Source organism: Callionymus lyra, chromosome 8 (assembly GCF_982586985.1).
Source record: "Callionymus lyra chromosome 8, fCalLyr1.hap1.1, whole genome shotgun sequence".
Classification (NCBI taxonomy): Eukaryota; Metazoa; Chordata; class Actinopteri; order Syngnathiformes; family Callionymidae; genus Callionymus; species Callionymus lyra.
The window spans coordinates 28109629-28252695 of record NC_141825.1 but is presented as its reverse complement, the minus strand read 5'-3'; the positions used below and the strand labels follow the sequence as shown (position 1 = coordinate 28252695).

General features: G+C 40.9%; 10 protein-coding genes and 1 non-coding gene across 14 annotated transcripts in view; 5 read left to right on the top strand and 6 right to left on the bottom strand.

The window, feature by feature from the left end:
- Nucleotides 1-16447: 16447 nt before the first annotated feature.
- On the bottom strand, nt 16448-25851 carry fbxl22 (F-box and leucine-rich repeat protein 22). Its single transcript, XM_087797793.1, has 2 exons — nt 25502-25851; nt 16448-16911 (listed from the first exon to the last, which is right to left on the bottom strand). The coding sequence occupies exons 1-2, from the start codon at nt 25834-25836 to the stop codon at nt 16563-16565; spliced, it is 684 nt and encodes a 227-aa protein (XP_087653919.1). The 5' UTR covers nt 25837-25851; the 3' UTR covers nt 16448-16562.
- A 4068-nt stretch (nt 25852-29919) lies between these two features.
- Nucleotides 29920-29991, bottom strand: trnae-cuc (transfer RNA glutamic acid (anticodon CUC)). Its single transcript has one exon. It is a non-coding gene; the product is annotated as a tRNA-Glu (tRNA).
- Nucleotides 29992-32255: 2264 nt separating this feature from the next.
- Nucleotides 32256-40942, bottom strand: usp3 (ubiquitin specific peptidase 3). The gene is made up of 15 exons (XM_087797921.1): nt 40564-40942; nt 40434-40494; nt 39727-39861; nt 39555-39632; nt 39309-39390; nt 39076-39155; nt 37593-37706; nt 37301-37414; nt 37094-37234; nt 36748-36854; nt 35356-35436; nt 35167-35285; nt 34986-35099; nt 34107-34174; nt 32256-33250 (listed from the first exon to the last, which is right to left on the bottom strand). The coding sequence occupies exons 1-15, from the start codon at nt 40652-40654 to the stop codon at nt 32440-32442; spliced, it is 2196 nt and encodes a 731-aa protein (XP_087654047.1). The 5' UTR covers nt 40655-40942; the 3' UTR covers nt 32256-32439.
- Nucleotides 40943-43715: 2773 nt separating this feature from the next.
- On the bottom strand, nt 43716-46582 carry LOC148074500 (inter-alpha-trypsin inhibitor). The gene is made up of 6 exons (XM_087797581.1): nt 46313-46582; nt 45577-45768; nt 45286-45462; nt 45163-45207; nt 44121-44199; nt 43716-44031 (listed from the first exon to the last, which is right to left on the bottom strand). The coding sequence occupies exons 1-6, from the start codon at nt 46374-46376 to the stop codon at nt 43950-43952; spliced, it is 639 nt and encodes a 212-aa protein (XP_087653707.1). The 5' UTR covers nt 46377-46582; the 3' UTR covers nt 43716-43949.
- A 19423-nt stretch (nt 46583-66005) lies between these two features.
- On the top strand, nt 66006-80660 carry ca12 (carbonic anhydrase 12). Its single transcript, XM_087796702.1, has 9 exons — nt 66006-66081; nt 66168-66188; nt 69764-69943; nt 72712-72854; nt 76872-76967; nt 77043-77106; nt 78939-79096; nt 79167-79293; nt 79735-80660. Exons 1-9 carry the CDS (start codon nt 66030-66032, stop codon nt 80349-80351), a joined length of 1458 nt encoding a protein of 485 aa, XP_087652828.1. The 5' UTR covers nt 66006-66029; the 3' UTR covers nt 80352-80660.
- An 8740-nt stretch (nt 80661-89400) lies between these two features.
- Nucleotides 89401-100467, top strand: man2c1 (mannosidase, alpha, class 2C, member 1). Its single transcript, XM_087798236.1, has 26 exons — nt 89401-89527; nt 91130-91255; nt 91342-91465; nt 91532-91602; nt 91674-91851; nt 91913-92102; nt 93523-93629; nt 93697-93807; nt 93886-93978; nt 94094-94210; nt 94284-94379; nt 94439-94584; nt 94841-94964; nt 95967-96088; nt 96458-96543; nt 96602-96748; nt 96806-96885; nt 96945-97039; nt 97624-97728; nt 97799-97955; nt 98804-98947; nt 99013-99122; nt 99180-99259; nt 99314-99456; nt 99517-99620; nt 99681-100467. The coding sequence occupies exons 1-26, from the start codon at nt 89427-89429 to the stop codon at nt 99811-99813; spliced, it is 3090 nt and encodes a 1029-aa protein (XP_087654362.1). The 5' UTR covers nt 89401-89426; the 3' UTR covers nt 99814-100467.
- neil1 (nei-like DNA glycosylase 1) lies at nt 100428-104289 on the bottom strand. Of its 2 annotated transcripts, XM_087798238.1 has the most exons (10): nt 104169-104289; nt 103436-103904; nt 103249-103368; nt 102198-102294; nt 102037-102130; nt 101843-101964; nt 101753-101780; nt 100772-100845; nt 100583-100718; nt 100428-100521 (listed from the first exon to the last, which is right to left on the bottom strand). In XM_087798238.1, exons 2-10 carry the CDS (start codon nt 103885-103887, stop codon nt 100475-100477), a joined length of 1170 nt encoding a protein of 389 aa, XP_087654364.1. In that variant the 5' UTR covers nt 103888-103904; nt 104169-104289; the 3' UTR covers nt 100428-100474. The 2 variants fall into 2 exon arrangements, with proteins under 2 accessions (XP_087654364.1, XP_087654366.1); XM_087798240.1 differs by lacking the exons at nt 100428-100521; nt 100583-100718 and having other exon boundaries at nt 100782-100905.
- Nucleotides 104290-104507: 218 nt separating this feature from the next.
- On the bottom strand, nt 104508-106649 carry commd4 (COMM domain containing 4). The gene is made up of 8 exons (XM_087797294.1): nt 106591-106649; nt 106291-106362; nt 106158-106223; nt 106040-106079; nt 105846-105965; nt 105067-105147; nt 104792-104968; nt 104508-104729 (listed from the first exon to the last, which is right to left on the bottom strand). The coding sequence occupies exons 1-8, from the start codon at nt 106591-106593 to the stop codon at nt 104692-104694; spliced, it is 597 nt and encodes a 198-aa protein (XP_087653420.1). The 5' UTR covers nt 106594-106649; the 3' UTR covers nt 104508-104691.
- Nucleotides 106650-108939: 2290 nt separating this feature from the next.
- On the top strand, nt 108940-118939 carry sema7a (semaphorin 7A (JohnMiltonHagen blood group)). 2 transcript variants are annotated; one of them, XM_087797292.1, is made up of 14 exons: nt 108940-109193; nt 109266-109399; nt 110466-110507; nt 110582-110677; nt 111610-111712; nt 111802-111912; nt 111978-112120; nt 112486-112664; nt 113393-113501; nt 115298-115493; nt 115651-115760; nt 116503-116675; nt 116733-116791; nt 116860-118939. In XM_087797292.1, the coding sequence occupies exons 1-14, from the start codon at nt 109085-109087 to the stop codon at nt 117261-117263; spliced, it is 1968 nt and encodes a 655-aa protein (XP_087653418.1). In that variant the 5' UTR covers nt 108940-109084; the 3' UTR covers nt 117264-118939. The 2 variants fall into 2 exon arrangements, with proteins under 2 accessions (XP_087653418.1, XP_087653419.1); XM_087797293.1 differs by having other exon boundaries at nt 108941-109193; nt 116733-116779.
- Nucleotides 118940-129832: 10893 nt separating this feature from the next.
- Nucleotides 129833-133887, top strand: LOC148074494 (uncharacterized). 2 transcript variants are annotated; one of them, XM_087798235.1, is made up of 3 exons: nt 129833-129988; nt 130172-131484; nt 132052-133887. In XM_087798235.1, the coding sequence occupies exons 2-3, from the start codon at nt 130172-130174 to the stop codon at nt 133382-133384; spliced, it is 2646 nt and encodes an 881-aa protein (XP_087654361.1). In that variant the 5' UTR covers nt 129833-129988; the 3' UTR covers nt 133385-133887. The 2 variants fall into 2 exon arrangements, with proteins under 2 accessions (XP_087654361.1, XP_087654360.1); XM_087798234.1 differs by having other exon boundaries at nt 130172-133887.
- A 7301-nt stretch (nt 133888-141188) lies between these two features.
- islr2 (immunoglobulin superfamily containing leucine-rich repeat 2) overlaps nt 141189-143067 on the top strand; it is a 3220-nt gene continuing 1341 nt past the window's right edge. The window contains exons 1-2 of the mRNA XM_087798237.1: nt 141189-141352; nt 141536-143067. The exon at nt 141536-143067 is cut by the window's right edge and continues 1341 nt beyond it. Coding sequence (XP_087654363.1) covers nt 141536-143067 — 1532 coding nt within the window. The 5' untranslated portion in view covers nt 141189-141352. The remainder of the gene's footprint in view (nt 141353-141535) is intronic.

The following is a 143067-nucleotide window of genomic DNA, read 5'->3' as shown; positions in this document are numbered from 1 at the left end:
ACTAAATTAACCCTCTCAGGGTCAAGGTGACCCACAGGACCCCCCAAAAAATCTTGTTTTATCCCTTGTGTTGTCTCTTCTTCAAGGTGAATGACCTTAACCACTGCATATGTATTTCACCTTGACCCATGATACAACACAAGGGATACCTCAAACACATTTGTTTTTGGGGCTTCGGGTCACCTTGACCCAGAGATACCACAATGGGTACCACATAACACAAAGGTTAAAGTTCAACCCAAGCAAAGACTTGTAATTACTCGTTCAACTATTACAGGGTATTTCACTGTTTTTACCGACGCATCGAACAAAGCAGGGAAACGACCTTCAGTGACAGGAAGTCATGTGACACAGTTTTATGGTGAAACACACCCTTTAGTTTGAGCAGCTGCTGCTTCCTGTGAATCAAAGTCAACAACGATCACAAAACATTTACAATTAATTATGGCTTTAAATATTTGCTTTGAACAAGAATGACTTTAAATCTACAGTGAAGAGCCTGAGTTTAAAGTTAGACTCGTTTAAAACATGTTTTACACGTGAAAGAAAAACACTCGGAGCGTAAATGACAAAATAAAACAAGATTTCATTAAGAACTTAAGAGTCTACAGTGTTGGTTCAAAAGTGTTTGGAATACAATCAAATGGTAATTAAAGTAAAGTAAAGTTTTCTAAAGATGTTTCTAGACCAGGGTCACAAAGAACTTTAACAAAACAATACACAGTTAAAATATATACTTTAAAAGATCAACATAAGACAAACATAAGAGTCAGTAGATCATACAACACAGATGTTTCTTGAAGGAGTCAGTAGATCATCAAACACAGATGTTTCTTGAAGGAGTCAGTAGATCATCAAACACAGATGTTTCTTGAAGGAGTCAGTAGATCATCAAACACAGATGTTTCTTGAAGGAGTCAGTAGATCATCAAACACAGATGTTTCTTGAAGGAGTCAGTAGATCATCAAACACAGATGTTTCTTGAAGGAGTCAGTAGATCATCAAACACAGATGTTTCTTGAAGGAGTCAGTAGATCATCAAACACAGCTGTTTCTTGAAGGAGTCAGTAGATCATCAAACACAGATGTTTCTTGAAGGAGTCAGTAGATCATCAAACACAGATGTTTCTTGAAGGAGTCAGTAGATCATCAAACACAGATGTTTCTTGAAGGAGTCAGTAGATCATCAAACACACATGTTTCTTGAAGGAGTCAGTAGATCATCAAACACAGATGTTTCTTGAAGGAGTCAGTAGATCATCGAACACAGATGTTTCTTGAAGGAGTCAGTAGATCATCAAACACAGATGTTTCTTGAAGGAGTCAGTAGATCATCAAACACAGAGATGTTTCTTGAAGGAGTCAGTAGATCATCAAACACATGTTTCTTGAAGGAGTCAGTAGATCATCAAACACAGAGATGGTTCCAACGCTTAGGAGCAACAGTCTGGAAGGATTTCTCTCCTCTGGTTCGTAAGTTCAGGAACCATCAGTAGATTCTGATCCACAGACCTCAGAGCCCGAGCTGGGGTGTAAGTCTGGATCAGATCACCGATGGAAGGTCTGACCATGAATAGATCTGAAAGTAAGAACCAGAATTTTAAAGTTGATCCTGAAAGAAACTGGCAGCCAGTGAAGAGTTTGAAGGAGAAATGTGAGTTCTTCTACTAGAGCGGCTCAGAATTCTGGATGCAGAGTTTAGTATGAACTGCAGGCGAGACACATCCTTCTGGTTTAGACACTAAATAAACTGTTACAATAGTGTCAACGACACAAACGCATGGATTATAAGATCCTGATCATGTTGTGACAACATTTTCCTAAGTTTAGAGATTTTTCTCAGTTGAAGGAAACAGTTTCTGGTCAGTTTTCTTCAGTGTTGAACAAGAGACATGTCTTTATCAAATACAACACCCAGGTTTCTCAGGCTCAGTTTGACAGACTGACATAAGTCACTCAAGTACTGACTCAACCCTCGAACTTTATCATCAACAATCACCAGAGTTTCAGTTTTGTCCACATTTAGCTTCAAAGTGTTTTCACTCTTTGTTTGATTTCTAGCAACAATTGACTAAGTTCAGCCTCTGATCAGTTGGATCAACAGAGCAGTAGAGCTGGATGTCATCAGCAAACATGTGATAAGAAACGTCACGAAATCTCTGAATGATTTTACCAAGGGGAATCAAGTACAGCAAAAACAATAAAGGACCCAGAACAGAACCTTGAGGGACTCCACACAACAGATCTGCCGATTCAGACCTCATTTGATTGGCAGATACACTAAAACAGAAAGGTATGAGGAGAACCACTCGAACACAGACCCAGACAGTCTTCATCCCTCAGTCTTCTCAGCAGGATCTGGTTCAACTGTGTCAAAGGCTGAGGACAGATCCAACAGAACCAGAACATCATGATGTCACTGGACACTTTCAGTAAAACTGTCTCCGTAGATGTTTACTGAAGCCAGACTGAAACTTCTCATGGATGTCGCTCTGATCCAGGAACAGCTGCTCAGACACCACCTTCTCCAAGATCTTGGACAAGAATGAAGATTAGAAATAGGCCTGAAATTACTGAGGTCAGTTAAGGTAAGGTAAGGTTGGGTCTAAGCCTGGCTTTTTGAGCAGAGGCTCCACAATGGCTTGTTTAAATGCATTGGGAAAAAGGGAGAGGTTAGGCATATTGGTAACCCAGGGGCCAATTTGTGTGATGTTTGTGTGATGTTTGTGTGACGTTTGCGTGACGTTTGCGTGACGTTTGTGTGACGTTTGTGTGACGTTTGTGTGATGTTTGTGTGATGTTTGTGTGATGTTTTTGTGACGTTTGTGTGACGTTTGCGTGACGTTTGTGTGATGTTTGTGTGATGTTTGTGTGATGTTTGTGTGATGTTTGTGTGATGTTTGTGTGATGTTTGTGTGATGTTTGTGTGATGTTTGTTTGTAGCAGAAACGCACTCATCAAAATGAGCCTTTAATCCTGTTCTACTGTCATTAAACAGCGTCACAGTAATGGAATCACATCAGTGTCTCAGTGACGTCGACTGTTGTCATGAGAATGTTGGAGACAACATTCAACAATTCAACAAATCACACTTTTGTACTTGTACTTGTGATGATAATATCTTTACGTTTCCTCACTGTATAAACAACATTTACCATAAAACTTAAACTAGTTTTAATAATATAAAGACTGCATACAAACTAAACGTAAATATTTCATATATTGGTGAGAGCTACTATAACAAGTGATTCTCGAGGTAAAGCTCTGATACAGCAGCTGATACACAAACTAGTGTTAGAACCAACACTTGTTAATAACATAATAATATACTCTCTAAATCCAGGTAAATATAATCCTCTCGTTCTCAAAGATGTTTTTGTGTTTTTCAGTCAACATAGCTCAGATGGTAGAGTGGTTGCCTGCAGTCCAAAAGGTTGCAGGTTCAATCCCAGCTCCAGACAAGCTTGTGTCGTTGTGTCCCTGAGCAAGACACTTCACCCTGATTGCTCCTGATGGTGAACTTGGCGCAAGTGTGCAGCCTACAGCCTACTCCCATCAGTATGTGTGAATGGTTGAATTTCCCCTCGCGGGACTAATAAGGGATTCTAAAATATTCATTATTCAAAGGAAAGAAAGCGTTTGAACCAAGGAAGTAAATCCAGCTTCGACACAATATCCCTTTTAAATATGAAGGTCATGAAGACTTTAACAACGACTCGTGATCTACTTCTGCGTTCAAGAACAATATAATGACAAACGTGTCATTATATATATATTATATATAATGACAAACGTGTCATTATATATACAATATAATGACAAACGTGTCATTTTATTGTTCTTGTCAACATTAAATCATTGTAATTATATCTGTCATCGCCAGAGACCAGGAAGTCGTGCTCGTGGAGAGAAACATAACGACTCGACAACATGAGTGAAATTAATTATAATTGGCAGCAACAAGAGTTTCTGAGAAATTAATTCACTTTTTAAAACAACCTCAATTTTCAAATGAAAGTGTTTTAAGGAAAATATCTTGTTAAACACACTGAAATTTGAGCAGTTGTATCAGTGTGTTTAAACATTATCTATTAGGTAAAGTAGTTTATAGTATTAGGTCTAATAAATGAATCATATCTTGCTCATACATTACATGTAAATCAAACGTCCAGACAAACTAACATGTTATAAACCTCGGTCTCACGCGCTGTAGCATGACCTACTTCACCCGTCTAGACGCAAACATGTCACTATTGTCGGGTCAAGATTTAAGTGACTCATGTGACGCTAACTAGATGAGTTCAGTGAAAAGAGGGATTAGCTGGAGCGGCTCAACGTTCTCGATCCATTCATCGCAGGCTCTGATCTCTATGTGAAATCTTTAATGTGTCTTTCCACACGTGAGGCACAGCTTCAGGGAAACAACATCCTCCTGCTCGAGTGACGATCAATGGGCTGATACTGTAAAGACCTCCTATGGACGGAGCTGCTGAGATCAGGTTTCAAACGTCCACGACCTCCTCCTGACTTCATCTTACATCTCTCTTTTTTATTTTTTGTATCTTCTCGCCTGTACTATTGTAACAGTTTATTTACTGTCTAAACCAGAAGGATGTGTCTCACCTGCAGTTCATACTAAACTCTGCAGCAGAATTCTGAGCCGCTCTAGTAGAAGAACTCACATTTCTCCTTCAAACTCTTCACTGGCTGACAGTTTCTTTCAGGATCATTTTAAAATTCTGGTTCTTACTTTCAGATCTATTCATGGTCAGACCTTCCATCAGTGATCTGATCCAGACTTACACCCCAGCTCGGGCTCTGAGGTCTGTGGATCAGAATCTACTGATGGTTCCTGAACTTACGAACCAGAGGAGAGAAATCCTTCCAGACTGTTGCTCCTAAGCTTTGGAACCATCTCTGTGTTTGATGATCTACTGACTCCTTCAAGAAACATCTGTGTTTGATGATCTACTGACTCCTTCAAGAAACATCTGTGTTTGATGATCTACTGACTCCTTCAAGAAACATCTGTGTTTAATGATCTACTGAGTCCTTCAAGAAACATCTGTGTTTGATGATCTACTGACTCCTTCAAGAAACATCTGTGTTTGATGATCTACTGACTCCTTAAAGAAACATCTGTGTTTGATGATCTACTGACTCCTTCAAGAAACATCTGTGTTTGATGATCTACTGACTCCTTCAAGAAACATCTGTGTTTGATGATCTACTGACTCCTTCAAACAACATCTCAAGACACTTTGATTGAGCTTTTCCTTGATTTTCTTGAACTTCTGTGTTGTTCTCAGTATTATCTTGATCTTTAAAGTTTATATCTTATTGAATATTGTTTTGATTGTTTAAGCGCTTTGTGACCCTGGTCTGGAAAAGTGCTATATAAATACAAATTATTTACCTACTTACTGACATCGTCTTTATTGGCTTCTTTACGTCCAGTAGACGAGATCAGGCCTCAGTTGTGATGGCACAGATTTTGTTTAAGGCGTTGAAAAATGTAACCGAGTGGCTCTTAATTAAGTTTATATTGATGTTCTTCTACACGTCATGACGTGTAGAAGAACATCAATATTTACAAACTTAATTAACTTTATAAATATTGATGTTCCACGACACGTCATGACGTGAAGGTTGAAGAAGGCGTCGCTGCAGCCGACGGGAGAAAAACATCCGTAATTCAAGCGTAACGTTTCATGGTGTGACACCTGGAACACTTGAGCACAAATTCTTCCTCTTCTTGTGGTTACAGATGTGAGTCACGTCTCACTTGTTTCTCTTCTAAGCTGTTGCTGAACATTTCATCTTTAACCCTTGAATGTCTGATTAAGACGGTTCGTAAAAGACGCCTCTGGACTCGTTATTGTTCGGTCCAATCTTGTGCAGTCCTTAAGACATTTATGCTCGTTTGTGGCAGACGTTTAAAGAAGAACAAATAAACCGGAAGTGATTTAAGTGTAGACAGTAGACTGTGTGTGTTCAGGATGTATGTTTTGGGTTGTAACTCTAAAAAGGAACAGATTACTCTAAAAATAATCTTAATGTTAAACTTAGTCGACATGAGGGTCGAGTAGAAAATGAGTGAAGTTTGAATTTTGGCTGAACTATCACTTAATAACAGTTTAAAGTTATCAGAGAAGGATCGATCAGGCAGACACAGTCGTAGCTTTAGATCTAATGTGTATAAAAATACAAAGATAGTTTTTATCTACTTCTCTTTTCGTTTCCTTCTTCTTCTTCTAATGTTCTCTTGTTGATAACTTCAGCATCAGATACGGCAAACGTCACATTGAACTTCTTGCTAGTATTACAGCAAAACCGCAGTGTGTCCCATATTCTAGTAAGTAAGTCAGTAAGTAATTAGTAATAGTATTAATTTAATTAAATTAATAGTGCAGCGGTTTGACCCACATCGTATACTCTGAGTGGATCACATGACGTCAATAGATGTCCATCATCCTGTCACTGACTTTATTGAACAGCCAATCAGACGGCGTCTGACTCGATCTTGTCCTGGACTGACACTGAAAGCGTTCATGTTTTGTCGCGGATGTTTTTTTATTTCTCTCTGTCTCGCCTCAGGCATGTTCTTCGTCTATGGCCTTGACTGCAGGTATTTGGTTGTGTCGACGTCAAGTACAACTTAATTGTCGCTTAATGGTCCCAGAAGACGACGTTTGTGTGATGTTTGTGTGACGTTTGACCAGTGCTCTACTGGTTCATAGTTGCTTTGAAATAAGCTCCGCCCAGTGGTTTGACACAAGAAAAGATTTTTATTAACGTTTGATTGAAACATCTGTTTAAATCGACCCAAATCATTGCATCTATTTCATCGAAGTAAACTTTGATAATGGAGAAAAACTTGTACATACAAGGTCCATCGACGTGTATACGTCTCAATATATATATAAGTAGCTTGGATGTTTGTAAAGACGCCTGATCTACGCTGACGTTTATACCTTTCGAACCACAATCTATGACGGTTCTGCAGAAGTTCATGCTTAGGTTACAATTTCAACTTCAACATTGTTGCTGGACCAGAATATAACCAGTACATGTTGTTCTTCTGCTAATGATCTGGTTGAACGGGTTCGTCACTTCCTTCGCCCGAGCTTGAGCTTTGATCAGACTGTCGAGGTCACACCAGGTGTCGAGACATTTCAAATTCTTTCAGCTAAAACGATCAAAATGTCACTTCCGTCCCGGGTCTTATACTTCAAATGATGGAGAAAGACGAACAATCCTGAGTGTGTAACGGGTCGTTTATTCGCCGCTTCAAGTCAAACAAAATACAACCTTTCAATTACGATCGATCGGACACACTTTGTCTCGGCGACTGTACAGGTCAATAGTCTCGGGACAAAAAGTCCCGATCTGTAGAAACATCGCTATATTTAAGGCAAATTTCCCGTCCGGGAGGTCGTCTCTTTCCGGCCAAATGGTCCTTTCAAGTCCCCTGTGTCCTGATCCCCCATTGAGAGACATCCTAATTTGTTTTCTTGTAATCTAATCATTCAACTGTTCTCAGGTGGGTGTTATCTTCTCTTCCGTCTTTTATCCCCCCTTTCCCGGGTGTGTCTTCGTTCTTTGATCTACGATTTAAGGTGTGATTTGCAGATAAACAGATGTTTTAAATAACTGGTGTCGTATCTAATCCTGATCCAAGCTTGTCTTGAAACAGTGTGAGTCAGTCTGGAGTGAAATGTTGATTGTGATGTGTAGTCAAACGTTCCCACTCTTAGATCAAGAGAGTAACTTATACTTTATATTTGGATTATCTTTTAGCATTAATTTAAGTATGGCGTATACGTATATAATCATTTTAATCTAACACAGCGTTCATAAACGATTCAGTCACGAGGGACACGATTCAGTGTCGTCAACTCTTGGAGACTGAGCCAATGAAAACAAGATCACCTGTGGAGCACCAAGAGGAACCTTCATCGGAACATAGACCTTCAGTGCCATAGTTGGATTCTCGAGGAACGGCAAGAAGGTCCTCTCGGTAGATAGAAGTTCCACACATCACAGTAGAACATCTCACAGTTAAACAAGGAGAGAGTTTCTGCACGGACATCATTTCATGTTATTGTTGTGATGTTAACGTTGTCGTACAAAAATACTCCACATGTTTGAGGAGATGATCGATTCACTTGTTGAATTGTTAACAGACATTATTTTGGCTGCACCAGCATCAGAGCGAGGAGTGAGAAGAACACGAAAGTGTGGTTGTTGCGTAATGAAAAGGCTTCACTGGGAGTTTCCCCAACAAAGATTTGTTATTGCGTTTGACGGCCAAGACTGGAACTGTTGGAAACAAAGTGTGGCTCCAATCATTCATTCGTGTACATTAACACTTCTTTTCAAACAACATTTTGATAAAGTTTATAACGAATTTCAACACATAGTGTGGATATTATAAAGTAGTTTTGACCGAGACTGACTTGAAAAGTCGTTTTTTCATGGACAGACATTAAACAATAACAACATGCTCAGCAGTTCATTCTGTTTTTATTTGATCATAATCTTTTGTTTCCATTTTTGTAAACACAACATGGGATTTTCTCATTTTATTATTTCAAGATCTCTTGGCCTGGAAGGAGTTCAGTTCAGTTCTTTATTGCCATTGAAACGAGTGCAACGAGATTAAAAAAGTCGTCAAACAGAAATCTGGGCAAAATAAAGTATCAAACTGCACATGACATTGATAAAAACTACATCAATAAATAAATAGATAATAAACAGTCTACACGATCACAGTACCGCAGTAAAACACACACAAATAACTCACAAAATGATCTGGATCTTATAATCCATGTGTTTGTGTCGTTGACACTATTGTATCAGTTTATTTAGTGTCTAAACCAGAAGGATGTGTTTCGCCTGCAGTTCATACTAAACTCTGCAGCCAGAATTCTGAGCCGCTCTAGTAGAAGAACTCACATTTCTCCTTCAAACTCTTCACTGGCTGCTCTAGTAGAAGAACTCACATTTCTCCTTCAAACTCTTCACTGGCTGCTCTAGTAGAAGAACTCACATTTCTCCTTCAAACTCTTCACTGGCTGCCAGTTTCTTTAAGGATCATTTTGAAATTCTGGTTCTTACTTTCAGATCTATTCATGGTCAGACCTTCCATCAGTGATCTGATCCAGACTTACACCCCAGCTCGGGCTCTGAGGTCTGTGGATCAGAATCTACTGATGGTTCCTGAACTTCCGGACCAGAGGAGAGAAATCCTTCCAGACTGTTGCTCCTAAGCTTTGGAACCATCTCTGTGTTTGATGATCTACTGACTCCTTCAAGAAACATCTGTGTTTGATGATCTACTGACTCCTTCAAGAAACATCTGTGTGTTTGATGATCTACTGACTCCTTCAAGAAACATCTGTGTTTGATGATCTACTGACTCCTTCAAGAAACATCTGTGTTTGATGATCTACTGACTCCTTCAAGAAACATCTGTGTTTGATGATCTACTGACTCCTTCAAGAAACATGTGTGTTTGATGATCTACTGACTCCTTTAAGAAACATGTGTGTTTGATGATCTACTGACTCCTTTAAGAAACATCTGTGTTTGATGATCTACTGACTCCTTCAAGAAACATCTGTGTGTTTGATGATCTACTGACTCCTTCAAGAAACATCTGTGTTTGATGATCTACTGACTCCTTCAAGAAACATCTGTGTTTGATGATCTACTGACTCCTTCAAGAAACATGTGTGTTTGATGATCTACTGACTCCTTCAAGAAACATGTGTGTTTGATGATCTACTGACTCCTTCAAGAAACATGTGTGTTTGATGATCTACTGACTCCTTCAAGAAACATGTGTGTTTGATGATCTACTGACTCCTTCAAGAAACATCTGTGTTTGATGATCTACTGACTCCTTCAAGAAACATCTGTGTTTGATGATCTACTGACTCCTTCAAGAAACATCTCAAGACACTTTGATTTGAGCTTTTCTCTGCTTTTCTGAGACTCTTGAGTTTGTCTTATGATGATCTTTCAAAGTATATATTTTATTGAATATTGATTTTTGATTTTTAAGTTCTTTGTGACCCTGGACTAGAAACATCTTTACAAATAACCTTTACTTTACTGACTTACTTACAAATCTCCCTGAAATCTGTCATATTATTATAAGTGCACGATTCCACCGTATAATATTGTGATAAAGAATAATTCCTTTATGGCATCGAGGATGTTTATTGTATCATTTCTGTCGCGTAAAAACAGTTTGTGCTGGATTTCATTGACCGTCTCTCTGGTGGTAACAATTCAAACCAGGAGATGGAAAGTGTCGTTAACAACGCTCTGTGAAGCTCCTTCAGTGAAGTGAGTGGGAAACTATCCTCTGGGCGTGTTAACCACCCGGAGTGTGCAGCTAACGAACCAGACAGATGAACAGTAGGTGTGGATGGACTCGATGGACCTGAAGACCAACAGTCTCTGAGTCATTTAGTTCTTTCTGAAGATCCTTAGAAAGTGTAGACGCTGTCGGGTCTTAGCAGGTCCAGAATGTTGAGTTTCAAACGTGTCTCTGCTGCTCTCGCCTCATGGCGTCATCAGAAGATACTGTTTGGATCATCGATGTTGAATAATAGTCAAGGTCATGAACAAGTGTCGCTCTGAGAGGTGTGAGATGATTCAGGAGATGATTCAGGATCAGCATTACATCTGGAAGCCTCAGGTACAGCAAGAATGATGAAGCATGAAGTGGGAATTATAGACAAGCTTTAGAAGATGAAAGAAAAACGTTGTTGTCAATTTACAACATAATCCACCAAAACCCAAAGAAACAATAGGAAGACATTCTTTTTGTTTCCTTAATAGAAAATACATTATTTAAAAAAAATGAAAATTTGATCTAAAATAAAATGTGCGTCATTTTTAATGTTCTCTGTAAACCTTAAAAAATGTGTATTTAATATGAACCGATAAACAAATTGTATTGTTACACTTAAATATCTCTACTTATCAGGGAATCCACTACATTTTTTTTAATAATAATATATCTACATCTTTATGTAGAAGTCAAATTAGGAGGGTCAGGATTTGACTTGAGAAGACCAGACTCACACCCTCACTGTGGTTCCATGTCTTCTCCTCGCTCCGGGTTGAACATCGGTATCATTTCAACTCACGACCTGCTTCAGATCCTGAGACGTTCGCAGTCAAACGTGGACCATCGTTCACGTGACTCCTGAGCACGTTTGAACACGGACCAGACAGGCTGACTCGACCATTAAAGAAAAGGCTGTAATTGCAGCGTGCGGTCGGTTTGAAGACGTCGTTAACCCTTTAACTCCAGAGTCAGCAGGTCCGGGTCGTTCACTCCCTCCTCGCCGCGAGGAAGGCGAGGGGTTAACGTGCTCGTGAGACTTTTATATAAGACTCACAGTAAGCGAGGCCTCGTGCACGCCGATGAAAGAAGTGTGTAGAATCCTCGGCATGTGAACATGTTTGTAATGTATATTTATGCGTCGCACGTACAGAGGAACAGTTGTGTGCGAGCGTCGAGCCCCACTGATGGAAGATACTCACAACACTGATAGAAGATTCTCACAACACTGATAGAAGATTCTCACAATACAAGTGGCTGTTGTCAGGAGCTGGCACTCGCCGGCGTCGGAATAAATTAGCTTCTCCAGATTCCTGAGTTCCTGGAGTAGAAACTGAAGCCGATCCGCGCGACACATACATGCAGGCGGGACAGCTGGTTCACATTCGACGGCTCGGCTCGACACGGTGCTGTTTAAGGACACGCATCTGCTCTGGCTTTGGAAATCCTACGGCCATTAAACCAGATTCTTTGATAGCGTCGCTGCAACATGTTCGCCTCCAGCCGAGTGTTGCCGCCTCGGGTCGATCCCGCCTGGAAGTCGTAAATCTCCTCCCCTTGTCCTGGAGATAAATAAAGGATCAGTAGAACATGTTCCTGGAGACTCGTGTACTACATCAAAGTGTGGTGTATTTTTTTCATTGTTGTGTCTTTGAAGTGTGTTATAAGTCGAGTAACAAGAGCTCAGTGGTTTCAACTGACTTCAGGGAAATGATGAGCGTAGTGTAATAACACTGTAACACATACACTAATGTCTTTAAACCATTCTTTCTTAACATGAATACTGCACTGAATATACAATACAATGAGTTAAGTTAGTACCTCACTATGACATGTTACAAAATTAAGACGCAAACTACAAGTTCACAACTTTTACAGATTTTTAAAAAAGGAGGGAAAAAAATTGCTTTCATTTTTTGTCGACTCCATTAACACAAACACAGTAACACAAAGTAGACCTGGTTGTGTTAAATGCATCTTGAATTGTTTTCATGATGAAAGTGAAAATGTCTTCGCGGACACAGACTATTATTTAAGCATCACTAACTTCACTCATCGTCTCATGGCCACTAAGGGCTGGTATTATTTTCAGAGTAATCTTTTAGAGTCATAGACAAAAATGTATGTACATTTTAAAGTATCGACTGGAGCTCAAACTTCCTCCAAAAACACTCTTCAAAACATCCAAATACCTCCGTAGTAATCATCTGTACGTACATCTTGTACTGAAGCCTCAGCAAGAAGAATTGTTCTGAAAAAAATTAAATGAGTCTAGATTTTATTATTGTTTGTAGCAGACGTTTGAAGAACAACAGGGATATAAAAAGGAAGTTCTCCAAAGGTACTATCCTGAGCGCTTCCAGCTCTAGATGCGATATTTATATGTACTATCAGAGTACTAACGGTGTTAATCCAAGATGGACGTCACAGACGAGCCTTTTTGGAGGAAGTTCGTCCACTGATCGTCAGTATCTTATTAAAATGGATGAACATTTGTGTCTATGACTCTCAAAATTTGAAACAAATCCAACCCTTAGTCGACATGAGGGTGAGAAGAAAATGATCAATTTAAGTGGTATTTCATTTTTCTGCTGGTCCTATTATTGTTGTTGTGAATCTGTCACAACTAACATTGTTATGTTTCTCTACTTGTCAAAGTGATTAAGTTTAATTTTCAACATGATTTGAGTTGAATATTGTGAATAATCGATCAAACTAAATGTATTTTTACACTGAAGTTATTATGCTTAAGAAAACATACACAATCAAAGCAGAAGATGATTTTTATTTCCATTTTAAAACATTCAAAATAGTGCAGAACCGGTGTCGTCCAGAACACACAGCAACACCGTGCAAAGGTCCAGTAATTAACAGCAACAGCAGCTCGCTGACCTTTTCTAAACAACATCAGCTCAATTGTTTGAGTCCAGCTCCTCCAGGAGTGAGTGAAGGTCCTTCTTGATGAGGCTGACCTTCTGGCAGCCCGAGTGTCGTTCTTCAGAGTCACGCGCCACAAAAGAGCGCCAGAAATACGTGACATTTGCCGACACATTTGCCTAATCAACCTGCTTTCCAGGGTCTCTCTGCGTCTTATGCAACAGTGTTACGATCACAGACCCCCCAGAGAACCCACATGTTCGTCAGCAACATGGACTCAACGCTTCATGATTGTACGAATGAAAATCATATCCTGGACATGTTGCAGCAGAAACATCTCAAGATCCGGCAGAAGAAATTCAATTAGGAGCCACAGTGGTTTAGACTTTAGACGAAATGAGTGCAAACAGTTCAAACACCTGACATTACATGTCTTAAAAAAAACAATTTGCGGTAGATTTAATTCATTAAAATGTAAGTAAGTAAGTCATTTATATTTATAGAGCGCTTTTCCAGACCAGGGTCACAAAGCGCTTAAACAATTAAAAACAATACTCAATAAAATATATACTAAATGTGTGACAATACTGACTCTGTGTTGAACAACAATACACATTGTTTTACTGTAATTCAAACAGGTTTGTTGTCCTCGAGTGTCAGACATGAAGACACCGAGTGAGGAGATGAGAAGAAGAAAATATCATCAGGTTGGAGACGTTTGGCGACACTTTAAAGGATTTGATCTCAGACGGTTCGGACACATGTGAGGGAAACGTTGACAAGAACGTAAGAAAACAGGTATTCGGCTGGTGTTTGAAAAAATAAAAGATATTCGAGCCTTCGATGTTGAATGAGTTTCAGGTTCCAGGAGCGCGAGCCCGGTTGAATTTTGCTATAGAAACCTGGTCCGTCCTGTTCATATTGGTTACTGGAAGTAAACGCCGGATTATAGGACTTCAAGATGTTGGATAGGTTTAGAAAAACAAGGAACAGAGAGTTCTCTCAGTTGAGGCTTATTTTTGTTTATATTAGCAGGATTTTCAAATCTTTATTTTCAACCGTTTTTTCACATTTTAAGCTAAAATATCAAGTTTGAAGCAGCAGGAAAAAGATTGAAAGATTTCGAGGTAATTGGAATTTTCAGCAAACATCAGCTTTAAAAGCTTCTGGACTCACTGTATCCTCTGGTCCTCAGTCATCATTCTTCCTTTGGCTGTGGAGGACGTAGAGAATAATGCCATCTAGAGGCCATAAGTTTAATTGCAACACAAAAATGAACAAACGCTGTTAATATTTTGTAAAAAAAATTCATTCAAACACATTTAATTGAACTGTAAACAATACATCATAACATTCCAGTTATGATGGTCAAATCTTATATTTTAATTGACAGCTACATTGTTTTAATCAAAAACAAAATAAAGTTGATTTTGTTCGATGTACTCGTGACGACAGAATGAAATGCTAAAGATAAAGCACAGCAAAAGGAAAATGAACTACAATAATGTTGTTAAACTGATGTGTGCGTCAACTAACTGGAATGCGAGTCGCTAGAATACGAAGCAATAATCTGCTGGATTTGGTGTAAGTCCTGGTTAACAATGTGTCAGTTCAGAAAGATGTTCACACTCGCTCTAAACTAGCTCTTCACTCGCTCTAAACTAGCTCTTCACTCGCTCTAAACTAGCTCTTCACTCGCTCTAAACTAGCTCTTCACTCGCTCTAAACTAGCTCTTCACTCGCTCTAAACTAGCTCTTCACTCGCTCTAAACTAGCTCTTCACTAGCTCTAAACTAGCTCTTCACTCGCTCTAAACTAGCTCTTCACTCGCTCTAAACTAGCTCTTCACTAGCTCTAAACTAGCTCTTCACTCGCTCTAAACTAGCTCTTCACTCGCTCTAAACTAGCTCTTCACTAGCTCTAAACTAGCTCTTCACTCGCTCTAAACTAGCTCTTCACTAGCTCTAAACTAGCTCTTCACTCGCTCTAAACTAGCTCTTCACTCGCTCTAAACTAGCTCTTCACTAGCTCTAAACTAGCTCTTCACTAGCTCTAAACTAGCTCTTCACTCGCTCTAAACTAGCTCTTCACTAGCTCTAAACTAGCTCTTCACTAGCTCTAAACTAGCTCTTCACTAGCTCTAAACTAGCTCTTCACTCGCTCTAAACTAGCTCTTCACTAGCTCTAAACTAGCTCTTCACTCGCTCTAAACTAGCTCTTCACTAGCTCTAAACTAGCTCTTCACTCGCTCTAAACTAGCTTTTCACTCGCTCTAAACTAGCTCTTCACTAGCTCTAAACTAGCTCTTCACTAGCTCTAAACTAGCTCTTCACTAGCTCTAAACTAGCTCTTCACTAGCTCTAAACTAGCTCTTCACTAGCTCTAAACTAGCTCTTCACTAGCTCTAAACTAGCTCTTCACTCGCTCTAAACTAGCTCTAAACTAGCTCTTCACTAGCTCTAAACTAGCTCTTCACTAGCTCTAAACTAGCTCTTCACTAGCTCTAAACTAGCTCTTCACTAGCTCTAAACTAGCTCTTCACTCGCTCTAAACTAGCTCTTCACTCGCTCTAAACTATCTCTTCACTAGCTCTAAACTAGCTCTTCACTCGCTCTAAACTAGCTCTAAACTAGCTCTTCACTAGCTCTAAACTAGCTCTTCACTAGCTCTAAACTAGCTCTTCACTAGCTCTAAACTAGCTCTTCACTAGCTCTAAACTAGCTCTTCACTCGCTCTAAACTAGCTCTAAACTAGCTCTTCACTAGCTCTAAACTAGCTCTTCACTAGCTCTAAACTAGCTCTTCACTAGCTCTAAACTAGCTCTTCACTAGCTCTAAACTAGCTCTTCACTCGCTCTAAACTAGCTCTTCACTCGCTCTAAACTATCTCTTCACTAGCTCTAAACTAGCTCTTCACTCGCTCTAAACTAGCTCTAAACTAGCTCTTCACTAGCTCTAAACTAGCTCTTCACTAGCTCTAAACTAGCTCTTCACTAGCTCTAAACTAGCTCTTCACTAGCTCTAAACTAGCTCTTCACTCGCTCTAAACTAGCTCTTCACTCGCTCTAAACTAGCTCTTCACTAGCTCTAAACTAGCTCTTCACTAGCTCTAAACTAGCTCTTCACTCGCTCTAAACTAGCTCTTCACTAGCTCTAAACTAGCTCTTCACTAGCTCTAAACTAGCTCTTCACTCGCTCTAAACTAGCTCTTCACTCGCTCTAAACTAGCTTCAAATCAAGGGCCACAGAGTCACAGTAGCGTGAGCTACATGTTCCTCAGACTCACTCATGTGGTCTAAAGTTCCAGCAGATCATTTTGTTCTCAAGTGAACCACAGAACCCTCTGCAGCGTCCTCCGGATCTGGACCTTCTTCCGCGGCTTGATGTCCGGGACCAGCTCGGCGCTCCTCACGGAGCTCAGCGACAGGCCGGGCCTCTGGTCGCGGACCATCTGCAGACCCTCCTGCGTGATGTTCCTGCAGAAGTCCACCTGCACCTCCTGCAGGCTCAGCCCGTGGCTCACCATGGCGGCCAGAGTCTGGTCGCCGACGCCGACACAGTTCTCCAGGTGGACGCGGCGAAGCTTCTGGCAGCGTGCGAGCAGGTCCTGGAGGTCGCGGTCGCTGACGTGTCCACAGCCGGAGAGCGTGAGCGAGCGCAGGTTCGGACACCTGTGGCGAGAACACCTGGTTACGGCGCGACACGAGTCAACATCACAGGTGGATTAGTGTTTGAAGAAGGACTCGTTTGTGACGCGACTGGTTCATGTTTGCTCAGAGTTTATGAATGAAAGACGGCGAATATTGTTCGATTAAAATAATTATATACGTATACGCCAAACTTAAATTAATGCTAAAAGATAATAATATAAAGTATAAATTACTCTCTTGATCTAAGAGCTTAAACGTTTGACGACACATTCACATCAACATCCACTCAGACTGATTCACTGGTTCGAGACAAGCTTGGATCAGGATTAGATACGACACCAGTTATTTAAAACATCTGTTTATCTGCAAATCACACCTTAAATCGTAGATCAAAGAACGAAGACACACCCGGGAAAGAGGGGCTGAAGACGGAAGAGAAGATAACCCCCGCCCGAGAACATTTGAATGATTAGATTACAAGAAAACAAATCAGGATGTCTCTCTGCGGGGGATCGGGACACAGGGAACGTGAAATAACCATTTGGCCGGAAAGGACGACCCCCTGGACGGGAAATTTGCCTTAAATATAGCGATGTTTCTACAGATCGGGTCCTTTTCTCCCGAGACTATTGACCTGTACAGTCGCCGGGAGAAAGTGTGTCCGGTCGCGATCGTAAAGCTTGTATTTTGTTTGACTTGAAGCGGCGAATAAACGACCCGTATACACTCTGGATTGTTCGTCTTTCTCCACGAAGTGAAGTATAAGACCCGGGACGGGAAGTGATGTCGTGTTGGAGCGACGGAAGCGACTCCGTGTTCTGATTGTTTTAATATAAAGAAGCATCTTCTGAGCGAGACACTATCTTCACTCACACGGTTGAGGCTCAGACGTGCTGATGGGACGCGTCCAGGATCTCATTCACTGACTTACATAAAGACTTACATAATCTCCCCACATGTGAGCCGGACATGTTGCCTCGCTCACCTCTGGACACCACGTGCTACTTGTCGCGCCCGGAGACGTGAAGGTTCATCAGCGTCGCCGGTGCCAGGATACAGCTCATGAGCGGGGGAGCGAGGAGAGACGGTGCTGAGGAACGACACGTCTGGAGATCCTGCTGCTCTCGATGACTTCACTTCTCTGTGTTTTTTATTGAATCTTACGTAACGCTTCCCCGCGGCGCCTCCTTCTGGGCCGGGACCTGAACATGTGGAGGTTTAGTGTCGGCGCTGACCTGGGATCAGATCGTCTGCAGGACTCGCTCGTGAGACTAAACAGTGGTTAGAGGAGCGAACCGGTCGTTACACGGCTAATGACCTGCTTCTCTGCAGAAGGTTTGTTTGCTCGGACGACTGACGCAGTTTCTCTGAGGCCACGACACACACTGTGCAATTTGAGTCTTGAAGGGAGGACAAGAGTCAACAATCCTGCACGGAATCCTGGTTTCCCTCTAATGTCTCTTCGAGGTCTCGGTAATGAAGCGTTCGAGCCGCACTGGTGTGTTTTTAATGTTTCTGGACAGTTTGGTGACAATAAACACGATTCAGGAAACAACACAACATGGTGAAGCTAAAGCTGGTGAAGAAGTTTAACACACGAGACTGAGAAGATCCTCAGAGATCAGCTGGTGAAGAGTTTTCTGAGAGAACTTTAAAAGTATTGTGTCGTTTTCTGTGATAATTAAAAAATTATACAAGACTTTTAGAAGTAAAAAATCCCACCAAAAAAGTTAACAGTGTAAAAAAGTCAAATAATGTTATATTATATTAAAAAACAATAGGAAACAGAAAAAAGTAAAGTGAAAAGAATGAGTTCTGACGGAAAAACATAATCAGAGGTAAAAAAAAAAAATGTTGTTTTAAAGGGAGAAGATAAAAACAAAACAACAGTTAAATGACAACGTCTGATTTTTTATTCTTTATATTACTTTTGTCGAGTTACTTCAGTGATTTCCTTCATTTGATATTTAAATTAAAAACAGTCGACAGTTCTTCAAAATTCAAGATTAGATTTAGATTAGATGGCAATAACTACCTAAATCTCTCTCCTGAGACACATTGGATTATTAAATAAATAAAGGTGAAAGTTAAATAAATGTCACGCAAAAAAATTGTTGAATTGCTGGATCTGTTTTTCTTTCTCCACTTTAGTCTTTCTTCAACTGTAGTGTCTTGACTTTATGATAAGACACTTGAAATAAAATTGAATTGAATGGAATTGGAAAAAAAAATGGATAAAGGTTTTTAAATTAAAAGGAAAAAAGGTAAAAAAAAAAGTCTTATATTTAGAATAAAAAGTGAAAGAAAATGTTAAAGTATTGAATTTAATTGAATGTTTAAAGACTTGTGTGATAAGCAACTAAAAAACGTAATAACCATCATAAGGGAAATAAAAAGGTGATTTAAAGAAGCAGGTTCACGTGGATCTTAAACCGGATCAGATCCACGTCCATGTATGAACGTAAAGTGATGTTCAAGGACGTTCACGCGCTGCAGCGAGACTCACGCGCACATGTTCACGTTGGATCTGAAGCAACAAAGAGCCACTTGTGGCCCCACCTGCGCGCGCGCGAGCCGCAGCTGACAGGGAGGGCCCGCGGGCCCCCGGGGGCCCCGCCCACCCGCGCACGTGCAGCTCCTGCTGGAATATTTGACTTTGGCACGAAGCCAAGCGTCTCTGTGGGAGGTTCTGGTTCCGAGCGGGTCCTCCTCCCGGAGCCGGACCCACCCGCCCTCCAGACGCGCGTGCGCGGACGCACGTTTCCAACCTGACCAACAGTTGACTTTGATTCTTTTATTACAGTCTGACGACTTTTTACATGACGTCATCATTTAATGATATAACGTGGTTGTTTTTAAATCGCTTTAGGATTTAATTCTAGTTCAGCGTGTGAAGGAAATCATTTGAACTATCGCGAGAAAAACATATTAAAGTGACGTCATCTGGAAAACAACAGTAATTAAATATGATATATTTGATTAAAACCTCTTTGTATCCTTTGTTTGTGTTAGTTTTCTTTGATCAATGTTCTTTATCTTTAGATTTAGATTTAGATTTGTATCATCTTGTTCTTTCTCTTTATTTCTCTTTGTTCTTGTTCTTGTTCTTATTTTATTATTTTATTTTATGAATAATTGCTGTATTGTTGTGTCTAATTGGAAAAAAAACAACCGGAGACCCTCCTGACGGATCAATAAAGTTCTACCTAACTTCCTTATTTAAAAATGCATGTATATTTAATTCTTTAACATGTTTTTATTATATTATCCCACTTCAAATTTACTAATAGTTCTGTTAGAATTAGAGAAAAAGTTCTAAATGTTTTTGTTTCACAGAATAAATGCTAATCATGTCTCGACCTCCAGCAGCTGAACCACATGTTCCTCACACATCTGGACCTAATGGTTTCCTGGCTCTGAGATCTTCACTCAGTGATGTATGTTTAAGGTGATTTGTTTCCTCTGGCGGCGAACGACCTGAAAGCACCGGAGCCTCGTCCTCAGGAAACCTTCGACATCAAGTCAACACGTCTGTGCAGAGAAACACCAGAACCCAGAGACGGTGGAACCACTGAAGAATGTTTCTGCTGCCATGGAAGGTTCTCGGGGTGAAGTGAGAAACACCTGGAGCGTTTCATTTGTAGGTGATGTGAGCCGTCGACAGGAAGGAGAAGGTCAGTTCGACGACAGAAAAGTCCTTAAAGGCTTCTTTGGCTTCAGAGTCACAAACATAAATGACTTGTATATGTAACTTTGAGTTCATGGATCATTTATCATCAAAACAGTCGATTATGTTCTGAATCACCGGGTCACTGACTCGAGGTTAGAACTGTATTTAATATTAAGTATCTTGATATAAATAAGTCTTTATGGCGTAAATAATGACTTTTTTTTTTCCAGCTGATTCAATAAAAATGCTGTTATTGTGCAGAAACAAACAACAACACTATAGACTTTGCAACAACAACACAAACTGTCACACCTACAGTTTTCAAATGAAACACAACAGTATGTCGTCATCTTTGTGAGAAAACACTACAGAGAAGGAAAAGCATCACATTATAGACTTCAATGACATTCCATGAGTTAAGATGTAACCAATTAAACCTCGAGCTAAAAGTATGTTTTTAATTTAACGCCTCAAAATAACCACATTTTTACACAATGACATCACTAAAGTTATGACATCACTAATGTTGTGTCGTCAGTTAATGACGTCACTAAAGTTATGACATCACTAATGTTGTGTCATCAGTTAATGACTTCAATAAAGTTATGACATCACTAATGTTGTGTCGTCAGTTAATGACGTCACTAAAGTTATGACATCACTAATGTTGTGTCGTCAGTTAATGATGTCACTAAAGTTATGACATCACTAATGTTGTGTCGTCAGTTAATGACGTCACTAAAGTTATGACATCACTAATGTTGTGTCGTCAGTTAATGATGTCACTAAAGTTATGACATCACTAATGTTGTGTCTTCAGTTAATGATGTCACTAAAGTTATGACATCACTAATGTTGTGTCTTCACTTAATGATGTCACTAAAGTTATGACATCACTAATGTTGTGTCTTCAGTTAATGACGTCACTAAAGTTATGACATCACTAATGTTGTGTCTTCAGTTAATGATGTCACTAAAGTTATGACATCACTAATGTTGTGTCTTCAGTTAATGATGTCACTAAAGTTATGACATCACTAATGTTGTGTCTTCAGTTAATGATGTCAATAAAGTTATGACATCACTAATGTTGTGTTGTCAGTTAATGACGTCACTAAAGTTATGACATCACTAATGTTGTGTCTTCAGTTAATGACGTCACTAAAGTTATGACATCACTAATGTTGTGTCATCAGTTAATGACTTCAATAAAGTTATGACATCACTAATGTTGTGTCGTCAGTTAATGACGTCACTAAAGTTATGACATCACTAATGTTGTGTCGTCAGTTAATGATGTCACTAAAGTTATGACATCACTAATGTTGTGTCTTCAGTTAATGATGTCACTAAAGTTATGACATCACTAATGTTGTGTCTTCACTTAATGATGTCACTAAAGTTATGACATCACTAATGTTGTGTCTTCAGTTAATGACGTCACTAAAGTTATGACATCACTAATGTTGTGTCTTCAGTTAATGATGTCACTAAAGTTATGACATCACTAATGTTGTGTCTTCAGTTAATGATGTCACTAAAGTTATGACATCACTAATGTTGTGTCTTCAGTTAATGATGTCAATAAAGTTATGACATCACTAATGTTGTGTTGTCAGTTAATGACGTCACTAAAGTTATGACATCACTAATGTTGTGTCTTCAGTTAATGACGTCACTAAAGTTATGACATCACTAATGTTGTGTCTTCAGTTAATAACGTCACTAAAGTTATGACATCACTAAAGTTGTGTCTTCAGTTAATGACGTCACTAAAGTTATGACATCACTAATGTTGTGTCGTCAGTTAATGACGTCACTAAAGTTATGACATCACTAATGTTGTCTCGTCAGTTAATGATGTCACTAAAGTTATGACATCACTAAAGTTGTGTCTTCAGTTAATGACGTCACTAAAGTTATGACATCACTAATGTTGTGTCTTCAGTTAATGATGTCACTAAAGTTATGACATCACTAATGTTGTGTCTTCACTTAATGATGTCACTAAAGTTATGACATCACTAATGTTGTGTCTTCAGTTAATGACGTCACTAAAGTTATGACATCACTAATGTTGTGTCGTCAGTTAATGATGTCACTAAAGTTATGACATCACTAATGTTGTGTCGTCAGTTAATGACGTCACTAAAGTTATGACATCACTAATGTTGTGTCTTCAGTTAATGACGTCACTAAAGTTATGACATCACTAATGTTGTGTCGTCAGTTAATGACGTCACTAAAGTTATGACATCACTAATGTTGTGTCATCAGTTAATGACGTCACTAAAGTTATGACATCACTAATGTTGTGTCATCAGTTAATGACGTCACTAAAGTTATGACATCACTAATGTTGTGTCGTCAGTTAATGATGTCACTAAAGTTATGACATCACTAATGTTGTGTCGTCAGTTAATGACGTCACTAAAGTTATGACATCACTAATGTTGTGTCATCAGTTAATGACGTCACTAAAGTTATGACATCACTAATGTTGTGTCGTCAGTTAATGACGTCACTAAAGTTATGACATCACTAATGTTGTGTCTTCAGTTAATGACGTCACTAAAGTTATGACATCACTAATGTTGTGTCATCAGTTAATGACGTCACTAAAGTTATGACATCACTAATGTTGTGTCGTCAGTTAATGACGTCACTAAAGTTATGACATCACTAATGTTGTGTCATCAGTTAATGACGTCACTAAAGTTATGACATCACTAATGTTGTGTCTTCAGTTAATGATGTCACTAAAGTTATGACATCACTAATGTTGTGTCATCAGTTAATGACGTCACTAAAGTTATGACATCACTAATGTTGTATCTTCAGTTAATGACGTCACTAAAGTTATGACATCACTAATGTTGTGTCTTCAGTTAATGATGTCACTAAAGTTATGACATCACTAATGTTGTGTCTTCAGTTAATGATGTCACTAAAGTTATGACATCACTAATGTTGTGTCTTCAGTTAATGATGTCACTAAAGTTATGACATCACTAAAGTTGTGTCTTCAGTTAATGACGTCACTAAAGTTTTGACATCACTAATGTTGTGTCTTCAGTTAATGATGTCACTAAAGTTATGACATCACTAATGTTGTGTCGTCAGTTAATGACGTCACTAAAGTTATGACATCACTAATGTTGTGTCTTCAGTTAATGATGTCACTAAAGTTATGACATCACTAAAGTTGTGTCTTCAGTTAATGACGTCACTAATGTTATGACATCACTAATGTTGTGTCTTCAGTTAATGACGTCACTAAAGTTATGACATCACTAAAGTTGTGTCTTCAGTTAATGACGTCACTAAAGTTATGACATCACTAATGTTGTGTCTTCAGTTAATGACGTCACTAAAGTTATGACATCACTAAAGTTGTGTCTTCAGTTAATGACGTCACTAAAGTTATGACATCACTAAAGTTGTGTCTTCAGTTAATGATGTCACTAAAGTTATGACATCACTAAAGTTGTGTTGTCAGTTAATGACGTCACTAAAGTTATGACATCACTAATGTTGTGTCTTCAGTTAATGACGTCACTAAAGTTATGACATCACTAATGTTGTGTCTTCAGTTAATGACGTCACTAAAGTTATGACATCACTAAAGTTGTGTCTTCAGTTAATGACGTCACTAAAGTTATGACATCACTAATGTTGTGTCTTCAGTTAATGACGTCACTAAAGTTATGACATCACTAAAGTTGTGTCTTCAGTTAATGACGTCACTAAAGTTATGACATCACTAAAGTTGTGTCTTCAGTTAATGATGTCACTAAAGTTATGACATCACTAAAGTTGTGTTGTCAGTTAATGACGTCACTAAAGTTATGACATCACTAATGTTGTGTCTTCAGTTAATGACGTCACTAAAGTTATGACATCACTAATGTTGTGTCTTCAGTTAATGATGTCACTAAAGTTATGACATCACTAAAGTTGTGTCTTCAGTTAATGACGTCACTAAAGTTATGACATCACTAATGTTGTGTCTTCAGTTAATGATGTCACTAAAGTTATGACATCACTAATGTTGTGTCTTCAGTTAATGATGTCACTAAAGTTATGACATCACTAATGTTGTGTCGTCAGTTAATAACGTCACTAAAGTTATGACATCACTAAAGTTGTGTCTTCAGTTAATAATGTCACTAAAGTTATGACATCACTAAAGTTGTGTCATCAGTTAATAACGTCACTAAAGTTATGACATCACTAATGTTGTGTCGTCAGTTAATGACGTCACTAAAGTTATGACATCACTAATGTTGTGTCTTCAGTTAATGACGTCACTAAAGTTATGACATCACTAAAGTTGTGTCTTCAGTTAATAATGTCACTAAAGTTATGACATCACTAAAGTTGTGTCATCAGTTAATAACGTCACTAAAGTTATGACATCACTAATGTTGTGTCGTCAGTTAATGACGTCACTAAAGTTATGACATCACTAATGTTGTGTCGTCAGTTAATGACGTCACTAAAGTTATGACATCACTAAAGTTGTGTCATCAGTTAATAACGTCACTAAAGTTATGACATCACTAATGTTGTGTCGTCAGTTAATGACGTCACTAAAGTTATGACATCACTAATGTTGTGTCGTCAGTTAATGATGTCACTAAAGTTATGACATCACTAAAGTTGTGTCTTCAGTGAATAACGTTGCTCATGTTATGTCTTCAACTACTGATGTTGCTTAAGTTGTTCTTTCAGTAAATCGGCTACATTGTAACGACGAGCCTGAATGTCACTCAGGACTGTTCCTAACAAAAGTATTCGAGTCACTAACATGAATCATTGATGTTCATCAACACTGTTCTCCAGACACATCCATGCTGTCATGTTACTAGCAGGAGTGAAGATTAGTTCATGCTGTTTGTTCGGAGTCACATTGAAGCTTCGACTCACGGCTGTACTTACTGGACGCAGACCCGGGCAAGTAAGTCGCTGACCAGTCGCTGGTGTTTATCACAGAGGACCTTCTGAAAGGGGGTCTTCAGCCAGTCCTCGATGTTGCACACCTGAACCCGGCTGGAGTGCCAGAGGACGGACAGGTGATGCAAGGAGCGTCCGAGAACGAAGTCGTCTCGCTTCAGCTCGGCCGGGGAGCTGAACTTCAGGAGGGTCCACAGGCTCGGGTCCAGGAAGGCGTCTCGCAGCCGGACGCAGGTCAGCGACAGACTCCGGCGGCTCTCCTTGTCCAGGAAGGAGAAGAGGTGCAGGAGACACTCGCGGTTCAGCTGCTGCAGCTCCATGGTTCGCACTGAGGAGACCATGGATCGTGTGGCCCGGACACATGACGCCGGCGAGGCCTGCACATATAAGGCTGTGCACGTCCGGCTATTTTAGGCAAGACAACTGCCGCCGCAATCTAAGATGCGAGTGTCGGCCTTTCCATCTGTCGCCGCCGTCGACAGACGAGCTGCTCACGAGTGTTTACGTCGACCTGAGAACACACTCCAGATACAGAGGTGCAGATGAACCACAGATGAAGGAAACTTGAGTTGATGAAGCCGTAACTCAACCTGCGAGTGACGACCTGAACACATGTTAGGAACTAGACTCGATGAGTTGACCAAGAACCAATAAATGAAGAGAAAGGAGTGACCATCATTACTTTAAGGGTCAAAGGTTATGAGCCTCTTCGGTGTGTACTTTATATTTTAAAAGTACATGAGAAAATAAAAAATAATGAGCAAAGTTAGTCCAAGAAACTAATCACCACTTGAATAAAATATCGTCACATATATATTTACATCAGAATATTTTACTTAAATGTATAGTATATTTGAAATATATATTGATTTAACCCGTGTTACACTCTTTCTTTTCATCTGACTTGCTTCAGTATGTTTTCCATTTCTGATGATTTTACAGCTTCTATCTTCCCTCGTTCTGTCTTTTGCATGGACCACAGTGTCAGGTGTCCAGCACTAACTAGTCAACAGTGTCCAGCACTAACTAGTCTACAGTGTCCTGCTCTAACTAGTCAACAGTGTCCAGCACTAACTAGTCAACAGTGTCCTGCTCTAACTAGTCAACAGTGTCCAGCACTAACTAGTCAACAGTGTCCTGCTCTAACTAGTCAACAGTGTCCAGCACTAACTAGTCAACAGTGTCCTGCTCTAACTAGTCAACAGTGTCCTGCTCTAACTAGTCAACAGTGTCCAGCACTAACTAGTCAACAGTGTCCTGCTCTAACTAGTCAACAGTGTCCTGCTCTAACTAGTCATCAGTGTCCAGCACTAACTAGTCAACAGTGTCCTGCTCTAACTAGTCAGCAGTGTCCAGCTCTAACTAGTCAACAGTGTCCTGCTCTAACTAGTCAACAGTGTCCTACTCTAACTAGTCAACAGTGTCCTACTCTAACTAGTCAACAGTGTCCTACTCTAACTAGTCAACAGTGTCCTGCTCTAACTAGTCAACAGTGTCCAGCACTAACTAGTCAACAGTGTCCTGCTCTAACTAGTCAACAGTGTCCTGCTCTAACTAGTCAACAGTGTCCTGCTCTAACTAGTCAACAGTGTCCAGCACTAACTAGTCAACAGTGTCCTGCTCTAACTAGTCAACAGTGTCCAGCTCTAACTAGTCAACAGTGTCCTGCTCTAACTAGTCAACAGTGTCCTACTCTAACTAGTCAACAGTGTCCTACTCTAACTAGTCAACAGTGTCCTACTCTAACTAGTCAACAGTGTCCTGCTCTAACTAGTCAACAGTGTCCAGCACTAACTAGTCAACAGTGTCCTGCTCTAACTAGTCAACAGTGTCCTGCTCTAACTAGTCTACAGTGTCCAGCTCTAACTAGTCTACAGTGTCCAGCTCTAACTAGTCATCAGTGTCCTACTCTAACTAGTCAACAGTGTCCTACTCTAACTAGTCATCAGTGTCCTACTCTAACTAGTCAACAGTGTCCTGCTCTAACTAGTCAACAGTGTCCTGCTCTAACTAGTCAACAGTGTCCAGCTCTAACTAGTCTACAGTGTCCTGCTCTAACTAGTCAACAGTGTCCTACTCTAACTAGTCAACAGTGTCCTGCTCTAACTAGTCAACAGTGTCCTGCTCTAACTAGTCTACAGTGTCCAGCACTAACTAGTCAACAGTGTCCTACTCTAACTAGTCAACAGTGTCCTGCTCTAACTAGTCAACAGTGTCCTGCTCTAACTAGTCAACAGTGTCCAGCACTAACTAGTCAACAGTGTCCTGCTCTAACTAGCTCTAACTAGTCAACAGTGTCCTGCTCTAACTAGTCAACAGTGTCCTGCTCTAACTAGTCAACAGTGTCCTGCTCTAACTAGTCAACAGTGTCCAGCACTAACTAGTCAACAGTGTCCTGCTCTAACTAGCTCTAACTAGTCAACAGTGTCCTGCTCTAACTAGTCAACAGTGTCCTGCTCTAACTAGTCAACAGTGTCCTGCTCTAACTAGTCAACAGTGTCCAGCACTAACTAGTCAACAGCGTCCTGCTCTAACTAGTCCTGTGTTGGACTGGGACACGTGATGCCTTCAGGGACACAGTAGAGTGACAGTCATCAGGTGGATCATCGAGGCGTCTGTGAACATGGCTGTGAAATGTTGTGCAACAGTTTAACTGAAACAATCCAGTGAAGGAAGGACTGGATCCGTGGAGGTGAAGAAGGTCGAGTCATCGTTGTTATCACGGAGGGAACACACTGGTGGATACAGTGTGTACCGTGACTCACCGCCGTGTGTCGAGTGTGTCCGACTCACACGTGAACGTGAGCTAGTCTTGAATGGCCGCCGGCGGCTCCGTGACACGAGAGAGGGGGAGGAAAAAAAAGGGTAAAAAGAGCCACTTGTGTCGTTAATGTGAGCGACGGACGAGCCGACGACCACCTGCGAGCAGACGAGGGAGAGCAGCTGCTGCTCGGCATACACTAGTGTTTGTTCCTGTGTGTGTGTGTGTGTGGGTGTGTGTGTGTGTGTGTGGGTGTGTGTGTGTGTATGTGTGGGTGTGTGTGGGTGTGTGTGTGTGTGTGTGTGTGTGTGTGTGTGTGTGTGTGGGTGTGTGGGGGTGTGTGTGTGTGTGTGTGTGTGTGTGTGTGTGTGGGTGTGTGTGTGTGTGTGTGTGTGGGTGTGTGTGTGTGTGTGTGTGTGTGTGTGTGTGTGTGTGTGTGGGTGTGGGTGTGTGTGTGTGTGGGTGTGTGTGTGTGGGGGTGTGTGTGTGGGTGTGTGTGTGGGTGTGTGTGTGTGTGTGTGGGTGTGTGTGTGTGGGGGTGTGTGTGTGTGTGTGTGGGGGGGTGTGTGTGTGTGTGTGGGTGTGGGTGTGTGAGTGTGTGTGGGGGGGTGTGTGTGTGTGTGTGTGTGTGTCATGCTTTATTGATGCTATTACTATATAACTCTTATCCTGCAGATCCTGAAGGTGGCACTAGTGAGCAGCGACAGACACACAGTTAATCCTGCCTTCATTGTTGTTAAAAAGTATTGATAAATAAAACTGTTTTCACTTTGAGTCAAGGGTCATATTGACCTTCATTCTTCACTCAGAGCACAAGGGAACCTAGCTGTTGGTTCTGCATCATCGAAGTGAAGATCGCATAAGAAACTATTTTGTCATTTTAAATCTGCTGAGACATCAGACTACGACCTGTTGTTTCTCATGACGTCATGAAAACAAGCATGAATTAAATGTTGTTTTAATCAAATGGATAAAACAATGGTATTCACTCACACACGAGATGATCAGATATGGTTTCATCTCCTTCATGTCTCAAGACATGGTCTCATAACAACCTTTGGTCACATTAAAGTTGATTTGTTGATGATTTGATGATGAGATTTACAGTTCATGCTAGTTGCTAACAGAGTTAGCGGCACAAGCAGCGAAACTCAAATGAAAAGGTTTGTACATTTTTTTTTTAATATACAGAAGACTGCAAATAAATAAATGATTTCTGATAAAACCCATTTCTACAAGATCTAGAAAGTTATAACAAGATATATTCATTTGATAACAGCAGCACTTAGCAACATAGCATTGCTAGCAAAGTTTACTTCCTGTTGACGATGAGTTCGACAGGAAGTAAGACCTTTGTCCAATGCTGTGTCTCAAATCGCATACTAGCTACTAAAAGTTAGTATTTTTAGTGCGTTGGTGCGTCTCAATTCTTAGTATGCGAAATTTAGTGCGTCATACACACTAAAGTGGCGTACTAACACGCCCACAAAACTGAGCATGGTTCGATGGACACTAACCACACCAGCTCCATCTTAGTGACGTTTTAAACGGAAGTTACGTCATATATATATATATATATAAGGTAAGGTAAAACTCTATTCATCCCTCAGGAGGTCTCCTTCGGGAAATTGTTTAAAGCAAGTTCCCTGACCGGGAATCGAACCCTGGCCGCGGCGGTGAGAGCGCCGAATCCTAACCACTAGACCACCAGGGAAATATATATATTCATATACTTACAGGTGAAGAAGCTGTCGCGTCATTTCCTGTTAGTGTGTAGCAGCAGAGTTTGATTTGAGACATACTACCTGTGGAGGATTAGTTACTAGTTAGTACGTACACTATCCTGATGATACTAACTTCTAGTATACTAAGAGAAGTATGTGATTTGAGACATACTATCTGTGGAGGATTAGTTACTAGTTAGTACGTACACTATCCTGATGATACTAACTTCTAGTATACTAAGAGAAGTATGTTTGAGACATACTATCTGTGGAGGATTAGTTACTAGTTAGTACGTACACTATCCTGATGCATACTAACTTCTAGTATACTAAGAGAAGTATGTTTGAGACATACTATCTGTGGAGGATTAGTTACTAGTTAGTACGTACACTATCCTGATGATACTAACTTCTAGTATACTAAGAGAAGTATGTGATTTGAGACATACTATCTGTGGAGGATTAGTTACTAGTTAGTACGTACACTATCCTGATGATACTAACTTCTAGTATACTAAGAGAAGTATGTTTGAGACATACTATCTGTGGAGGATTAGTTACTAGTTAGTATGTACACTAAACTGATGCATACTAACTTCTAGCATACTAAGAGTAGTATGCGATTTGAGACACAGCACAAGAGTAGTAGTAGTTTACAATGAACCTGAATAAATCGGGTTATGTTGTTTTTTTTGTGATTTCGATCCATCTTTGTGTAATGGCTTGTTTCACAGCGAGATGATGTGTCTTAAGTTTGTTTTTTAAAGGTTTTCCAGTAAAAAAAAGGACATTTTCCTTGTTGTTTTTGTGTGTTTTGAGGCTGAAGAGAGACTTTATGTTCTCAAGATGAGTAAATAAACTCTAAAATAAGGCAAACCAAACCAAAGTTGTAATATCCAAGCGGACACTGTGAAAACCCGGATCAGAACATTGTGTACCGGGTCAATGTTTCAGGAAACAAATGAGTCACAAGCGGGTTTTATGACCGACGTCCACAGAATGATCCTGCTTTTGTTTTCAGAACTAACCGGACCACCAGGAACATTTGGGCAATAAATTAGTGCTCGTAAGATTGTGGTTGTTGTGAGCCGTGACGGATGTTCCAGCGCTCGACTCACGCCCGACACCGTGGAAACTTGGGTGACTCAGTTCTGTACATGTGTGACGACAGAGCGGCGACACAATCTGTCCGCAGATGCCAAAGAACCCAGATGTACTCGAAGGGTATTTCCTGCTCCCGTAGCTGCAGATTCAGCTGAGATAAGAGTCACGAGGAGGGTTTGTGTTTACACTCTTCTACAGCTCGTGGCTGGAAACACGACTGGCAGGAGCTTCACTCAGAGAATGAGAAGCTAAAACAGGTTTTTATTGTGGATTCAATACATTTCAAAGATCATGACCAGATTCAAATGTCAAGACGATGTTAAAGAAATACAATTTTTGTTTGATTTTATGAGGAGAAAACAGATCCATAGACAAATAGAGACGTCTATTCGTTCATTTTCTACCGCCTTATCCCTTGTGGGGTCGCGGGGAGACTGGAGTCATCGGGTGAGAGGCAGGGGACACCCTGGACAGGACGCCAGTCTGTCTCAGGACACACAAAGACAGACAACCATCCACACACACACTCATATCTACAGACAATTTCCCCACCTAGTTCTCAATCAACCTCTGTATGTTTTTGGACTGTGGGAGGAAACCGGAGTGTCCGGAGTAAACCCACACAACACGGGGAGAACATACTAACTACACACAGAAAGGTCACGAGTTGACTCGACCTGGACCGTGTGCTCTAGAGACATGTAATGAGTTCATCGATGAGATATTAAGGGGTATTTTAAAGAGGGTCATTTTAAAAAAGTACTGCTCGACACTGAACATCTACTCTGGCTTGGGAATAACTTGTTACTCCTCAGGCTCCATTAACATTAAAAGTACTAGAAAATCACTCATTCAAAGATATTGTATTATTTTTAAAGTTGTGGAACGACATGTTCTGCTGTAATAAAGTGATACTTTTGTGGAGCGTGTTGAACACGAGTGGACAGCAGGTGGCAGTCGTGTTAAATGACACACAACCCTCTAAATGATTCATGGAACCAGATGGTACTTTGTTTGTTCCCATTATCAACATTCATGACCGTTGTCGTGCATTCACCCAACAGATGGATAAACACCGACAGACCTCCTTGGCAGAGGTAATTAAACGAGACAGAATTATTTCAAATCATCTTTAATATCTGACGCACGTTTGAAGGCGGTCGAGGTCGACGACAGCGAGTGAGAATCATTTTCAAAAAGGTTCTTGTTTTAAAACACAACAATAATCAACGTCAAAGTTCTTATCTCTAGACGATCTCCTTTGGAATCTGATAAGAGCCTCCACTCGGGATATGAATCTAAAGGTCGAGCGCCGACCCGAAGACACGTTAGAGTCAGAACAGAGCGAGCGGTTCCTCCTCGTTTTTAGTTCCTGCTCCGTCCTCCGGCGCCGCTTCTTTCAAATCCATCCAGTCTCCAGACGTGTGGTCCAGAGGTTCGGTGGAGACCGGCTCGTCCTTCACGTGTGACCCGTCTGTGAGGGCGTCTTCAGCCGGGTCGGCCCTCCTCTCCGCCGGGTCGGCCCTCCTCTCCGCCGGGTCGGCCCTCCTCTCCGCCGGGTCGGACCTCCTCTCCGCCGGGTCGGCCCTCCTCTCCGCCGGGTCGGCCCTCCTCTCCGCCGGGTCGGCCCTCCTCTCCGCCGGGTCGGCCCTCCTCTCCGCCGGGTCGGCCCTCCTCTCCGCCGGGTCGGCCCTCCTCTCCGCCGGGTCGGCCCTCCTCTCCGCCGGGTCGGTCCTCCTCTCCGCCGGGTCGACCCTCCTCTCCGCCGGGTCGGACCTTCTCTCCGCCGGGTCGGCCCTCCTCTCCGCCGGGTCGGACCTTCTCTCCGCCGGGTCGGCCCTCCTCTCCGCCGGGTCGGACCTCCTCTCCGCCGGGTCGGCCCTCCTCTCCGCCGGGTCGGACCTCCTCTCCGCCGGGTCGGTCCTCTCCTCCGCCGGGTCGGTCCTCTCCTCCGCCGGGTCGGTCCTCCTCTCCTCCGCCAGGTCGGTCCTCCTCTCCCCCGGGTCGGTCCGCTCCACGTAAAAGAGGATGTAGGCCTTGGCCTTCCTGACCGTCTCCTCGCCGGTCTGGGTCACCGTGCTGTCGTTGAAGTGGTACCAGTGACCCTCGTGGCTGCCGTAGGCCGTGTAGTGTCCTGACCCGACCCTGTCGACACAAACAGACTCGAGGGGGTCACCCTGGTGGTGGGACATGGAACTGCAGCAACAGCTGGACCCAGTAGGATTTGAAGGACACGCGTCTGGTCGTCAGTAAATATGAGGACGAGGAGGATGTTGGTGTTCGAGGACGGACTTGATCCGTTGAGGACGTTATTTGTTGTTAAAAATACATTTTGATAGAGTTTTCGCTGAATAACCTTTGCCCTACTTTCATTTGATCTTTTCTTATCTCATAATTTAGTAAGATTTTTACATCTGAACCATCAGTGACAACAATGAGATCATGGAAGTAAATCGTTTGTCATCAGATATTCACAGGTTTTTTCAAAAGTGAATTTTCTACCAATTATTTTTATTTCTTTATGCATTTATTTGACTTTCTTTTTTTAAGTAGTTTATTCGATTCATGTTTTAAACACACTTTAATATCAACGCTCGAACCACCTTTTAAAACATTTTATGTGTTATTGTCAAATATAATTGAAAGTTAAATCAGACACATGAACGATCACAGAACCTTCTTGGCAAAAGTAATACGTCCAATTCTTTATTATTATTTATTCATTGACCATTTACTCACGCCGTCATTGACAAAAACATGGCAGCAGATCCACTAGCTTAAGAATGTTGCATCGACTTCACATTATTGTGCGTCCAGGTCTGGGTTCTGCTCTGCATGAGGGTCGTCACGGTGATCGGATCCGACCTCCGACCTCGACACGGACGAGTTAAAGATCGACAGACGGCGAGTGTGTGTGAGAACAACTATATCTGTAGCATCTCATCAGCGGCACTACACGTTAAACCCTCGCTCCACGAGTCAGCGCCGCACGGTTACTCACCCGGATCCGTGATGCACGACGATGGCGGCGAGGTCGTACACGCAGCTGCCCGTCTGCGGCGTCTCCGGCTGCAACGACACAAGCGCCACGTGAGGAGCGTCTTCGACGAAGACCACGTCTCTCGGCCACATTTAGATGAGCAGAGAAATGTTGCAGCCGCTTTGTTTTCCGTGCAGCGTCTACGTTGCCGTGACGACAGATTATCCTCTTGTTTTTATGACCAACAGCATCATTTGTTTTAGGAGGTTGCCACGGCAACGTGTTTCCAGATGATCAGGAGGCCTGTGTTTCATTCATGTTGTCCATGTGACTCAGATCGTTGGCATTGAACTCTGTTGCACGTGCGGCTGCATCCCACTTTAAACGTGTATTAGGAACGTTTGAGGATTAAAAAAACATTTAACATTATTATGTTTATAATAACGTCAGCTGCGTTCGCTCACGATTGTTTTAATTCTTGAATCGACTCAATTCTATTACACGAGTAATTCCATCGACTCATCCTAAAGTGTCATCGAGCTCAAGGAAGAGACGCATCAAGAAGTGAAGAAGATGGAAAATTATGTTATAAATAAAAGGACATTAATAAGCTCTAGTTGTTTTTTAAGAGCATTGATTTAAGTGCGTCTTAAATACACTGATAACAAAATACCTCTTTTTAATGATATTAAAAACATAATATTGCAACATGCAATATTTTAAAACATTATTTATTTATTCTATTTATACTATATTTGCACTATTTTTAACTTATTTATATTTTTATATACATTCATTCTATGCGTGGATTTTTTAACGGTTGCCAAGCAACTCAATTTCGCCGTTTTTTCTGTGTAATAACAATAAAGTAAAGTCTAATAAAACAGGTGCAACACTCACCTCCAGTAAGTAACCCTTCATGTCCAGGCCCTTCAGGGGAAACTCCACATACGTGTCCACTTTGTTCCTCAAAAACGCCGTCCAGTGGAACCTCTTCAGGTGCAAACACAACACCTGCCAGCATAGACGACGACACTCGTCACACCTCAACTGTCAACGACTAATCCGTCTCGTTCTTCACCTTCGGGAGCTTCTGGACCCAAAACTTTTTGGTGGATTGTTGCCTCTTTTTACACTTGTGGCAGTAATAGAGCTCCGTCTCGTCCAGTTCCTCCAGATCAGTGAAGCTGCGCAGACAGTCTGGAGCGACAAACACGGCAACGACTGCCGTCAGAACGCAGCATATTAAAAATACATCGAACGATCTTACCGCCTAAAGTACAAGTGGGTCCTGGTTCTTGGTCTTTACTTCTCTTCTGTCGGAACTGACTAGGAATGTCCAAGGACAGATCTACAAGAGGAATCAAGTTTAGTGGCAACAGCTTTTGGAAAATTGAGAGTAAATCCTGGACATAATGACAGAAACATTGAAGAGCATCATTTCTCAGAAGATTTATTCGGTTGAAAAACCAAACTGTACATAAACGACTTATCTTAAAACTATTGTTACATATGTGAAGTGTTATCGCAAGCATTTGACCTCCAGTGACACTGAAGGAATCAATGAACTTTACCTAGTTACACATCACAGTATGTAGTCGAGCTGAACCATTGATCGCAGTTACGATATAATCGCGATGTAAAAAAAATGGATTATTATATCGAAAAGACTGCGATTTTATTGAATTTTATGTCCATTTCATTTCGGAGCCGTTATGTTGTCACGTGACTTACGAGCGCCGAGAGCAGAACAAGCGAGAGACGCAAACTCTGCATGAAAATAAAGTGTTTCAACACAAATACAATGTGAAAATGGTTTGAAATTTGAATTTAGACGACAGCAGCGAGCACACACACGCACACACACACACTCTCACACACGCGCACACACACGCACACGCACACGCACACACACACACGCGCACACACACACGCACACACACACGCACACGCACACGCACACGCACACACACACGCAGACACACACGCAGACACACACACCCCCACACACACACACACAGACACACACGCAGACACACACGCACAGACACACGCACAGACACACACACACACGCCATCGTGTCCACGCCACTGTACAATCACATAATTCAAATTGTGTAAATGATATTATTGTGTAGGACAGGAACTGCACTTAAATACAAGAGAAACTGTGCAAAAACATATAGTAAGAAAAGTCAGAATGAGTGACTAGTGTTTTCACTTCTCTTTCCTCTGAATTATTATTGACTCATAAATATGTTTACATCACACTTTTAGTTTTTACACTAGTTTTTAGTGTTTGCAGTGAATATGTTATTTAAGTAACTAAATTAACCTTCTTCCTTCATTTCAATGTTGTCGTTTCATTTCTTTAATCTTAAAAATGCCTTAATAAACTTATCCTAACAATCACAAAGAAATACATTTTACTGTGCAGTGAATTATTTATTTTATTCGAGAAAAAATAATAAAAAAGAGGTCATTGAAAAATAATCACACATTTAATCGCAATATTTCGGAAAATATTCACAATTATATGTTTTTCAATAATGGTTCAGCTCTAGTACGTCGTGTTGTTTTGTTAGATTTTAAACTTCACACATTAGTGAAGGATGACGTCACGTAGATCTACAGCTGAGTAGAACATTTAAGGGGGTCTCACCAAGAAAGGGGTCAAACTTGCGAGACTCTGTCCCACATATTAAACAGTTGACTTCATTCTGGAGTATTCCACCAAAGTTGGACGTGACTACGCTCACGGTCCCGTTTCTGGAATCACAGAAAAAGAAGCGAATCAAGTTTCAACTCTTATCGGTTTTAAATAATAAATTAACGGATGTCAACGCGAGAGAACCTGAGGTACTTAAGTGTAACAACAGCACCCTCTACCGTCGGTAGGGATGAATGACGTAGGAGATCATTACGATCTGATTTTAAATACAAGTTAAGAGGTTTAAACAGAATAAAACTGTTTAATGTGTGCGTTTAGGAGCAAACTTCTGACTTACATGCAGCACTTGCCGTCGGCGGGGGCGACGACGACACCCTCCGGAGGTGGAGTCGCACCGTTCCGGCTGTGCAGAAGTTCTCGGTGCAGATGGTCCAGTAGGTAGCGCATGAACTCGTGGGCGTCCTGCTGCTGGTATCCTCTGCAACACCACAGAACCGGCTCCAGTCAGAGGGAAAGATCCGATCCACTCACACTCGAATCTTACCTGAAGCTCGGCATGAGTTTCCATATGGTGTAGAACAAAGAGTCCGGACTGAAGGCCGTCTGGTTCCCCTGCCAGAGTGAACACAGGGTTTTTCTGAACTCCTCCACCAAAGATCTGGAAATTTAAATTCATGCCAGTATAGTTGACATCAGTGTGAATCCAGCTGCAAAAGTTACACCAGTTGATTCAATGACATGATACACTGGTGTTGTTAGCAAGTTGTAATTTGATGATTTTTATTCTTAAATAAACTCCATCTTGTTCTGGGCCATAAGGGAAGGGAGGACCTTACACACTGGTGTCCCCTTGGCTCCGGGTGTGGTACATCCGTCGTCCTGCCTTCTTGCCGCTGCGCAGACCCACCGCCGGCAACTGCTTGAAGAAGCTGCTGAACTGCTGGATGTTACTGTGGAAGGACAGGATTATTCAGCTGGAGAAGTAGAAGTTGATGTTGTCAGTGCTTCAGAACATGCTGGATACACTACAGTAGAACCATTATTAAAACAAATATCCTTGTGATTATTTTCCGAAGTTTATCTATCCATCTATTATAACTGTTTTAGAATCAGAATAAAAACTTTTATTGCCAGTGTTTTCATCACAATCTAGGGATTTTTGTGGCGTTAGTTCAGAATAAAAGATTGACATGAGATGACGCACAGAACAAGCCAAAAGGAAAAACAGAACCAAGGACCGAAGCAGCCGTTCTGCGGCGCTAATATTAGCTTTTCTAGTTCTGTATCCTGATGAATGTTCCAGGCAAGATAAAACTCATGTGTTATTGTGCGAATGCTGGGAAGCATTCATCGTCTCAATGCTGGGAAGCGTTCACACAATTGAGATCCTGTTTTCTTCTGACCTAAACTTTGTGCCACTTCTCCTCCCACAAATTGTATCCGATTTGAACCGTTCAAACTTTTATCAATTCAGCTTGTTTTTCCGAAATGCGGTCTATGTTCTAGCTCTCTTTTATCTTTTCCACACTTTCTTTTATTCCTCTTTTTCTACCCCATTCATTTCAATGGGGAAACTCTTCAACTCATGTTTCAACTCCTTCCACTTTGACCTACTACTTTACTTCCACTACTACATTTACTACTAATTCTACTACTACTTTTACTTTGCTACTTCTTCTACTTTAACTACTAATTCCACAACTACTTCCCATACTAATTCTACTACTACTTTTACTTTCTACTTCTTCTAATTCCACCTTTTCTACGACTACTTCCACAAAAGTCAGTTATTACTATTATTTGGATCTCATGACCTTTCAACAGGGAAATAATTGACCATAAAGTTTATGTTTCTATCACATTTTGGACAACATAAGAAAAGAAGGGTAAATAATAGAGCCAGTTAACATGAATTACACGTAAATGAATATCATGTTTCTATTATATGGAGTTAGCAAATAGGTTTTCATGACGTTAATGCTTCTGTAGTAGTAGAAATGATATATAATATGATATATAATATAAAATGCGACGATGGCGTAAATGACCACTAGAGGGCTCCTCGGGTCAGATAATGGCCTGAAACAAGACTGACTTTAAATTTACTTTTTTAATTATTTATGTAAAACAGCAGATCATAGACAGGATGAGAATGAGTTAAAACTCACTCACTATAAACATTTAAAACTGGAAGTCCAGCAACTATGTGCCCAATTGTCTGTTAGATAGTATCAATTCATCATGTTGTTGTTCTTTACTACATTTAGACTAAGAGTTGTATCATCGACCACCAGTTCAAACACCAGGTTCTCCTCGCACCTGAGGGACTGCAGGATGGCGTTCATGAAGCATGTGTTCCCCAGGTTCCTCAAGCCTGTGGCCCCCAGCGCCGCACCGTCCTGAGACCGGCAGAGGAAAGACAGAGTCAGCAGTGACTCATTTTATAGAACCCGAAATGTTCCGGAGTGTAAGAAATGACACGTTGCAGAAGAGTTTTTTGGAGGATTATGAGCTATAATTTGGAATAAAGACTCCTAATTTGAAGCGCTTACGGTGGTTTTTAACAGCTTGTTGTCCAGATCTGCACAGTCCTGGAGTTTTCTTTTCTTCTGCCTGTCGGGGTTCAGGGCTGAGCTGAAAAATGAACAAACTCATGATATACTTGTTAATGATAATTACTACAGTTTAGTCTGATATCTATTAGTGTGATCGTCATCTCCTTAATGTTATTATTATGCGACATATTCTCATCCGGTTTATTACGTTTGCATTTCTTCACGATGATCAGCATCACTTACTTTTCCAAACTTTGCAGATGTTCTCTCACCCGCTGCACATGTTTGGTGTCGTTGATCACAAAGTCGTCGCATCTGTAACTGTGGATCCATTTAGGTGAGTAAAAAAATACTGAACATTTTGAAAGAAGAAGAAGAATCAATGATGGATATTTAAAGATTCATTGGAACCGACCAGAATACGCCGAAGCTGCTGGAGTCCATGCAGACGGAGTGATGACACGTTTCTTTATCCACCTTTTCGGCTTTTCTCGGGCTGCACAGGACCTGGTTGTCTTCGAAATGTTTCTTCGCATGACCGTTGACATATCTGAGCAATGGAGAGCAAAACTTTGTAATGATCTTCTCTCTCTTTGCGCTTGATGGATCTACTGACTCCTTTAAGAAACATCTTAAGACGTTTCTATTTGTTCAGGCTTTTCCTTGAATTTCTGGAAGCCAGTGAAGAGTTTGAAGGAGAAATGTGAGTTCTTCTACTAGAGCGGCTCAGAATTCTGGCTGCAGAGTTTTGTATGAACTGCAGGCGAGACACATCATTCTGGTTTAGACATGAAAATAAACTGTTGCATTAGTCCAGGCAAGAAGACACAAACGCATGGATTACAAGCTCTTTAAGCGCTTTGTGACCCTGGTCTGGAAAAGCGCTATACAAATAAAAATTACTTACTTACTGATTATACACCACACTTGACAACATAAAGACATTTCTTATTGCCGGGAAGGCTATTTAAAAACGTGGAATGTCAAATATTAGTTTTATTTATATGTACATATGTTCATTTCGGTCATCTGTCAGTCAGATCTGTCAGTGAAAGTAAAAGCAACTTTGAATAAAATAAACGTTGATCTTTAAGGTGAAGGAAGATCCACATCTACACTCACCGTCCACAGTGGACCAGGAGACACGTCAGACACAGCCAAGGGCTTTTATTTGATCTGCAAACTAACGGAAATCGGCGTTAATTCAACTTTTGTTCTCCCAGCAGGAGCAAGAACCGCTCGCTGGACTCACCGGTGCAGGACCAGGACGAGGGGGATCCGTGGGGGAACTTGGCGACGTCGACCCCGGGGGTCACGTTAGAGGTTAGATGCGGACACTCCATCGGTGAAGGGGTTTTGGGTTCTGACCCCGAAATATAAGCCGGACTTTGTCACCTTGAAACTAAGCTAATTTAAAAACAAGCTAGCTAACGTTAGCCTGACAACTACTGTATCGCATCGCATCAATAAAACACTTGTTTTCCAGGCTCCACTGGAGGGAATTTTGCTTTAAAAAACGAGTGATAGTAAACAACAACGGAACGATATTAAAGGTTAAAACACACTTAACAACTGAACCTTTTTTTTTCCATAAACAATTGAGAATTACTTGCGGAAGTGACGCAGGCTTGCCGGCCCCAGTCACCGGAACAAAGATTCAAAATGTCGTTACACTCTCGAGTACTTCCTGTTTGGTTTGTCTTTTTAAACACAGAAGCTCAGGTTTGTGTGACGCAATAATTGTTTGATTTTTAACTGTAGTTTATTGAAACTATATTAGAAAACAAAACCTTTAATACCTCTAAATCAAGATCAAGCGAGCTTTTGCCCTTCTGCTTTAATACTTTAACACGTGTTAGCTAAAAAATAACTTTAGTTAGCTAAAATTGTGGTTACATCAAAATGTTTTATTCTGACTCTTAATCAGGACAAACAACATAAATTAAAACTTTCCATCAGTAAATTTCTGCTAAAAGAATCTTTATTTTGATACGTTGTTTTTTGTAGCATCTTATTGAATTAATCTTATGCTGCGTCTCAAATCGCATACTTGCGTACACAAAGTTAGTATTTTTAGTGTGTAAGTGCGTCTCAATTCTTAGTATTTAAATGTAGTGCTGCATACACACTAAATTGTCACTAAAACGCACACAAAACTGAGTATGAATCGATGGACACTTTCTACACTAAACGACTCCATCTTAATGACGTTGTAAACGGAAGTTACGTCATATATTAATATATATTCATATACTTCCAGGTGTATTTTCAGCAGCAGTAGGAGGATGACAGTCTTCAGTGCTGATACCAGCTTAAATATCTCGCGAATATTACGATTCTCATATTCTTTCTTTATTCCTTTTTCCAAACTTGCAAAACGTGCTGCCAGCAGGTGGCGATAGTGTTCCTACAGCTGGTTGAAATCATCCTTAAATAGTAGTAGAAGAAGAAGCTGTCGCGTCATTTAGTTAGTTTGTAGCAGCAGAGTTTGATTTGAGACATACTATCTGTGGAGGATTAGTTACTAGTTAGTACGTACACTATCCTGATGATACTAACTTCTAGTATACTAAGAGAAGTATGTGATTTGAGACATACTATCTGTGGAGGATTAGTTACTAGTTAGTACGTACACTATCCTGATGCATACTAACTTCTAGTATAATAAGAGAAGTATGTGATTTGAGACATACTATCTGCGGAGGATTAGTTACTAGTTAGTACGTACACTATCCTGAAGATACTAACTTCTAGTATACTAAGAGAAGTATGTTTGAGACATAATATCTGTGGAGGATTAGTTACTAGTTAGTACGTACACTATCCTGATGATACTAACTTCTAGTATAATAAGAGAAGTATGTGATTTGAGACATAATATCTGTGGAGGATTAGTTACTAGTTAGTACGTACACTATCCTTATGCATACTAACTTCTAGTATACTAAGAGAAGTATGTTTGAGACATACTATCTGTGGAGGATTAGTTACTAGTTAGTACGTACACTATCCTGATGATACTAACTTCTAGTATACTAAGAGAAGTATGTTTGAGACATACTATCTGTGGAGGATTAGTTACTAGTTAGTACGTACACTATCCTGATGATACTAACTTCTAGTATACTAAGAGAAGTATGTTTGAGACATACTATCTGTGGAGGATTAGTTACTAGTTAGTACGTACACTATCCTGATGATACTAATTTCTAGTATACTAAGAGAAGTATGTTTGAGACATACTATCTGTGGAGGATTAGTTACTAGTTAGTAGGTACACTATCCTGATGATACTAACTTCTAGTATACTAAGAGAAGTATGTTTGAGACATACTATCTGTGGAGGATTAGTTACTAGTTAGTACGTACACTATCCTGATGATACTAACTTCTAGTATACTAAGAGAAGTATGTTTGAGACATACTATCTGTGAAGGATTAGTTACTAGTTAGTACGTACACTATCCTGATGATACTAACTTCTAGTATACTAAGAGAAGTATGTTTGAGACATACTATCTGTGGAGGATTAGTTACTAGTTAGTACGTACACTATCCTGATGATACTAATTTCTAGTATACTAAGAGAAGTATGTTTGAGACATACTATCTGTGGAGGATTAGTTACTAGTTAGTACGTACACTATCCTGATGATACTAACTTCTAGTATACTAAGAGAAGTATGTGATTTGAGACATACTATCTGTGGAGGATTAGTTACTAGTTAGTACGTACACTATCCTGATGATACTAACTTCTAGTATACTAAGAGAAGTATGTGATTTGAGACATACTATCTGTGGAGGATTAGTTACTAGTTAGTACGTACACTATCCTGATGATACTAACTTCTAGTATACTAAGAGAAGTATGTGATTTGAGACACAGCATTAGTAAAAGGGCAGATTGGTTTGGTATTCTTTAGATTTTTATAATCTTCTAAAATAAAATCACAAAAGCTAGAGAAGCCACGGCAGTAGTTTCCTCTCTTTGTGTTGTTGTGATGTGACTGACGACCTATTCTTAGCGTGACTCTTCGTCTTCTGTGTTTGGGAACAAGTTTCAAACTTGACCAGAATAAGCAGAAGAGCTCAGTTGATAAGACGTATAGACGATAATCCTCAGATAAATGGCATTTTCTTTACTGACATCACGGTTTGAAACGACGCCGTCAGACTGTGCGTCATCGGAGGGACTTCGTTGTGTGTTTCTCAGCAAATTCACTGAGCCCGATGATGACGGCCCTGTTTTAGAAAGTCCAGATTGATGATGCGAGCTGAAACACTGCTGGGCTGGGAAACCAAAAATAATACAGTTTGTCTTCTGATTGGCTCTAAACACAGGCTTGTCAAATTAACCCATGACACAATGTTCCCACAAAGTTTTCTGAGGCAACTGTTTATTGAAGGACGTGACGGGTCAGTTGTTACCGATCCTTCTTTTGTTTACATGTTACAGGAATGTACGTTAATGGACTCAAACAATAAGAAAAAATGGACGCCTCAAATGTAGTTTCCTTGTTTCAAACACGCTGACCTGGCTCGTCAAAATTTACCCGCTAAACAAGTCAGAAATGTACAAATCGTTCACTCCTAGTAAAAAAAACGTATCAACACTATAAGATCTGTGAACGAGCGCTAGGCCATCTCGATGCTCTGGTCACGTAGAGCCACCTGAGTCGGTTCGTCCTTTCGCTTCCCCTTCTTCTCAGACTTTTTCCTGCGTGCAGAAAGAAGACGAATACATCAGTACGTCGAGGGAACTGTCTTTAAAAATATATATATATTGAAGATGAAAAAGTCTCTTACTTTGACTTCACAGTCAAGACGGCCACTGTTGCGATAAGAGCCACGATGATGATCGCGATCAATACTCCAGCAATGATCGCTGTGGGAAGAATAAGCAAAGATGTGTTAAATGTTCAGCGTTCAACCGTCAACTTCTCAATAGGTTTGTTGTCATCCATCGATGTGGACTGAGGAGAATGAGGTTGAGAACTTTCTTCTTCTCGTACAAACCTTCCTTGTCAAATATGTTTGGCACAAGATAGAGTTTTAGGATCAGATGCTGATGAAATAGTTCCCTCATCTCTACGCAAAATCCCTTCTTGGATTCTTTAAAGAGTCATTTTCTAAGATCGAAACATCTCCACCTTCAACTTACCTTTGAATGTTCTTCTCGTGAACGGCAGCAGAAGTTCAGACGAATGAACTCATGTCACTTGGTTTAAGATATTCATCTGGATGTGACGTCTGGACTAATGCACTTTTATTTTACAACATTATTTATTCCCAGTAGAATTTTGAGCAACTCTTGCCAAAGCTTGGACTTTATTGTCATTTTTTTTCTTGAGCAGTTGTTGTCCCTCAAAAATCAATGGAAAGGAAAACAATTAAGTCATTTATCTTTTTATCAAAATTAAATGATAAACAAAACAATATATAGAGTTTTAAACCATTTTAGGGTGCGTTTATACTGTAACTATTATACTTTATTATAACTTTAATTACTTTTTTTAGTGTTTTGCTTAGTTTTCGCCTAATTAATGCTAGTTTTATGGGGTTTTTATGGCCCGCACTTCTGTCCTGGTATCTAATGTATGTCCTCAGAATGTAATTTTCCTACTGGTCTCAGATCAGGTTGAGCGGAAATCCTTGAACTCTGGCTCAGCTCTATTCAGCTGAGCTTCCATTGATAATCTCGGTCACAATACAAGGCAGTCGCGTCTGAAGAGATGTTGAACTAATGAAGTCGTGTCGACTCAAATGTTTCCGCTTTTTCTATTTCTGTTGATTTCATTTCCATCTTTAACTTATTTCCAGGTCCATCGTCGTCAACGTGTTTAATTACCGATGGGCGTGTCAGGCTCGTCTTCCTCGGGATCGTCGCCGTCATCTTGAAACCAAAAGCACTCGTTTAAAATCAAAACGTACTGCAACGAAAAACACGTCCACGAGATGTAAAAGAACTCACCGTGAATTCCGGCGCAGGTGTTGTTGCAACTGAGCTGGTCCTGAAACCTGTTTCCGTTCCCGATGCATCCGGTCCAGAAGAACTTCTTGCACTTCTTGTGGACGGGGTCGTAGTAGTACCTCAAGAAGTTGTTCTGACAGCTCCCGGACGCCTTGGGAAGGTGACACACGGCGGTTCCTGCCAGTGAAACACACTTGAAGTTAAGTTCGGCAGAAATCATTAGGATTCAGGATTATTATTAAATCAAAGCTAAGTCAACAAACGAGAAAATTAAGAGATTAAAAAAAGTACCTTCCACAGGATAGACCTTGTCCGTGTTAACCGAACAGTTCCTCATGCACTCTCGTTCGTTCACGAAGCGATTGGGGTTCCCTCCCTCCCCGCTGTAGAAGAACGGAGTGCATCGATCCATCTCGATGTCATAGTACAAGAAGAATATCAAGTTGCTACCGGTGCCCTCAGCCTTGTCCAGTTTACAGAACTCTGTGGGGGAAATAAAATGGAAGAGTTTTATTGAAAGTTCAAAGGTGACGGCGGTTCTCATTAGCAGAGTCATGGTGTGATACGACATTATCAATGGTCGCGGCTAATGTTTAACCGACGGGTCGACTCCCTCTTTTTACGAGGCCAATAAAGTCTCCAACGTCTCCTTCGCTCGGAGCTACTTTACTTCAAATGATGTCAATTCTGAGCAGATTATTCTGCCTTTTCTTTGGAGAAAATCATATTCCTCAAATCCCTTGGCAATCATACGCCAAGAAGGTGGTGGTTAACACGCAGACAGAAGCCACGTCTACAATTACACATGAAGGATTCACTTCCTCGGCCTTGTTGACAAAACAGCATTTTTAAAAATCTTTTTCTGTTTTAAAGCGACCAGAAGAGATTCTCGCCCACTTTTTACAGCAGAGATTCTGTGGAAATTAAAGCTAAACCTTAGAGTTGATGAAGAACGATTAACTCAGACCTTGAGTTTCAACTTATGATCAAAGTTTCTGAGATTAAAAAAAAAAGTATTTGGATTTACCTGGAACGATGGAAATGGAGTGAACTGAGGCCAAAGCCAGAGCCAGGAGTAGCAGGTACTTCATGTTGCTGCTCGCTTCAGCGCCGTCTCGCCCCGAGTGAGTCCGGGTCGTAAACTACAGTAGGTGTGCGGCGATCCTCCACCTTTGGACTCGCACTTCCCCGTATCGAACAATTGGAAGCAAAGTTAACGGACATCGTGGTTTTTACGACCAGCGAGAGGCAGAAACTTCATGTCGTCGAAACCAGATATGACACACACACACTTCAACCCACGAAGACAAATGAAAGACACACACTTTCATTGACGACTATGACTAGATGACTTGCACGAAGACACAACAAAACCACAATAAGTCTGCACGAGCAAACCTGCAGAAAATAAAAACATCTTCAAAAAGAAACAAATACTGTTCCTTCCTGTTTGTGAGTCTAGATTCTACAACGCGACTCTGCACCTCACAAACAGACAAACACACACACACTTGTATATTCACCAAAACAGAAACACACAAATCTAGTCAAATTCAGCCCTAGACACACAAGCACAATGAAACAAAGACCTTAAAAACACACAAACACAAACCTTCATACACTACAACTAAACCAAAACACAGATCAGCATTTGTTTGTATTTAAACACTTATGTATACACTTAAATACATAACTACACACTTACACACCTACACAAAACATGTCTATATCAAACAATATATATATATATTGTATATATATATATATATATATATATATATATATATATATATATATATATATATATATATATAATCTTCAAGCTAACAAGACACAAACAAAAACCTTCATACAGTACAACTAAACCAAAACACAGATCAGCATTTGTTTGTATTTAAACACTTATGAATACATAACTACACACTTGCACACTTACACAAAACATGTCTATATCAAACAATATATATATATATATATATATATATGATCTTCAAGCTAACAAGACACAAACAAAAACCCACTGTGAAGCTCCCTCACTCTTAAGTTCCAGCTCGACAACATTAGACACTAACAGATTTGAGATTGAAAATACTGTTTCTGGCTCCCCCTAGTGTCAGAGGAGTGTAATAGCAAAGCCACGACTTTCCATTTTGCCACTTCCTATTTTTCACACATGCACTTCTAAAAAGAAAACAAGATAAACTCTTGTTTTTTTCGTTTTATCTTCCTGGTGAGTTGAAAACTTGTCTTCGACCCACTGAGGTCAAATAGTTTGGTCACATGACACTCATGACCAGACAGAGTTACCTGGTAAACAAATGGTTAAAGAGTTCCAGAGTCATAGCTATTCAAAATCAAACCATCACTACATTAAAAGTCAAAATGTTCAGTGATTAAGAATATTTCAATGTATTTTGTATTTGATCTCAGGAGCTACAACTTCTACCTAATATTCTTTGATCTGTAAAAATACAAGATATAATGAAGCTGAACTGTTTCTTGAAAATAAAACACTTATTTATGAACGTTGAAGGTGAAACGCTGAGATCAAGGATCTACAAGTAGTTTCTTTGATGTACTGAGAAAAAAAAACATGGCTGTCAAAACAATAGCATCGATGACTATTTACAGAGAATTCTAAAGACACACCAAAGTACACACTGAACCTGAAACATTCTCACAACCATCAGTGAGTTTAGGTTCGGTTCGGTTCGGTTCAGTTCGGTTCGGTTCGGTTCGGTTCGGTTCGGTTAGGGTTAGGTTAGGTAAGGTAAGGTAAGGTAAAACTTTATTGATCCCTCAGGAGGTCTCCTTCGGGAAATTGTTTTTTTCCAATAGTCAATACATACAGCAATTTTTTATAAAAATAAATAAATAAATCAAAATAAAATAAGAACAAGAACAAAGAGAAATAAAGAGAAAGAACAAGATGACACAATCTAAGTCTAAAGATAAAGATAAAGAACATAGATCAAAGAAAAACAACAAAGACAAAGGATACAAAGACTAACATAGAACAGAACATCCAGATACTTTCACTTCTGCCCCCGAACTCAGAATTGTACAATTTAATAGCTCTAGGAATGAATGAGTCCTTGAGTCTATTAGTGTTGCACCTGGTAGGAGCATTCGTGCTTCATCTGCTTCTCTGCTCACTGATGACAGTGTTCAGAGGATGATGTCATCATGATGGACAGTAGTTTGTTCAATGATCTCAGCAACTGTCACCAGTGAGTCCAGCTTCATTCCAACCACAGAGCCAGCCCTCCTGATCAACCTGTTGACCTGTTGACCTGTTGACCTGTTGACCTCCTCTTGGACACATTTCCACCCCAACACACCACAGCATAGAACACTGGCCACCACAGACTGGTAGAACATGCAGAGGAGCTTCTTGCAGATGTTAAATGATCGAAGCCTCCTCAGAAAGTACTTCTACTCTGAACCTTCTTATATACATGGTCTGTGTTGCAGGACCAGTTTACTGTCCATCCACACACCGAGGTACTTATAGTTGTCCACTATCTCCACCTCGTCGCCTCTGATGGACACTGGACGTGGTTTTGTCCTGGACCTCCTGAAGTCCAAGACCAGCTCCTTGGTCTTTGAGGTGTTCAGCTGCAAGTGGTTCCTCTCACTCCAGTCCACAAAGTCACGTATCAGACTCTGTACTCGTCTTCACTGTTGTCCCTGATGCATCCAACAATGATTCATCCAACAATGATGCATCCAACAATGATTCATCCAACAATGATGCATCCAACAATGATTCATCCAACAATGATGCATCCAACAATGATGCATCCAACAATGATGCATCCAACAATGATTCATCCAACAATGATTCATCCAACAATGATGCATCCAACAATGATTCATCCAACAATGATTCATCCAACAATGATGCATCCAACAATGATTCATCCAACAATGATTCATCCAACAATGATGCATCCAACAATGATTCATCCAACAATGATGCATCCAACAATGATTCATCCAACAATGATGCATCCAACAATGATGCATCCAACAATGATTCATCCAACAATGATGCATCCAACAATGATTCATCCAACAATGATGCATCCAACAATGATTCATCCAACAATGATTCATCCAACAATGATGCACCCAACAATGATGCATCCAACAATGATTCATCCAACAATGATGCATCCAACAATGATGCATCCAACAATGATTCATCCAACAATGATGCATCCAACAATGATTCATCCAACAATGATTCATCCAACAATGATGCATCCAACAATGATTCATCCAACAATGATGCATCCAACAATGATTCATCCAACAATGATGCATCCAACAATGATTCATCCAACAATGATTCATCCAACAATGATGCATCCAACAATGATTCATCCAACAATGATTCATCCAACAATGATGCATCCAACAATGATGCATCCAACAATGATTCATCCAACAATGATGCATCCAACAATGATTCATCCAACAATGATGCATCCAACAATGATTCATCCAACAATGATGCATCCAACAATGATGCATCCAACAATGATTCATCCAACAATGATTCATCCAACAATGATTCATCCAACAATGATTCATCCAACAATGATGCATCCAACAATGATTCATCCAACAATGATGCATCCAACAATGATTCATCCAACAATGATTCATCCAACAATGATGCATCCAACAATGATTCATCCAACAATGATTCATCCAACAATGATGCATCCAACAATGATTCATCCAACAATGATTCATCCAACAATGATGCATCCAACAATGATGCATCCAACAATGATGCATCCAACAATGATGCATCCAACAATGATTCATCCAACAATGATGCATCCAACAATGATGCATCCAACAATGAAGCATCCAACAATGATGCATCCAACAATGATTCATCCAACAATGATGCATCCAACAATGATGCATCCAACAATGATGCATCCAACAATGATGCATCCAACAATGATTCATCCAACAATGATGCATCCAACAATGATTCATCCAACAATGATGCATCCAACAATGATGCATCCAACAATGATGCATCCAACAATGATTCATCCAACAATGATGCATCCAACAATGTCAGTGTCGTCAGCATACTTCTGGACCAGACTCGGCTCTGAGTTGTAGCTTAGTTAGTATTATTCATAAAAATAAAAATAAGAACAAGAAAAAAGAGAAATAAAGAGAAAGATCAAGATGATACAATCTAAGTCTAAAGATAAAGAACATTAATCAAAGAAAAATGACAAAGAAAAGAATACAAAGATTAACATAGAATAGAATCATCTTTTCACTTCTGCCCCCGAACTCAGAATTAAAACAATCTACTAACACGAGGAATGAATGAGTCCCTGAGTCTATTAGTGTTGCATAGGGAAGGATAATTTGTGAGCATTTCCTTAATGTTTAATTAAGTTTCCTTAATGAGTAAAACAAATTGCTTTAAAACAAACTACAAAAGAATACATCAGCCTTTTTCATATTTATGTATATATTCCATATATTTCCTGTTCGTCTCATGGCCTCACGTCACCTCACTTTTGTTCGCTGTCATCACTCACTTCTTAACTCATGCCAGTCTCTCCTGAGCTCTGGATATAAAAAGAAAGTTTTGCAAATCTGAGCTGTGAGCAGCTGTACTGTGATGTCATCTCACAGAAGATCTGAAGATCCTTCTTTTCTGCATCATCACCTGTTTAAACACTTTTTATTTCTCTCCCGGAGCTTCAGGCTCCAGAGCTGCTGCTGATCCTGGACCAGCAGCATGTCAATGATCCAGAGTTTTCTCCAGAACCTCCATGGACTCTTCTCTCCTCTTTTCTCTCACTGTATCCTCCCTCACTCTTCTCTCCTCTTTTCTCTCACTGTATCCTCCCTCACTCTTCTCTCCTCTTTTCTCTCACTGTATCCTCCCTCACTCTTCTCTCCTCTTTTCTCTCACTGTATCCTCCCTCACTCTTCTCTCCTCTTTTCTCTCACTGTATCCTCCCTCACTCTTCTCTCCTCTTTTCTCTCACTGTATCCTCCCTCACTCTTCTCTCCTCTTTTCTCTCACTGTATCCTCCCTCACTCTTCTCCCTTCTTTTCTCTCACTGTATCCTCCCTCACTCTTCTCTCCTCTTTTCTCTCACTGTATCCTCCCTCACTCTTCTCTCCTCTTTTCTCTCACTGTATCCTCCCTCACTCTTCTCTCCTCTTTTCTCTCACTGTATCCTCCCTCACTCTTCTCTCCTCTTTTCTCTCACTGTATCCTCCCTCACTCTTCTCTCCTCTTTTCTCTCACTGTATCCTCCCTCACTCTTCTCTCCTCTTTTCTCTCACTGTATCCTCCCTCACTCTTCTCTCCTCTTTTCTCTCACTGTATCCTCCCTCACTATTCTCTCCTCTTTTCTCTCACTGTATCCTCCCTCACTCTTCTCTCCTCTTTTCTCTCACTGTATCCTCCCTCACTCTTCTCTCCTCTTTTCTCTCACTGTATCCTCCCTCACTCTTCTCTCCTCTTTTCTCTCACTGTATCCTCCCTCACTCTTCTCTCCTCTTTTCTCTCACTGTATCCTCCCTCACTCTTCTCTCCTCTTTTCTCTCACTGTATCCTCCCTCACTCTTCTCTCCTCTTTTCTCTCACTGTATCCTCCCTCACTCTTCTTTTCTCTCACTGTATCCTCCTTCACTCTTCTTTTCTCTCACTGTATCCTCCCTCACTCTTCTCTCCTCTTTTCTCTCACTGTATCCTCCCTCACTCTTCTCTCCTCTTTTCTCTCACTGTATCCTCCCTCACTCTTCTCTCCTCTTTTCTCTCACTGTATCCTCCCTCACTCTTCTCTCCTCTTTTCTCTCACTGTATCCTCCCTCACTCTTCTCTCCTCTTTTCTCTCACTGTATCCTCCCTCACTCTTCTTTTCTCTCACTGTATCCTCCCTCACTCTTCTTTTCTCTCACTGTATCCTCCCTCACTCTTCTCTCCTCTTTTCTCTCACTGTATCCTCCCTCACTCTTCTCTCCTCTTTTCTCTCACTGTATCCTCCCTCACTCTTCTCTCTTCTTTTCTCTCACTGTATCCTCCCTCACTCTTCTCTCCTCTTCTCTCTCACTGTATCCTCACTCACTCTTCTTTTCTCTCACTCTATCCTCCCTCACTCTTCTCTCCTCTTTTCTCTCACTGTATCCTCCCTCACTCTTCTCTCCTCTTTTCTCTCACTGTATCCTCCCTCACTCTTCTCTCTTCTTTTCTCTCACTGTATCCTCCCTCACTCTTCTCTCCTCTTCTCTCTCACTGTATCCTCACTCACTCTTCTTTTCTCTCACTCTATCCTCCCTCACTCTTCTCTCCTCTTTTCTCTCACTGTATCCTCCCTCACTCTTCTTTTCTCTCACTGTATCCTCCCTCACTCTTCTCTCCTCTTTTCTCTCACTGTATCTTCCCTCACTCTTCTCTCCTCTTTTCTCTCACTGTATCCTCCCTCACTCTTCTCTCCTCTTTTCTCTCACTGTATCCTCCCTCACTCTTCTCTCCTCTTTTCTCTCACTGTATCTTCCCTCACTCTTCTCTCCTCTTTTCTCTCACTGTATCCTCCCTCACTCTTCTCTCCTCTTTTCTCTCACTGTATCCTCCCTCACTCTTCTTTTCTCTCACTGTATCCTCCCTCACTCTTCTTTTCTCTCACTGTATCCTCCCTCACTCTTCTCTCCTCTTTTCTCTCACTGTATCCTCCCTCACTCTTCTCTCCTCTTTTCTCTCACTGTATCCTCCCTCACTCTTCTCTCCTCTTTTCTCTCACTGTATCCTCCCTCACTCTTCTTTTCTCTCACTGTATCCTCCCTCACTCTTCTTTTCTCTCACTGTATCCTCCCTCACTCTTCTTTTCTCTCACTGTATCCTCCCTCACTCTTCTCTCCTCTTTTCTCTCACTGTATCCTCCCTCACTCTTCTCTCCTCTTCTCTCTCACTGTATCCTCACTCACTCTTCTTTTCTCTCACTCTATCCTCCCTCACTCTTCTCTCCTCTTTTCTCTCACTGTATCCTCCCTCACTCTTCTTTTCTCTCACTGTTTCCTCCCTCACTCTTCTCTCCTCTTTTCTCTCACTGTATCTTCCCTCACTCTTCTCTCTTCTTTTCTCTCACTGTATCCTCCCTCACTCTTCTCTCCTCTTTTCTCTCACTGTATCCTCCCTCACTCTTCTCTCCTCTTTTCTCTCACTGTATCCTCCCTCACTCTTCTCTCCTCTTTTCTCTCACTGTATCCTCCCTCACTCTTCTTTTCTCTCACTGTATCCTCCCTCACTCTTCTCTCCTCTTTTCTCTCACTGTATCCTCCCTCACTCTTCTCTCCTCTTTTCTCTCACTGTATCCTCCCTCACTCTTCTCTCCTCTTTTCTCTCACTGTATCCTCCCTCACTCTTCTTTTCTCTCACTGTATCCTCCCTCACTCTTCTCTCCTCTTTTCTCTCACTGTATCCTCCCTCACTCTTCTTTTCTCTCACTGTATCCTCCCTCACTCTTCTCTCCTCTTTTCTCTCACTGTATCCTCCCTCACTCTTCTCTCCTCTTTTCTCTCAATGTACCAAACTGGGCAACCTTTTAAAAATGACAGCAAGGAGCAGCATCACCTCTGTGAGGCTCATCAACAAGGTGGTGCAGGAAATCTGCGAAGCACTACCAAGACATCTGCAAGATGCTGCAAGGGATACATCTTTCTTGGAGCAATGGACGGGAGAGGTTGATTACAGCTTCCCCTCCTTATACATCGGCCAGGCAGTGGGAGAATGGCAGGAGCGAGGAGGTCAGCTGTTGACCTTCAAAACCCCTCACCGGGACAATTTTAAAAACACTCAGAAGAAGTCGCTCTACCAGGTCTGTGTGAAGACCCTGAACTTGAACCTGAGAGAGTCGAGGTGGACTGAATCTTTTGCTAAAAACACCTCCCCGAAAGGCAGCTGGCGGTCCCTGTACAAACTACCCATTGAAAAACGTGTAGCAGACCTCCAGTGGAGGGTGGTTCACGGTGCAATAGCTACAAACAGGTACAGAGCACACCTGGACCCTGGGGTGGGAGAGGGGTGTCTTTTCTGTACAAAGTCCGAGACTCTGGCACACATTTTTATAGAATGTCCTCGGCTCATAGCACTGTTTGTACTTTTGGGGAGGTGGTTTCTAGGGTTCACTGAGGTGTTTTCGCTTGATTTGTTCATGTACCGTCCCAAATACACTGCACAGAAGAAGGGCACTCATACTCTTGTTCATTTTTTGTCTGGCTCTGCCAAGTTGGCCATTTTGCTGACGAGGAGGAACAGGGCGAGGTGTGTCGGTAGTGAGGACCCAGTACTGGTCCTGAAGGGTCTGTTAAGAAGTAGACTTAATGCAGACTCTTGACAGCAGGAGTCAACAATGAGTCTGCTTCTGCTCAAGGTTTCTTTTAAAGGAAAGTTTTTTACTTGTCAACACCACACTGTGCTTTACTCATTATTGAGTTGATCTGTTTTTCATTCTCCACTATAGTCTTACTTCAACTGTAAAGTGTCTTCACTTTGTTATGATAAGACACTTGAAATAATGTATGTATGAAGTATGAATCTATGTATGTATGAAGTATGAATCTATGCATCTATGAATGTATGAAGTATGAATCTATGAATGCATGAAGTATGAATCTATGTATGTATGAAGTATGAATCTATGAATGCATGAAGTATGAATCTATGAATGTATGAAGTATGAATCTATGTATGTATGAAGTATGAATCTATGTATGTATGAAGTATGAATCTATGAATGCATGAAGTATGAATCTATGAATGCATGAAGTATGAATCTATGTATGTATGAAGTATGAATCTATGTATGTATGAAGTATGAATCTATGAATGCATGAAGTATGAATCTATGAATGCATGAAGTATGAATCTATGTATGTATGAAGTATGAATCTATGTATGTATGAAGTATGAATCTATGTATGTATGAAGTATGAATCTATGTATGCATGAAGTATGAATCTATGTATGCATGAAGTATGAATCTATGTATGTATGAAGTATGAATCTATGTATGTATGAAGTATGAATCTATGTATGTATGAAGTATGAATATATGAATGTATGAAGTATGAATCTATGTATGTATGAAGTATGAATCTATGTACAGTATGTATGAAGTATGAATCTATGTATGTATGAAGTATGAATCTATGTATGTATGAAGTATGAATCTATGTACAGTATGTATGAAGTATGAATCTATGAATGTATGAAGTATGAATCTATGTATGTATGAAGTATGAATCTATGTACAGTATGTATGAAGTATGAATCTATGAATGTATGAAGTATGAATCTATGTATGTATGAAGTATAAATCTATGTATGTATGAAGTATGAATCTATGTACAGTATGTATGAAGTATGAATCTATGAATGTATGAAGTATGAATCTATGTATGTATGAAGTATGAATCTATGTACAGTATGTATGAAGTATGAATCTATGAATGTATGAAGTATGAATCTATGTATGTATGAAGTATGAATCTATGAATGTATGAAGTATGAATCTATGTATGTATGAAGTATGAATCTATGTATATATGAAGTATGAATCTATGAATGTATGAAGTATGAATCTATGTATGTATGAAGTATGAATCTATGTATATATGAAGTATGAATCTATGAATGTATGAAGTATGAATGTATGTATGAAGTATGAATCTATGAATGTATGAAGTATGAATCTATGTATGTATGAAGTATGAATCTATGAATGTATGAAGTATGAATCTATGTATGCATGAAGTATGAATCTATGTATGTATGAAGTATGAATCTATGAATGTATGAAGTATGAAGTATGAATCTATGTATGTATGAAGTATGAATCTATGAATGTATGAAGTATGAATCTATGTATGTATGAAGTATGAATGTATGTATGTATGAAGTATGAATCTATGAATGTATGAAGTATGAATCTATGTATGTATGTAGTATGTATGTATGTATGAAGTATGAATCTATGAATGTATGAAGTATGAATCTATGTATGTATGAAGTATGAATCTATGTACAGTATGTATGAAGTATGAATCTATGAATGTATGAAGTATGAATCTATGTATATATGAAGTATGAATCTATGAATGTATGAAGTATGAATCTATGTATATATGAAGTATGAATCTATGTATATATGAAGTATGAATCTATGAATGTATGAAGTATGAATGTATGTATGAAGTATGAATCTATGTATGTATGAAGTGTGAATCTATGTATGTATGAAGTATGAATCTATGAATGTATGAAGTATGAATCTATGTATGTATGAAGTATGAATCTATGTATGTATGTATGAAGTATGAATCTATGTATGCATGAAGTATGAATCTATGTATGTATGAAGTATGAATCTATGAATGTATGAAGTATAAATCTATGTATGTATGAAGTATGAATCTATGAATGTATGAAGTATGAATCTATGTATGTATGTATGAAGTATGAATCTATGTATGCATGAAGTATGAATCTATGCATGTATGAAGTATGAATCTATGAATGTATGAAATATAAATCTATGTATGTATGAAGTATGAATCTATGAATGTATGAAGTATGAATCTATGTATGTATGAAGTATGAATCTATGTATGAAGTATGAATCTATGTATGTATGAAGTATGAATCTATGTATGTATGAAGTATGAAGTTATTTATGTATGAAGTATGAATCTATGTATGCATGAAGTATGAATCTATGTATGTATGTATGAAGTATGAATCTATGTATGTATGAAGTATGAATGTATGTATGTATGAAGTATGCATCTATGTATGAAGTATGAATCTATGTATGTATGAAGTATGAATCCATGTATGTATGAAGTATGAAGTTATTTATGTATGAAGTATGAATCTATGTATGCATGAAGTATGAATCTATGTTTGTATGTATGAAGTATGAATCTATGTATGTATGAAGTATGAATCTATGTATGCATGAAGTATGAATCTATGTATGTATGAAGTATGAATCTATGTATGTATGAAGTATGAAGTTATTTATGTATGAAGTATGAATCTATGTATGCATGAAGTATTAATCTATGTATGTATGTATGAAGTATGAATCTATGTATGTATGAAGTATGAATCTATGTATGGATGAAGTATGAATCTATGTATGTATGTATGAAGTATGAATCTATGTATGTATGAAGTATGAATCTATGTATGCATGAAGTATGAATCTATGTATGTATGAAGTATAAATCCATGTATGCATGAAGTATGAATCTATGTATGTATGTATGAAGTATGAATCTATGTATGTATGAAGTATGAATCTATGTATGCATGAAGTATGAATCTATGTATGTATGAAGTATGAATCTATGTATGTATGAAGTATGAATGTATGTATGTATGAAGTATGAATGTATGAATGTATGTATGTATGAAGTATGAATCTATGTATGTATGTATGAAGTATGAATCTATGTATGTATGAAGTATGAATCTATGTATGTATGAAGTATGAATCTATGTATGCATGAAGTATGAATCTATGTATGTATGAAGTATGAATCTATGTATGTATGAAGTATGAATCTATGTATGCATGAAGTATGAATCTATGTATGTATGTATGAAGTATGAATCTATGTATGTATGAAGTATGAATCTATGTATGCATGAAGTATGAATCTATGTATGTATGAAGTATGAATCTATGTATGTATGAAGTATGAATGTATGTATGTATGAAGTATGAATGTATGTATGTATGAAGTATGAATCTATGTATGTATGTATGAAGTATGAATCTATGTATGTATGAAGTATGAATCTATGTATGCATGAAGTATGAATCTATGTATGCATGAAGTATGAATCTATGTATGTATGAAGTATGAATCTATGTATGCATGAAGTATGAATCTATGTTTGTATGAAGTATGAATCTATGTATGCATGAAGTATGAATCTATGTATGTATGTATGAAGTATGAATCTATGTATGTATGTATGAAGTATGAATCTATGTATGTATGAAGTATGAATCTATGTATGCATGAAGTATGAATCTATGTATGTATGAAGTATGAATCTATGTATGTATGAAGTATGATGTTATTTATGTATGAAGTATGAATCTATGTATGCATGAAGTATGAATCTATGAATGTATGAAGTATGAATCTATGTATGTATGTATGAAGTATGAATCTATGTATGTATGAAGTATGAATCTATGTATGTATGAAGTATGAATCTATAAATGTATGAAGTATGAATCTATGTATGTATGAAGTATGAATCTATGTATGTATGAAGTATGAATCTATGTATGTATGTATGAAGTATGAATCTATGTATGTATGAAGTATGATGTTATTTATGTATGAAGTATGAATCTATGTATGTATGAAGTATGAATCTACAGTATGTATGTATGAAGTATGAATCTATGTATGTATGACGTATGCATCTAAGTATGAAGTATGAATCTATGTATGTATGAAGTATGAAGTTATTTATGTATGAAGTATGAATCTATGTATGTATGAAGTATGATGTTATTTATGTATGAAGTATGAATCTATGTATGTATGAAGTATGAATCTATGTATGTATGAAGTATGAATCTATGTATGTATGAAGTATGCATCTATGTATGAAGTATGAATCTATGTATGTATGAAGTATGAATCTATGTATGTATGAAGTATGAAGTTATTTATGTATGAAGTATGAATCTATGTAAGCATGAAGTATGAATCTATGTATGTATGTATGAAGTATGAATCTATGTATGTATGAAGTATGAACCTATGTATGTATGAAGTATGAATCTATGTATGTATGAAGTATGAATCTATGTATGCATGAAGTATGAATCTATGTATGTATGTATGAAGTATGAATCTATGTATGTATGAAGTATGAATCTATGTATGTATGAAGTATGAATGTATGTATGTATGAAGTATGAATCTATGTATGTATGTATGAAGTATGAATCTATGTATGTATGAAGTATGAATCTATGTATGTATGTATGAAGTATGAATCTATGTATGTATGAAGTATGAATCTATGTATGTATGTATGAAGTATGAATCTATGTATGTATGAAGTATGAATCTATGTATGTATGAAGTATGAATGTATGTATGTATTAAGTATGAATCTATGTATGTATGTATGAAGTATGAATCTATGTATGTATGAAGTATGAATCTATGTATGTATGTATGAAGTATGAATCTATGTATGTATGAAGTATGGATCTATGTATGTATGTATGAAGTATGAATCTATGTATGTATGAAGTATGAATCTATGTATGTATGAAGTATGAATCTATGTATGTATGAAGTATGAATCTATGTATGCATGAAGTATGAATCTATGTATGTATGAAGTATGAATCTATGTATGTATGAAGTATGAATCTATGTATGTATGAAGTATGAATCTATGTATGTATGAAGTATGAATCTATGTATGTATGAAGTATGAATCTATGTATGTATGAAGTATGAATCTATGTATGTATGAAGTATGAATCTATGTATGCATGAAGTATGAATCTATGTATGTATGAAGTATGAATCTATGTATGTATGAAGTATGAATCTATGTATGTATGTATGAAGTATGAATCTATGTATGTATGAAGTATGAATCTATGTATGTATGAAGTATGAAGTTATTTATGTATGAAGTATGAATCTATGTAAGCATGAAGTATGAATCTATGTATGTATGTATGAAGTATGAATCTATGTATGTATGAAGTATGAATCTATGTATATATGAAGTATGAAACTATGTATGCATGAAGTATGAATCTATGTATGTATGAAGTATGAATCTATGTAAGCATGAAGTATGAATCTATGTATGTATGTATGAAGTATGAATCTATGTATGTATGAAGTATGAACCTATGTATGTATGAAGTATGAATCTATGTATGTATGAAGTATGAATCTATGTATGCATGAAGTATGAATCTATGTATGTATGTATGAAGTATGAATCTATGTATGTATGAAGTATGAATCTATGTATGTATGAAGTATGAATGTAAGTATGTATGAAGTATGAATCTAGGTATGTATGTATGAAGTATGAATCTATGTATGTATGAAGTATGAATCTATGTATGTATGTATGAAGTATGAATCTATGTATGTATGTATGAAGTATGAATCTATGTATGTATGAAGTATGAATCTATGTATGTATGAAGTATGAATGTATGTATGTATTAAGTATGAATCTATGTATGTATGTATGAAGTATGAATCTATGTATGTATGAAGTATGAATCTATGTATGTATGTATTAAGTATGAATCTATGTATGTATGAAGTATGAATCTATGTATGCATGAAGTATGAATCTATGTATGTATGAAGTATGAATCTATGTATGTATGAAGTATGAATCTATGTATGTATGAAGTATGAATCTATGTATGTATGAAGTATGAATCTATGTATGTATGAAGTATGAATCTATGTATGTATGAAGTATGAATCTATGTATGTATGAAGTATGAATCTATGTATGCATGAAGTATGAATCTATGTATGTATGAAGTATGAATCTATGTATGCATGAAGTATGAATCTATGTATATATGAAGTATGAATCTATGAATGTATGAAGTATGAATCTATGTATATATGAAGTATGAATCTATGTATATATGAAGTATGAATCTATGAATGTATGAAGTATGAATGTATGTATGAAGTATGAATCTATGTATGTATGAAGTGTGAATCTATGTATGTATGAAGTATGAATCTATGAATGTATGAAGTATGAATGTATGTATGAAGTATGAATCTATGAATGTATGAAGTATGAATCTATGTATGTATGAAGTATGAATGTATGTATGAAGTATGAATCTATGAATGTATGAAGTATGAATCTATGTATGTATGAAGTATGAATCTATGTATGTATGTATGAAGTATGAATCTATGTATGCATGAAGTATGAATCTATGTATGTATGAAGTATGAATCTATGAATGTATGAAGTATAAATCTATGTATGTATGAAGTATGAATCTATGAATGTATGAAGTATGAATCTATGTATGTATGAAGTATGAATCTATGTATGAAGTATGAATCTATGTATGTATGAAGTATGAATCTATGTATGTATGAAGTATGAAGTTATTTATGTATGAAGTATGAATCTATGTATGCATGAAGTATGAATCTATGTATGTATGTATGAAGTATGAATCTATGTATGTATGAAGTATGAATGTATGTATGTATGAAGTATGCATCTATGTATGAAGAATGAATCTATGTATGTATGAAGTATGAATCCATGTATGTATGAAGTATGAAGTTATTTATGTATGAAGTATGAATCTATGTATGCATGAAGTATGAATCTATGTATGTATGTATGAAGTATGAATCTATGTATGTATGAAGTATGAATCTATGTATGCATGAAGTATGAATCTATGTATGCATGAAGTATGAATCTATGTATGTATGAAGTATGAATCTATGTATGCATGAAGTATGAATCTATGTATGTATGTATGAAGTATGAATCTATGTATGCATGAAGTATGAATCTATGTATGTATGAAGTATGAATCTATGTATGTATGAAGTATGAATGTATGTATGTATGAAGTATGAATGTATGTATGTATGAAGTATGAATCTATGTATGTATGTATGAAGTATGAATCTATGTATGTATGAAGTATGAATCTATGTAAGTATGAAGTATGAATCTATGTATGCATGAAGTATGAATCTATGTATGTATGAAGTATGAATCTATGTATGCATGAAGTATGAATCTATGTATGTATGTATGAAGTATGAATCTATGTATGTATGAAGTATGAATCTATGTATGCATGAAGTATGAATCTATGTATGTATGAAGTATGAATCTATGTATGTATGAAGTATGAATGTATGTATGTATGAAGTATGAATGTATGTATGTATGAAGTATGAATCTATGTATGTATGTATGAAGTATGAATCTATGTATGTATGAAGTATGAATCTATGTATGTATGAAGTATGAATCTATGTATGCATGAAGTATGAATCTATGTATGTATGAAGTATGAATCTATGTATGCATGAAGTATGAATCTATGTTTGTATGAAGTATGAATCTATGTATGCATGAAGTATGAATCTATGTATGTATGTATGAAGTATGAATCTATGTATGTATGTATGAAGTATGAATCTATGTATGTATGAAGTATGAATCTATGTATGCATGAAGTATGAATCTATGTATGTATGAAGTATGAATCTATGTATGTATGAAGTATGAATCTATGTATGTATGAAGTATGATGTTATTTATGTATGAAGTATGAATCTATGTATGCATGAAGTATGAATCTATGAATGTATGAAGTATGAATCTATGTATGTATGTATGAAGTATGAATCTATGTATGTATGAAGTATGAATCTATGTATGTATGAAGTATGAATCTATGTATGTATGAAGTATGAATCTATAAATGTATGAAGTATGAATCTATGTATGTATGAAGTATGAATCTATGTATGTATGAAGTATGAATCTATGTATGTATGTATGAAGTATGAATCTATGTATGTATGAAGTATGATGTTATTTATGTATGAAGTATGAATCTATGTATGTATGAAGTATGAATCTACAGTATGTATGTATGAAGTATGAATCTATGTATGTATGACGTATGCATCTATGTATGAAGTATGAATCTATGTATGTATGAAGTATGAAGTTATTTATGTATGAAGTATGAATCTATGTATGTATGAAGTATGATGTTATTTATGTATGAAGTATGAATCTATGTATGTATGAAGTATGAATCTATGTATGTATGAAGTATGAATCTATGTATGTATGAAGTATGCATCTATGTATGAAGTATGAATCTATGTATGTATGAAGTATGAATCTATGTATGTATGAAGTATGAAGTTATTTATGCATGAAGTATGAATCTATGTATGTATGAAGTATGAATCTATGTATGTATGAAGTATGAATCTATGTATGCATGAAGTATGAATCTATGTATGTATGAAGTATGAATCTATGTATGTATGAAGTATGAATCTATGTATGCATGAAGTATGAATCTATGTATGTATGAAGGATGAATCTATGTATGTATGAAGTATGAATCTATGTATGTATGAAGTATGAATCTATGTATGTATGAAGTATGAATCTATGTATGTATGAAGTATGAATCTATGTATGTATGAAGTATGAATCTATGTATGCATGAAGTATGAATCTATGTATGCATGAAGTATGAATCTATGTATGTATGAAGTATGAATCTGTGTATATATGAAGTATGAATCTATGTATGCATGAAGTATGAATCTATCTATGTATGAAGTATGAATCTATGTATGTATGTATGAAGTATGAATCTATGTATGTATGAAGTATGAATCTATGTATGTATGAAGTATGAATCTATGTATGTATGAAGTATGAATCTATGTATGTATGAAGTATGAATCTATGTATGCATGAAGTATGAATCTATGTATGCATGAAGTATGAATCTATGTATGTATGAAGTATGAATCTATGTATGTATGAAGTATGAATCTATGTATGTATGAAGTATGAATCTATGTATGCATGAAGTATGAATCTATGTATGTATGAAGTATGAATCTATGTATGTATGAAGTATGAATCTATGTATGCATGAAGTATGAATCTATGTATGTATGAAGTATGAATCTATGTATGCATGAAGTATGAATCTATGTATGCATGAAGTATGAATCTATGTATGTATGAAGTATGAATCTGTGTATATATGAAGTATGAATCTATGTATGCATGAAGTATGAATCTATCTATGTATGAAGTATGAATCTATGTATGTATGTATGAAGTATGAATCTATGTATGTATGAAGTATGAATCTATGTATGTATGAAGTATGAATCTATGTATGTATGAAGTATGAATCTATGTATGTATGAAGTATGAATCTATGTATGCATGAAGTATGAATCTATGTATGCATGAAGTATGAATCTATGTATGTATGAAGTATGAATCTATGTATGTATGAAGTATGAATCTATGTATGTATGAAGTATGAATCTATGTATGCATGAAGTATGAATCTATGTATGTATGAAGTATGAATCTATGTATGTATGAAGTATGAATCTATGTATGTATGAAGTATGAATCTATGTATGTATGAAGTATGAATCTATGTATGTATGAAGTATGAATCTATGTATGTATGAAGTATGAATCTATGTATGTATGAAGTATGAATCTATGTATGTATGAAGTATGAATCTATGTATGTATGAAGTATGAATCTATGTATGCATGAAGTATGAATCTGTGTATATATGAAGTATGAATCTATGTATGCATGAAGTATGAATCTATCTATGTATGAAGTATGAATCTATGTATGTATGAAGTATGAATCTATGTATGTATGTATGAAGTATGAATCTATGTATGTATGAAGTATGAATCTATGTATGCATGAAGTATGAATCTATGTATGTATGAAGTATGAATCTATGTATGTATGAAGTATGAATGTATGTATGTATGAAGTATGAATGTATGTATGTATGAAGTATGAATCTATGTATGTATGTATGAAGTATGAATCTATCTATGTATGAAGTATGAATCTATGTATGTATGAAGTATGAATCTATGTATGCATGAAGTATGAATGTATGTATGAAGTATGAATCTATGTATGCATGAAGTATGAATCTATGTATGTATGAAGTATGAATGTATGTATGAAGTATGAATCTATGAATGCATGAAGTATGAATCTATGAATGTATGAAGTATGAATCTATGTATGCATGAAGCATGAATCTATGTATGAAGTATGAATCTATGTATGCATGAAGTATGAATCTATGTATGCATGAAGTATGAATGTATGTATGAAGTATGAATCTATGAATGCATGAAGTATGAATCTATGAATGTATGAAGTATGAATCTATGTATGCATGAAGTATGAATCTATGAATGTATGAAGTATGAATCTATGTATGTATGAAGTATGAATCTATGTATGTATGAAGTATGAATCTATGTATGTATGAAGTATGAATCTATGTATGCATGAAGTATGAATCTATGTATGCATGAAGTATGAATGTATGTATGAAGTATGAATCTATGAATGCATGAAGTATGAATCTATGTATGTATGAAGTATGAATCTATGTATGTATGAAGTATGATGTTATGTATAATTCAAGTAACAACTACTTCGACATCAACGTCACACAACACACTTCACACAAACCACACAACAACCCTGTACACAACAAACTTCATAACACACACAAAACTTCAACAACAGTGTGTTTAAAGCCACAAAACACACATGAAGAAGTAAAAATGTCTTCATTAATAACATTATCTCTCACACTGCTGTGCGTTCAGAAGTACACAATCCTCCCAGAGCAGGTCTGCAAACACAGAGAGAGAGACTTGTTATCATTGTCGTCAGACACGTGTGCGTCGAGCCTCTCCTGCCGCTCAAGGAGTCTCGCTCTGCTGCGACCACAGAAGTCCACTTGTGTCCTGTGACGTCACCAGGACAGAACAGCTGAGTGCGTATAAGAAGGCTGGAGCTCCACTTCTTCAGACGACGACCAGGATGCTCACCTCCACCGCACTCCTGCTCCTGACTCTAGCCCTGCCTGTGCCGGGTAAGACCTGGACCTGTGGCCGTCACTGAGGCTTCATCTCATGATCTCCTCTTTATTTTAATATTGTTTACATTTTTCTGTTTCAGGGGCCAAATGGACGTACACCGGTGAGTCTTAATCACATGCTTATCTTAAACTAAGATTATGTGTTGAATAGAATAACATTTACTTTGAAAAACCTCAAGTGTCACAGGATTAAAAAAGTTGTTGAGGTGTTGTCTGTGTTGGATGAGAAACATAAGTGACGTCTGATGAATGTATAAGTTTGATAATCAGTTATCAATCAATAATCAATGATAAGATTTTGTGATCCTCGTTCAAATGAGATGAAGACAAGTGAGCCGGTGACGCTTGAACAGGAAAACAAATGTTATTTCAGCTGAAATGTTGAGTTTGTTTGAGTTCTTTAATATAATAAATGACATTAAAATAGAAAAGAATGTCATACAATGATCACACTTTTTATGGATTGAATTCAACCAAAAACATTAAGTAAGTAAGTAAGTAGTAAGTAATTAAGTGAACAATATCTAAATGTATTGTTTTTGAAACTGTGGCGTGGATTCATTTAGATCCACATCGAGAAAGGTTAGAAATATATATATTTATTAAAACCATCAGATGTTATTACGGTTATTATGGATGTTATTAATTCAGTCACACAAAAAGGGGATGAACTACATACTGATGCAACTATAGACAGGAACTAAGATCATAAAGTGGAAGAAAAACAACTATAACCCTTTTTAAAAATCCAGTTAAAAAGAAAAGAAGCAAAACAAACAAACAAATAGGTTGTGATTCGTGATCTTGATACTCGTCAACAACACAACAGTCTTTTCTATTAAAGCCAACAGTGTGATGTCGTAGACAAACAATCAAGGTAAATTCAGCAGAAAAAATGAGAATTTCATAATTGCACGTTATCTATGTTTTCTGTCAACAACTGACGGGAAACACGATAACTTTTAATCTATGGCTAATTATCTACTCTTTTATTAGCGTGTGCAGACGTGGGGAACATGTGACAAACACGACTGGACGAAAGGTTGAGGAACGATCGGATCAGTTTTTCAAACTCTCACTTTTGTGTTTTTGTGTTTTGGAAACTTTGGTTCGATTGAATAGGATAATATTTAATTTGATAAACCCTCAAGTGTCACAGGATTAAAATACTTGTTGAGCTGTTTTTTGTGTTGGATGAGAAACATGAGTGTCGTCTGATACATTGTTGTGATCCTCGTTCAAAGAAGATGAACCAAAGTGACCCGGTGACGCTTGAACAGGAAAACAAACGTTATATGAGGTGAAATGTTCGTTTGAGGAGTTCTTTAATATAATAAATGGCATTAAAATACATATTTCTAACCTTTCTCGAAGTAGATCTAAATGAATCCACGTTCACAGTTTCGGTGGAGAATATAATTGAATATCTTTCTTATTTATTTAATCTTTCTGACATTTAATTCCTCGTGTTCAACTTCAAAACGTCTGAATATTCTCTGAATCAATTGCAAACCCTTTAATGTATTTTATATTAAAATGATAATTGGTTTAATTGAATATGTTTTAAAGGATATAATATATGTTTGTGTTTTTACAGCTAAAATATCCTGCTACATATACAAACAAAACATTAGAATGCACGGATGAAACAGGTTAAAATAGAACATAAGTGAAATTCATAAATATACAAAAATAAAAGGTGTATAAAATACTACTCAAGCGAGTTGAAAGAATACGAAAAAACAGACTCTGTAAATGAGGATCACAGTGCAAACAACTGTACATGGTTAAATATTACATTTGTTTTTAAATATTATAAAATGATGCAGATATGAAAGATGGAGGGAACACGCATAAATAGAATTAAAGAAAATTAAATATAAAAAAATATTAAAATCAAACAATATATTCACTAAAAGTATAGAATAAAGACATTTTTGCAATGATTTTTTTTCAAGTTAAAATATACATCCGCATTAATACAAAAGACAATTATAATTAATAATACATAATAATACAATAATTATTTTTCCAGTTAAATTAAAAACACTTGAAAAAAGGATTTTATTAATTAAAAAGTTTTTTTTTCTACTATATCATCACATTCGGTAATTATAACTGGAAACATAAATCTTTCCAGCGACAGAAGCTTCGACCACAGACTGACTCAACGACTCGCACAGAAGACAGTGTTTGAATGTGTCCAGTAGGAGGCGCTACAGTTGTTCCTGTTTTTATTATTCATTTTTATTACAGTAAACTAAATGTTGCTGATGCTGCTGACCTCAGGTCAGGTTACATGATATTTCTACACTAATAAAGTGACAAACAATGTATATTATTATTGTATTCAAATCATTAATACTCAAGTTAAAGTCTCACTTACTCTGTTAAAAGAAAAATACATTGAACATAGTAAAATATCTTTATTTTATGTTTAAGAAAAGGTAAAATATGTAGAAGAAGTTCAGTTTCATGATACAAATAAAAAATAAATTGCTGAATGTTTTTGTAAATTGTATTTTAATAATCTGGAGCAGAATATATAATAACAATATCCCAAAAATAATAATTATCATTAAAAAATTAAAAATAACTAAAGGTCTTCTGTATGTGGGACATTACATTTCAATTTAGAAATCATTTATATCTAAATGGATACTGTATATATATTATTCAAATTAGTTAAAAACAACAACAACAAATTTAGTTGAACCCTTGCGTTACCTCAGGGTCAAGGTGAACGACCTCCCTGGTTTAATACATATTTATTGGGTCACCTTGACCCAGCGACAACACAAGGGATAAAACACTTATATTTATATTTTTAGGGGGATTTTAACCCTTGTGTTCTCTCTGGGTCAAGGTGACCCGGTGGCTTCGAATGAAGCCAGGGAGGTCGTTCAATCCGGCCGAGCGACAACACAAGGGATACCATAAACACGTTTGTTTTAGGGCCACAGGGTCACCTTGACCCAGAGAGAACACAAGAGATAAAACACTTATATTTGTTTTTAGGCCTTCGGGTCAACTTGACCCAGAGACAACTCAAGGGTTAAGAGGAAAGCGTTCAGAAAGAAAACCTTCAAAATAATAATGCAATAAATCAAAAAAATGAGGAGGATCATCTAAGATAAGACTAAATTAAATATTTTAAAACCCAAAAGAGAGGGAGTAAACCTGATTAGGTATAATTAAATAAACTACAAAATAGAAAATATAATAGATTCTTGTTAAAAAGTGTAATACAAAAAAACCCAATCATTTGTGTACTTATATTTAGGAAAAAATGATATTGATAAAAAAGACTGAACATATAATAGTGTGAATAACAGCAGAAAATATATCTTAGATTTTAACCCTTGTGTTGTTCCTGGGTCAAGGTGACCCGGTGGCTTCGGATGAAGAAATGAAAGATTAGGAAATGAAAAGGTGTGTTCTTGAAGGTGACTTCTTCATGACTGATAAGGTGTGAGGTTGTTCAGATGTCGCTCCAGAGGTTGTCGACCGTTATCTGAACACGTGACCCGGCTTCAGAAAGAAGTTCACGTGATGGTTTCAGGACCTCGTCCACGGTTCTGCTGGAGGTCTGACTCCATGACGACCTGAGAGTCTTGATCTTCTTTCAGGGTCTGAACCTTCTCTGAGTCAATGTGATCCATGCTGTGTCCTGCAGGTCCAGATGGAGAACAACAGTGGACCAAGAAGTACCCGTTCTGTGGCGGATCCTTCCAGTCTCCCATCGACATCCAGACCCAGCAGCTGAGGTTCGACCCGACGCTGAGGGCGGTCGAAGTCCAGAACTATGAGCTGTCGCCCGGAGAGCAGCTCACGCTGGGGAACAACGGCCACTCGGGTGAGAAGACATGTTTGTTGTCTGAGGGATTAAAGGCTCCTCGCAGACTCGTCATTAGAAGACTTCCACGCAGATGAAGAGCATCTTCTAATTTCTGGGTCAAAGCGGAGAAAATGACAGGAGGATCGTCTTTGTGAATCTGACTCGGCAATTTTCCATAATCACTCTCTCATTATGTCTGTCCGTCCTCGCCGTCGAGTCACTCCCTCCACGCTTCGTCTCTCCAGGCCTGATGTCCACGAACTGCTGTCCAACCTTCTGCTCCAACATCTGAGTGTTTTGAAATACATAAAGAAGTTAATATATTATCATAAATTACAAACATGTTACAACGAAAGAAGAGTATTTGGGACATTTGTTTATTCAACTTTAACTTGTAAACATCTGCGAGTAAAAGTCAATTTTAAACTGACAGGAAATATCTTGAAACCTCAGGCATGAATCGATATTAATTACATGATTATTACCAAATTAATGCACTTGATATACGATATAAATGTTACTTTTATTTCAATTTTACATTATTTTCCATTTTTTTTCTTCTATAATCGTTTCTTCAATTTAATATCAGAAATTGTGGGCTTGATATTTAAGTAATTATGTAAGTGTTATTAGTCAAGATGTTTCTAGACCAGGGTCACAAAGAACTTTAACAATCAAAACAATACTCAGTTCCAGAGCTTAGGAGCAACAGTCTGGAAGGATTTCTCTCCTCTGGTCCAGAAGTTCAGGAACCATCAGTAGATTCTGATCCACAGACCTCAGAGCCCGAGCTGGGGTGTAAGTCTGGATCAGATCACTGATGGAAGGTCTGACCATGAATAGATCTGAAAGTAAGAACCAGAATTTTAAAATGATCCTGAAAGAAACTGGCAGCCAGTGAAGAGTTTGAAGGAGAAATGTGAGTTCTTCTACTAGAGCAGCCAGTGAAGAGTTTGAAGGAGAAATGTGAGTTCTTCTACTAGAGCAGCCAGTGAAGAGTTTGAAGGAGAAATGTGAGTTCTTCTACTAGAGCGGCCAGTGAAGAGTTTGAAGGAGAAATGTGAGTTCTTCTACTAGAGCAGCCAGTGAAGAGTTTGAAGGAGAAATGTGAGTTCTTCTACTAGAGCAGCCAGTGAAGAGTTTGAAGGAGAAATGTGAGTTCTTCTACTAGAGCGGCCAGTGAAGAGTTTGAAGGAGAAATGTGAGTTCTTCTACTAGAGCGGCCAGTGAAGAGTTTGAAGGAGAAATGTGAGTTCTTCTACTAGAGCGGCTCAGAATTCTGGCTGCAGAGTTTAGTATGAACTGCAGGCGAGAAGATCCTTCTGGTTTAGACACTAAATAAACTGTTACAATAGTGTCAACGACACAAACACATGGATTATAAGATCATGTTGTGACAACATTTAAGTTTATAGTGTTTTCTCAGTTGAAAATGTGTGTCAGTTTAGTTCAGTGTTGAACTCGAGACATTTCCTGAACTTTATCATCAGCAATAACCAGAGTTTCACTTTTGTCCACATTTAGCTTCAATGTTGGTCCTAAGGTTGAGCTTAATCGACATTATCTTAGGGAATAAATGAAGGAACTTGCCTGCTTAAGACCTCGGCTCCAGTAAGAGTTTGAGTGATGTCACTAAAGGTAAAAATAAGGTCTTGTTTTCATGGCATAAATCATTATCTGTATACATAACAAATATATATTGTTAAAGAACATATAGTATTAGGGCCATAATTTATACGATGGAAAATATAGAATTGTTTGTGTGTTTTTTTTATGAGAAGGTTTTAATTTGGATTAATATGTGTCGGTGATGGACAGTTACCTTTACTAAGTAGCCACATTACATATTCAGACTTAAGGAAGAAAAAAAAAGGTAAATATGCCAGATTTTGCCACGTTTTTATCCTTCTATCTTTGGATATCCAATATAAACGTGACAACATGGTTGAAACATGTGACTATAATACACAAAATAATCCACTTAAAGAAATAAAAGTATTATATTTCAGATTTCAACGATCAGGACCAACATTTCACCACGACCTACAAAAGGTTGGGAAAACCAGGAAAAGTATTCATGAAATAAAGAACTTGAACAGATAATGACTAGATTATAAATGGATCAATTAAAAAAGCAGTTATTTTAAATAATCTATTCCATGTGTTTCTCTGACCACTCGACCGCCTCATAAATACAGTCAACTTTCCCAGGTCTTTGTAATCATTTAGATGATGAAGATAAAGCTTCTGCACTTCCTGTCGGAGAATACTCGACGCGCACATGAGCCTCGCGTACTGTCGACTGGAAATGTCAGCACGAGCGCAGACGACATCGTAGCGTTGTAAATATACACGCGGTATCACGAACATCTAAATTCCTGATCCTGTGAGAACTTCCAGAAGCATTCCTCGAGGACTGCAGTGGAAAAGCAGCTTTTTCAACACGTCTTTTTATTCCACACAATGACGGTTTATTCAAACCCTTCGCTTTGTTTCCAAACAAAGGTAACCCGTGTCTCAACTGCAATTGCTGGGCGGCTCCTCGAGTGGAAGAATAATCTGGGGTTTTGGTGTGAGCTGGTGAGTCGTGGAGTCACTCAGCGAGTCACACCGACCCTCACGCGAGCTCGCTGAAGGCTCCTTGGCAGCAGGCTCGCAGACAAACGTCATCGGGTCTAGAATCGCTGAGCCAGGTTTTCTTGTGTTGCCTCTGATGCACGAGTGTGTCTCTGTGAGCTGACGGTCCTTCTTAAGATGCAACTTAACGTCTCGTGGACTCTTTGCAGTTCAGATCTCGCTGCCGTCCCAGATGCACATCTCCAGCCTCCCTCATCGCTACACTGCAGCCCAGCTCCACTTCCACTGGGGGACCCCCGGTCGACCCTCCGGCTCCGAACATCTGGTCAACAGTCGGCAGTTTGCAGCCGAGGTAACACAAGATTGATTGTGTTGAGAGAATTAAACCTTTAAAATGTGACACTTTTAATACGTGAAACACACATATTTCTGTTTCCTATTTCCACCTTCTTTATTTAAATATTACATCCATTCACTAGAAACATAAAAAGCAGTTTTATATTTATCATATATTTTTTTTGTCCCCTTTCCCTCGACCTGATCCAGTTGACCCCTTAACCCTCAACCTGAGAGGTCAGTAGTTTATATCAATGATCTGTTTTTAAATGATATTCTCAGACCAACCTTCGGATTAAAACAGTAAAAATGAATGATAAAGAGATATTTATTACTTATTTTTACTTGTTTACAGGTTGATTTTGTAAGTTAACAAACACATTGACGTGTCAAGAGTCACAGGCTTATGTTACTTCAGAAAATGACCCACTTTTAAATAAAAAACAACACACATTTCAAACAGTGTTAATCAATAGTGAAATTATAATTCTTTGCGGCCCGGTAACAAATCCTTTACGGACCAGTAATGGTCCCCGGACCACCGCTAAGAACGATAAAAAAACTGTTCTATTGATTATTACTGTTTCATTTAGAAAAAGAAAAGTGATTTTCTCTGAAATAACAAGTACTAGTGAAAATAAGAAAAATACAAACTCCAGAAACCAACCTTCTGTTGTCATCATTCCATAGAAATAATACACAAACTCAAAGGCTCTAAAAGCTCGGAGACACAACATAAATAACACCATCGTCAGCATACAATCAAACATAGATTCAAACACACAAACATCTTGTAGTAGTTCAGAGCTCTTGCAGTTTCAGCTGGTTTTTAATTCACTTAATTGTACTTTTTTTGCAGGTCACGCTATTGTTTTTTTTACTTTCTTCTATCGGAATGTCGGTGAAAATAATCTTGATATTTAAACACACATACACACACACACGCACACACACACAAACAAACCTACTAGTTTATGAGGTTGGCGCACACGACTCGTGGCAAAAGAGTTCCGAAGAACGGCAGCTTTGTTGTTTATTTAGATCAGATCGGGAGCGACAGCATCAGCGCTCATGACTTAACAGCCTGAGACGTAAACAACAGACTTTTGACTGGCAGGGTTTCAAACCGACAGCCTTCGAGGCAGCGTCCGGATGAAGACTTGATGACCTGCTAAATTGCTGTGTTGACGTATCAATGTTCCTGCTTCTGTGGCACATTATCCACTCGGATGCTTTCGCGTCTTGCGAGAGGAAGAGAAACAGTATGATTTATGAATATGAAGAACTAATATAGCAGGACTTCAATATTTGATTTAAGAGGTAGAATTGTAGACCTGAACAAGAGTCAAACTCAGATCTCACCTGCCAAGTTATTTAATGTGACTCGCAGGATGGTTGGTTTAAAATCAAAGGATACAAAGATTAACAAAGAATCATCTTTTCACTTCTGCCCCCAAACTCCCCCAAAGTAAACAATCTAATAACACGAGGAATGAATGAGTCCCTGAGTCTATTAGTGTTGCATCATGGGAGGAGCATTGGTGCTCCATGTGTTCACTGATGACAGTGTTGCATCATGGGAGGAGCATTGGTGCTCCATGTGTTCACTGATGACAGTGTTGCATCATGGGAGGAGCATTGATGCTCCATGTGTTCACTGATGACAGTGTTGCATCATGGGAGGAGCATTGGTGCCCCATGTGTTCACTGATGACAGTGTTGCATCATGGGAGGAGCATTGGTGCTCCATGTGTTCACTGATGACAGTGTTGCATCATGGGAGGAGCATTGGTGCTCCATGTGTTCACTGATGACAGTGTTGCATCATGGGAGGAGCATTGGTGCTCCATGTGTTCACTGATGACAGTGTTGCATCATGGGAGGAGCATTGGTGCTCCATGTGTTCACTGATGACAGTGTTGCATCATGGGAGGAGCATTGATGCTCCATGTGTTCACTGATGACAGTGTTGCATCATGGGAGGAGCATTGGTGCTCCATGTGTTCACTGATGACAGTGTTGCATCATGGGAGGAGCATTGGTGCTCCATGTGTTCACTGATGACAGTGTTGCATCATGGGAGGAGCATTGGTGCTCCATGTGTTCACTGATGACAGTGTTGCATCATGGGAGGAGCATTGGTGCTCCATGTGTTCACTGATGACAGTGTTGCATCATGGGAGGAGCATTGGTGCTCCATGTGTTCACTGATGACAGTGTTGCATCATGGGAGGAGCATTGGTGCTCCATGTGTTCACTGATGACAGTGTTGCATCATGGGAGGAGCATTGGTGCTCCATGTGTTCACTGATGCCAGTGTTGCATCATGGGAGGAGCATTGGTGCTCCATGTGTTCACTGATGACAGTGTTGCATCATGGGAGGAGCATTGGTGCTCCATGTGTTCACTGATGACAGTGTTGCATCATGGGAGGAGCATTGGTGCTCCATGTGTTCACTGATGACAGTGTTGCATCATGGGAGGAGCATTGGTGCTCCATGTGTTCACTGATGACAGTGTTGCATCATGGGAGGAGCATTGGTGCTCCATGTGTTCACTGATGACAGTGTTGCATCATGGGAGGAGCATTGGTGCTCCATGTGTTCACTGATGACAGTGTTGCATCATGGGAGGAGCATTGGTGCTCCATGTGTTCACTGATGACAGTGTTGCATCATGGGAGGAGCATTGGTGCTCCATGTGTTCACTGATGACAGTGTTGCATCATGGGAGGAGCATTGGTGCTCCATGTGTTCACTGATGACAGTGTTCAGAGGATGATGATCATGATTGACAGTAGTTTGAATAAATAAATAACAGTAAAGATAATGTTAAAGTAACAAAATTTGCTTTGTGAGTGTTTGATAGTGAAGGACATATTTAACTTATAATAACAATATATATATAAGAACATTATTTAAAAATAATATCTGACTCTTTACTGTTGACAGTGTTTTAACAGTTTGCTTAAGTTTGTTTATTTTGTTCGACCTGTTCCTTCGTCAGCCTAAGGATTTCGGCTCCTTTGATTGACCCGTGCTTTAGACAGTGAGGAATCAATATACACAATAATATTTTTGATATAGATTCAATTAAAATCTTTACAGTTTGGATTGTAGGGAATGTATTAATCTTTAGTTTTAAGCATTTTTCCCATGTTGGATGTTTCTTTCCGATGCTCATATAAAGAAAATTGGGTAAAACTTAAACTATCTGCAATAAAAAGGAGGTTTTGACATTGAATTGAGTTACTATTAAATACATTTGTGACATGTAGAGTCGATGTTGCTGGTGCCAGAATCAGACGACACGTATAAAACCTTGCGGACACTAGTAGCATCTTATATCCTCTTTATTTTCCGTGACTTCACGGCTGGGATTGGGTTTTATATATATATATACTGTATATATATATGTGGGCAGAACTTGAATGTAATTGTATAAAACTCGTCAAACTAAATTGTACTTCGGAGTGGAGTTGTGTAAAAGTTCTTAGTCACGTCGGCTTCAGTTAGACGACGTGTCCACCAGACAGTTTTTATTAAGACAAAGAAACAACCGATGAATTTCATTGATCAATAAAAAGAATCACTCGAACGGTTCCAACGAATCTGCGTCTGGTGTCGCCTGTGTCAGATGGCAGATTGGGTGCCACGGGGCGGGCGCAGCCACGTTTAACGCTGATGTGGTTTGACCCGAGTCTGCCAGAGGACACGTCGGGGAAAACAAGTCATTTCAAGTCCGTCCAGCGCTCGGAACCACAGTCATGACGTGCTCTTTTTCAAGGCCTGTCTGACTGGAGGCATCAAGTTTCCCAGAGAAAGTGCTGGATCTGTGGGCGGAGAAGATAATTGTCTACATGTTTGTGTCCGTCGAAGTCGTCACCCTCGACTGAAATAAACACGTGTGGTCTCCTAATGTCAGTGTAGATGATGGAATGTGCCACCAGCTGTAGTCCTGGAGGGTAACAAGAAGCATCATATTTGGTCTTAACTATCATATTTTCACGAGGCTCATCACTTCTCTCTCTCAGATGCACGTCGTGCACTATAACTCGGACAAGTACAAGAACATGACGATGGCGGTGGACAAATCTGATGGCCTGGCGGTGCTGGGTGTTCTAATCGAGGTACAATGAGTGGGAATTTGTGTGAAAAAACTTGTCTTTAACATTTATTTTTGCTGTTTTATTCCCCACTCACAGGTTGGGGAGTTTAACCCCGACTTCGATCAGTTCCTCAAGTTCATCAACGGCATCAAATACACGGGTGAGTCGTCGACCGGAGCCGTGTTTCCTCTAGAGTTCCCTTCGTAGAAGCACTTGAACTCAGTGTTGGTTTCGGCAGGAGCCACATGACTTTTCAGGGACTGAGGTTTCACAATTGTTGCAACTTATTTGTTCAAGGAACACATAGAAGGTTGAGAGCATCCACTTGAGCTATAATCCGTTGATATAAGGTAAAGGTTCGAGGCATCATCAGTAACCTTCGGATCAATTAGAAGAAAAACTAACTGGATAAGCATGAGCCTCCACATGTAAAGCCTCTCCTACCTGACCTGGCTCAGCCCACAGGCCTCCTAACAGTTGGATACGACAAGAACATCTTCCGATGACGACATCAACTCAACAGGCTTCTCTCTATGTAAGGTGGCAGCGAGGATACCATGAGTCAAGACTCAAGCCTGCAGGGTGAACGCGTTTCACTCATTTATATCTTCCAGCTTGTTATTTGAGTCCTAAACATCGGTAGGACTTAAACTTTTGGCTAAGCCAAGACAGGCACAGACACCCTATGACGAGGAAACGCTGCCTTGCCAGCAATGAACAGATGCTGGCTGGAGAGGATACATGGTTTGAAAGAGGAGTTAAAGTTAGGAAGTTAGTAGTAAAGTAAAGGTTATTTACTACAGTTTAGTACTATAGTATAGTAAAGATCTATCTAGACCAGGGTCAAAAGGCGTTTTAACAATCAAAAACAATACACAGTTAAAATATATACTTTAAAAGATCAACATAAGACAAACACAGGAGTCTCAGAAAATAAGTTCAGTGTTCAGGAACCATCAGTAGATCACTGATGGAAGGTCTGACCATGAATAGATCTGAAAGTAAGAAGCAGAATTTAAAAATGATCCTGAAAGAAACTGGCAGCCAGTGAAGAGTTTGAAGGAGAAATGTGAGTTCTTCTACTAGAGCAGCCAGTGAAGAGTTTGAAGGAGAAATGTGAGTTCTTCTACTAGAGCGGCTCAGAATTCTGGCTGCAGAGTTTAGTATGAACTGCAGGTGAGACACATCCTTCTTGTTTAGACAAAAGATTACAAAATCCCTCAAGCATCCACACCTAGAATCATTTGACAGGGAGAGCAAATACCCCTCCAGAGCTGAATCACTTTACGACAAACATATTGATCAACACCCGCCCCTAGTAAACATGCACCTGCTTCACAGGCCAGTTATTTGGAACAGAAGAATTGGACTCAGTCCAGTTGCATTCTGTATAACCATGACCTGGAAGAATGAGAATCTAAATGAATGTGCATCAATATAGCGCCACCTGCAGGTCTGACGGTCCATCTCTCTCTCACACCAAGATACTGGACAAGACTGTCCAGCCCATGGTCCTAGATCCTGATCCACACCTCGATGGCTTCTCATTCAGACACAAATCGACCCTGAGAGGACTAGAGGTTGTTCCTGAGGCAGTCGACAGCATCGCATATTATTTCAATATCTTTAAAATAACATTTATAAGTGATCCATCAAGTGCTGTCACAGCGATTGATGTTGTAATCTTCATCTCGACCAGGCAAAGATTTTTTTTTTTTCAAAGTCAGTATATAATCAATGTCAGGAGTTTAAAGAGATCTAATAAAGATGATCAGTATTCAAGTGGAATGGTTGAACATCATTTCTCAAAACAGGAGCATCTTTTCTTACAATAATAGGAATTCAGAAGCAAAACCTTGAATACAAAGAGTCAAGTGTGTGTTAGGTTAAGGCCAGGGGATGCTAACTGGTGTCGTCCATCAGCAGCAACACAACCATCATGTCCTACTTGGTGACGGCTCCTCTGAAGTCCTTTGTTGTGTTCATTTCCAGGTCAGAAAATCCAGGTTCCCGGTTTTAACGTCCGAGCTCTTCTGCCGACACGTTTGGACGAGTACTACCGTTACGATGGTTCTCTGACGACCCCTCCCTGCTACCCCAGTGTCCTCTGGACCATCTTCAGGAACCACATCACCATCTCTCGTAAACAGGTACTTTGGCCTCCAATTGTAAAAGTCAACCGTTGAAAATGTAATTGTAAACGTGTTTGTGTCGCCACAGTTCCTGTCCCTGTCAACGACCCTCTACTCCACCCACCCTCAAGACACGGCCACGGTTCCCCTCAACGGAAACTTCAGGAAGCCACAGGTCGCGGACGGCCGGGTCGTCCTGGTGTCGTTCAAGGACGGTAAGTGCCAACGATATCGGTGCATGCGCGCTTTGGTCATGCAGGCGATAAAACAACAACATGGCCGTCATGTTGTTCGGCTGCTGAATGTTATGAGGATGAGCAGAGGCTTCAGTAGAAAACGGCTGCCTTTCGAAACCGTCTGTGACTTTCTTGTGGCCGGCTGGTCGAGCAGAGTGTCTGGTATTTATGTCTGCGGTAGGAATCTGCATGTTCTTGTGACTTCCACGCTTCTTTTCCTGGGCATTTTTTATTGGCATGTTTGTTGGGACATGGCAACATTGCATCGCCTAAGAATCTGCTTCCATGAGTGGCGTCCAGCTGGAAATGTGCTTTGGGTCCATCGGTGCACAGGGTTGCATGCTGGGCATGAAGGAACCCTTCCCACAGATTTTCCCGCAGTCCCGGAAGTGTAACACGCTGTGATTGTGTCCGATGCAGGCAGTCCAGCCCTCGGTCCGGTCACTGTCTCGTCTCCTCTCATGAGGAAGAGAGTTATTCAGCAGCTGCTGGTCGGTGACTTGGCAGACTTGGCAGACGAAGGGCTCTATCAGCTTCTCCCGAGCGCATCAGAAAAGCTCCATTCTGGCAAGAAGAAAGACCTCCAGACCCTAGACGGCTGGAGTCCCACCAAAGCCAAAGAGACTTCCCTCCGGAAGAAGAGTCAGACCGACCGCTCCGTGGGAAAGTCGAAGCTGCCACAAGAAGCTTTGTGCTTCAGTGCTCTGGAACACAAAGTTTTCCAGCAGCTCAAGGCGTCTCACAGCGAGGACCAGCTGGCGCTGGCGCTCAGAGAGGCCGTCTTTCCTGAGCTCAACCTCAGGAGCTACCTGGAATGTAAGTCGGAATTAGCGCTTCCCACCATCAGGCATATTCTGAGAGGACGGCCCACGGACGAGGCGCAGGAACTGGACCGCTCGCTGACCAGAGCCATGAGAGTTCAAAAGCCTTCCACAGCAGGAAAGAACAAAGACGTTTCCCGCACATACGTCCCCAAGAAGCCACACAGCTCCGCTCATGCACATCCCTGGCTGCTGCCCATGGAGTGGGAGGACTAACTGTTCTCGACATGAGAGACACGTCTGTTGGTCTCACAGAACCCGCATCATGTCAGACTGCTTAAATTATAAAGATTATTTAATATTTATCAAGCTCAAGGTGCACATAGTCAGTCCTTCTTATCTTCCCTAAAGCCGACCAAAGAATGATGGAATTATTACAATTCACAAGCCTGGTATAACAGTGACCGTCACAGGTGAAGGTTATACATGAACGAGTCAATGAAACCTGCTGCAGAAAAGGCTTTTAGCAACAAAAAAACTGCTTTGAAACTTATAACACTTTTCAATAAATCGTCATGCATCAACCTCCCTTCGTAGATTCACTGGTCTGTTGTATCTTCATGAAAACATTTATATCCTGGGTTTCTTTTTCAACGCGTTGGACTGAAAAATGTCAAATACTTATTATTATCTCCTCTCTGTTTTGTACTTAATAAAGTTCCCCCCCGTCTGAAATCTGGGCGAACGAGAGGTTATGAGAGCGGAGGTTATGATGTAATAATGGCTTCACTCAGCTATAATCACACCCCGCTTTGTTTATATAACGAGTCCCTCGGAGGTGGAGACTTTTTGGATTGATGACCTTGATGTTTGTCCAATCACAGCAGAGTGGGTGTGCTTATGGTAAATGAGATTTAATCTCCAGAAAAACAAAGGTCAGAATAATAAAAAAAAATCATTTTGAAGTGTTTCCGAAAATAAACACAGTTTACCCTTTTTTAAACAAATTACTAGTTAAATCCTCATAATAATAATAATAATAATAATAATAATAATAGTAATAGTATATATCTTGTTTTCATTTTGTGGAAAATTGTCCTTCAAATATTTTATTTTTTGTACGATAAACTTTGCTTTATTTATTATTTATTTACTTATTTATTTATATGTATTTTATTTTTCCACATCATCACTGTCATACTTAAAGATGTTGATCAATTATTTTCATTGAAATGGTGACAAGTTAAGTGATTTAAAACAATACAATGAATTGCATCAATACAGGAGTAAAGATTAAAAAAAACGATTTAGTATCAGAAAACTTTGATAGTAAAAATATATACTTTAAAAGATCAACATAAGACAAACACAAGAGTCAGTAGATCATCAAACACAGATGTTTCTTGAAGGAGTCAGTAGATCATCAAACACAGATGTTTCTTGAAGGAGTCAGTAGATCATCAAACACAGATGTTTCTTGAAGGAGTCAGTAGATCATCAAACACAGATGTTTCTTGAAGGAGTCAGTAGATCATCAAACACAGATGTTTCTTAAAGGAGTCAGTAGATCATCAAACACACATGTTTCTTGAAGGAGTCAGTAGATCATCAAACACACATGTTTCTTGAAGGAGTCAGTAGATCATCAAACACAGATGTTTCTTGAAGGAGTCAGTAGATCATCAAACACAGATGTTTCTTGAAGGAGTCAGTAGATCATCAAACACAGATGTTTCTTCAAGGAGTCAGTAGATCATCAAACACACATGTTTCTTGAAGGAGTCAGTAGATCATCAAACACAGATGTTTCTTGAAGGAGTCAGTAGATCATCAAACACAGATGTTTCTTGAAGGAGTCAGTAGATCATCAAACACAGATGTTTCTTGAAGGAGTCAGTAGATCATCAAACACAGATGTTTCTTGAAGGAGTCAGTAGATCATCAAACACAGAGATGTTTCTTGAAGGAGTCAGTAGATCATCAAACACAGATGTTTCTTGAAGGAGTCAGTAGATCATCAAACACAGAGATGTTTCTTGAAGGAGTCAGTAGATCATCAAACACAGATGTTTCTTGAAGGAGTCAGTAGATCATCAAACACAGATGTTTCTTGAAGGAGTCAGTAGATCATCAAACACAGATGTTTCTTGAAGGAGTCAGTAGATCATCAAACACAGATGTTTCTTGAAGGAGTCAGTAGATCATCAAACACACATGTTTCTTGAAGGAGTCAGTAGATCATCAAACACACATGTTTCTTGAAGGAGTCAGTAGATCATCAAACACACATGTTTCTTGAAGGAGTCAGTAGATCATCAAACACAGATGTTTCTTGAAGGAGTCAGTAGATCATCAAACACACATGTTTCTTGAAGGAGTCAGTAGATCATCAAACACAGATGTTTCTTGAAGGAGTCAGTAGATCATCAAACACAGATGTTTCTTGAAGGAGTCAGTAGATCATCAAACACAGATGTTTCTTGAAGGAGTCACTAGATCATCAAACACACATGTTTCTTGAAGGAGTCAGTAGATCATCAAACACAGATGTTTCTTGAAGGAGTCAGTAGATCATCAAACACAGATGTTTCTTGAAGGAGTCAGTGGATCATCAAACACAGAGATGGTTCCAAAGCTTAGGAGCAACAGTCTGAAAGGATTTCTCTCCTCTGGTCCGGAAGTTCAGGAACCATCAGTAGATTCTGATCCACAGACCTCAGAGCCCGAGCTGGGGTGTAAATCTGGATCAGATCACTGATGGAAGGTCTGACCATGAATAGATCTGAAAGTAAGAACCAGAATTTTAAAATGATCCTGAAAGAAACTGGCAGCCAGTGAAGAGTTTGAAGGAGAAATGTGAGTTCTTCTACTAGAGCGGCTCAGAATTCTGGCTGCAGAGTTTAGTATGAACTGCAGGCGAAACACATCCTTCTGGTTTAGACACTAAATAAACTGTTACAATAGTGTCAACGACACAAACACATTATAAGATCATGTTGTGACATAATTTAAGTTTATAGATTTTTCTGAAACAGTTTCTGGTCAGTTTAGTTCAGTGTTGAACTCGAGACATTTATCAAACACCAGGTTTCTCAGTTTGACAGACTGACTTCAGTCACTCAAGTACTGACTCAACCCTGGAACGCTTTCATCAACAATAACCAGAGTGTCAGTTAATTAGTTAATGAGTCATTATTATATTTATATATAGAGAGAGCTGAGGCTTGAAACTTGTCAAATACTTTAGTTTGTTTTATCATCTTTTGCGTGACTCTTCTTTGTTCTTCCGAGTTTGTTTCCTTCATATTATATTTTCACTCTCTATCTCTCCTTTATCAGCCACTCAGACTTGGATGGAAACTGGTACGTTGTCTCTGTGTTGTTGTTTTGAGTATCAAACTGTCTCAGTCGTAAGTGAAAATGAACTTTATTCAAGTGTGTAAACTCATATGTTAAAAAGCATGACAGAGTAAACTTGGGTGTCGACCTGTATGTTATGTTCTCCTGACTCGCCTCACAGACGTGAGACTCACTCCACCTGCTTCTGTGCAGGTCTGCTGATGCCCATCCTGGTGGGCTCGTCCCTGGGCGTCGTGCTGCTGCTCTCCCTGCTGTGCTGCCTGTTGAGGCCCAAACGGTGAGTGAAGAGACGAGAGGAGATGAAGTGGAACGTTCAGAATCACACAAACGTATCTTTGTCTTCTTTCCTTGTTTATTTGCAAATGATCTACTGAGGTGGTTTTGATGAAGCTTCTCCTGCTTCTCATGGGAAGTTTCATGATCAGCTCCTGTCTCCTGGTCTACAGAATAAAGGGGTCAACAGGCGTATTCTTGAGACCAGAACTGGGCCCAACAAATTAAATTAACGGAAGAAAAGACAATATTTTTATTTAACCGACCATAAATGTAGTTTTTATTTTCACATAATCAATTAAATAAACACAGAAAAAGATATTTTTTATTTGTATTTTGACAAATGTATTTTATTCTTTTGAAAATAAAACAAGTTGACCCAAAAGGCAGGGAAACAAATGTGTTTGTGGCATCCCTTGATTTGTCTCTGGGTTCAAGGTGAACGACCTCTTTGGCTTCTAGATATACATGTGCAGTGGAAGAAGTCACCGGGTCACCTTGACCCTGACATAAGACAAGCGTTAAATCGAGTTGTGAATAAGCTTTTTAATGGCAAACAGTTCAACCATTTACTCTCAGAGAGGTTTTAACAAGTGAATATAAAATCAGGGTTTATTCAAACAACAGTGACGGTCATTTTACTGAACTGCAAAAGCATTAAAGGGATGAAAAAGTTACATTTTGTTGAGCCTGCTTTAAATGAACTCGTCTTAGTTGGATGTATATACTGTATATATATATGTGTGTTACAGAATGTTTGGACATGTTTTTATTGTGCATGAAAATAAACCTCCAGCTGACCTTAAACAACATTTTAAGAATGGTTTGATCCTGTGACTCTGACAGCGTCGCTGAATTAAAAATACCATTTTGTGTAATTGTGGGAAACTTCAAAGAAGTCCAACCCTGGATTCTTTTTAGGGACTTTGCCTCCCTGGTCTATATATATATATATATATATATATATATATATATATATATATATTGCACGTCTGATTCTTCTTTTGTTCCTCTAACAAATCTGGCCCATTAAATTTTTTTCGAGGCCCAGCACATTGTTGGCTCAAAGTCAAAGTAGATCCTTGTTTATGTTAATACGGTGATGATTAAAATGACAGTTTTCAAGACAAGGTAAAGAAATGATCAACGTCACGTTAAACTGTTGACGTCATTTGAAAAAAAGGACAAACAGAGATGATTCAGATAAAGAACGAGAAGACAATATCACATACTTCCTGTTACGGATAGTTTGGTAAATATTTACGCTGTATTCAGCCGTGACTATATCTCAAAACAATATTTTGTCCCTCTGGTGTGATTGAGCTTCACTGCAGTCGATGATTATGTGTTTGAAGTTGATTAAGTTACGAACCTTCATCAACCTTCTGCACGAAGAGAGTTAAAGATAAGTTGTCTTCTGATCACGAGTCAGAAATATAGGACATCGTTGAGTGACGCACTAGAGAAGGTTAACTTACACAACAACTTAACTTAACTTTAACTTCTTGTCTTGTTCATTTGGTTGATCGAGATCTTCAAACACAGTCTAACCTGGTGCTGTGATTATAAACAACTGTTTTTGATCTGGACAGTGACGAGGAAACAAGGATTTAAATAACAAACTCAAACTGAAGCTTATTTTAGATTTTAATTCAGGAATTAAGAAAAGTCACCAGAGGTTACCAAACATCTTACCCCTGAACCCGTGACCCCCTGTCCATCCATGTGACCCCCTGTCCATCCATGTGACCCCCTGTCCATCCATGTGACCCCTGTTCATCCATGTGACCCCCTGTCCATCCATGTGACCCCCTGTCCATCCATGTGACCCCCTGTTCATCCATGTGACCCCCTGTCCATCCATGTGACCCCTGTTCATCCATGTGACCCCCTGTCCATCCATGTGACCCCCTGTCCATCCATGTGACCCCCTGTTCATCCATGTGACCCCCTGTTCATCCATGTGACCCCCTGTCCATCCATGTGACCCCTGTTCATCCATGTGACCCCCTGTCCATCTATGTGACCCCCTGTCCATCCATGTGACCCCGTGTCCATCCATGTGACCCCCTGTCCATCCATGTGACCCCGTGTCCATCCATGTGACCCCCTGTCCATCCATGTGACCCCCTGTCCATCCATGTGACCCCCTGTCCATCCATGTGACCCCCTGTCCATCCATGTGACCCCCTGTCCATCCATGTGACCCCTGTCCATCCATGTGACCCCTGTCCATCCATGTGACCCCTGTCCATCCATGTGACCCCCTGTCCATCCATGTGACCCCTGTCCATCCATGTGACCCCCTGTCCATCCATGAGACCCCCTGTCCATCCATGTGACCCCTGTCCATCCACATGTCCGTGAACCCATGAGCTGTCACTCAGAGACATAACACATCAAATATACACCTTAAGACGTTTCTATTTGTTCAGGCTTTTCCTTGAATTTCTCGAACTCCTGTGTTGTTCTCAGTATTATCTTGATCTTTAAAGTATATACTTTATTGAATATTGTTTTGATTGTCTAAGCGCTTCGTGACCCTGGTCTCGAAAAGCGCTATATAAATAAATATTACTTACTTACTTACAACACACGACGAACGTGACACACGTTGATGCCAAAAAGATAAATGGCAGTTTAACTTGTGTTATAATGGATGGTTAGATAGACTTTATAATTATACTGTTACTACTTTTAAAAAGAAACTTAACTCAAGAGACGAACAACAACTGTTACAAATTCATCCAAAAATATTTAGCAAAAATGATTCATCCTTGAAGCACAAACTTCATTCACTTCATACAAACCTCCTCCTCTTTGCATATTAGTTCCATGGAGCAGCTGTATTACTAGAACCAATAGTACCAGTTGAAATACATACATGAATAGTTGTTTCAAGCTCTTGTACCAAAACATATCTTGGGGAGAGAAGTTGGCTATTGGGCCTGATTTTGACTCTAGGCTAAAGTGTATTAACTTCTTATTATAGCATAAATAATCTGATAACCCTTTTTTTGTATCTATATTTAGTCAATATATATATATATATATATATTCATATTCATAATTCCAGGGCAAGTCAATTTGTGACCTTTCTGTAGTTAGTATGTTCTCCCCGTGTTACTTGGGTTTACTCCGGACACTCCGGTTTCCTCCCACAGTCCAAAAACATACAGAGGTTGATTGAGAACTTGGGGGAAATTGTCTGTAGGTATGAGTGTGTGTGTGAATGGTTGTCTATCTTTGTGTGTCCTGAGACAGACTGGCGTCCTGTCCAGGGTGTCCTCTGCCTCTCGCCCTATGACACTGGGATAGACTCCAGTCTCCCCGCGACCCCCACAAGGGATAAAGTGGTAGAAATTAATATATTCATTCATAATCATAGAATTTTGACAATAGATCATTTTCATTTGTAAAGATGTTTTTACAGACCAGGGTCACAAAGCGCTTAAACGACAGAACAACACACAGTTAATATTCAACAAATTTAAAAACTTTAAAATGTATATTTGATTTAGAACTCAAGGAGTGATTATTTGTTGCTTTTCTTTTTTTTTCCTCAGGTCTGTCGGACGGGACGCGGTGAAGAACGTCGGCTACAACCAGGCCCAGCGAGACGAGTGCGGCTCCACCGTCTAGTCGTGAAACGTATCGAAAAGCAACGAAAAACGGAAACTTCTGCAAAAACCCCATCACTGCTCCAGCTGCACTCGCCCGAGGAAGTTTCCAGGCTTGAGCGTATTACACGATATTAGCTTTGCACCAGGTTTTAATCAACCAGTCGCCCCTGAAGCCACCAGCGGTGTGAACATGTCACATCTTCTGTGGGGTCAGCCTCGGTCCTTCATCACGATGTGGTCGATCCCTGCAGGAAGAAAACGTCGCAGCGAACGTTTGAACTGCAGGAGAGTCTCTGGTCATCCGTGCCCTCGGTCGTCCCGGCGCCGGCCACAGTCCAAACAATAGCCGGACGGTCGTGGGTGCCGGTGGCGTGCGAGGGCCGGGCTGCACCGCATCTGCACCGGCACCCTGTACTTAGAGCTGCTCGATGGGTCTTTAATAAACGGGTGCTCGGCGACACGGGAACACAGATCCTCGTCAGGGATGCGGGGAAAACAAGGCCTTTGTGTGTTTGGGGCGGCGAGTGGGCTGACCTCTGACCTCTGGTCACATGATCCGTCCTGAGAACGTCTCGGTCACAGAATCGCGGGAGAACAAGGACATCGTGTCTTCCTCAGGGTTCCCCCGCCGGAGTGTGGGGGTCATGGGTTCATGTCCAGGCTTCGGCTCGTATCAGCAGAGACGCAGTTCAATGTTTGGTTAAATGTTTTTGAAGCACGTGTCGTTGTGTGTTTGTGTTTATCTTCTCGTCCTGATGCAGTGAGAGACGATGCTTTTGAGAATTAAACTCTTGTCAATCAAAGTGTTTGTTTGTTACAGTATTTTAAAAACATTACTTTCTTTCTACACTTTAAGTCATTTTCTTTGAGCAAACGATGAAGGTTTGATGTGAATGTATTGATTATCTTGTAGCAATATATTAATAATAATAATAATGTCTATTTTTATAGCGCCTTTCTAGACCAGGGTCACAAGCGCTTTGACAGCCATTCACACTGATATTCAATTATCTTTAAATATTCTAATAAAACTTGAATATATTTGTTCAATGTTTTTAATGCATAATTATTAGTCACTTTCAAACTCAATTATTTAAACACAGACGAAACAAAACAAAAATCTACAAGTGGTATTTAAAAAACAAATGAATAAGAATAAAAAGAAGACGATAAATATGTTTTCATTCAGTAATAAATGAGTAATAAATAGGTAAATACTCTGCTATGCATGATTCAAGTTCTACTGTCACATTAAACAACTTATATTTCGCTTTTTGCTTCATGTGTGACACTCGTGGTTTAATATAACAAAAGTTTAATCAAGTATTTAAAACATTGTAAATAAAATAACAGTAATAATAAGATGTTTACGTGTTGTTCATGTTTAATAACATTTGACTTATTGGAAAAATAACTATTACATGTTCAGAGAAAATGTTTTGATTATTTATTTTACAAATTTTAAACATGAGAGCACACCTGGTCAAAGTAAGTAAGTAATTTTTATTTGTATAGCGCTTTTCCAGACCAGGGTCACAAAGCGCTTAAACAATCAAAACAATATTCAATAAAATATATACTTTAAAGGTCAAGATAAACTGATCAGAGTTTTACTGTAGTTGTACGGCCCTCGTTAGGTCAGATATCTTAGAAACTACCTAATTTAATTTTGTTTTAATGGGTTATTATTCATACCTGATCTCAAAGTATGACTATAAGGGGTTTTGTTTTCAAACTGTTTCAAAACCGTTTAAGTGAATATAAAGTAATTTGGAAAAAAGGGATTTATATTGGATGTATTTTTTTTTTAAGTTACATAAAGTAAAATAATATATTTGTAATATAATTAGCTGCATTTTATTAGTATCTTAATTTGTTTCGCTTGATGGCCCCTCACTACAGCCTCTATAATAATGGGGCCCCTGAGAAAATGTCATTTTCCTCAGCGCTGCCGAAGCGGATTCCTCTATGATCATCTCTGCAACACTGCTCTCTATCGGTGGATATCCTCAACTACAACAACACGGCTTTCACATCCGGGTAACCTGGTTCCTCTTCCGCGTCACGTGACTCGTGCTGCTGCCTGCAGGTGACTATGTATCACCTACCTGTGCTGAAACACCGAAGAACGCTTCTGGAACGAGCGGAAAAGTTCACGTCCGACACCTACTTCACCGACTGCAACCTGCGAGGACGGTAAGACGTGTTTGCAGAACTCTGAGGAGACGGAACCTCGCGAGTCCAAAGTCCGGGTCAGTCCGTGTGCGTCTGAGCGCCAGACTCCGTTGAGAAATCCTGTGTTTCCTCACCTTTTGTCTGATAAATCACACCTGGCTCGTGTGAACCGAAGGTGAAGATGTTCCCTCGAACCTTTCATCTGAGCTCAACAATTCGGGACCAGTTAGTGAAGTTCAACGTACAAGTAACGTCGTAAACGCCGCGTCACAATAATACACAATAGTACTACATATAAGATGTCGTTTGAATGACGTGAAGTTTATTTACCGGAACCAGGACCTGAAGAACTTCTTGTTTGACTTGGACCTGATTCAACAAGGTGTGGCCGTTCAAGGTGCGACCATAGTACTAGTTACTAGTTACTAGTTACTAGTGGTTTCCACGTCTGTTCCCATGACAGATAAGACTGGACATGATGTTTGTTAAATAACTTTTATTAACCAACATGTGACTCTGAGGAACAAATACAAGTATATTTGTGTTAAATATGCTTTAAAAAGGCCTGACATAACATTTATATTCAGTTTAAAAAAGGTTGAATATAGATTCACAGAAGAGAACACAATTAAAATGAATCAAAGTTAATGTATAAACACAGTATTAGGAATTATTTCCCTTTATTTCATGTGTATAATCCTGAGCTGAACTGTGAGGAGGAACTAAAACAATAATGTTAAACTCGGTTTCGAGTTCTTTTTTTTAGTTATTTTATTGTAAAATATATATATATATATATATATATATATATATATATATATATGTATCAAGACATGCAGCATAAATCAAAGTGTAGTTCTCTCAGACCCACGATGCAGAACATGAAGTAGACGATGAAAGTACATTAAATAAGACATTCAGTATCCCTTGTGTTATCTCAGGGTCAATGTGACCCGGAGGCCCAGAAACAAATGTGTTTATGTTCTCCCTTGTGTTATCTCAGGGTCAATGTGACATAGAGGCTAAGAAACAAATGTGTTTGTGTTATCCTTGTGTTATCTCAGGGTCAATGTGACCCGGAGGCCCAGAAACAAATGTGGTTGTGTTATCCCTTGTATTGTCTCTGGGTGAAGGTGAACGACATCCCTGGCTTCCAGAAATACACATGCAGCGATGGAGGTCGTTCACCTTCACCCAGAGACAATACAAGGGATAACACAACCACATTTGTTTCTGGGCCTCCGGGTCACCTTGACCCTGAGATGACACCATTGTTAAAATGAAACATAATGAATTATATTGATTAAAAAAAAACTTGTTAATTACTACAAATGTGTTCTCTGTGTATCATTTATCATTTCATTTTTGTATAATTTTGTTGGTTCTTTCTCTTTGTTTCTCTTTGTTCTTGTTCTTATTTTATTTTTATTTATTTTCATGAATAATTGCTGTATTGTTGTGTCTAATTGGAAAAAACAATTTCCCGAAGGAGACCTCCTGAGGGATCAATAAAGTTCTACCTAACATAACCTACAAATAGTGCCAGCAACAGAAGGAGCTCACGGTTCTAACGTGTGAACTCAAGACAACATTTATCTCTGAACTCTTTCTTCATCTCCTCAGGCTTTATGGAGATTCCTGTGATCTGGCATCTCTGTCCTACTTCTTATCAGCCAAACGGATCAGTTTCACAGAAGCCTCTTCACAGACGTATGAACCGTATCGGGTCGGAGAGACCTTTGGACCGACGTGAGTGACGACATGGTTTTATCAGTTAATGATTGAAGATCCTTTATCTGAATTTATTGACCTTCAATGACCTGAACCTCCTCCAGGTGGTGGACGTGTTGGTTCAGAGTGTCGCTGAACATCCCACAACCGTGGAAGGGACACGAAGTTCATCTTCTGTGGGAGAGCGATGGAGAGGCGATGGTTTGGAGAGACGGTCAACCTGTGCAGGTGAGTAAGAGGATTCACGAGGTGAAACACCGCCATCTAACGGTGAGAGGGGTGTACTGCTCTCAGGGTCTGACCAAGGAAGGAGACAAGACCAGCTACATCCTGACGGATCATCTAAAGGATGAGGAGCCGCACAGGTCTGGAGTTGAGAATGATAAAGTAGAAATATGAATCATGAACACTCTCTGAATGTTCTGGTGTCTGATAGTGTTGAGCTGTTCATCGAGCTGGCCTGTAACGGGATGTTCGGAGCTGGAAACGGATCCATGATCGCGGCCCCGGACCCCGACAGGAAGTTCTCCGTGCAGAAGGCCCGGCTGGTCGTTTTCCGACGCGACATCCGGGAGCTGCTGACGGACTTTGAGATGTTGATCGACACCGTGAAGGTGAGGATCGACGCACACGGTCCCGTGAAGGATGGCGGTGAGAAGGTTCTGTTCTGGTCAGGAACTGGGCGAAGGAGAGCAGCGGAGCTACCAGGCGCTCTTCGCCGTCAACGAGATGGTGAACGTGTGCGACCCCGACGACCCCGCCACCTTCGCTAAGGCACACGACCTGGCTCGCGGCTTCTTGGGTCAGAGGAACGGACAGAGTCAGCACACCGCCCACGCCATCGGCCACTGTCACATCGACTCAGGTCTCAACACTATTATGCTTCTTCCTTCTCTTCGTTTCCACAATTATTGAGTTTGTAAACGACACACCAGGTGTCGGCAATGAAGCCATAAAGAAATATACAGTAAATACACATTGTTTAATTACTGTTTATAACCTACCTTGACTTTTGTACTTCATAAGTAAGTAAGTAAGTAATTTTTATTTGTATAGCGCTTTTCCAGACCAGGGTCACAAAGTGCTTAAACAATCAAAACAATATTCAATAAAGTATATACTTTAAAGGTCAAGATAATACTGAGAACAACACAGGAGTTCCAGAAAATCAAGGAAAAGCCTGAACAAATAAAAACGTCTTGAGATGTTTCTTGAAGGAGTCAGTAGATCATCAAACACAGATGTTTCTTAAAGGAGTCAGTAGATCATCAAACACGGATGTTTCTTGAAGGAGTCAGTAGATCATCAAACACAGATGTTTCTTGAAGGAGTCAGTAGATCATCAAACACAGATGTTTCTTGAAGGAGTCAGTAGATCATCAAACACGGATGTTTCTTGAAGGAGTCAGTAGATCATCAAACACAGATGTTTCTTGAAGGAGTCAGTAGATCATCAAACACAGATGTTTCTTGAAGGAGTCAGTAGATCATCAAACACAGATGTTTCTTGAAGGAGTCAGTAGATCATCAAACACAGATGTTTCTTGAAGGAGTCAGTAGATCATCAAACACACAGATGTTTCTTGAAGGAGTCAGTAGATCATCAAACACAGATGTTTCTTGAAGGAGTCAGTAGGTCATCAAACACAGATGTTTCTTGAAGGAGTCAGTAGATCATCAAACACAGATGTTTCTTGAAGGAGTCAGTAGATCATCAAACACAGATGTTTCTTGAAGGAGTCAGTAGATCATCAAACACAGATGTTTCTTGAAGGAGTCAGTAGATCATCAAACACAGATGTTTCTTGAAGGAGTCAGTAGATCATCAAACACAGAGATGGTTCCAAAGCTTAGGAGCAACAGTCTGGAAGGATTTCTCTCTTCTGGTCCAGAAGTTCAGGAACCATCAGTAGAATCTGATCCACAGACCTCAGAGCCCGAGCTGGGGTGTAAGTCTGGATCAGATCACTGATGGAAGGTCTGACCATGAATAGATCTGAAAGTAAGAACCAGAATTTTAAAGTTGATCCTGAAAGAAACTGGCAGCCAGTGAAGAGTTTGAAGGAGAAATGTGAGTTCTTCTACTAGAGCGGCTCAGAATTCTGGCTGCAGAGTTTAGTATGAACTGCAGGCGAGACACATCCTTCTGGTTTAGACACTAAATAAACTGTTGCAATAGTCCACATTAAAAGGCCACATCTTCTATAATAAATCACTAGAGTAAATCTAGGACTCCCAGGTTGACGGACAGGAACGTCTAACATGTTGCGTCTCTGTGTCGTCAGCTTGGCTCTGGCCGTACGAGGAGACGATCCGCAAGTGTGGTCGCAGCTGGGTGACGGTGGTGCGGCTCATGGAGAAGAACCCCGAGTTCGTCTTCGCTTGTTCTCAGGTCAGTTCCGTGTCTGATTCTTTCACATCAGCTTCTCATCTTCAACTCATCTCAACTCTTCACGCAGGCTCAGCAGTTCCAGTGGGTCAAGACCTGGTACCCGGGACTCTACTCCCAGATCCAACACTTCGCCAAAGCAGGCCGGTTCGTACCAGTCGGCGGCACGTGGGTGGAGATGGTGATCTTGAAATCTCTTCTTCTTTCTCGTGCATCAAACCTAATGTAATGTGCGTCGATGATGAACTTTGTGGTCCAGGACGGAAACCTGCCGTCTGGCGAGTCCATGGTCCGACAGTTCCTGATGGGTCAGAACTTCTTCAACCAGGAGTTTGGAATGTATTGCAAAGAGGTTTGTACTTTATTCAACTCCCTTCATGCTGTTTTCATAGCAATTCCCTGCAGGCGTGGAGATCCTGACCCTGATCCTGACCCTGATCCTGACCCTGATCTGACTTCATTTGCAGTTCTGGCTCCCGGATACCTTCGGCTACTCGGCACAGCTGCCGCAGATCATGCAAGGTTCTGGAATCTCCAACTTCCTCACGCAGAAGCTCAGCTGGAACCTGGTCAACACCTTTCCTGTGAGCTGAGAATAACTTCTAAATATTGTTTAATTTTAACTCCTGGCTTCACTTTTGTTTGTTCCTCTCGAAGCATAACACGTTCTTTTGGGAAGGCCTGAACGGATCGAAGGTACTGACCCACTTCCCGCCGGGGAATTCCTACGAGATGAAAGGCAAAGTTGAAGATGTGAGTTTGGATGACGATGCTGTGGGTCAAGCTGTCTGACGTGGATTTCCCGCCCACAGTTGGTGAAGACGTTGAGGAACAACAAGGACAAAGGGCGAGCCAATCACAGCGCGGTATTGTTTGGGTTCGGCGACGGAGGCGGCGGTCCTACGCAGCTGATGCTCGACCGGCTCAAGCGGGTCCAGGATACAGATGGACTTCCCAAGTCAGTTCCTTTCCCACCATTTTCTCCTACAGCTGGCAGCGTCGCCAGTCGTTCACACAGAGTTTCCTTGTTTTCCGTGAACCTTTCTGACGGCTCCACACAAATATTGCTAAAGTGAACAAACATAAGTCTGAGCACCAGCTTCTGCTGTGGGCGCTGGTCCTGCCCGGGTTTCCTCCAGGCACTCGGGTTTCCTCCCGCAGTCCGAAGTCACGGTGTGGTTCTCATGTGTTGACACCACGTCTCTCTGCTTCAGGGTCCAGATGTCCAGTCCAGACCAGCTCTTCTCTCAGCTTCGAGCCGAGTCGGACCTGCTCTGCACGTGGAGCGGAGAACTCTTTCTGGAGCTCCACAACGGCACCTACACCACCCAGGCCCAGGTAGACCAGGCTCAGAGTCGTCAGTCTATCAGGATCGGTTCAGGCACATCCATGAGTCTCCTGTTAAACCACATCCCTGATGTGCTCTATTGACCATTTGAGTTCAGTGACCTCACGTCATGTTCCAGAAACTAGTCTGAGATGATTCCTGCTTTATGACACTATGATGTCGTCCTGCTGGAAGTAGCATCAGAAGATGGTTCACTGGGGTCATGGGACGGACATAAGGTCTGAACGACAAACGAGCAAACAACAAACAAAACGAGCGTTTGTGATATAATAATCGCGATATTCAAAAATGTGATTATTATATCGCAGAGGTTGATTTTATTGAATGTTGATTTAATTTCCGAGCCGTCAGATGGATCTACTGACTCCTGAAGAAACATCTTAAGACACTTTTATACCTGCAGGCTTTTCCTTGATTTTCTGGAACTCCTGTGTTGTTCTCAGTTTTATCTTGATCTTTAAAGTATATACTTTATTGAATATTGTTTTGATTGTTTAAGCGCTTTGTGACCCTGGTCTGGAAAAGCGCTATACATATAAATTACTTACTTACTTACAATTCAAACTGTAAATGATATTATTGTGTACGACAGGAACTCAAACACAGGAGAAACAAAAATCTTCAGTAAGAAAAAGAATGACTGACTAGTGTTTTCACTTTTCTTTACTCTGAAGTTTGTATGATTTATTATTGACTCATAAATATGTTTACGTCACACTTTTAGTTTTTACACTAGTTTTTAGTGTTTGCAGTGAATATGTTTGTTTACAAGTGTCATTAGAGGAACTAAATAAACCTTTATTTTAAGGTTTGCTTCATTTGACTTTATCATAAAAATGACTTCATAACTTTATCTTGAGAATCAAAGAGAAATACATTTGAATGTAAAGTTAATCATTCATTAAAACGGTCGACATTCCCACAAAATCCATTCTGGTCATTATAGTTTTTTTCGCTCCTGTTTCGATGACTTTTAAACAATTTGTTTTCAGATAAAGCGCGGGAACCGTCAGTGTGAGGTTCTCCTGCACGACGTGGAGGTGGCCTGTGTCATGGCTCGCTGTCTGGACGCAGCCTTCGAGTATCCGGCCGAGAAGCTGCAGGAGCTGTGGAGGTGAGAACGTCTGAGGACATCTGAGGACGTCTGAGGACGTCTGAGGACGTCTGAGGCTCGTCTGAGGCTCGTCTGAGGACGTCTGAGAACGTCTGAGAACGTCTGAGGCTCGTCTGATCCAACACAGTCAGGATGAAAACAACACGAGTTCTGAGGAAAACAGGGTCAAATCTGGATGGAAAACTTTATTAAAACGGTCAAATCATATCAAATCTTTCTCTAGACATTTAAAATATTGAATTTTCTTTTTAGAAATTCTGAATTAAATGCTTTAAAATAACTTTAAAACTTAGAGTCAGGCTTACCTGGACTTCTTAAACAAAGGAGGTTCTGTTGTTTTCAGCTTCCTCCATCTTTTCTCTTCCACAGACTTCTTCTGTTGAACCAGTTTCACGACGTCATCCCGGGCAGCTGCACGGAGATGGTCGTGGACGACGCGCTGAGCTACTATGAAGGTGAGATATTCTGCCGTGTTCAAGTCAAAATCGGATCCAACCCGGTCTCTGGCTCCAGACATCCGCACCGCCGGCGCCGCCCTGCTGAAGGAAGCCTGCGCGGTCCTGTCTCCGGCCGGCGACTTCACGGCGGCGCTGAACTCTCTGCCCTGGGATCGCTGGGAGGTGATCCAGACCGAGGACGGTCCCGGGAAACCGGCGCTGGGTACGTCGTGAAGGTCTGGCCTCCCGTAGAGTGTTTGGCTGACCTTGATCTGTGCAGCTCTGGTGAAGGTCCCGGGCGTCGGGTTCACGCGGGTCCGAGACACGGAGCCCACGTACACCGCCTCCGCCACGCCTCAGGTGGAGTAGCAACGTTCGAGCGCCACGAGACGAAGTCTGAAGTTGTTTCATCGCCACAGGCGGACGGATCCGTGCAGATGCAGAACGGGATCCTGCAGGTGGTCGTGAACAAAGATGGAACGCTGGCGTCCGTGAGCTTGATCGACGCCAACAGGTCCGTTTCACTCCGATGACGGGTTTAAGTGATTCTACTTATGCTGTGACCTCCAGTCACTTCATCTCTCTCGAGGTGGTTTGACTTTCAACCCAAATACTCCTAACAAAATCACCAAATAACTAACTGTTTATCCTCTTACAAACATATAATAATAACACAATAAAGATGCAGAAAACAGGAATTAATGCACAAATACAGAAAATAACTTTCATTACGTGACTCTTTAATATATTTAATATAGTTTGTGTTTAACCTTTTGTTCTTGTGAAAGTCGTGTCATTATTTAAAGTCAAATCTTAATGTGTAAAAAGTACATAATTATAATGTACTTACCTCGGCTTCACTGTCAATGTGTCGTCGCCTGTTTATAGTCATTTTACTCAAATCTTTTTCTCTTTATTTATGTAAGTTTTGATCAATTACTTTTTTTACGGCCTTTCTTTCGCTTCAACAACTCTCTCTTATTCATCATCTTTTTCTTTATTTTAGACCTTTTTTTTAAACCTGATGGGCTTTTCTTTGAAGTAGATCATTTCTGTGACGGTCAGTGTTTCGACTTCTTGACATGTTTTCTGTCACAGAGAAGCCATTTCCGACGGTTGCCTCGGCAACCAGTTCGTGTTGTTCGACGACGTGCCGTTGTACTGGGACGCCTGGGACGTGATGGACTACCACCTGCAGACCAGGTCTCGCTCCTTCGGCACGTTGACGGTGGTCATGTGACCGGGGGTCTCGTAACGCGTGCTGATGTCACAGGAAGCCGCTGCAGGAGGTGCTGCAGCCGGCGCACGTGGCGACCTCGGACGCCCTTCGCTGCAGCGTGGCCTTCACCCTCAGGATCAGCTCCAGGAGCACCATCAGGCAGGAGATCATCGTGGACGCCATGTGTCCGTACGTCAAGTTCAAAACTCAGGTGAGTCGCTTACGTCAGGATCATAGAACGATAAATCATTCTGAACATCGAGCAGTTCACTTGACCGCCTGTAGATGGCGCCAAACATGCAGAATGACTCTTGTTGCTTTCAATGACTTTTACTGTTTGACCAAATAAACCCTTTTTTTATCAGGTTTTCTGTATTTGTAGCGCTCGTCCACCAGGGAGCGCTCTAGTTTCTCTAACTTGAGTTCCTTACATTATCAGAATCAGAAAAGATAACAGAATACATGCATTAAAATATACAAAAGGTGACTCATATAGTACATTAACATTGGTATTAGAAATGAAATAATGAAATAAATGATTGTTCTGCTTCTAAGAGATTATTTGACTTATTTAATAAAAAATGTATCCATCGATCACAAAAGAGCACATACTTAACTTTGAAAACTTTCCAAATACTCCTAACAAAATCACCACATAAATAAGTGTTTAATTTGTGCAGTTGATTCAGACCAGATTATTACAGGTTCTCTCTGACAAACTGTGTCCAAGTGTCAACATCTGTGGTTGAAGCTGAGCTCACTGATGAACACACTAATGATGATGCAACACTAATAGACACAAGGACTCATTCATTCCTCGTGTTATTAGATTGTTTAATTCTGGGGCAAGTTGTTTGAGTTATTTTTCTTTGATCTTTGTTATTTTTCTTTAGACTTGGATTGTTTCATCTTCAACTTCCTTCTTATTGCACTTTGTTCTTGTTTCATGAATCTATCGTCTGTCTTGCTGTGATTTGGAAAAACCATTTCCTGAAGGAGATCTGCAGAGGATCGATACAGTCCATTAATCTAAACCATAAACATGCTCTGTGTCCACAGATCGAGTGGAACGAGTCTCACAAGTTCCTGAAGGTAGAGTTCCCCGTGCAAGTCCACAATCCCAACGCCACGTACGAGATCCAGTTCGGGCACCTGCAGAGACCCACGCACAGAAACACCTCCTGGGACTGGGCCCGGTTTGAGGTGAGGAGGCGCGTCTGTGACCTGTGACCTGTGACTTCATCTGTGGGCGTCCTCTGGTCCCTCAGGTCTGGGGTCACCGGTGGGCCGACCTGTCGGAGCATCACTTCGGGGTCGCGCTGCTGAACGACTGCAAATACGGATATTCTGTCCACAAGAACACGATGACGCTCTCGCTGTGAGGATCTTCACTCGTCGCTCCGTCGAACATCGTTTGATTGACACTCTGTTCTAGGCTGAGGTCGCCGAAGGCGCCGGACGAGAAGGCCGACATGGGGAGCCACGAGTTTACATATGCACTGATGCCTCACACAGGTGTGTCGTCGGACTCGCCGCCGTCTCCCTCCTTCTAACCCTGTGACTCCACAGGATCCTTCCAGGAAGCCTCCGTCATCCAGAACGCCCACAACCTCAACCACCCGCTGAGGATCTTCCGCAGCTCCACCAACTTCGTCCCCTGGAGCGCCTTCTCCATCAGCGCCGCCGCCGTCGTGCTGGACACCGTCAAACAGGTAAACGAGGCGAGACTCCCGTGGCCTCGCCCGGAAATGATGCATCGTCTCTGAGCTCAGGCGGAGCAGAGGAAGGACGCCCTCGTGATCCGACTGTACGAGTCTCACGGCAGCACCGTGACGGCCACGCTCAGGACGTGTCTTCCGGTCAAGGAGGCGTGGCGGTAATTGACGGGTTGATCGAGTCTTAAGTGCTGTTGGGTTGAGATTCTGTTCCATTTCAGCTGCGATCTGCTGGAGCGTCTGGACTCCACTCAGTCGGAGCCGACGACCATTCGCTCGGAAGGAATCAGCCTGGACTTCCGGCCCTTCCAGATAATGACTCTGCTGCTGGTGCTGAAGCAGGAGGGCGAGTGAGGGCGAGTGAGTGGGCGAGTGAGTGAGTGAGGGCGAGTGGGCGAGCGAGGGATCGTCGGCTCATGTTCTAGTTTGCCACTCAACTAACTCTTGCCCCTTAAACTTTTACAAGAATTTATCGACCTTTTTCAAATCACCCGCCATCTTTCTTTCTCGCCGGACAGCTCTGTGGCCCCAAAGGCAACCAATTGAACGAGGTGATGCGTTCAGGTACCGTCGGAAATGTTAGTAACTGAGATGTTTTAAAGATAGCAACAAGCATGATATGTTTATTTTGACACAAAATGTTCACATAGTACGACGTCCCCTGAACGCATCATCAAGAAACACTGGAGCTGTCGCGCTGAAGGGAAAATGGTGAATGAGGTAAAACTAAAACCTCATATTTATTTGAAGCGTGGATCAGATCGAGCTCACGATGACGACGTCTCCGAACGCAGGCGTGATCCGTGGAACTTGAGCAGCCAACATCCGGGTTGATAAGAAAAACTTCTACCTCGCCTGTTTTTAAATGGTTGGATCGTTGCATCTGTGCTCGACACGTAGTGTCTGATGTTTCCTTAAATACTCGCGGTGCACAAACTCGAGATGTTTTGTATAAAAGTTCTGGTGGATGATTTGTATAAAATCTTTTATTAAAAATATAAAAACATGGCTTCTCTCACTGGGGTTTGCTTCGCGTCGCTCGCTGGCTGCGCCTCAGCGGCTCTGCAGGGAGAACATTGAGACGTTGAAGTCGAGAGAGTTTGGTTCAGTTTGAAAAACACACCTTTTGATCTGTTGCTCGTGCGTTTGTTTGGAGTCGCATCCTGGGTTTTGAGTCGCCTCACGTCCTTCCCTTTCTTCGGGGTCACGGCTTCTTCTTTGATCTGTGGTTTGGCTGCTCGGCTGCTCTTCACGACCACCTGCACGAGTCGCGCGTCAGAAGAACGTTCTCGACCCTGGAATCAACATCTACCTTCGTCTTCCTGGCGCTGTAGTCGTGCTCGTCCGCTTTCTTCGCCGTCTTTTTGGCCTTTGGCGATTTAGTTTCTGTGGGCGGAGATGAGACGTCGTGTTCCTAGCATGAGGACACCCTGGACAGCTCTCCAGCTCAACACAGACATAAATCAACAACTATAAATAGCCTTGAATTATTTCCTGTGGGAGGAAACCAGAGTGCCTAGAGCAGGGGGGTCAGACTGGTCCTCAAAGGGCTGAGACGGTTCAGGTTTTTGTTCCAACCAGTCCAACACACACGAGTTAACCAATCAGGCGTCGGCTTCAACAATACCTGCTGATCAATTGATCACTGTGTTCAGATGCTGATTGGTTCAACTATATGTGCTGGACTGGTTGGATCCAAAACCTGGACCGACTCGAACCTTTTCTGGACCAGTTTGACACCTGTAGTCTTGAGTAAGTAATATTTATAGAGCTTTTCCAGACCAGGGTCACAAAGCGCTTAAACAATCAAAACAATATTCAATAAAATATATACTTTAAAGATCAAGATAAGACTGAGACAAACACAAGAGTCTCAGAGAATCAAGGAAAAGCTCAAATCAAAGTGTCTTGAGATGAAACCAACACAAGCCTGGAGAGAGTAGAACTCATGACAACCAATGGTTCTTATTGAAGGAGTGAGAAATGACATGAAGGTTCACTAAAGTAGAACAAAATTAAAGTTGCGCATTTTAAGTGGGCGGCGCTTAAGCGTATTTTCTAATGTAAATATCTTTATTAAATGAGAGTTTTGTGCAAAAAGAAACTGATGAGTAAAATAGAATATATAAAAGTATAATAGAGTATAATAGAGTAAATAAAAGTAGAATTTAGTAGAATAAAGTATAATAGAGTACAATAGAGTATAATAGAGGTCCTGGAACAAGTTAAGAGACACTTAGATCAGCACATTAGGTGACCTTTGAGGACGATGATAAGGTTCAGGGTCACATACCTTTAGGAACCATTGGACCTGGATCTCCCTGGAAAACATAAATAATAACCAGTCACGTGACCAGAACTGTCAAGGTCTCACTGGACTGACCTTGAACCACATGGTTCTCCCGTTGTGGTCCCGTACGGACCTCATCCCGTCCACGTAGTAGCACCGCAGCCAGGCCTGGAAGTCGGAGTGGTCCTTCTTCTCAGGGTCGTAGCCCTTTCCACCTGCAGGGTCAAAGGTCAAGAAACATCAGTTCTGTCGCGGCTCGGTAAAATAAAAAAAAAAAAGCCACTCACCCAAGTTCACGACCTCCAGCGGAACCACGTGACACAGTCGCAGCAGGTCCAGCGGTTCTTCTTCTTCTTCCACGTTCTTCTCTCGCTTCAGCGTCTGCGGGGACGAGAGCAGGAAGTTGATCATGTGACCCTTTCACAAGGGAGCCTTTCAAGGACGTGACCTTCGAAGGCTTCGCTTCGGTCCGAGGCCCACGTTCGTCGTCCGGCGCCAGACCCTCGAGAACGATCCTCGCCGGAGCGAAGGGAGGAACCTTCAGCCTGAGGAGGTTCAACAAAGAAGATTGTTTCTCACGGTCGAGCAGACATTGTTAATCTTCACCTGCGAGGTCACAGAGAAACACTCCCTTGTTTCGTCTCGTTTTATCACAAGAACCACCTTCTATCTCTTCATTCCTTTTTTTCAGTAAATCAAACCGAAACCATTTCCCACCTTTTCCTTGAAGAGTTTGATTTCAAGGAAACTTGAAAAATGAACAGAACAAAGACCAAGAAATGTTGATGTTGTTCTGGAGTCAACGTTTAAATGTTCAGTCATTCGCTTGTGTTGGTTTATTTAGTGACGAACTGGACGAGATTGTGAAACAAAAACATCGTATGTGATGCTGACACAGCAGCAGACGCCACCTTGTTATATAGATATAAACATATATCTATTAAATAAATATTCATTCATTTTCTATCGCTTTATCACTTACAGGGGTCGCGGGGAGACTGGAGTCTATCCCAGTTTTGGTGGGCGAGAGGCAGGGGACACCCTGGACAGGATGCCAGTCTGTCTCCACAAAGACAGACAACCATTCACACACACACACTACCTACAGACAATAACCCCCCCACACACACACACACACAACCAGTAGATATGTATCATGTTCACTCCATCAAGAACCTTTACAGTGAAAATAAAAATCACACAAAACACCTCAAGTCACAGTATACGAGTCATTCAACTAGTTTTAAGTTGATGAGTCATCACTAGTTATTTTAGTACAAACATATTAAGGTACACTAAACTACCCAGAGCTGCTTTTAGAGTCAAATGAAGAAACTTAAGAGACTCGACTTCGATGGAACTAAAGTGGTTTTCGATCAGTTTTCACTGCGAGCGAAAAGGAAACATTGAGTTGTTTTGATTGTATTTTACATCACGAGGTTCTGTCCAAAGAGCTCCTCGTCACAAATGATCCAAACCTAACTTCTCCTTCATCTCACCTGTACAGGATCTCCGCTCGCAGGTAGTTGCCGACGCCATTGAAGTACTTCTGGTTGAGCAGAACCTCACAGACGGGTCGATCGAAGGCCCGGTTCGACAGGTTCGAGATGACGTTCTCCCTGAGAAGACGTTTGTTTTCGATGATGATCTGCTCACACATGTCATGGTGATAATAAATGTTCTGACCTGAAGCTCTCGTACTGGAACATGACGCAGGGTCCTCGCTCCGGCTGCCACGACCCGCCGGGCCGCCAGCTGCCGAACCGGCGGGCGTCCACGAAGCTCAGCGCTCGCCGCGGCGTCTCGCCCGTGTAGAAGCGCAGGTGAGCGTGTTTGGGCAGCTGGTCCTCGGCGCTGAAGCGGAAATGACCCGACATCCCGAAGCGGAAGACCACGTCCGCGGGCCGGACCGCCTCGGCGTCCCCGTCCTCGGACCCGTCCTCGCTCTTCAGCGGCGTCAGCGTCAGCTTCACTTCCTTCCCTCGGGACGCGGCGCTGACCCGGTAGGCGGCGCAGGTGAAGGTCACGTCGGGGCTTTTGCTGACCTCGGACTTGACCACGGGACCCGAGAACACGACGCCCTCGCAGGTCCGGTTCACGTACAGACTCGCCAGGTGCAGCTCTGGACCCTCAGGCATCTTTGACTGGAGTTAACCTGATGAAGAAATGAAATAATCAATAAATTAAATCATCAAAAAAATGAAATAATCAAAAATGATTCAGAAAATACTTTTTAAACCTTTTAGACATTTTAATTAAAAATGATTTAAAGTAACATTGGTGTTAAGAAGGTGAAATAAATGAATAGAACTACGATGCTAGCTTGAGCTACAAACAACAATCTAACCACGTGACACTAAACATGTAAACAAGTTAACAAAACATTATCGATTCATTCACTGAACACCTGAGTTCATACCTGAGGCTGCAGGACACACGTTTAAAGGCGGTCACAGAAGGTTTCTATCAAAAATATCTGCTTAAAGAAAACGAAACAAACACAACAGAAAAACGCGAGCATTCGCTTCACAACGTGCACGTTACCAAACACATGACGTCATGAGACGTCGAGAATCTCGCGAGAACGAGACAACAACGCAAACGCTAAAAAAGCGTTGGAATCAAAGCGCCTCATATAAACGACACTACATTATTAATATTGACTTAAAAAATGATAATAATCGAAACACACTTTAATATTGTTGGTTGAAACTTTATTAAACATTTGTGGGGGAAAGATTAACACAATGACACAGTATTGTAAGTAGAAATGTTTTATATTCAGGCACCAACATTGAAAGTGTGTAAATACAATTAAATATAACAAATGTACCACAAAGAGACATTCACCCTCTGGTTTCACATGTTCATTCATCCGTTCATTTGCAGAAACATTCTTCAGACACTGACGTTGCAGATGATGATGATAATTATGGTCGTCATTATAGTGCGTTCATCATCGTCTGGGCCCGTTTGAGTTCTGTGAAGAAGAAACAAAAACACGTCACAGACGTCTGGACTCGGATCCACACGTTCACGGACCTGTGAGCAGGACTCGGAACTTGTCGGCAGAGAGCGACACCACGGTGGTCTCGGACGAGCCGGACTCCGGACCCCGAGACTGAAGCTTCAGCTGCACCACCGGCTCGTTGACGTCCCTCAGCTCGCTGGAGCTCAGGGTGAAGTCCACTCGCCAGGACACGCCCTCCAGATGAGCCACTGATGAGAGGGCAGAAACCGTCGCCCACGGTCATCACTTCCCTGCAGTCCATGCCTCAGCGTTTTCTATTTCGAGTAATTCTGTTAACGTCACTCACGTCTCAGGCTCGTGGCTCGGAGCTTCTCCTGCAGCACAGAGAGTTTGTCCTCGTAGGACTTGCACAGGCCTGTGGTGTGTTCTAGAAGAAGAAAGAAATACATCTTTTAAAAGCCACTTGAACACTTTTAAAAGTAGTTTATTTGAATATCAGCTGAAACAATCTTCGTATAGAAGTAAACACTGATCCCTGTGATCTACTGCTCACCGTCACTCTTTTCCATTTGGGAACATGACACACTCAGTGCTCACACCGTCAACCCATGAAAACAATACCTCTATTGTTCAAAGTCAAGGTCGGATGAGAAGATCGTGTTTAAAATAGAACAGAATCAAAGCATGTGTTTCAAAGAGATTTACAGTAAATAGAAGACACTATTTTATTTTAGTAACAATGCGTGTAAACGTGGCATGAACGGTGTTAAATGTTAAATAGTTCTTATTCATGTAATTTACTACTGAGCAAAGAGTAGGAGATTCCAAAATAATTTTGGACGTTAGTCATTAGGAAACAAGGAGGTAATTATCGTCACTACACTGATAAACAAGACAAAAATTAAGAAGACAGTAACATCAACGACAACTGAAGCACATTTTCTAATGTCAATATTTCAGTGAAAATAGAGTTTTGAACAAACTGACTGATGATACAATAGAGTCACACATCTATTTAAGACTCACTTAAATCAACACACATGTTGTACTTTAAACAGTGGATATTTTAGCCCCAAATATACATATTTTAAATAAACACGACCCGTCCTCCTCAGAGACACAAACCTTTGGGTAAACCGAGCTGCTGCAGCTCGCTGGAGAGAGACTCGCTGTCCACGTCGTGTTTGGCGGCGCTGGAGAAGATGTAGTTGAGAACGGCGATGCTGGCTTTGACGTCGCCGCTTTCTACGGCGAGATCGAGCACGTTAGTCGACGTGATCGGAGTCACGATTCAAACACGTCTGCAATGACAATCTCACCGAACTTGGCGTCTGCAGTAAGTTTGGAGATCTTGTCGTACTACGAATCCATTGGAGAGACAGTTTAACATGGAGGATGACGCACACCAAGTGAACTTGTAAACCCATGAACACTTACATCGATTCCTTCTCCCAGCAGATCCTTCAGCACTTGAGCGCAGAGAAGCTTCATCTTGACACTTGACTGTCAGAAACAGAGACTGTTGACAAAACCTTTCTTTACTGACTGCAGACATAGTTTCATCACTTACTAGTTTCGCAAGAGTGCTTATCTCGGCCAGCACCCAGTCAGGGCAGTCCAAATCACCACAGAATCGGAACCGCTATAAGAAATATAAGTTCAGTTGAAGGAAGTTTGTCAACATTTATTTACATTGTTTACTGTGCTAGCATGTTAGCTTCGGATGTTAGCAGAGTCCAACTAGACATGTGTCGATCATTGTCGTAATAACCAGCTATAGAAGAGCAAACGTGCACTAATTTAGCGGATATAACAAACAAACATGACTTAAAAGCGAACAAGTTAAAGTACTTAAATGACATGTTTTTACCATGACTGCAGGTCAGCTGAGCAGCAGCAGCGGGACGACCAGGAAGTATTGCTGCAGCATTCTGACCATCTGATTGGACGAGCGGCAAAAGGGGGCGGGACGATACACTCGCATAGCCCGGATGTTGAGGATTTATAAAAAGATTTCGATTAATTATTCAAACTTCAAGTTATTTTGGTCCTATTTAAAATTTAGAGTGATAGAATTGAAAGCGCATCTATTCTTTATAGTTGGATGTAATTTCCTTCATATACAAGAAACAGGGAGTTGAAAAGTAATGTTTTAATCCAATTATTGTTCAAAACAATTAATATCCAAAATCTATTCAAAATAATATTATTATTTGTTGTTTAACGTCGAATAATATGTGTTTTATTTCATATGAATCTATTGTTGAACATATGTATTTATACATATTAATATTAACCTCTTTGGCCTCAAGTCCACAGATAAAGTTGAGTTTTTTATTTTAGTGTGAAATACTTAGAATTATGTCTAATCTTTTCTTTGATAAAATAACTTACAAACAAAAACTTAATAACTGACACAAGTGTAGTAAGTTAAATAATTCAATTTTTATTTTGAATTTGTCGACACAATAAAGAAAACGTAATGACAGTTTTATAAAAACGATCGATGCCCTTTGTTGAATCAATGTGTTGTTTAGTGTGTTATTATGAATGAAGACTTGCTTCATGAAACACACTTGTGACTTCTGACGGTTCAGTGTCACTCTTCGTACTTCAGTTGTGTATTAGAAGTGATGCACAACAGTGTAGTTGTAACACACCTGCTGCACAAACATGAGTGTAGTTGTAACACACCTGCTGCACAAACAAGAGTGTAGTTGTAACACACCTGCTGCACAAACATGAGTGTAGTTGTAACACACCTGCTGCACAAACAAGAGTGTAGTTTGGATAATAAACCTCTTCAGTTCAATAATATTAATGTTCACATCTATGAACAAAAACACACACTATCTTGTTGACCATAACCACACCCACTCTGCTGTGATTGGTCAAGCATGGAGGTTTGTCACCGCGCGTCATCAATGGTCTCCACCTCCAAGAGACTCGTTGTATAAACAAAGCGAGGCAAGATTACAACTGGAGGAGAAGTGAAGCCATTATTACGTCATAAAAAACTCCGCTATCGTAACCTCTCGTTCGCTGAGATTTCCGACAGAGGGGAGAACTTTTTGAAGAAACGACTTTAAAACGTGATCATGATGAGAGAAGTTTTAATTATTAATATGTGAGTGAGGAGGATCCATCCATCCATCCATCCATCCATCCATCCATCCATCCATCCATCCATCCATCCATCCATCCATCCATCCATCCATCCATCCATCCATCCATCCATCCTCCCTCCTTCCCTCCCTCCCTCCCTCCCTCCCTCCATCCATCCATCCATCCATCCATCCATCCATCCATCCATCCATTCCTCCCTCCTTCCCTCCCTCCCTCCCTCCCTCCCTCCCTCCTTCCCTCCATCCATCCATCCATCCATCCATCCATCCATCCATCCATCCATTCCTCCCTCCCTCCCTCCCTCCCTCCCTCCCTCCCTCCCTCCCTCCATCCATCCATCCATCCATCCATCCATCCATCCATCCATCCATTCCTCCCTCCTTCCCTCCCTCCCTCCCTCCCTCCCTCCCTCCTTCCCTCCATCCATCCATCCATCCATCCATCCATCCATCCATCCATCCATCCATCCATCCATCCATCCATCCATTCCTCCCTCCTTCCCTCCCTCCCTCCATCCATCCATCCATCCATCCATCCATCCATCCATTCCTCCCTCCTTCCCTCCCTCCCTCCCTCCCTCCCTCCCTCCCTCCCTCCCTCCCTCCTTCCCTCCATCCATCCATCCATCCATCCATCCATCCATCCATCCATCCATCCATCCATCCATCCATCCATCCATCCATCCATTCCTCCCTCCTTCCCTCCCTCCCTCCCTCCCTCCCTCCATCCATCCATCCATCCATCCATCCATCCATCCATCCATCCATCCATCCATCCATCCATCCATCCATCCATCCATTCCTCCCTCCTTCCCTCCATCCATCCATCCATCCATCCATCCATCCATCCATCCATCCATCCATCCATCCATCCATCCATCCATCCATCCATCCATCCATCCATCCATCCATCCATCCATTCCTCCCTCCTTCCCTCCCTCCCTCCCTCCCTCCCTCCATCCATCCATCCATCCATCCATCCATCCATCCATCCATCCATCCATCCATCCATATTTATTTCTGGAAGGCGCGGAGGTGGTTCACCTTGATTCAATGGCAACACAAGGGATACCACAAACACGTTTGTTCTCTCATGCTCTGGGTGAGCATGACCATGAGCCATATCAGTGATGCAGCTGAAGAGCTCACGCCCACCTTCGTCCTCCCTCCTGAGCGCAGCAGCAAGTGTGAGAGTCACAGAAACATCTCCTCCGAGCGGTCCTTCAAAAATGATCCGCAATGTTCGCGTCTTGTGTTTGTGTGTGTCTGGTTCTGAGGCTCGTGCGGAGCCTCGAGGACCAGCCTCGGATCCTCGGACGTCAGGAAGGACCTCGACTGCTCAGCAGAGGTGAGTCTCCAGCAGGTCTCACGACACTGATCCTGGATCCTGCTTTTATATCAACATCTCGTGGATTTACAGGAGCTTCGTTCGCGGAATTTAATTTATTTGCGCTCACGGTGCTGGACTACGATGAAGACTCGGCTCAGGTCTATGCAGGAGGAACAGACTTCTTAGTCCAACTGGACCTGGAGAAGTTTCTCTCTGTGGTCGAGGTGTGTGGATATATTTACATTACACACACAATGGTCTGGACAGCGCTACTAGATAAATACATATATAAATAAAATATAATATATAATATAATAATAAATTATCGATAATAATAGATACATAACTAGTTATGGTCACCTGTCACCGAGAGTGTATTTATAAATCTAACGCTTAGAAATAAACACCCCATAAATGGATGTCATTTCATCTCTTGTAGAATATTTCTTTGGATTCAGGAGATTTAAATCCATATTATTGTCTCATTTTATTTGAGATATTAATCGTCAATTCATTGTAAAAAAAAAAACAGAAAAAAAAAACTTGATGGCAGTGAATGAGGTGAAAACTGACTTTAAAATGTTTCAGTAATTATTAATTAATTATTGTGATAACAGTTTACATATCTAGGAATTGGGCTTTTAAAAAAAACATTAGTCTGATCTAAATCCAGTGACTTTAATGTACAAAAAAATGAATAATAATGAAATCATCAGTTTCCACAGGCTAAGTTAAGGGTGTTTCTGTCTTTTTATATTAAGAAGTTTATGAGCTAAAATCTAACATAAAGGGGCGTCACAGCCTCATTAAAGTCACTGATCCTTATTTGATTAAAGTCTCTTTTTCTTCTCAAGAGGTTTTTAAAAAAAAATCGGTCTCTCTCTTTTATTTGTTTGTTTCTCGTCTTCTTGAAAGACTGTAAACCAAATTTTATGATCCAATAAAAAGACGATGTTCAGTATTTGCTGACAAACTGTGACGAGTTAATGTTACACATGAAAGTATTATCTTTGATTTACAGTGAAGTTTGTGGTGGATTGAATCCTCCTTAATACTAGAGAGACACGTTATTGTTTATGCTCCAGTCAAAAAATGACTTTTAAACTATCTTTATTATTTCAGCCGCGCCTCACGACCACATAAAAGGGAGTTTTTCCGTCATTCTATGTAAGAACTCAGGCTTGGATTTGTTAGAGATTTGTGAAGGCGTGATCTCCTCTTATCACCGTCTGAACGCAGGGTTCGAGTGAAGCTCGAGAAAAGTCATTTATCTGTGATTTCTGTTCACAGAAATACAATCTCTCGTCCTCGGACGACCAGAGGCACAAAGAGGTCAGCGTCTGAATTATTGATGCAGGTGATTGACTCACCTTACCTGGCATTATTGTTACTCCTTGTTCTCCCAGAATGCCACTGGAAACACGATCACAGTCATAGAGAAACTTCAGGACAGTTTATTCGTCTGTGGAACCGACGGAGTCGACCCTCGCTGCTGGACCATTGTGAGTTGTCGTCACTTCAAATGTCAAAGTGCCCTTTGTGTAACCATGGAGGTGTAGAGTGGAGGAGGATGTGAAGCGACCGGCATGAACCATGGCAGAGAAAAGGGGGTCAAGTGTCAGGTGTTGAGCTGGTAGACATCAGGGCGACATCAGGGCGACATCAATATCATTTTCCTTCTTCTAAGACCAACACGTCCGAGTTATTCAAGTCGAACCAGGGCCTTATATTTGGCCATTTTGTGAGCTCTTAAAAAAACATACGTTTGTCAAAATGTTTTTATGTCGTCGTAAATATAAAACTACACTTTTCAGTCATTTATAGCGAGAACATATATATATATATATATATATAACATACTCCACGTTCAGAAAGTCCCACAAACAACAAATTATCGAATACAAGTATAAACATGTTTGAAAAAGTTAAGTGTATTTCAGTTGATGATTTATTATTATTTCTGATGATAAAAGGATGATTTCAGCCTGACCTTCTGGCCTTCACCACATGATGAGACACATAACATATCGCAGATCTTCACTCAAACCCTCACAGGAGCCGAGGTCCCGAGTCTCCACTCAGTAGCTATTTTTAGTAGCTGAATAGAAACACTTGAATGGAAAGTGAATTTAATTTAAAACCTAATATTATACTTGTTATTTAAACTGCGATTTATTGAAAGTATTTTTCAAAATAAACATCTTGTCTTCAAATGGACCTCGTTGGTTAGAGGTCGGCACATATGGACGGATCTTCTCAATGACAAACGACACCTGGGTCACAATAAAAAAGATTTAAGAAAGAAATGTTTCTTTACACGTGTCTGACGTAGTTTCTGTCGATTATGTAACAAAACATTAGGTTGAATAAGAAATCCTGCTCAATACTTGGTTTCTTTATTAACGCAGATGTTTCTGCGACTTTGTTTCTCCAGTTTCCATCAGCAAACAATCGGTCTTACAGGGTTGAGGAGACGCGAGAGGCGGCAGGAATCTCACCGCTCACTCACACCCAGAACAGTCTCTCTCTGACCGTCGGTATGTTGTGTTGGGATTATGTTCCAGTGAAGCTCAAAGGAGTGTTTAAGATCTGAACATCACTGAATAATTCATCATGTCGTCTTCAGAGGGAGATGTGTACGCGGCCGCTCCACTGGACTTGGACGGAAGCCTGTTGCAGTTCCGGAGACGAGCGGGAAGAAGAGCCGATCTGTGGATGGACGAGGACTGGCTCTCAGGTGAGATGCTCTTCACAGGGTCTTTACCATTTGAAGGTTGAGAAATGCATCGTCTCCATTCTCAGATCCCACGTTCATCTCCGCGTCGCTGGTGCAGTGGAAGGAAGATCCCGACGACGACAAGATCTACATGTTCTTCCGTGAGAAGAACGCCGACACGAACCCTGAAGCCGAGCCCTGGATATCCAGAGTGGCCCGGGTCTGTAAGGTATAGTCCAGAAACTTCCCCTCCAACTGTGCCACTTCAAGTCCCGAGACTCTGATTAATATCTCCTGCTATTCATGGGGCACTTGGAACAGGAAGTCCATTTACTGAAATACCTCAGCCCTCTTTCTCAGATTCAAAGTCATTCCTTCGGGAAATGAGATTTAGAGTTCACAGCGAACACTAGAAGAAAGTTTCATGAAAGCAAGAACAAGAACAAAGTGCAAATATAAAGAACACGGTGACACAAGAACAGGATCAATGGTCGACATCTTTGGACACTGGAAAACTTTATTTATAAGTTGTTTGATGTTGCCATGACGACAGGTCGTCACAGTCACATCTCCACCTCGTCTGATTCTCTCCAGGTGGACGAAGGCGGCCCGAAGCAGTTCTTCCAGAACACGTGGACCTCGTTCCTCAAGGCCCGACTTGTGTGTGGTTACCCCAAGGAGTCCCTTTACTTCAATCATCTCCAGGACGTCCACGTGATGAATGCTGACGACTGGCGTCTCACCAGGATCTACGCCCTTTTCTCCAGCGGCTGGTTCGACACTTTCTCTTCCCCTTCGTTGCTCTACACAACCCGCAAAGCCGCTTTTCAGCAGATTAGATTTGTCTAGTGGCCTCTTTCACAGAAAGTGTCAGCATCAGCATGGATCTGTCTGAGCGATCCCAGGGAGGACATTAACTCCAGTGTTTCCTTGTACGTGTGAAATGGACCTGGATGTGTGAATGAAAGATGTAACTTCTATTTCCTGAAGCAAATGTAGGAAAGAAAGGACAAAAAATCTTGTTGTGTTCATTCAGCCGTCATTTCTGTTAGTCGACTTTTAGTTATTCGCTTAACTTTTGTGCAATTCTAGGTCATATTTAAACCCTTGTAAACTCTCTATTGCTAATAAGAGTTTTCTTTGAGAACTCTTGTTTCCCTTCCACAGTCTTCAAACGCAAAAGTTTTATATTTTACTGCAACACTGCACGACTGAGCTGGGATTAGCTCCAGCACCCTGCAGTCACAGCACTGCCTGGATTAGGGATGGATTTATAATTCCTATTTATTCAACGTTTTCTTGCTGATTTAACCAGTTGTTCATATTTGTGTCCTAAGAAGTCTCTGGTTTATTTATTTCATTTGAAAATTCTCCCCAACAGCAGTGTCTTGGATCAGGTTTAGTGGGTTTATAAATTTAACTAGATCTACTTTAAGAAGCTCTGAGTGGATCGGCTAAATAAAGCTGGAATGGAAACTTAATAACAGGCTCTCTCTTCCAGGAACTCGTCTGCCGTTTGCATCTACACCATCAAAACGATCGAAAGAATATTTGAGAAGTCGTCTTTTAAAGGCTTCAACCAAGAGATTCCAAAACAAAGACCTGGGATGGTACGTGTTTCTCTCATCTTCTGCTGAAGGAAAGATTATTTTGACAAAACAACAACATTAACAAACACCAGAACATAAACATGTTCAGAAGAAAACTAATAATAACCTAATCGTTAATCACATGACATAATCAAAAACGAAAATAATAAATTAAGTTAATATTTTTAGGTTTCTTATTCAAAAGTTCTCGTCTTCTTTATTTCTGATCTCTGGTTTAGGATTGATCTTTACGGTTGTATGTATATCTTTAAAGCATGAACTAATGTAAAGTAACTAAAAGCCCCCAAATATATTTATCTCTGAATTACTTTTGTCAAACTAGATGATGAAGCTTCATCAACACATCGCTACCATCTAGTGGACTCTGAAAATAATGACACTGTTTCATGAAGCTTCATCAACACATCACTACCATCTAGTGGACTCTGAAAATAATGACACTGTTTCATGAAGCTTCATCAACACATCACTACCATCTAGTGGACTCTGAAAATAATGACACTGTTTCATGAAGCTTCATCAACACATCGCTACCATCTAGTGGACTCTGAAAATAATGACACTGTTTCATGAAGCTTCATCAACACATCACTACCATCTAGTGGACTCTGAAGATAATGACACTGTTTCACGAAGCTTCACCAACACATCACTACCATCTAGTGGACTCTGAAGATAATGACACTGTTTCATTAAGCTTCATCAACACATCACTACCATCTAGTGGACTCTGAAGATAATGACACTGTTTCACGAAGCTTCACCAACACATCACTACCATCTAGTGGACTCTGAAGATAATGACACTGTTTCATGAAGCTTCATCAACACATCACTACCATCTAGTGGACTCTGAAGATAATGACACTGTTTCATGAAGCTTCATCAACACATCACTACCATCTAGTGGACTCTGGAGATAATGACACTGTTTCATGAAGCTTCATCAACACATCACTACCATCTAGTGGACTCTGAAGATAATGACACTGTTTCATGAAGCTTCATCAACACATCACTACCATCTAGTGGACTCTGAAGATAATGACACTGTTTCATGAAGCTTCATCAACACATCACTACCATCTAGTGGACTCTGAAGATAATGACACTGTTTCATGAAGCTTCATCAACACATCACTACCATCTAGTGGACTCTGAAGATAATGACACTGTTTCATGAAGCTTCATCAACACATCACTACCATCTAGTGGACTCTGAAGATAATGACACTGTTTCATGAAGCTTCACCAACACATCACTACCATCTAGTGGACTCTGAAGATAATGACACTGTTTCATGAAGCTTCATCAACACATCACTACCATCTAGTGGACTCTGAAGATAATGACACTGTTTCATGAAGCCTCATCAACACATCACTACCATCTAGTGGACTCTGAAGATAATGACACTGTTTCATGAAGCTTCATCAGACCATCCCTAGTATCACTACTTTTAACTTGCAGTGTCAACACAAATCTTAAAAACAAGTGTTAACGTTCAAACTTTGAACCTGTGACAAGTCTTAACTAACCCGTACATGACTATAACAAGGAAGTTATCATCTCATCATCCAGAGACAAATTAGGGTTAATCCTTTATCTCCAGGTGTGTGTTCTCTGTTCATGTGTGTTCTGGGATGGACCAAAGCTATCATGGAAATATTTTTATATTTATCTTTCAGTTTTATTTTGGTCTGGTTCCACTGGAACATGACTCAAAGTTCCCTTTTCTCAATTTTTTTTTAATCTCCTAATTCTGTATCATCTCAAGTAAATGTTTGTTTCTCAGTGTGTGAAAAACAGCCGGGGCTTGTCAACAGCGACTCTCAACGTGTTGAAGGACTATCCAGAGATGAGCGACTGGGTCAACCCCGTGCACTCCAGCGCTCCCCTGTACGTCAGCAAGTATCGCTACAACAAGATCGCCGTGGACACCGTGCAGGCGGCCGACATGCGCTCGTACAACGTCCTGCTCCTCGCCACGGGTATGTGTGGCTCAGATGTTGTGATGTACAGGCGTCGTCCGCATGTTTACGTCCCATCTGTGCGACGTAAACATAGACTTCTTGTTTGGTCTCAAACCACTCGACTGGACGGAATGACGGTGTTTAAAATGGTTGTTTTTCCTTCGAACTCCTACAGACTCGGGGAGGATACATAAAGTCCTGGAGACCGGATCTGAACCGTTCATCGTCTCACAAACCAAACTGTCCAACTCCAGTGTTCGTTCCATGAAGCTGGATTCCAGAAGGGTATTATTTGTATTGTTGTCTCTTTCCATCCACAATAAATGACAATATGTCGTCAATATTGAAACGGTTTACCTTAGGATCTCTAGCTTCTGCTCTGTGCCCCTGAAAAGACACCAAATAGTTGTGGGGGTTCTGATCAATCTAACGGGAAACTTTCCACAGTAGCTTCTGATTGCTGGACAACACTCTCCTCTTTTTCTCTCACTATATCCTCCCTCACTCCTCTCCTTATCCATCTGTCTACCCCCCCATCCTTCCTCCCAGCCGGTCAAAGCGGGAGGCCGTCAACAATGAGTCTGGTTCTGCTCCAGGTTTCTTCTAAAAGGAAGTTTTTCCCCGTCATAGCTCACTGTACAGTGTTCGCTTCTTGCTCTTTGTTGAATTGCTGGGATCTATTTTTCCTTAATCAACTATAGTCTTATCTCAACTGTATAGTGTCTTGAGATAACTTTGTTATTAAGACTTTAAATAAAATTGAATTGAATTGAACGACAGGTAGAGATTTTCTTCAGACTCATGTAACCTTTTGCAATAGAGGAGGCTGAGAAAAATATTTGGGAGGCGTTTTCTTTTGCATTCTTCACACTCCCAAGTGCTGTGATTATCTCAACATGGTCTCAGCAGGAGTAAAAATAAACACCAGTTGAAAGTTGATAGTTAGCAGATAGTAACAAATAGTTTAAACATATTTCTACATAAACTCTAAAAGGTTTATAAAAAGTTATGTTTTTTTTCATTTTAGAAAAAGCTATTGGTGGGTTTTTCGGACAAAATCGTGGTCATGAACCTTCAGAATTGTCAGGACTGCAACGCTTCCTGTGAAGATTGTGTTCTTGCTCGGGACCCGTACTGTTCTTGGACTTCATCCGGATGCATCCCGACCGTGGTGCACGGTGTCAACGGAACCTTCAGCAAGTATGTTATTAGTATGTGCTCATGGTATGTTGGTTTTGACTGGAGTTCCTGTCGCAGCGGCGTCGTTCAAGATATCATTGGAGGTCGACCCAGTGGCTGCACAGGTGCGTCAGCAGGTAACCTGCCTTAAGAAAGTGTTCCAACAGCTGGACGCTCATGTTTGTGTCTTTTTTTATGTTTGAAGGAAATCGAACGAAGCGGAACTCGGCCGTCTCCTCAAAGGAAGAGCACTTCCTGGTCCCCCCCGGCGTCCCGTTCTACCTCACCTGTCCCATCCACTCGTATCACGCCACCTACACCTGGGAGCACGAAGGCCGCCGCAGCCCGTGCGTCCCGGTGGAGTCCGAGTGCCTGCTCCTCATCCCCGCCGCGGCCCACGAGCACTACGGCACCCACCGGTGCGTCTCCGAGGAGCACAACCACACACAGGTGGTGAAAACATGTCGTTTGGAAAGTACAGGAGTCGTGCAAAAAAGAAAAAATGATAGAAATAATATTTTCCTGCAGTTCAACTGCGCAAAGACAGTCACGCCAGACTTGACAGTCTGTCTAGTCCTGGCGCTCGTCTGCTGGTTCAAGTCCTTCTAAAATAATATAAATAATTTGTGGCTCCATGCAAAATGTCTTCTATCCATGCAAGTACAACGAGCTGCTGAGGGCGTGTCCGCCAAGCATGGCTAACCTTTAGCATCAACACTGGACAGTAGAAACTTCATTGGAAAGTCATTCCGACCATATTAGACTGAGGTAAAAAAAAAGTAGAATCATCTAAAACACTGGTGCATGTATTCTTCCGAGCCACTAACCCTAACGTCTGGCAAACATCTCAGGAGGACGCTGGAGTCAGTGGCAGGAAGTTGTAGAGAAGATGATGATGAAGTATCTCCGAGAAGCTCTAATGATGTCGAATTGATCCGTCGACTTCGGCATCATTAACAAGAACTCAGCAGATCATTAGTGTGGTTTGCTGGAGGTTGAGGTTCTGGTCAAGATGAAGCTGCTGCCGGACGAGTTGACAAGTCTCTTGTGTGTGATCGTTCGCAGGATCCTGTGGCGTGAAAATAGCTCTTACCTCACAAGCTGATAGAATTCTTGAAATAGTCTGTTACACATGTCGTTTATTCGAAGGTCATTGTTTTATACAAGTATTTATTTCTCTAACTTGTTTCTCCGGAGTCACACAAACAGTCTAATGGTCATAAACAGGATTGTTAAATTAAAATGTTTCTTCCAAACTTAAAGTCCTAAAAGACTCATCTGTGGTTCTGTGTTTTGAAGTGACCGGTCCTTCTGGTCCATTCATTGTGGCTCCCCTAGTGATGTAATCTTGGACAGGCACCTCCTTGAAGGCTGTGGGTTCTCGTGTCACGTTATGTGAGGCCGGAACCACAGGGTGTGTCTAAGAAGCTGTAAGATGTGGCAGATCTGAGTCACGCCAGTACATTTTCAGCATTCGACCCGATGGATCCTAACTGAGGGAAAGTTCTAGTATCCAAGGGTCTTGTTGCCACTTAAGGGGACAAATGTGTTGTAATTACATTATTATTATTTTTATTATAACCTGGTTTGCCTTCGTAGTCGAAGGGGAAGATCACATGACTGACCAACTTTTGCAGAGAAATAAATGCATTTTATTTTTTTAACCTCAAATATCATCATATATTTTGTCATTTGTATTTTAAACTTGGATTTGTATTATGAATTAAATTATTCTCACTAAAATATTGTTTATATAAACATCATTATTGCTAATATTGACGATGAATCTGCTCTGATTAACAATGTTTATTTTGTGAAAACTATTATTATAGTTTTATATAAATACAATTAAATCCTTGAAACACTTTTCTAAGAGTTTGTAGATGAATACATCATCATAATACATACATAATCATCACTAATGTATCAGTTGTACTGGATTGTTTTCACATGTTTGCTCTTGCAAATGCACTTTACCTTTGTCACGGATAATAATCTGCTTTATTAAGCAATTAAACAGTACCAAACAAAATTCAATGTTTTATGTCGTCAGGAGTCATCGTGATTTAAACGTGGAAACTTCTGTTCAACACACACGCCCTGTTTCCTCCAGTTGTTGCATGTTTGCTCAAACTCCGGACACACAGCGGGCGTCGCCTGTTATTTTCCCCAAAATGATCAAAAAAGAACTTGGTGTCCCCTGCTGGTGTAGTGGTAGACTACATTACCCACAATGCCTTGCATTATAGTACTTCCTGTGCTGAATAAAGGCTGCTTGGATCTGAGTCTACTGAGAGTTATGATACCTGTTTTGACTTGAGTGAGATCTAGGACTGGTTAAGTTGTTAGATACTCAGATAAAGTAATAATGGTAAATATTGTATTTTTAGTTTCATAGAAGTAAATGAATGAAAAACATGTTGCTGTTATCTCCTAACAGCATCTGGTGGTTCGTGATAGGCCAGTTTCCTTCCTTCCATTGGGAGATATTTATTTATATTATTGCAGACCCAACGTTCGTGCCGACTGACTAATGCTGACTGATCAGGACGAGGTGGAAGCAAATCTTTTTTTCCAAGTGTATCCATTCGATAGATGTTTGAAGCACACTTTGTTCATCCAACCATGAAGAGTGAGGCGAAGTTAAGATGTTACTGAGAAAACAGTCCGTGTGGTGAAAGAGAGAATGACGGCTGGTGGAAGCAGTTTAGTGTAAGTAAGTGTGAGGTTTATAGTGTTTTACTTTAAATCATGTAGACTTCCTAATGTTTATTATTGTTAAAAGAAACATGTTTAGAAAAGGTAAAAAGAAATATAACTAATTTCTTTCTTCTTGTTATTACATGAAATATATTGTATATATATACTGTATATATATATATTATATATTATTATATTATATACAGTATATATATTATGTATTATGTCTACATAACAACAAAGAAAATCTTATTTTACAAGAGAAATAAAGAACAATCAATTCACATTTTAACAGCAATGAATTAAAAGATAAAACACAGTTGAAGTCCAGAAATGAAAATAGAAAATAGAGACATTTCATCATGTAAAGAGTTCAAAAGGTCAAACAACATTTGATGTAATAAAATAAAGGCTGGTCAGGCTGAGGTTGACAGTGATCCAGTGGCGGATTGGCCCATAGAGGGCGCTGTGGCGCTGACATCCCATCGACCTGTAGTTGAAAAATATTCATGAAAAGTGATGTTTCCGTAAGTAAGTTAGTAAAGTAAAGGTTATTTGTAAAGATGTTTGTAGACCAGGGTCACAAAGAACTTTACGATCAAACAATACACAGTTAATATATATACTTTTAAAGATCAACATAAGACAAACACAGGAGAGGTGGTTTCTATGATAGTTCTTCTGGAATCTTCTGGATGTAGGTGCAGAGCTGGGTGAGCAGAGAGACTGATGCTGGGGCGTAACAGATCGGATGTGTCCTGGGTGGTGTCGAGTGGAAAGGTTGGTGAGGCTCTGGAGAGCAAGTGAGAGACGACGTTCTGTCTTCAGGTTGTTAACTTCTGTTGTAGGCCTGCAGTCCATCGGTAGAGTCAGTAAGTAAGTCATTTGTATTTATATAGCGCTTTTCCACACCAGGGTCACAAAGCGCTTAAACAATCAAAACAAGTACATACTTTAAAGATCAAGATAAAACTGAGAACAACACAGGAGTTCCAGAAAATCCTGAACAAATCAAAGTGTCTTGAGATATTTCTTGAAGGAGTCAGTAGATCATCAAACACAGATGTTTCTTGAAGGAGTCAGTAGATCATCAAACACAGATGTTTCTTGAAGGAGTCAGTAGATCATCAAACACAGATGTTTCTTGAAGGAGTCAGTAGATCATCAAACACACAGATGTTTCTTGAAGGAGTCAGTAGATCATCAAACACAGATGTTTCTTGAAGGAGTCAGTAGATCATCAAACACTGATGTTTCTTGAAGGAGTCAGTAGATCATCAAACACAGATGTTTCTTGAAGGAGTCAGTAGATCATCAAACACACATGTTTCTTGAAGGAGTCAGTAGATCATCAAACACAGATGTTTCTTGAAGGAGTCAGTAGATCATCAAACACAGATGTTTCTTGAAGGAGTCAGTAGATCATCAAACACAGATGTTTCTTGAAGGAGTCAGTAGATCATCAAACACAGATGTTTCTTGAAGGAGTCAGTAGATCATCAATCACAGATGTTTCTTGAAGGAGTCAGTAGATCATCAAACACAGATGTTTCTTGAAGGAGTCAGTAGATCATCAAACACAGAGATGGTTCCAAAGCTTATGAGCAACAGTCTGGAAGGATTTCTCTCCTCTGGTCCTGAAGTTCAGGAACCATCAGTAGATTCTGATCCACAGACCTCAGAGCCCGAGCTGGGGTGTAAGTCTGGATCAGATCACTGATGGAAGGTCTGACCATGAATAGATCTGAAAGTAAGAACCAGAATTTTAAAATGATCCTGAAAGAAACTGTCAGCCAGTGAAGAGTTTGAAGGAGAAATGTGAGTTCTTCTACTAGAGCTGCTCAGAATTCTGGCTGCAGAGTTTTGTATGAACTGCAGGCAAAACAGATCCTTCTTGTTAAGACATGAAAACAAACTGTTGCAATAGCGACGCAGCAGTTTATATCCTGACACCGTCGTGGCTAGTGACCATGAAGAAAAGGCCACTAGACGTCCAGTCTGTTGTTTCATCTGGGAGATGACTTCCCTACAGAGGTGTTGAGATCCTCACAGGTCACAAATGTGGGGGCCACTGGTAACTTAAGGAGAGCAGCAGCGTGTGCAGGGGTTCAGGGCGGGAACAACTGTGGGCTGAGGTCCATGAGTGATGGAGTAAAATGGAGCGGAATAAGGTCGTCATCCTGAGAACGTCATCCGAGAGCAGCGGAAACATCTGGCCGGCACGACCTTCAACATTTGTTTGGAACGGGCTCAGGACCATCTATGGTCAGACAGAAGATCTCACACTCAATAGTGCAATGTCTCCTCATTCCATTGGATGTGGTGGTGGGTGAGGACGACATACACCCTGGTGAGGCGGTCAACGTGCAAAGTTTGCATCGTAAACCACTGCTCCCAACATGCCATTAAAGAGGGTGGTCATGATCTTGTTGAAACAACTGGAGGCAGAGCTGAGGACGAAGGGCAAGTGTAACAAAACAACCGCCTGTGACACAAAACCAGTGAGGTTGAGACTTCCCCGGGTCGAGTGGAATCTTCAGATGAATCAGGCCCAGGTCAATTTTGGACGCGTGGAATTTGACAGGCAGCTCAGTCACTGTAGGCCGAGGTAAAACAACCAAAACCACTGCTTGTTTCTCACCACCATCAGGATCCAGATCCAGGGATGGACATGAACCTCCTCAATAGATCCTTCTTCCAGCAGTTCAGCGGTGATGTCATCCGGGGCGCTCCCAGACGGGTGACGCCCATGTTGTCCGCGAAAAAGAAGCCCAAAGCACAGAGCGGGTTGAAGTGTGTCTATGACCATACGGCCTCCACCGGACCAGAGACTCGCTCACCGGGACCTGCAGGACCCAGTAGCATCTATGCTTCATGCAGGAGCCCACAGTAGGAATGGTGGCTGGGCTTGGCAAAGAAGAAGGTGTTCACCATGAATTCATGGACTCTGGTGTTGAGGGACACACAGTGGTTAAGGTTCACTGCAGCGTTGAGCCTTTTTGACGTACGGCAATGCCAGGATCGTAAGACGAGTGCTAGAGGCCTTGAGCCGTGATGCTAACTAAGCAACAGATGTTTCTAGTTTTGCAACGTTGAGTAAACCAGTGATTTTCAACCTTTTTTGAGCTAAGGTACACCTTTTTCATTGAAAAAAATCAAGGCACACCACAAGTGAAAATTAAAAAAAATGATACTCTGTGTGTAGCTTATATTAACATTTAAGTCATTTTTATTAAAGTGTCCTGAATATGAATCAAATAAACGCATAGAAAAAATGTACTTAATCAGCTTTTACATCAATGTAATTTATGTATTTAGACCAACTAGGTGAAATTTGATGTTCTCTCACGGCACACTAGTGTGTCACGGTCAGTTAATTATGTATATCGAAACGACTTTGTCACAGTGATGCCAGAAAAAAAAGGTTTATTTGTTTATTCTTCATCAGAGTAAAAGTAACAATCGATATCAAATCCACGAGTAAATAATGTTGGTTTTACAAGTTATAATATGACATCTCCAGCTCCTCTGAAGGTACCGCGAGCTGTTGTCTACTCCGGCTCGCACAGAGTGTTGCTGCGACGACGACAACACACATCGTCGTGACCACAACAGTGAGCAGCACATACCTCACTAGATGGTGAACGACCTCTAGCTCTCTGAGCATCACGAGGGTCTTAGATAAGAACACGCAGCGCATGTCTTTCTCCATCACGCACCAGAATTCTCCGCCGTCCTCCAGAGCCACGTCGGTGATGAGCAGACTCGTGCCCGAGAGACAGATGTTGTTGTGTTGTAAATACTTGATGGCGTACCAGATGCTTCCTCCGGTTCTGTTGGACCTCATGAGCCACAGAACCTCAACGGGCGGCTTTATGTCGCCGCAACGTAGAGTCACGTTTTCACCCGTAGCGAAGGTCACGATGGACGGCGCTTCAGACTCAGGACACACGTACAGCAGGTAAAACTCATCCCTGACCGCACACACGTAGTTTCCCATGTGGTCCGACGTCAGCGATGGAAGCGTCATCGTGTAGTTGTGAGTCAGTTTTTGATGATCCTTCACTGAGTTACTCATCCACCACACGTGGGTCTGGTTTTCACTGACATCAGAACAGTTGAGCTCCAGACTTTCTCCCACGGAGCGAAGAATAATCTCATCGAGAACAACAACGCTGTAACCAGACAGTACGTCACAGCTCTGAGGCTTCTTATCCAGACAGTAGTAGAAGAGATTCAGCAAATGTTTGTTGACTGTGACGAGAAGAGACGAGTTCTTCTTCACTAGCTGGAGACTTTGGGATGAAAATGTTTCATCATCTGTTGAAGCTAATTCCCAGTTTCTTGTCCTGTAGTTCCTGTATTCACGGAACCACTGGGAACTCTGCTTCGGACTTGAACCTTCACAAGTCAGCTCCACTGTTTGTCCTTTCAACAAGAATCTTTTCTTTTCCTTCACGACCTGCTGGGAACAGACGAGGAGAGTGAAGTTCCTCTCGTGCGTCACGTTGTTCTGGGTCCAGCACTTCTCTTGGAACTGACCTGAGTGTGAGACCCCCAGAGAGTAGATCTCATATGTGGAGTCTGGATACAGTCTGTCCAGAGTCTCTGTCCACAGACTCTCGTTCTTCTCAACGGACCATCTCGAGATCGAGCAGAAGTCCGCCGTGGTGTCCAGGATGAAGTTGTGAGACGAGCCTATTCTCTGGATGGTTTCAGCGTGGACGGTGTTGGAGAGGAGAGCGACCAGCAGCAGGAGCACCAGAGCCATGTCTTCGTCCGTGTGAGAGAACTCAGTCTTAGCGAGCTGTTCAGTCTTAATCTCAGAACCATCTTCTCACCCATGTTTATCAGCAGGAAGCTGAAAGAATTTACTTTTAGAACTGTTGCTGTGAATTCAGCCAGAGAGAGAAACATGCTGCGGTGAATCGAGGACATGAGAAGACAGACGAACTAAACAGTAATATTCAGTCCAACAGAAGTAAAACTGCAGGACGAGACACAATTATAAAAGGTCAATCATGTGGAAATATACAGTGGTATGAAAAAGTTTGGTCACCCCTGTACATGCCTAATTTTGTTGAAATAATTCTTGCACACTTTCTGTAAATCATATAAACTTTATTTCACTTCTCAAATATCACTGTGTTTGTCTCTATAACATATATTTAACTGGAAGTTTTGATCCAAACAACCAATGGTTTATAAAATCATGAAAATGTACAGAGGTGACCAAACTTTTTCATACCACTGTACAAGACTTCCTCTAGAGTTGTGTGAGTACATCAGGTCTTTCATGTCACGACTTTAATCCTTGTGTTATCTCAGGGTCAAGGTGACCCGGAGGCCTGAAAACAAATGTGTTTGTGGTATCCCTCGTGTCGTCTCCGGGACAAAGACAACGACCGCCGCCACTGCATATGTATTTCTGGCCTCCGGGTCACCTTGACCCTGCGATGACACAAGGGTTAAGCAGATGTGAAGCAAGATTTGTTCGTAAAACCGACTTTAATCATAAACCAACTGTTGATTTTTTTAATAACTAACGTTCTTCCTTTTTTAAAGCAGCAGTTCCAGACGAGTTGAGCGGTTACTGCACTCTGAACTCACACAGATTTAAACACTTTAAAGTGACAACAAACCCCACTAAATCACAATGATGGATCTTCTGTCTAATAATGAGGAACAAAGAGGTTTATATTTTCTGTGTGTGTCAGTTTGATTCACACAAAAAATAGAACAATGCTGAATATTTTGACGCTAATGTTGCAATTCATCTAAATCATCTATAAATTGTAAATTATCTATCGTTGAATTCAGGGGAAAAAAAGATGAACTGTAGTTACAGAGCTGTGTCCACTAGATGGATACAAAGATCGTAAAGTTACACTTCTCTGAGAAAAGCACTGGATTAGTAGTTACCATGTTAGACCTGCAGAGGGCGATGCTCGTCCATAAACGTAGACTTTCAAAAAACATGAATTAAAAATGACGGAGAAAAGGAACGACTTAAAAATAGAATTTAAAAAACGTATTTTCTTCCTTAAATTCCGACAAATCTAATTACTTGTTTCATTGTAAATGGAATTGAATATTTAGTGAACCACTTATTTCAGGGAAAAAGACTGAATAAATGGAATAATATTTTTAAAGGATAAATTAATAGGATGCTATGCACGTTTATGTGTAAACATATCGGTATTAAGTGAGTAAATATTTATTCAAAACATGTTCTTTGTATTGATCAGTATTATCTTTCCTGTTGTTGACCCTGTGTATCCTCTTATCCTCGCATTAAAACATTCAATTTCTTTTAATTAAGATTTTTATATTCGGCCTAACATTTTATTTAATTTACCAAGATTAAAAAAACAAAATACAAATGTGAAGTGTTGTTAGAAGTATTTTAAGTTAAATGAGGAAATTAGAGATAGGTGCCAGGAATTCAAAATTCAGACGACACAGAGAGAACCACCTATAAATTATGAGGTAAATGAATTACTTGAATATGAATGCTCTGCGAGTGGAAGACGCGAGTTGGATCCACAGGAAGGAAGAGTAGGAAACACAACAGTCAATTGTAAAACCACATGGGTAATATCATGGTTCCAGCGTTCAAACATGATGTCAGCACTTGCAGCATCATTTTTAGAAACCCCTGTATGGTATGAGAATCCCACGAAATTAGACCAGAGTTGTGAAAAAATAACAATGACTAATCCGATGCCATTATTCATGGTAACACAAACTCAACAGATTGCGGACAACTATTGGATGTGTGGAGATAACATTTTGCTCAACGCGTTGCCACCTTACTGGGTGGGATTATGCGCACTGGTTCGACTCAAAGTGGAGGCAAGAGTTGTGTATGGTGGAATAAACAATGCATTTAAAATAACTGGCCAAATAGATACTTTAACACGACAGAAAAGGGAAGTTGATGAGAACACACTTCCAGAAACATATATGAAATGGGCGGAATCACCACAGGGTGTTCCACAAGAATTAAAAGCACAAGACGAGACAAGAGCAGGGCTCCAGTCGATAATACCGTGGGTCCAGATTAATAAAAACGTCGATTGGATTAACTACATCTACTACAATGTACAGAGATATACTAACTTCACACATTGATTTAATCAATTTGATCAATTTAATCAAAATTAAATTGATCAAAGAGAAAATCTCTCCCCCTTTGTTTGAAACCCCTACTGTCTCTGAGCCCCTCTCCTCCTCTTGGTCTTCCTTCACTGCTGTATCTTTGGGTGATATTTCGGCACTAGTGAACAAGATGAAACCCTCCTCTTGCTCAGATGACGTCCTTTCTTGTAGGCTTTTTATCAAAGTATTTGATGTAATTGTCCCCTGGGTTACCAATATGGTGAACCTCTCCCTTTCCACAGGGGTTTTTCCCAATGCATTTAAACATGCCATTGTGGAGCCTCTGCTCAAAAAACCAGGCTTAGACCAAACTGACCTCAGTAATTTCAGGCCTATTTCTAAGCTCCCTTTCTTGTCCAAGATCTTGGAGAAGGTGGTGTCTGAGCAGCTGTTCCTGGATCAGAGTGACATCCATGAGAAGTTTCAGTCTGGCTACCGTAAACATCACTCTACGGAGACAGCTTTATTGAAAGTGTCCAGTGACATCATGATGTCGGCTGACTCTGGTAAATTCACTGTTCTGGTTCTCTTGGATCTGTCCTCAGCCTTTGACACAGTTGATCACCAGATCCTGCTGAGAAGACTGAGGGATGAAGTGGGACTGTCTGGGTCTGTGTTAGAATGGTTCTCATCTTACCTTTCTGGGCGCAGTTTTAGTGTATCTGCCAATCAAATGAGGTCTGAATCGGCAGATCTGTTGTGTGGAGTCCCTCAAGGTTCTGTTCTGGGTCCTTTATTGTTTTTGCTGTACTTGATTCCCCTCGGTAAAATCATTCAGAGATTTCCAGATGTTTCTTATCACATTTTTGCTGATGACATCCAGCTCTACTGCTCTTTTGATCCAACTGAGCCAGAGGCTGAACGGCTTAGTCAATTGTTTGCTAGAAATCAAACAATGAGTGAAAACACTCTACAGCTAAATGTGGACAAAACTGAAACACTGGTGATTGCTCCTGATGATAAGATTCCAGGGTTGAGTCAGTACTTGGGTGACTTAGGTCAGTCTGTCAAACTGAGCCTGAGAAACCTGGGTGTTGTATTTGATAAAGACATGTCTCTTGTTCGACACTGAAGAAAACTGACCAGAAACTGTTTCCTAACTGAGAAAAATCTCTAAACTTAGGAAAATGTTGTCGGAACATGATCTGGAGCTTGTAATCCATGCGTTTGTTTCTTCTCGTCTGGACTATTGCAACAGTTTGTTTTCATGTCTTAACAAGAAGGATGTGTCTCGTCTGCAGTTGATTCAGAACTCTGCAGCGAGAATTCTGACCCACTCTAGTAGAAGAACTCACATTTCTCTGATCCTTAAAACTCTTCACTGGCTTCCAGTTTCTTTCAGGATCAACTTTAAAATTCTGGTTCTTACTTTCAGATCTATTCATGGTCAGGCTCCTCCTTACATCACTGATCTGATCCAGCCTTACACCCCAGCTCGGGCTCTGAGGTCTGTGGATCAGAATCTACTTATGGTTCCACGCACACGGCTCAGGACCAGAGGAGAGAAATCTTTTCAGGCTGTTGCTCCTAAGCTTTGGAACGATCTTCTCTCTCTTTGCTCTTGATGATCTACTGACTCCTTTAAGAAACTTCTTAAGACGTTTCTATTTGTTCAGGCTTTTCCTTGAATTTCTCGAACTCCTGTGTTGTTCTCAGTATTATCTTGATATTTAAAGTATGTACTTTTTTTGAGTATTGTTTTGATTGTTTGTGACCCTGGTCTCGAAAAGCGCTATATAAATAAATATTACTTACTTACTTACTTACTTACATGAGGCACTGAAATTACTTGGCAAACAATTACATGAGACTAGCATTATGACAAGACAGAACAGAGAAGTTTTGGATTGGATTCTAGCAGAAAAGGGATGAGTTTGTCAAATGTTTGGGGAACAGTGTTGCACAAACATTCCAAATAACACCAGGAGGTGCATTTTCAGTAGCCATGACAAAGATTAAAAACTTAAAAGAGGAATTAAAGAAGAATGCAGGCGCAAATAATTGGGCCTGGGATTGATTAGAAGAGAGATTAGGCAAATGTGGAGGTTTCTTTGCTAAAGTAAGAATGACTGCAGCAATAATACTAACTGTTATTTTCTTTTTGGCTTGTTGTTTCGCACCCATGATGAGGAGGCTGTTGTTAAGAAACATTGGCAAACGGGTGGACGTCGTGACTGGGGCTCGACATGCGAGGATGATGCAGATGATGACGACTGAACAACTTGCTCAAGTTATGCTGACAATGCCAGACTTGTATCCCATCCCGGATTACATGGAGGACATTGATAATGACCATGCCGGAGACGACGACGATGATGAGTGAATATAATAGTGATTGATGATACTGTGTTTGTATTAAAAAAAAAAGAAAAAAAAGGGTGGAGTATACACCCGCTATGAAAATTGTGACATTATGAAAGTATTCCTGAAAACTGTGACATTATGAAACTGATATTGATTGTGTATTATTTGAACTATGAAATGACAAGTATATGTTCCTGTGTTTTTGAAGATTCATGTTTATGTTCATTATTCCTTGTATTATATGTGCCTGAAGTTATTAAATTGAATTTCAAGTGTTCATTCAAGTGTTTCATCAAGTATTTGAAAAACTATTACAAGGTATGTTTAAATTGAATATGCTAAAGCATGAGCTAACTGCTAATCATTTTCTTGTTCAGTCGTACATCACGGAATTAACTTTTTGTCTTTGGCACTTCCGAAAGTGACCTACTAAACTTTCCTGCGACGGTACTAACGTCCTACAGGGTATACACGCATTTCAAGGTAATCCACAAAACTACTCAAAGCTAGTCTTCAAACATACACACATTTAAGGTTACAACCTACAGACAGTTACTCTCGGTCATATAGCTTATACATAATCTAAGACCAATAAAAACATTATCAGTCGTGTTAGATGAAACTAACAACGGGTGGATATGTTGTGGCGTAAAGGGTTATTGGTCCAAGATCACTGACATCATCCTAATAACTTTTCCAGCTACTGGAGAAACCAGAAATACACACACACATGTGAGAGACAAACATCTTATATAATGAGATTGGGAAACATCTTGTGAAATCACCTTGGCCGAGTGTCCAGGCATCGTCATGCCGAGGAGGTCCGGAAGGCGGACCCCACTGTGCACTGTATAAAGTCAATGTGTGCTATGTAACTTTGATGATGTTCGGATTCTAAGCTTGTACGGATTGCTTGTGAATTATCTGCTGGGCTTCGACCCACAGTTAATAAAATCCATCATCCCGTTGACCTGGTCTGGGTTCACTCATTTCCAGTCGACAACCTCTGGTTCTTCCTTCAATAAAACCACTTCATGCATTTGTCAAAGTCAGCGAGATCCTGCACGAAGGTCGCGTGAAAGAAGAGAAATCTCGCTTCCTGTGAACTTTATTTTTACTGGAATATAAACTTGGACTGAGACTGAAGGGCAAGAGAAGTTTGTTTTCAGGTAAGAAAAACACATTTGCAAAAAGATGACGTTGATGTCATTTTAGTTGATTTAAACTGCATTAATGTGCGATGAAAGTTGCTGGAATGACCTTGTTTGTCGAGGAGGAATTGATTTTAGAGAAGCTGGACCTGCCTGGAATGTAATGAAACCATAATAAATTATTGACTTTGATTCTTGTAGATGCAGAAAATGGCAGCAAGGCTCCTGCAGCTTCTTGCCTTGTGGACGACCGCGGTCGGCGTCGCGCAGGCATGTCCGGAGCAGTGCACCTGTCAGGATAAATTCTCCCATCAGTTCGCCGACTGCGCTTACAAAGACCTGCTGGTGGTCCCCGTGGGTCTGCCCTCCAACGTGACCACCATCAGCCTCTCGGCCAACAAGATCAAATTACTAAGGAGCAAAAGCTTCGTCAACGTCCTGCAGGTCAGCTCCCTGTGGCTGGCGCACAATGAGATCGTGACCATAGAACAGGGCACCCTGGCCCCCCTGGTGCAGCTGAAGAACCTGGACATCAGCCACAACAAGATCGTTCACTTCCCCTGGGAGGATCTCCGCAACCTCTCGGCCCTGCAGCTCCTGAAGATAAACCACAACGAGATGGTGAACCTGCCCAAAGACGCCTTCGCTTCCCTCGGAGATCTCAGGTCCCTGCGGATCAACAACAACAAGTTCACCACCATCGTTGAGGGAACGTTCCAAGCTCTCACCGCCATGTCCCACCTCCAGATCTCCAACAACCCCTTCTCGTGCTCCTGCAGCCTGGAGTGGCTCAGGGACTGGATCACGTCCACCAAGATCGCCGTCGCCGACACTAACCTCATGGTCTGCGACGCGCCGGAGCACCTGAAGGATACCCTGGTCACCAAAATCCCCGTCCTGGAGTGCCAGGCCCCGTCCGTGACCATAACCTACGACCCTGACCTCAGAGAGGCCGAGGTCTACGAGGGAACAAAGGTCGTATGTCCGGAGCAGTGCACCTGTCAGGATAAATTCTCCCATCAGTTCGCCGACTGCGCTTACAAAGACCTGCTGGTGGTCCCCGTGGGTCTTCCCTCCAACGTGACCACCATCAGCCTCTCGGCCAACAAGATCAAATTACTGAGGAGCAAAAGCTTCGTCAACATCCTGCAGGTCAGTTCCCTGTGGCTGGCGCACAATGAGATTGTGACCATAGAACAGGGGACCCTGGCCCCCCTGGTGCAGCTGAAGAACCTGGACATCAGCCACAACAAGATCGTTCACTTCCCCTGGGAGGATCTCCGCAACCTCTCGGCCCTGCAGCTCCTGAGGATAAACCACAACGAGATGGTGAACCTGCCAAAGGACGCCTTCGCTTCCCTCGGAGATCTCAGGTCCTTGCGGATCAACAACAACAAGTTCACCACCATCGTTGAAGGAACGTTCCAAGCTCTCACCGCCATGTTCTACCTCCAGATCTCCAACAACCCCTTCTCGTGCTCCTGCAGCCTGGAGTGGCTCAGGGACTGGATCACGTCCACCAAGATCGCCGTCGCCGACACTAACCTCATGGTCTGCGACGCGCCGGAGCACCTGAAGGGCACCCTGGTCACCAAAATCCAAATCCTGGAGTGCCAGGCCCAGTCCGTGTCCATAACCTACGACCCTGACCTCAGAGAGGCCGAGGTCTACGAGGGAACAAAGGTCGTATGTCCGGAGCAGTGCACCTGTCAGGATAAATTCTCCCATCAGTTCGCCGACTGCGCTTACAAAGACCTGCTGGTGGTCCCCGTGGGTCTGCCCTCCAACGTGACCACCATCAGCCTCTCGGCCAACAAGATCAAATTACTGAGGAGCAAAAGCTTCGTCAACGTCCTGCAGGTCAGCTCCCTGTGGCTGGCGCACAATGAGATTGTGACCATAGAACGGGGCACCCTGGCCCCCCTGGTGCAGCTGAAGAACCTGGACATCAGCCACAACAAGATCATTCACTTCCCCTGGGAGGATCTCCGCAACCTCTCGGCCCTGCAGCTCCTGAAGATAAACCACAATGAGATGGTGAACCTGCCCAAGGACGCCTTCGCTTCCCTCGGAGTTCTCAGGTCCCTGCGGATCAACAACAACAAGTTCACCACCATCGTTGAGGGAACGTTCCAAGCTCTCACCGACATGACCCACCTCCAGATCTTCAACAACCCCTTCTCGTGCTCCTGCAGCCTGGAGTGGCTCAGGGACTGGATCACGTCCACCAAGATCGCCGTCGCCGACACTAACCTCATGGTCTGCGACGCGCCGGAGCACCTGAAAGGCACCCTGGTCACCAAAATCCCCATCCTGGAGTGCCAGGCCCAGTCCGTGACCATAACCTACGACCCTGACCTCAGAGAGGCCGAGGTCTACGAGGGAACAAAGGTCGTATGTCCGGAGCAGTGCACCTGTCAGGATAAATTCTCCCATCAGTTCGCCGACTGCGCTTACAAAGACCTGCTGGTGGTCCCTGTGGGTCTGCCCTCCAACGTGACCACCATCAGCCTCTCGGCCAACAAGATCAAATTACTGAGGAGCAAAAGCTTCGTCAACGTCCTGCAGGTCAGCTCCCTGTGGCTGGCGCACAATGAGATCGTGACCATAGAACGGGGGACCCTGGCCCCCCTGGTGCAGCTGAAGAGCCTGGACATCAGCCACAACAAGATCGTTCACTTCCCCTGGGAGGATCTCCGCAACCTCTCGGCCCTGCAGCTCCTGAAGATAAACCACAATGAGATGGTGAACCTGCCCAAGGACGCCTTCGCTTCCCTCGGAGATCTCAGGTCCCTGCGGATCAACAACAACAAGTTCACCACCATCGTTCAGGGAACGTTCCAAGCTCTCACCGACATGACCCACCTCCAGATCTCCAACAACCCCTTCTCGTGCTCCTGCAGCCTGGAGTGGCTCAGGGACTGGATCACGTCCACCAAGATCGCCTTCGCCGACACTAACCTCATGGTCTGCGACGCGCCGGAGCACCTGAAGGGCACCCTGGTCACCAAAATCCCCGTCCTGGAGTGCCAGGCCCCGGCCGTGACAATAACCTACGACCCTGACCTCAGAGAGGCCGAGGTCTACGAGGGAACAAAGGTCGTTTTAAACTGCGAGGCGGTGGGGAGCCCGGAGCCACAGGTCCGGTGGGAGGTCATCGCAGGGAACCAGAACTTTCTGTTCCCGCTGCCGACGAGCAGGGATAACACCGACACCCCCATCAATGACAAGACGACCAACAATCGGTTCCTCATCTTTCAAAATGGCAGCCTCGTCATCCCTCGTGTCACCAAGAAGGAGGACGGGAACTACAGCTGCTCGGCCGTCAACGACGTGGGGAAGGCGGAGAGCGTCGTCAGACTCGCCTTGTCCGGAGCCAGAAAACAAGGGGGCTCTTCAGGGGAGTCCATATAGTTGTATATAAATACAATTAAATCCTTGAACACTTTTCTAAGAGTTTGTAGATGAAGAATACATCATCATAATACATACATAATCATCACTAATGTATCAGTTGTACTGGATTGTTTTCACATGTTTGCTCTTGCAAATGCACTTTACCTTTTTTAACGAAGCAATACTGTCTTACTTCAACCTCCTATTTATTCTCGCAGTTAAGTATAACAATCTGCTTTATTAAGCAATGAAACAGTACCAAACAAAATTCAATGTTTTATGTCGTCGAGAGTCATCGTGATTTAAACGTGGAAACTTCTGTTCAACACACACGCCCTGTTTCCTCCAGTTGTTGCATGTTTGCTCAAACTCCGGACACACAGCGGGCGTCGCCTGTTATTTTCCCCAAAATGATCAAAAAAGAACTTGGTGTCCCCTGCTGGTGTAGTGGTAGACTACATTACCCACAATGCCTTGCATTATAGTACTTCCTGTGCTGAATAAAGGCTGCTTGGATCTGAGTCTACTGAGAGTTATGATACCTGTTTTGACTTGAGTGAGATCTAGGACTGGTTAAGTTGTTAGATACTCAGATAAAGTAATAATGGTAAATATTGTATTTTTAGTTTCATAGAAGTAAATGAATGAAAAACATGTTGCTGTTATCTCCTAACAGCATCTGGTGGAAGGAAATCTTTTTTTCCAAGTGTATCCATTCGATAGATGTTTGAAGCACACTTTGTTCATCCAACCATGAAGAGTGAGGCGAAGTTAAGATGTTACTGAGAAAACAGTCCGTGTGGTGAAAGAGAGAATGACGGCTGGTGGAAGCAGTTTAGTGTAAGTAAGTGTGAGGTTTATAGTGTTTTACTTTAAATCATGTAGACTTCCTAATGTTTATTATTGTTAAAAGAAACATGTTTAGAAAAGGTAAAAAGAAATATAACTAATTTCTTTCTTCTTGTTATTACATGAAATATATTGTATATATATACTGTATATATATATATTATATATTATTATATTATATACAGTATATATATTATGTATTATGTCTACATAACAACAAAGAAAATCTTATTTTACAAGAGAAATAAAGAACAATCAATTCACATTTTAACAGCAATGAATTAAAAAGATAAAACACAGTTGAAGTCCAGAAATGAAAATAGAAAATAGAGACATTTCATCATGTAAAGAGTTCAAAAGGTCAAACAACATTTGATGTAATAAAATAAAGGCTGGTCAGGCTGAGGTTGACAGAGATCCAGTGGCGGATTGGCCCATAGAGGGCGCTGTGGCGCTGACATCCCATCGACCTGTAGTTGAAAAATATTCATGAAAAGTGATGTTTCCGTAAGTAAGTTAGTAAAGTAAAGGTTATTTGTAAAGATGTTTGTAGACCAGGGTCACAAAGAACTTTACGATCAAACAATACACAGTTAATATATATACTTTTAAAGATCAACATAAGACAAACACAGGAGAGGTGGTTTCTATGATAGTTCTTCTGGAATCTTCTGGATGTAGGTGCAGAGCTGGGTGAGCAGAGAGACTGATGCTGGGGCGTAACAGATCGGATGTGTCCTGGGTGGTGTCGAGTGGAAAGGTTGGTGAGGCTCTGGAGAGCAAGTGAGAGACGACGTTCTGTCTTCAGGTTGTTAACTTCTGTTGTAGGCCTGCAGTCCATCGGTAGAGTCAGTAAGTAAGTCATTTGTATTTATATAGCGCTTTTCCACACCAGGGTCACAAAGCGCTTAAACAATCAAAACAAGTATATACTTTAAAGATCAAGATAAAACTGAGAACAACACAGGAGTTCCAGAAAATCAAGGAAAAGCCTGAACAAATAAAAACGTCTTAAGATGTTTCTTGAAGGAGTCAGTAGATCATCAAACACAGAGATGTTTCTTGAAGGAGTCAGTAGATCATCAAACACAGATGTTTCTTAAAGGAGTCAGTAGATCATCAAACACACATGTTTCTTGAAGGAGTCAGTAGATCATCAAACACAGATGTTTCTTGAAGGAGTCAGTAGATCATCAAACACAGATGTTTCTTGAAGGAGTCAGTAGATCATCAAACACACATGTTTCTTGAAGGAGTCAGTAGATCATCACACACAGATGTTTCTTGAAGGAGTCAGTAGATCATCAAACACAGATGTTTCTTGAAGGAGTCAGTAGATCATCAAACACAGATGTTTCTTGAAGGAGTCAGTAGATCATCAAACACACAGATGTTTCTTGAAGGAGTCAGTAGATCATCAAACACACAGATGTTTCTTGAAGGAGTCAGTAGATCATCAAACACAGATGTTTCTTGAAGGAGTCAGTAGATCATCAAACACAGATGTTTCTTGAAGGAGTCAGTAGATCATCAAACACAGATGTTTCTTGAAGGAGTCAGTAGATCATCAAACACAGATGTTTCTTGAAGGAGTCAGTAGATCATCAAACACAGATGTTTCTTGAAGGAGTCAGTAGATCATCAAACACAGATGTTTCTTGAAGGAGTCAGTAGATCATCAAACACAGATGTTTCTTGAAGGAGTCAGTAGATCATCAAACACAGATGTTTCTTGAAGGAGTCAGTAGATCATCAAACACACATGTTTCTTGAAGGAGTCAGTAGATCATCAAACACAGATGTTTCTTGAAGGAGTCAGTAGATCATCAATCACAGATGTTTCTTGAAGGAGTCAGTAGATCATCAAACACAGATGTTTCTTGAAGGAGTCAGTAGATCATCAAACACAGAGATGGTTCCAAAGCTTATGAGCAACAGTCTGGAAGGATTTCTCTCCTCTGGTCCTGAAGTTCAGGAACCATCAGTAGATTCTGATCCACAGACCTCAGAGCCCGAGCCGGGGTGTAAGTCTGGATCAGATCACTGATGGAAGGTCTGACCATGAATAGATCTGAAAGTAAGAACCAGAATTTTAAAATGATCCTGAAAGAAACTGTCAGCCAGTGAAGAGTTTGAAGGAGAAATGTGAGTTCTTCTACTAGAGCTGCTCAGAATTCTGGCTGCAGAGTTTTGTATGAACTGCAGGCAAAACAGATCCTTCTTGTTAAGACATGAAAACAAACTGTTGCAATAGCGACGCAGCAGTTTATATCCTGACACCGTCGTGGTTAGTGACCATGAAGAAAAGGCCACTAGACGTCCAGTCTGTTGTGTCATCTGGGAGATGACTTCCCTACAGAGGTGTTGAGATCCTCACAGGTCACAAATGTGGGGGTCAGTGGTAACTTAAGGAGAGCAGCAGCGTGTGCAGGGGTTCAGGGCGGGAACAACTGTGGGCTGAGGTCCATGAGTGATGGAGTAAAATGGAGCGGAATAAGGTCGTCATCCTGAGAACGTCATCCGAGAGCAGCGGAAACATCTGGCCGGCACGACCTTCAACATTTGTTTGGAACGGGCTCAGGACCATCTATGGTCAGACAGAAGATCTCACACTCAATAGTGCAATGTCTCCTCATTCCATTGGATGTGGTGGTGGGTGAGGACGACATACACCCTGGTGAGGCGGTCAACGTGCAAAGTTTGCATCGTAAACCACTACTCCCAACATGCCATTAAAGAGGGTGGTCATGATCTTGTTGAAACAACTGGAGGCAGAGCTGAGGACGAAGGGCAAGTGTAACAAAACAACCGCCTGTGACACAAAACCAGTGAGGTTGAGACTTCTCCGGGTCGAGGGGAATCTTCAGATGAATCAGGCCCAGGTCAATTTTGGACGCGTGGAATTTGACAGGCAGCTCAGTCACTGTAGGCCGAGGTAAAACAACCAAAACCACTGCTTGTTTCTCACCACCATCAGGTTCCAGATCCAGGGATGGACATGAACCTCCTCAATAGATCCTTCTTCCAGCAGTTCAGCGGTGATGTCATCCGGGGCGCTCCCAGACGGGTGACGCCCATGTTGTCCGCGAAAAAGAAGCCCAAAGCACAGAGCGGGTTGAAGTGTGTCTATGACCATACGGCCTCCACCGGACCAGAGACTCGCTCACCGGGACCTGCAGGACCCAGTAGCATCTATGCTTCATGCAGGAGCCCACAGTAGGAATGGTGGCTGGGCTTGGCAAAGAAGAAGGTGTTCACCATGAATTCATGGACTCTGGTGTTGAGGGACACACAGTGGTTAAGGTTCACTGCAGCGTTGAGCCTTTTTGACGTACGGCAATGCCAGGATCGTAAGACGAGTGCTAGAGGCCGTGAGCCGCGATGCTAACTAAGCAACAGATGTTTCTAGTTTTGCAACGTTGAGTAAACCAGTGATTTTCAACCTTTTTTGAGCTAAGGTACACCTTTTTCATTGAAAAAAATCACGGCACACCACAAGTGACAATTTAAAAAAATGATACTCTGTGTGTAGCTTATATTAACATTTAAGTCATTTTTATTAAAGTGTCCTGAATATGAATCAAATAAACGCATAGAAAAAATGTACTTAATCAGCTTTTACATCAATGTAATTTATGTATTTAGACCAACTAGGTGAAATTTGATGTTCTCTCACGGCACACTAGTGTGTCACGGTCAGTTAATTATGTATATCGAAACGACTTTGTCACAGTGATGCCAGAAAAAAAAGGTTTATTTGTTTATTCTTCATCAGAGTAAAAGTAACAATCGATATCAAATCCACGAGTAAATAATGTTGGTTTTACAAGTTATAATATGACATCTCCAGCTCCTCTGAAGGTACCGCGAGCTGTTGTCTACTCCGGCTCGCACAGAGTGTTGCTGCGACGACGACAACACACATCGTCGTGACCACAACAGTGAGCAGCACATACCTCACTAGATGGTGAACGACCTCTAGCTCTCTGAGCATCACGAGGGTCTTAGATAAGAACACGCAGCGCATGTCTTTCTCCATCACGCACCAGAATTCTCCGCCGTCCTCCAGAGCCACGTCGGTGATGAGCAGACTCGTGCCCGAGAGACAGATGTTGTTGTGTTGTAAATACTTGATGGCGTACCAGATGCTTCCTCCGGTTCTGTTGGACCTCATGAGCCACAGAACCTCAACGGGCGGCTTCATGTCGCCGCAACGTAGAGTCACGTTTTCACCCGTAGCGAAGGTCACGATGGACGGCACTTCAGACTCGGGACACACGTACAGCTGGTAAAACTCATCCCTGACCGCACACACGTAGTTTCCCATGTGGTCCGACGTCAGCGATGGAAGCGTCATCGTGTAGTTGTGAGTCAGTTTTTGATGATCCTTCACTGAGTTACTCATCCACCACACGTGGGTCTGGTTTTCACTGACATCAGAACAGTTGAGCTCCAGACTTTCTCCCACGGAGCGAAGAATAATCTCATCGAGAACAACAACGCTGTAACCAGACAGTACGTCACAGCTCTGAGGCTTCTTATCCAGACAGTAGTAGAAGAGATTCAGCAAATGTTTGTTGACTGTGACGAGAAGAGACGAGTTCTTCTTCACTAGCTGGAGACTTTGGGATGAAAATGTTTCATCATCTGTTGAAGCTAATTCCCAGTTTCTTGTCCTGTAGTTCCTGTATTCACAGAACCACTGGGAACTCTGCTTCGGACTTGAACCTTCACAAGTCAGCTCCACTGTTTGTCCTTTAAACAAGAATCTTTTCTTTTCCTTCACGACCTGCTGGGAACAGACGAGGAGAGTGAAGTTCCTCTCGTGCATCACGTTGTTCTGGGTCCAGCACTTCTCTTGGAACTGACCTGAGTGTGAGACCCCCAGAGAGTAGATCTCATATGTGGAGTCTGGATACAGTCTGTCCAGAGTCTCCGTCCACAGACTCTCGTTCTTCTCAACGGACCATCTCGAGATCGAGCAGAAGTCCGCCGTGGTGTCCAGGATGAAGTTGTGAGACGAGCCTATTCTCTGGATGGTTTCAGCGTGGACGGTGTTGGAGAGGAGAGCGACCAGCAGCAGGAGCACCAGAGCCATGTCTTCGTCCGTGTGAGAGAACTCAGTCTTAGCGAGCTGTTCAGTCTTAATCTCAGAACCATCTTCTCACCCATGTTTATCAGCAGGAAGCTGAAAGAATTTACTTTTAGAACTGTTGCTGTGAATTCAGCCAGAGAGAGAAACATGCTGCGGTGAATCGAGGACATGAGAAGACAGACGAACTAAACAGTGATATTCAGTCCAACAGAAGTAAAACTGCAGGACGAGACACAATAATAAAAGGTCAATCGTGTGGAAATATACAGTGGTATGAAAAAGTTTGGTCACCCCTGTACATGCCTAATTTTGTTGAAATAATTCTTGCACACTTTCTGTAAATCATATAAACTTTATTTCACTTCTCAAATATCACTGTGTTTGTCTCTATAACATATTTAACTGGAAGTTTTGATCCAAACAACCAATGATTTATAAAATCATGAAAATGTACAGAGGTGACCAAACTTTTTCATACCACTGTACAAGACTTCCTCTAGAGTTGTGTGAGTACATCAGGTCTTTCATGTCACGACTTTAATCCTTGTGTTATCTCAGGGTCAAGGTGACCCGGAGGCCTGAAAACAAATGTGTTTGTGGTATCCCTCGTGTCGTCTCCGGGACAAAGACAACGACCGCCGCCACTGCATATGTATTTCTGGCCTCCGGGTCACCTTGACCCTGCGATGACACAAGGGTTAAGCAGATGTGAAGCAAGATTTGTTCGTAAAACCGACTTTAATCATAAACCAACTGTTGATTTTTTAATAACTAACGTTCTTCCTTTTTTAAAGCAGCAGTTCCAGACGAGTTGAGCGGTTACTGCACTCTGAACTCACACAGATTTAAACACTTTAAAGTGACAACAAACCCCACTAAATCACAATGATGGATCTTCTGTCTAATAATGAGGAACAAAGAGGTTTATATTTTCTGTGTGTGTCAGTTTGATTCACACAAAAAATAGAACAATGCTGAATATTTTGACGCTAATGTTGCAATTCATCTAAATCATCTATAAATTGTAAATTATCTATCGTTAAATTCAGGGGAAAAAAAGATGAACTGTAGTTACCGAGCTGTGTCCACTAGATGGATACAAAGATCGTTAAGTTACACTTCTCTGAGAAAAGCACTGGATTAGTAATTACCATGTTAGGCCTGCAGAGGGCGATGCTCGTCCATAAACGTAGACTTTCAAAAAACATGAATTAAAAATGACGGAGAAAAGGAACGACTTAAAAATAGAAATTAAAAAACGTATTTTCTTCCTTCAATTCTTACAAATCTAATTATTTGTTTCATTGTAAATGGAATTGAACAGTTAGTGAACCAGAATGAACTATTTAGTTCCGGGAAAAAGACTGAATAATTGGAATAATATTTTTAAAGGATAAATTAATAGGATGCTATGCACGTTTATGTGTAACATATCGGTATTAAGTGAATACATATTTATTCAAAACATGTTCTTTGTATTGATCAGTATTATCTTTCCTGTTGTTGACCCTGTGTATCCACTTATCCTCGCATTAAAACATTCAGATTATTTTAATTACGATTTTTATATTTGGCCTAACATTTTATTTAATTGACCAAGATTAAAAAAACAAAAAACAAATGTAAAACCACTTCATGCATTTGTCAAAGTCAGCATTAGTTTTATTTATTTTCGTCGCCAGGAGACAAAAAAGGTCAGAATGAACCGAACCAGGTCAGCTCGGCTGTGGGGGTCGCGCTGATCAATTAAACATCTCATCCTAAATTATGGATCATCTCGCAGGAGAACCAGAGGCTTCTGTGTCTTTAACGTCGAGGCTCCGGATGGGAGAGGCTGCGCGTGCACGCCCCATCCTCTGCGGCGGGGGCGCGCGTGGATCTGACTCGCAGAGGACGCAGAGAACCGAGCACCGGGAGGATGACGCCCGAGATCCTGCACGAAAGTCGCGTGAAAGAAGAGAAATCTCGCTTCCTGTGAACTTTTTTTTTACTGGATTATAAACTTGGACTGAGACTGAAAGGCAAGAGAAGTTTGTTTTCAGGTAAGAAAAACACATTTGCAAAAAGATGACGTTGATGTCATTTTAGTTGATTTAAACTGCATTAATGTGCGATGAAAGTTGCTGGAATGACCTTGTTTGTCGAGGAGGAATTGATTTTAGAGAAGCTGGACCTGCCTGGAATGTAATGAAACCATAATAAATTCTTGACTTTGATTCTTGTAGATGCAGAAAATGGCAGCGAGGCTCCTGCAGCTTCTTGCCTTGTGGACGACCGCGGTCGGCGTCGCGCAGGCATGTCCGGAGCAGTGCACCTGTCAGGATAAATTCTCCCATCAGTTCGCCGACTGCGCTTACAAAGACCTGCTGGTGGTCCCCGTGGGTCTGCCCTCCAACGTGACCACCATCAGCCTCTCGGCCAACAAGATCAAATTACTGAGGAGCAAAAGCTTCGTCAGCGTCCTGCAGGTCAGCTCCCTGTGGCTGGCGCACAATGAGATCGTGACCATAGAACGGGGGACCCTGGCCCCCCTGGTGCAGCTGAAGAACCTGGACATCAGCCACAACAAGATCGTTCACTTCCCCTGGGAGGATCTCCGCAACCTCTCGGCCCTGCAGCTCCTGAAGATAAACCACAACGAGATGGTGAACCTGCCCAAGGACGCCTTCGCTTCCCTCGGAGATCTCAGGTCCCTGCGGATCAACAACAACAAGTTCACCACCATCGTTGAGGGAACGTTCCAAGCTCTCACCGCCATGTCCCACCTCCAGATCTCCAACAACCCCTTCTCGTGCTCCTGCAGCCTGGAGTGGCTCAGGGACTGGATCACGTCCACCAAGATCGCCGTCGCCGACACTAACCTCATGGTCTGCGACGCGCCGGAGCACCTGAAGGGCACCCTGGTCACCAAAATCCCCGTCCTGGAGTGCCAGGCCCCGGCCGTGACCATAACCTACGACCCTGACCTCAGAGAGGCCGAGGTCTACGAGGGAACAAAGGTCGTTTTAAACTGCGAGGCGGTGGGGAGCCCGGAGCCACAGGTCCGGTGGGAGGTCATTGCAGGGAACCAGAACTTTCTGTTCCCGCTGCCCACGAGCAGGGATAACACCGACACCCCCATCAATGACAAGACGACCAACAATCGGTTCCTCATCTTTCAAAATGGCAGCCTCGTCATCCCTCGTGTCACCAAGAAGGAGGACGGGAACTACAGCTGCTCGGCCGTCAACGACGTGGGGAAGGCGGAGAGCGTCGTCAGAGTCGCCTTGTCCGGAGCCAGAAAACAAGGGGGATCTTCAGGGGAGTCCACGGTGGACAGGATCCGCCCCAACCTGAGCAAGTCCACGGGCGAAAAGAACTCCAAAAATAACGTGATCGACTGGGACAAGACCGACAAGAAGATCAGTCCTGCAGGTCCACCTGGAAAACATGGCGAGGACTCGAGCCCGAGAGACAAGACTTTGGGGAGCAAGTGTGGAGTGAGACACAGCAGCGAGTACATCTCCAACCACGCCTTCAACATGACCCTGGACGACCTCAAGCAGTACACCTACGACTTCGGCGTCATCGCTCTCGAGGTGTCGGAGACGGAGGCCAAGGTCAAGCTCAACCCGCTTCAGCTTTCCAGCAAGTCCAACCTTCACCTGAGCACAAGTCAGAAATCGGAGACGGTCAACAAGGAGCCTCTGGGTCTGTACCAGTCCGCGTCCGGTCAGGCCATGCTGGACATGCTGTACCTCTGCGTGGACACTGGCAA

What these genes read in the sequence shown, in the direction of transcription:
- LOC148074500 (XM_087797581.1), bottom strand. Translation starts at nt 46,376, where the DNA reads ATGAAGTACCTGCTACTCCTGGCTCTGGCTTTGGCCTCAGTTCACTCC. An exon ending in CTCCATTTCCATCGTTCCAG is followed by an intron (nt 45,769 to 46,312) that starts GTAAATCCAAAT and finishes TTTCCCCCACAG; the next exon opens with AGTTCTGTAAACTGGACAAG. An exon ending in CACCTGCGCCGGAATTCACG is followed by an intron (nt 45,208 to 45,285) that starts GTGAGTTCTTTT and finishes TTTGGTTTCAAG; the next exon opens with ATGACGGCGACGATCCCGAG.
- usp3 (XM_087797921.1), bottom strand. Translation starts at nt 40,654, where the DNA reads ATGGAGTGTCCGCATCTAACCTCTAACGTGACCCCCGGGGTCGACGTC. An exon ending in CATCTGCAAAGTTTGGAAAA is followed by an intron (nt 39,391 to 39,554) that starts GTAAGTGATGCT and finishes TTCATTTTTCAG; the next exon opens with CTCAGCCCTGAACCCCGACA. An exon ending in ACAAGCTGTTAAAAACCACC is followed by an intron (nt 39,156 to 39,308) that starts GTAAGCGCTTCA and finishes TGCCGGTCTCAG; the next exon opens with GACGGTGCGGCGCTGGGGGC.
- neil1 (XM_087798238.1), bottom strand. Translation starts at nt 103,887, where the DNA reads ATGCCTGAGGGTCCAGAGCTGCACCTGGCGAGTCTGTACGTGAACCGG. An exon ending in TTCCAGTACGAGAGCTTCAG is followed by an intron (nt 103,369 to 103,435) that starts GTCAGAACATTT and finishes ACGTCTTCTCAG; the next exon opens with GGAGAACGTCATCTCGAACC. An exon ending in GCTGGAGGTCGTGAACTTGG is followed by an intron (nt 101,965 to 102,036) that starts GTGAGTGGCTTT and finishes TTGACCCTGCAG; the next exon opens with GTGGAAAGGGCTACGACCCT.
- LOC148074494 (XM_087798234.1), top strand. Translation starts at nt 130,172, where the DNA reads ATGCAGAAAATGGCAGCAAGGCTCCTGCAGCTTCTTGCCTTGTGGACG.
- man2c1 (XM_087798236.1), top strand. Translation starts at nt 89,427, where the DNA reads ATGTATCACCTACCTGTGCTGAAACACCGAAGAACGCTTCTGGAACGA. An exon ending in GCGGCACGTGGGTGGAGATG is followed by an intron (nt 93,808 to 93,885) that starts GTGATCTTGAAA and finishes TTTGTGGTCCAG; the next exon opens with GACGGAAACCTGCCGTCTGG. An exon ending in GGGACTGGGCCCGGTTTGAG is followed by an intron (nt 98,948 to 99,012) that starts GTGAGGAGGCGC and finishes CTGGTCCCTCAG; the next exon opens with GTCTGGGGTCACCGGTGGGC.
- commd4 (XM_087797294.1), bottom strand. An exon ending in TGCTGGGAGAAGGAATCGAT is followed by an intron (nt 106,080 to 106,157) that starts GTAAGTGTTCAT and finishes ATGGATTCGTAG; the next exon opens with TACGACAAGATCTCCAAACT. An exon ending in GCAGCTCGGTTTACCCAAAG is followed by an intron (nt 105,148 to 105,845) that starts GTTTGTGTCTCT and finishes TTCTTCTTCTAG; the next exon opens with AACACACCACAGGCCTGTGC.
- fbxl22 (XM_087797793.1), bottom strand. Translation starts at nt 25,836, where the DNA reads ATGGAGCTGCAGCAGCTGAACCGCGAGTGTCTCCTGCACCTCTTCTCC. An exon ending in CTTGCCCGGGTCTGCGTCCA is followed by an intron (nt 16,912 to 25,501) that starts GTAAGTACAGCC and finishes TTCTCGCCACAG; the next exon opens with GTGTCCGAACCTGCGCTCGC.
- ca12 (XM_087796702.1), top strand. Translation starts at nt 66,030, where the DNA reads ATGCTCACCTCCACCGCACTCCTGCTCCTGACTCTAGCCCTGCCTGTG. An exon ending in TCTAGCCCTGCCTGTGCCGG is followed by an intron (nt 66,082 to 66,167) that starts GTAAGACCTGGA and finishes TTTCTGTTTCAG; the next exon opens with GGGCCAAATGGACGTACACC. An exon ending in GGCCAAATGGACGTACACCG is followed by an intron (nt 66,189 to 69,763) that starts GTGAGTCTTAAT and finishes TGTGTCCTGCAG; the next exon opens with GTCCAGATGGAGAACAACAG.
- sema7a (XM_087797292.1), top strand. Translation starts at nt 109,085, where the DNA reads ATGTTCGCGTCTTGTGTTTGTGTGTGTCTGGTTCTGAGGCTCGTGCGG. An exon ending in ACCTCGACTGCTCAGCAGAG is followed by an intron (nt 109,194 to 109,265) that starts GTGAGTCTCCAG and finishes GTGGATTTACAG; the next exon opens with GAGCTTCGTTCGCGGAATTT. An exon ending in CTGCACAGGTGCGTCAGCAG is followed by an intron (nt 116,792 to 116,859) that starts GTAACCTGCCTT and finishes TTATGTTTGAAG; the next exon opens with GAAATCGAACGAAGCGGAAC.